Source organism: Halichoeres trimaculatus, unplaced genomic scaffold (assembly GCF_033239565.1).
Source record: "Halichoeres trimaculatus isolate MK-OKI-2021-1 unplaced genomic scaffold, fHalTri1.1 fHalTri1_scaffold_1, whole genome shotgun sequence".
In the NCBI taxonomy this organism is placed as follows: domain Eukaryota; kingdom Metazoa; phylum Chordata; class Actinopteri; order Labriformes; family Labridae; genus Halichoeres; species Halichoeres trimaculatus.
The window spans coordinates 32720325-32864503 of NW_027437179.1; the positions used below are offsets into that span (position 1 = coordinate 32720325).

The 144179-nt window shown below is 39.2% G+C and overlaps 3 protein-coding genes and 1 long non-coding RNA gene across 12 annotated transcripts; 2 read left to right on the top strand and 2 right to left on the bottom strand.

The window, feature by feature from the left end:
* The first annotated feature begins 378 nt into the window (after nucleotides 1-378).
* LOC141796411 (uncharacterized) lies at nucleotides 379-87292 on the top strand. 2 transcript variants are annotated; one of them, XR_012598890.1, is made up of 4 exons: nucleotides 379-440; nucleotides 2611-2697; nucleotides 42951-43026; nucleotides 85634-87292. It is a non-coding gene; the product is annotated as an uncharacterized LOC141796411 (long non-coding RNA). The 2 variants fall into 2 exon arrangements; XR_012598891.1 differs by lacking the exon at nucleotides 85634-87292 and adding an exon at nucleotides 73153-73270.
* A 21409-nt stretch (nucleotides 87293-108701) lies between these two features.
* tfap2c (transcription factor AP-2 gamma (activating enhancer binding protein 2 gamma)) lies at nucleotides 108702-119086 on the bottom strand. Of its 7 annotated transcripts, none has more exons than XM_074674943.1 (8): nucleotides 116139-116278; nucleotides 115105-115566; nucleotides 114600-114651; nucleotides 113316-113387; nucleotides 112599-112821; nucleotides 110684-110802; nucleotides 109237-109378; nucleotides 108702-109049 (listed from the first exon to the last, which is right to left on the bottom strand). In XM_074674943.1, exons 1-8 carry the CDS (start codon nucleotides 116184-116186, stop codon nucleotides 108755-108757), a joined length of 1413 nt encoding a protein of 470 aa, XP_074531044.1. In that variant the 5' UTR covers nucleotides 116187-116278; the 3' UTR covers nucleotides 108702-108754. The 7 variants fall into 7 exon arrangements, with proteins under 7 accessions (XP_074531044.1, XP_074531042.1, XP_074531048.1 ...); XM_074674941.1 differs by having other exon boundaries at nucleotides 112599-112823; nucleotides 113306-113387; XM_074674947.1 differs by lacking the exon at nucleotides 113316-113387 and adding an exon at nucleotides 114307-114329 and having other exon boundaries at nucleotides 112599-112812; nucleotides 114596-114651.
* Nucleotides 119087-123317: 4231 nt separating this feature from the next.
* On the bottom strand, nucleotides 123318-141004 carry rtf2 (replication termination factor 2). Its single transcript, XM_074674951.1, has 9 exons — nucleotides 140826-141004; nucleotides 140372-140466; nucleotides 140153-140246; nucleotides 139646-139785; nucleotides 139331-139409; nucleotides 126662-126772; nucleotides 126471-126525; nucleotides 123929-124003; nucleotides 123318-123609 (listed from the first exon to the last, which is right to left on the bottom strand). Exons 1-9 carry the CDS (start codon nucleotides 140892-140894, stop codon nucleotides 123413-123415), a joined length of 915 nt encoding a protein of 304 aa, XP_074531052.1. The 5' UTR covers nucleotides 140895-141004; the 3' UTR covers nucleotides 123318-123412.
* gcnt7 (glucosaminyl (N-acetyl) transferase family member 7) lies at nucleotides 128308-135742 on the top strand. Of its 2 annotated transcripts, XM_074674950.1 has the most exons (6): nucleotides 128308-129163; nucleotides 130655-130735; nucleotides 131447-131702; nucleotides 132272-133013; nucleotides 134610-134705; nucleotides 135234-135742. In XM_074674950.1, exons 3-6 carry the CDS (start codon nucleotides 131496-131498, stop codon nucleotides 135473-135475), a joined length of 1287 nt encoding a protein of 428 aa, XP_074531051.1. In that variant the 5' UTR covers nucleotides 128308-129163; nucleotides 130655-130735; nucleotides 131447-131495; the 3' UTR covers nucleotides 135476-135742. The 2 variants fall into 2 exon arrangements, with proteins under 2 accessions (XP_074531051.1, XP_074531050.1); XM_074674949.1 differs by lacking the exon at nucleotides 130655-130735.
* Nucleotides 141005-144179: the final 3175 nt, after the last annotated feature.

Consider the following 144179-nt stretch of genomic DNA (forward strand, 5'->3'; position numbering starts at 1 on the left):
ATTAAATAAAACTTAAAATGAAATTACTTGAAACAAATAAACCATCATATTAACTTGTGAACTAATTATTAGCCAGACAAAACCCCTCAGTCTCCTCAGGGCATTCAATTACACCTCAACTTCTGCAGCCACTCCCATTGACCCCAAGAAGTTAATGAGAAAAAGCACGTCATAAACAAACACATGCAGTAAAACTCAAGCCCCTTTACAAGCCAAACACTTCACTGAAAACTCTCTTCTGGATGATTTGAATACAATTATGACTCAAAAATGTATTTGACAAACAAAAAGAAACACTTCACAGAAACTAGAACCCCTTCCACTTGGTTTGACCCAATAAAGTCAGGTGTGACATCATCAACTTTTTTTGAAATTCCAGGAAGTGTTAGCCTGACACACCTGACACACTACTGATTATCTGCACAGAAGATCTAACAAAGGTACATTTTAACAGAATGATGATGAGTTATTTTGTACAAAACTGTAACTTGATACAGCTCACCATTATACTGCACTGGTTGTTAGCTGCTGGTGTTAGTGTGAGCTTTGGTGCGATCTGTAAGCGTTTTTTTTTTTTTTTTTTTTTTTTTAACAAACACACATGGTTTGGTTTTGTTTAACAGCAGAGATGTAGGATAAAACGTCACGAAGCTTGGGGTGTGTCCTTCTTGTGTTGATCATGATTTGAGACTTTGAAGCTTAACCAGACAAGACAGCGACATTTAGTGGCTTTTAAAAGTTGTTGCAGTAGCTAGTTCTGAAAACTGTCAACCATCCACTTTAAATCAATAGTCCTCACAGCCTATTTAAGCTTCTTCTTTTTATTCAGTTATTTATTTATTTTTTACATTTGATTGACTTTAAGTGATGAGATGCTGCAAGAGATTGCTGATAGGTCTACAAATGAAATGAACTTGTTACTTCAATCCATTGTTCCTTAGTATGAAGTGTGGATCACATACGTTTTTAACACTTCATATTGAAACGGTGTGGTTCACTCAAGTAATTCAAGGTAGCTTTATTGTCAGTTCTGAGATACATAGGATTGAAATAATGATAATCAAGGGCTCACAGTGTCAGGTAAACATTTAGTATAAATAGTAAACAGAATAAAAAGTAAGAGCACAACTCAGGCTTTGGAGTTTGAGTATTACTGCTAAACTCTACAGATAACTGAAATAACTGAAAGCTGTAAATAGGAATAAATATAAATATTATTATTTTTTTATTCTTAGTCTACTCTCCCACTGTCTCAAAGTCACAAGAATGCGTTTAAGTATCAAAACATGCTACCTTTTGGTTTTACCTGAATTGCTACTCGGTACCACGGACAGAATTCGGTCGGTACCTATAAAAGTACCTAATACAGTACCCATCTCTACATAGAAATGGCTGTTCTTTGACGTGAACTGTTGCACAATGCTAATGTAAACAAACACTGGGTAACAATGTAATGTTAGCACATCAGTTGTCATTACCGCTACATAATTTGAGCAAGATAATCCTTGACTAAAGTGGAGACCATAATAAATGTAGAAAATAATATGGTGTATTCAAAATGAACGTCTGAGGGACAAGTTGTGATCAAGGAATAAATCCTGTTCACCATTGTCTCAACCCAGTGATGGTTTAAATCTAAGTCATCGTTTCCAGTATCATAAAGGATGAAAGGTCAAGTTTAGATAATAAAAAATTGTATTATTCTGAATCATGAAGTTGAATCCTGTTGAACTGCTTCAACCTTCCCCTCTTTAGAGGACTGAGCACCTTGCTAATATTTAAAGGTTCACGCTCACTTGGTTACTCTGGGCCACTGCTTAATTCTATTTGGGTCAGTGACTTTAATGAATTAGATTTCATTCCTCTTTTTGCACTCTCTCTTCCTCCCACTTTGTCAGGCTCTGATTAGATATTTTAAGACCTGAGCAATGAACTCCCAACAAAGTGAGGTTGTGGGGATTAAATTATTCTAAGGGAAGGGCAATGGGGATACCAAAAGTGGTGCTAGGAAGTTAGCAAACAGATCAGGGAGCATCTAGACTGCTGTGCAAGAAAAGAAGAAAATCCACCACATTTGAGATGTTAAATTTCTCAAAATAGAAAGTGACAGAAGGAAGTGTTAGAAAACAGCACACTTTTCATATCTGTTCAGTTAAAAGTGCAATAGGGTTCACTAAAAAAAAGGCATTTTCAGTGTTTTTGCAGGATGTTATTGTCACATTATGGTTGAACTTGAAAATCGGATTATTATATAGATAAGTTTAAGAGCTGTTGCATTGAAATCTATTCACATATAGTCACCAAGCCTGCACAAGGTCAGGGAGGCAGAACCCTTCAACATCATGCATGTGCTGTTGCATATTTATGTTCTATACACAATGAATATTTATGTCTGTGTATTATTGTTTGTGCTGCTAAACCCTCAACCCTACCAGCACCTGTGCAGCTTCATAGGAAAAAAAAATCCAGCCTTAAAGGTCTTGACATTAACACTGCTCATGCACTGATCCACAGAAAAGAAGAAATCTTTGCTTCCTTTCTACTACACTGACATTCTGAGGGTGGCTTTTTTTCCAAATGTCCTCAAACTCTTGAACATTTCGATTTCAGAGACCAAGGCCATTTGATGAGTCAACATTTATGACAGCACTGACCTGTTTCCAGCCTCCTCCACATCTACTGTCACACCACTTGTGGGTGAGTGTACCTAAGAAGAACAAACACATAAACAGGGTATGGGAATTAAGACTGATTTGCTTGGTGACCTTTAGCATCAGACACGTCAGCTGCATATATTTGACAATGGATTAAAATACCCACAAAAATAAAAGAAGTATACTGGATAGACTTTCCTAAAGATGTTTAAAGAGCTAAGAAAAATTAACAACGTCTGCAAGACCATCCAGTTAACATTCAAATAGAGAGGGTAAAGCACACATTAAGTATTTAATAAGTGTACTTTGTATTTTGTGCTTATCTAACAGGTAAATCCATCTTTTAATAAACAAAACATTGAATCACAGATCCCATTAGGGAGCATTTAAAGTTTTTCTTCCTCATTAACCAACAAAGTACAGCAGCTTAAGCAGCCTAATTAGCATAACTACGGCAGTTAACACTGACTGCATTACACAGCTAGACAATAAGGAGATCTTAACATTGCTTATCAACATCAGTCCCTGAAGGGGATGCTTATGAGGAAGGTGGGTTCTGTTTACTTCAGGAGAAGTTAAAGTGGTGATTCCACCGTCGCAGGTTATAGATCTTTTTCAATTAGATGAGGTAGATCTAAGGAGTGATGGCATCAAAAAGAAATTTGTGAATCTACTTACACAACTTAATTTAAAAACCATGACTCATCTTAGTTTTATTCTGTATTTTCTTCCTTTACTTTGTTCTTTTCTTCTAAGTTTGCTTATTTGTCCATTTACTTTTCTCTTTTTTGTCCTTTCCTCTATCTTCTTAGTTCTTCTTACTCTACTTGTTCCCGTTTCTTGTTATTTCTCATCTATATTTTCTTCTTCCATTTAGTTTCCTTTATTCTGTACTCTCCTTTCCTTCTTTCCTCTCCTAGTCTATTTATTTTCCTTCTCTTTGTCCTCGTATTTTTCTTTTATTTTCCCTTCCCCATCACCCCCTTGTTTGTTTTGTTTTTGTCATCTATCTTTTGCTTTTACTTTTCCATCTTCTCTTTATTTTTCTTTCCCCTTCTACTCCCCATGCGCCGTCTTCTTTTCGTCTTTGTTTTCATTTCTGCTCTTTCTTTTTGCTGGTTTTATCTTCTCTTCCTCCTCCCCTCGTTCTCTTTTATTATCTTCTCATCTTCATTTTCTTTTCTGTCCCCACCCTCTCCCCTTCCCCCTCCTTTTCTTTTCTCTCTTTCTTTGCCCTTTTTCCGCCCTCTTCCCTTACTTTTCCTTCCTTCCTTACTCTCCCCTTTTTCCTTCTTTTCCTTGCTTTTTCATCTCTTTCTTTACCCCCCCTCGACCTTCCTCTCATTTTTCTTTTTCTTGCCCTCTGTTCCTCTTGCCCCTTCTTCCTACAATCAACCTGCTTTTTCATCCTTTCCTCTTCCTCATCTGTTTTTCTTCCTCCTTTTCTCCCTCCTTTACCTCTTCCCCCTTCATCTCTCCTCCATGCCTTTCGTCTTCTTTTCCCAGCTCACTGTCTCCTAACTTGAGTTTAAACTTAGATTTGGCTTGATGCCCGTTTCTGTCCAGTCATTTTAAGTGACGGTAAATCGAGGGGAAGCATAAGAGGCTCTGATACAGATGGCAGCAGCACTTAAAGACACTGAGGGACATCTGATCGTCAGCTTTGGGCCCAAGTTGTGTTTGCTAATGGCTCCATTTACAGTGACTCAGAAAAATACTGTTGGTATGCAATGCACGGATACCTGATCTGCATCTGATCTATGCCTCTGTGAAAAATAAACTGGTGCACAATATCAAAATCATTAAAAAAGGATTATAAGGAGAACATTGTAATTCATAAAGTAGGAATGAGCGGTATTGAAACATTGCTTTATTCATCAGCTTAATAAATACTCCTGTGAGGATGCTAGATTAGCATAACATTGGAGAGCCTCTATCACTGCGGCTGCCCTTGACCACGGACAGCTTTTTACATGAATACACTGTTATATCTATTTAAACATTTTGCATTCATGCTCTGTAAGCTTTCTGGCATTAGTATTTTTCTCTTGGTGGTGCCTTTCATTCACTGAGGTCAGAAGTTTACACTTTCATTAGGTTCGAAAATGTGCAATTCAGCAGGAATTTCATTACCTCTGTTTCCTTTGATGCAGTAAAAATGTTATATATATCAAAACTCTAAAGAGGTAGCGGCCCCGGTTTAGAGGCGAGCATGCATTGTGCAAGGAAGCCCGGTGGAACACGGGTGGGAAGCAGCTGGGTTGGTGGTATTACATGAAGGTGCACATTGTTTGGTGGGTAGGCCATCCATCAGGGAGACTGCGGCTCCCAAAGGCAGCCTCTTTGAGTGCGCTGCCTGGACCTACTGCTGCATACACACTTGTCCTGCTCTAGTTATGGACTGACATACACGTTCACAGCAGCAATGTATATATTTAGACATAAAAAGAATATATTACCCAGGATGCAGATAGAATTTAAGCTTAGCGCTAAAGTAAAACAATGCACTGACTTTCCTGTAGCTGCTAATTAGATTAAAAAAACGCTAAATATGACAAAAATTTGAGCAATAATGTTTTTGTTTTTTTTATGCAAGGGAGACATAAAACTCTTTATATATAGTTGTTGTCTTGCAGGGAAATCATATTGGGTAAGTGCTGTAACTTTAAGGAAACGGCTAAGTGGCCAAGTTTACACTGTAACTGATTTATTTTTTTTGTAATTTTAACAGTATTTACTTTTTTATCTGCAGTAACTTACTGGGAAAGGGCTGTAGCAGGATTGTAATGGTAATTTGGTAAGGATAGTTTACAGTATGTCAGTGGCATAGTAATGGTATTGCCAATATGTTTACAGTAAATTACTTTCTTCCTGTATTTTCTTGTAAGATTTGCAGCAGCCCGTTTACAGTGTTGAATGAAAACTTCGGAAAAAAACTGAAACTCAGACACAATTTTATTGTAGAAGAAAATGCTGATTTTTCTCTACTGCCAAGAAAAAAAAATGGTGGAGGCTTCAGTCCTCCCTTGTTTGACTATGGTGATCCGCTGTACGGCTACCCCTGCACAATGCTTGTGTCAGCTGAATACCAGTTTCAAAGAGCTTTGAGGTTTGTCATAGGCTGCAGGGGCCTTCCTTGGCCCCTTGCACAGGATTACTCACTGATCCATCTTTAAGTCAGCTTACCTGTTACCCCTGTGGATGTAGCTTCCTCAAAAGCTGATTGTTTTTTAACTCCCTGGGGTTTGGCACTGAACAGGTCTTGTGTTTCAACCCTGCTCGAGCCACTCGCAGAAAGATTTGCAGCTTTGTAAAGAACATACTGAATTTAAAAATGTAGAGAAAGCAACTTTGTTTGTGTATTTTTCTTGCTTCACCTTTTTGAAACTAACCTGCCCCAGATTATTATGGAGTGGCACTGTGAGCTGTCAGGGCCATATCCTGCCTTGTCCCCCGCAGCAGGAGCCAGTTTTCGGCCACTATGATTCTTACTAGAAACCTGTAGAGACCTAAAAAAGGGAAAATCAATAACCATAAAATGAAACAATAACCTGGTTCATTCTTCAAGATTGACTCTGCCAGTATGCTGTGGAGGTACTTGGACTGTGGATTTAGGTTTTGCTGCACTTCTCCTTGCTTTTTCATTTCCATTGCTTTCATTATTGTTATCAGAGTCATTTGTATTTTCTGTGTTAGAAGCAGTTGCAATTGTGGAGGCTTTTAATCCACACTTTAAAGAGTACCTCAAAAAAATCTTCACTTATATTTACACAGCACACACTCTACATGTTTCCTTATTATTCAACAGAAAAAAACACTCTGAGCCTTAGATCCATGAATCCTCCTTCTCTCGAATTGGTTTGTTTTGATATGCAATTGTTTTGTTGTCTCAGTACAGAAATATACCATATAGATATCTTACAGTACATTTTTAAAGATGGTGTATAAAAATATTTTTTTGTTTACAAATATTAACACAATGGCCAGTGCCATAATGCTTTAAAATCTACTACCAGAATGAAAACAATCACAGATGCCATCTTTTTGGCATGGTGGGGTTTAGCAGTATTTTGATCTAGAAAATGAACACTAAGCAATTTTAAGCACAGGCATGTAAACAATAACCTGCAAGGAGGTCTACGTGCCTGCAGGCTGTGATCCTGTGTTGAACTGTGTTAAAAAGAAAACTGTGCCAAATTTTGGACCGTTTTCAAGTAGTGTCTGACCTCTTTAGTAATTTGTTTGAGTTTAAATTTTAATTATAAATATATGTTAGATTGTAGCTTTAGAGCATATTGAGCTTTATCCACTTTTGTTTTTGTCTAAAAAAGAAATACAAAATGTTTGGAGGTACATTTAATGTATCTTGAGCTACCACTGCAAAATTCTCTTTGGTTGGCTTTCTGGTATGTGATCCAGCTTCTCTCACTATTTATTTATTTATTTATTTTTTATTTAACCATCAGTTTATTTATTGTGGGGCTTTTGTGAATAGAGATCTTGCCATCTTAAGTGTGACTTGCCTGTTTAAGCAAAGTGATGTTTATAACTACAGCATATTGATGAATGTAAGTTTCACTTGCAAGGACGATGCCGCAAAAATACGTTTCAATATTTAATGCAAACCCAGGAGTATGACATTGTGACTGATGGATGTATGTTGTAATCAGTGATGAGGGTGCAGGAATATTGTGTGCTTGGCTGGTCTGGAGAGTGAGCCTAAGGCCCAGCAGGGGGATCTTGGGTGTTATTCTTGCTGAGCTGAGCTCAACATAGAGATCTGTACTGGCACTTCTCCCAAATCCAAGTTTATATGTTAACTCCCCCCTTTTTAAAGAGGCCCATTCCACTGCCTCATCATTAGTATTTGTCTTGGTGGTTGCTGAAGTAGAGGAAAGACTTCAACTTGATGTGTAGTCTTTCTCCTACATCCAAAGGGGCTTTGAGAGAGCCAGAGGCTACCTTTCACCACCATGTATGCTGCCAGCAGTTAAACACCACTGTGTTTCTGCTCTCTCATTATTTCCCAGTGTTCTGAGGTGATACACCCCCGTTCCCATATGTCTTGTCAGAAACATCCGCAATACTGACGCCTTGCATGGCCTCTCAAATCACCAGTGTGAAGTAGATTTCAACCTCCTCCACTGCTTTCACCTGGAGGCCTTCCATTGTGACGAATAGTCCAATATCTCCCTCCACATAGTTCAGGATTTGTATGGCAGCTTCTCACACTCGCTCTGAAGCTGCCATAAATGTTGCTGAAGGCAAAAGGTAGGATACTGTGTGTGTTATATTGTTTAGTATGGACTTTTTTTCTTCACCTCTAGCATGTGTGTATATAACGGTATTTGTGTGTATATTAAGGTATATACACACCGCCCAGCTCTGCAGGTCCCTATGGGGCCACTTACATTACACAGGTCTGGAAGGGAAGCATGCATGCATGCACCCGTCCATGCTTCTATTTCCAGCTCGTCTTTGATGTTTGATCTGTGATTTGACTTTATTTTTATAATCTTAAAGTTCTTTTTGTGAAAGAAATAGCACTGGATCTGCTGTAAATATAATTTTGTTTTACAGAGCATGTGGCAATTCATGCTGCAGGTTAAATATTGATAGTTGTCTTCATTTTAAAATAAATTATGGGTCTGACCCTTTTATTTTGTGGGCAAATTAACTGATGGGCTTGTTTGGCGTTATTTTCACTGCATTTATTTATTCATGTTTTTTTGTTGTTTTTTTTATCCTCTGAAATTTGCCAATCATCATTCTGCCTTCTGTTACCCTTGAAACTGCTGGCTGATTTTCTGCTGCTTACATGTGCAGTGAAGCAAACCAGCAGTCCATGAAACATATCAACAATCTTGCAAAGTGATTCCTCCTATGGGTAGTATAATTTGCATATCATTGGTTACATTGTCAAAACAGATTTAAGACAAAGTGATAAGCTCAAAGAATAGTGTCTATTTATGATACACCTTGTAAAGCAGGTATTATCCAATCATCAAGCACTCACTGAGCCTCTTTTCTACCCTCTATCTTTGATATCCGTACACGATGCAGTGATATATGAAAACACATCACACCGTCATGTGGAGAAAGAGCTCATGAATATCTAGTTTATTAAGTGATTATGCATATTACATTATTCATGACATGAATTATTTAGATGAAGTGATCTATGTGCCTCATTGTACAGCTCCAGCACCACGATCACCACGGAGGTGGGTTCTCAGTGTCAGTTTTAATTGCTGAAGGACAAAGATGGAGGGGGGCTGAGTATTTACACTGACCATATGAAGAATCATGGCTAACATAATTTAATCTAGAGGTAGTAATATGACAGCTTCCTTGAGAAAATGTCGGATTTAATGTGTACAAATCTGCATAGATGATATGGTAGAATGTGACAAAGTCGTTTCTCGAGTATGAGGTCCCATTAACTTTTATGAATTCAACACAACAGCAAACCCCATCAATGCCATGTTGTTCACAGAATTATATATATATATATATATATATATATAAAGCTTTTTGCAGGCAAATTTATTGAGAATTAAATGTTTTAATTTAGTGGTGTCAACAATAGTTTGAAGTTCATATACGAGTCAGATTAACCTGTTTTAATATTATTAGTTTCAACATCACTTACTCTTAGCCATATATTTACAATTTTTTTTTTTTTTTTTTTGGGGGGGGGGGTATTTTTGGGGCTTATATACCTATAATTGGATAGCAGAGAGGACAGTGGATAGAGTGGGGGATGGAATGCAGGGAAGAGGCCACAGTCTGGACTCAAACCCAGGCCACCTGCGCGAGGGCAAACCTCATAGTGCGCAACCTTAACCGTTAGGCTGTCTGTGCTCTAAGCTATGCATTTATATTTTTCCCCACAAATCAAAAACTAGTAATCAGCCATTCTCTGGTTGATTTTTGCTTCTGTCTTTATCTTGAAGATCTAGCACTTGTCAAGCTTTGTACTTGAGTTGAGCACATGGACCTGTGTGGTTTATAAAAAATAAAATGTCTAAGATTTTCTGCTCAAAATTTAACTTTTTTTAATCTTTGATATCAGGAAAATAAATGTTGTCAATTCATAGCCACTGTTTATATTTTTTTCACTGTAAATTCTATGAGTTGTTTAAGCTGTTAAGCTAATTTTTCCAATCTAAGCTTAGTGTTTAAAAATCAGTAGTTAAGCATTTCGTGCACTACTGCCAGCTAGCTTTTATCATGATCTGGCTTTTATCCCACTGGTAACAGAGTGTTGTAAAAACCCAGAAAGTATATCTGTCATAAAAATGTAGCTCTTAGGGTTATAAAAATAAAAGAATAAACAAACACCCAAATTCATAAGCTCCTCCTGGTGGATGCTGGACACATGCAGTAGTTGGGACTGCCGCACTCAGGGTTGCTAAGCTATCCTGAACCCAGTCTGTTGCTGTTAGGGTCTTTAACTTTTCATAACAGACAGAACATTTTGTTTTGGGCTTCCGTAGGCTATATTACATATATACTTACTGTTTTGTATCTATTTTATTGAAGTGTCTCAGAAAAAATAGTGGTTCTAATGTTTAGGGCCTCACCAAAAGTGCACAGTGAGTTAAGCTAACCTTTGTGCATGACAAGGTAAGCTAACTTCCATGCTGCATTTTTGCAGTTATGTTTACATGGTGTTTCTGCTACTCTGTGTCTGTGTGAGGATAAATGGGCCTGCAGAAAGGAGAACCATGGAGTCACTACATCATTTGGTACAACACAGAAACCAGCTGGTCACATTAGCAGCTACAAAAGTCATCAAGCTAATGTTTGCTCAATGAGTTGAAAATGGTAGTTAGCTCTGTCTGCTAGCATGTCTCACTGAAAGCTTTCATTCTGTAGCACATTGTTGTGAATCTACTGACAGCAGGTCTGTTTCTTCATTTAGCTCCAAAAGCTGTGCCTGGATTAACCTGCTCCCGCTAACTGAATAGTAGCCACACAGAGATTTCCAAAGCTGGAAAGCTTGACTGCTGTACTTGGCACTGCTTAGCTGCATGTTGCCCAGTCTGTTGCAGCAGGTGGCTGTCCAACATTAAGAGTGGATCTTCCTGTGAAGAGGAGTTTTCTTGCTACTGTTGCTAAGTTCTGGCTCATGGTTTATTTAACAGGTTTTGCTGCTAATTTCAAAGACGTCTAGACCTGCTGCTTAGCTAAGCTGTCATGAGATAATTTCAGTTGTATTTTGGCACTATATAAATTCAATGTGAAGTAGATTTAAATTGTGCTGAGCTGATTACCAAGTGTTTTACTATGTTGCTGGTAGAACTTTTCTATCAACTCCACCATTAAGCCATATAATGAAAGATGTTGCTAATGCAGTATTGAGAGGCTGTGTTAGCACTCAGTCTGAGTGGACACACAAATAAGACAGTTATGAAGTTTGAGTGCAATAAACAAGTCATTTACTGGTTAGAGAATCAACAGTAAATGTTTTCCACATAAGTGATAAGTAATTATAATTGCAGTGTTTTCCCATCAGACAGTTTAGTGCGCGGCAATAAAGCAGGTGGAGAAGCAGACAGGGGTGTTATAGGCTACTAATGATATTTCACTTCACCAGACAGTTGAACTTCACAATGTAGTGTGTCATTATGGTTCATATTGAAATAGTTTCTCCAAGAAAGGAGAGGAGGATGTTGATGATAATGACTTGATATCAACATCATTTATGTCCACCCACATACAGGCAGGTGGCATTCCGCAGGCACCGCAGTGTGTCAGTACAACTAAGAGGCTTTTTGTTTTTTAACTATTTATTTGGTTATTTATTTTTATTTTACATACTGCCTATGCAAAAAAAAAAAAAACACCAAAGCCAAGGAGATGACAGCTGTTTTTGGTCAGAAACCTTTGCACTTTCTCCCAACAAAAGTTGTATTTGCTATCAATTTAACAAGAGACAATGACTTGGAAACTGCAATATACTAGAAGTCAATGACATTTAAATCAACTCTTTGAAGGGATCACCTTCCCTTAATTTTAGAATACCAATTGATAGGCAAAACAACATATGCTACAGTACTACTGTATGTCTGGATTTCCTTTTTGCTACCGTAACAGTAAGCATGTCCACCAGAGGTTATTGCAAACACCAAAATACAAATAGTGATTTTCTTGTTGTTGGAAAAAATGAATTGATATCATGTGTCCTACCAGTGTAAACATAAGATATCGTTCTGATAATGCTCTGTGCAAATAAGGTGTGTTTTAGGTGGAGGTGGCTGACACAATCTGTTACTATCACAAAGAACATACAGGGAAATATTTAGTGTCACAGAAAATGATGCAGTATTCCACTGGGACAGGATGTATGATGATGTACCTGATATCTGTTCAGCTCTCTGACACAAACAGAAATTGCCTTTGGGTTTAAATTTTCCTCACATCACTTTCCCAAGAATCTCACATTCATTTCAGTTTCTCTTTTCCTCAGTCTTTATCTGTCATTTCCCACTCAAATCTCTCTCTCCTCACCATTCTCTTCATTTCATCTGTTTCTCTTTTCCTGATGCTCTCATAACTTTCAGAATTAACCACACAGCAGGAGGAGTTGGTCTGTCCTCTTTTTGGCTATGTTTAAGAGTCGTTCTATGTAAAATGGTACCCTTACATTGTAACAACTTCCTGATACTGTAAATCAACTGGATCAATAATAGTGTTTCTGCCAGAGGATCCTTAATGGATGTTCCATGCAGGCTTCTTAAATGACAGACATTGATGATCCTTAATGGCAGCATGTTGACTTAGGATGTTTACAAGGATAGATGCAATTAATTCACCAATATCAATTACCCTACAAGTGGAGATAAATTGTGCCCTGAACTTCCTGTACACACCCAAGAGACCTGTCTCAATAAAAAAAAATATTGCTTGCAGGTACAAATTCCCTGAAAATATACTCGTAAACACTTTCACAAAGTCAGGAGCAATTTTTGAGTGAACCTAAATATGCTTGGGTATGTGCACCATTATCAGGTTTTTGATGTGATTTCAAACTATTCTTGACTGTCTCTGCATATTCCTGAAAATGATATTTTTGGGCTGGTATTTCTCTCCATCTCTCTGGTCCCTCTCCTCAGATTCTCCCACATCCTCCTTAATATTTTAAGAAATGGCCAGCAGGGTCTTCTCTTCTGCATCCTTCTCTTATTTTCTGTCTTTTTAATCTCTCAGTCATTACTCTATCTCTGGATGGATTTTCTTCTTTTTACTCTCACAGCCTTTGATGTCTTGTGTAAAAGAGTGGGTGAGATTTGTAAGTGCTTGATAAAAAATCCATTATAAGTGAATGTTTACAGAGTTTCAAGGTAAAGATAGGCTGTAGATTATTCTTGTAAATGTAATCTTTTAAATGGTTCAGACAGCATGAGAAAAAAAGAAGAGACGCCATGGTTTAATCTGTGTGGCATCGCTTGTTTTTTGAAGTATAATGCTCAATTATGGTGCCAGGTAGACTTGAGTTATAAAAGGCCATAATGTTTCAGATATAAAATACCCTTAAAATACACAACTGATTGTGTAGTTACACAACAGGCAGCCAGGTGTCACAAAGTGTGAAGACTGCAAGAAAACCAGCAGAGGAAGAAATAGCCACATGACACTTTCCCATCCAGACACACTTCAGCTCTGATAGAGATGACGTACCCAAAAAAGTAGTGAAGTACCTTTTTAAGGTGAAAAGTATTTTCTACATTAAAATGGAAATAGTATTTTTTTTTTCTTTTTAATTTATTTGCAAGACATACAAGTTTCTCCTTTTTGGGATTTTTTTTCACAAAACATTTCCATTTAAGCTGATTTGTGTTTTCAATTACATTGTTTCAGTGCATGTTCATTTCAGTAACATGTTAAAAAAATTATACAAAAATTAAGCTGAAAATGGAGTAGAATAATTGTGCATTAACTAAAATTGAGGTAAAAGGTTTAATTAACCGTGATCTTGATTTTTGCCCATAGACTGTATAATTAATGGACATAGTCTCCCCGATGTCACACGCCTGTTTCTGAGATGGAAAATGAATCAAAAGATATAAAATAACAATGCTAGAAGTTCATTCTAATAAATATTCAGATTGTCAAACCACAGTGTATCATATGTAAACTGCTCAAAACAGTCCATCCTGAAAAAAACATGATCTTTATGAGATTTTTGCAATCTTCACAAGACTTGATATAGTGATATAGTGACATCATCACATGAAGATCTCCTAATTGGTTCATATCCCATTGGAGGGGCAGGCCTCAGACTGCAGAATTTATGGACGTAGTCTTCCGACGTCACCCGCCTGTTTCTGAAACAGATTTTGAAGCAAATCGACTATCACGGTTATATTGGAAGTGGCAAGGGCTTCAGCTATAGGGCGCCTGTCAGTCACGTGACTTGGGCTGTGCCTCTGATTGGGGAGTTTGGGATCTTAATATCCTCTGAACTGTTGAGTTAGAAACCCCCCCCCCCCCCCCCCCCCCAGTGAATGCCACAGCATGTGCCAATAGTGAATTTTGAGATTCAGATAGGAGACAATTTTTTGAACCAGGCTGTAAGTAGTTTAATTTCTGCTCTGAAAATGGCTTTTTGGGGCTTTGTGTGTATGTGACTTCCAGTACTTTCAGAGCCAGCCTTAAGCAGACACTCAAGAAACAGCAGATTTTAGAACTTCCGCATCATCTCACAGAGACCGGAGGTTGCCGCTTGTTTTTGCCATCATCACCCAGCCCTTACCAAGTGTACAGCAAGACTTTAAAGGATTCTATTTTCATCTGTTCTTTGGGTTCACTTGATGACAGGCCACTTATATACACCAGAATAAGCAGAGATTGGTGTGTTTACTGTCCTATCAATTTGACCAGTAGAGTTAAATGAGTCTCTGTTAAATAATGCTACATGTGAATGACCACAGATTTCTCCACTACTGGCTAATCATCGTGAAGAAACTAAATATCCCTCATTTCCAGAGTTTGTTAATGTGGATGTATTAATTATATGAATTCAACATGAAAGAATAAATAAATCCCCAAATGGATGGTAATGTTAGTGTGGAGGGCAGAACTGTAATAATATTGTTCTAGACTCGTTCAATACTTCCAGTGGTTGTGTGTGCATTGCATGACCACTCCTCTGTGGTCTGGCCTGGTGCTCCTTTGCTGTCAACAAAAACTGGCTGCATTTTCAGAGCATGAGATCAAGGGGTCCCCACGGTATAATGCAAGATAATATGGTGAAAGTGGTAGACAACACTCTTAAAGTTGTTGTTCCCAACTGAAGAAGCGGAAGAAGAATTTTGTGGTTTTCCATTTCAGTGATGAGCTTCTCCCTGTCCACTTTTGATGTCAATGGCCTACTAAAACATCTGACCTGTGGATCAGAAATCTGGCTTTGTACATTAAGACGTTTCACAGATGTAGTGAAAAACAATCAAATGTCAAAACAAAGCATTTATCCTGACATTAATGGATGCTTGTTTTAGAGTATGACTTCCTGTCTCACACAATTGGATCCGTGCTGATAGATCCGCCGTTCTGCAGCAGATGAAAGAAAGAAAGAAAGAAAGAAAGAAAGAAAGAAAGAAAGAAAGAAAGAAAGAAAGAAAGAAAGAGTAGCCCTAGCCCACTGCAGAGGACACCAGATCCCTTGAGCTGCTTTCGCAGGGCGAAGATGAACTGGGCATGCGTGAGGTGAAAGTTCCTGGTCCAGGGGACTCTGGGCCCTGCAAAAATTAACCCTGCTCCATCAAGGCAAATGTTTCAATTTGTTTTAAGCTCCCTGTCAGTCACAGATCCTAAGAACTATCCTGACTTTTTCCTCCGTATGGCGCCCCTGCTCACTACTCCTTATGCATTCGGACAATGTAATGCATGAAGAAAAGATACATCTTTCAAACTGGCAATGACACACAGCAGTCAACAACTTTCAGAAACAGTTTTATTTTGAAGTTGTGTATCTTGGCCTATTTCCAGTTTTCCCAATTTGTCCTCTCCCACAGTATTTCCAGCCAAGGTGTGTATTAAGAATTCCATGTGCGCACAGTTTGCCTTCACTCCGGGGCTTCAGCTCTCTTTAACTTCAATATCACTTTTGTTTTTATACTTAAAACCCTGGTCAAATTTCTCAACTAAGCCTGGGATCTCAGCCGTCCCCTGTCTAAGTGGCAGCATCATCTGGCGTCCCCAGCGAGAGCTGAGCAGCCCGGCCAAAATAACACACCATGAAAGACAATGCGGACTCTGTTACTCTAGAAGCTGTCGCAATGGGCTTGTACAGAGGACTGCCTCTCTCTTTTAACATGCATTTCCCCCGTCAAATTACTCTAGTGAGAAAGGCCCAAGGATGGAGCTCATCACTTCACAAAGGAGGGTAGAAACCAGATAGTAGAATTCCCAATCCTCAGTTTAGCAGAGATTTGAAATAACAATCCCCACAAGAGCCGGGCGATGTCGGTTAACTTCCCCCCCATTTGCCGAACAATGGGACAGAGCCGACCCTTCTCAGTATTAAACAGCATCAGGGGACAAGGCGCAATGGAATCAGCCAGGGGGATCTCTCACTTCTTAAGCTTTCCAGTAATACCATCCCCTGCTATCTACAGTACCATATGGGATCCAGCTAGGTAGAGGCCAACGCAACGGGGTTTCCACAGATAATTGATTCCCCCTTTCTAGCTGCAGGATGGGGAACAGCAAAAAGGCCGCTTTTCAAAGCCTTTAGCTTTTAGGCAGTAAAGCTACATTATACCTGACTCAAGGAGAACCTGATCTGTTATTCTTGTACAGCTCTCTGAGGTGTTAGAGTGCATGAATAAGCTATGGGTTACAAGAGTTCTCTGGTTGCCATCAGACAGCTCGACAGACACTGAGCAAGAGGAGACGGGCTGGAAAATGGATCTGTGCAATTTTATCTTTTTACTTAGAGGATTTGTTTCCAGGGACCTGCGCTATCTCTCACGATGGACGTATCAATTAGAAGGGCGCAGAAGTGTGGGTTAAAAATGGAAGTGAAAATGGGAAACCGTTTAGGAACATTGTGTCAGACGTAAATGTCAAAACACAGACAGAAAAAAGAGGAGACACAAACAAAGAATGTTTCGTGCCTTATCGCAAAGACAAAATATATTCTGCAGGCAACCAGGCTCTGGGGCTGTGTGTGCTATCAGGAGACTGGGTCTTCAGCCAAATGGAGTTCATTCCCCCCCTCAGTGAAAGAAAGAGAAATGCCACCCAGGATAGATGAATGACAGATGAGTCATTTCCATTTATGAGGTTTAGAACACTCACGCTGATCTGCTGTCATGTCTCCCCGTGATTGAAATGTGTTTGTGTGTATGAGCCACTGTGAGAGAGACAAAAGAGTGAAAAGAAAGAAAGAAAAGAGACGGTGAGAGTGTGATGATGAGATTTGATTTTTCTTCTTTTTTTCAACCTGGCTGCATTATTCTCCCAGCCATCAAATTTTCCATTCAGGGGTCTCACACCATTGCCATTTATCCAGCCAGCGTCACCGTTATTTCTCCCTGCTTATATAACATGGCAGGTGTGTATGTGTGTGTGCAGAAAGGAGGAGCGCAATTCTTCACCCCCCCTTCCATTTGTATAACTGTTTTGCTTCTTTTGATGAATGTAAAGACGGAAAAGGAAGCACATCTGTTTCACACAAAGCTGGACTAAACCAACCAGCTGAGGTATTTAGCATTTCTAGTTCCAGAGGTTTCTGCATAACTTAACATTTACATCTCTGCCCACGCATTCATTGTATACACTCAATGAGAATTCAGAAGTCTACTGAAAAGGAACTGAATATGAACATTATGTAACACTAAAAACAAAATGTTTTACTAAATGTTACCATAGCTGATGGTTACAGTGGAAAAGTTCAACAGAAATCACAACTCCAAATTGGACTGTAGCTCCACTAATGTTACCAAAAGTGATTTGCTCTTGCTCCTGAAACTAGTCAGTTGTTTCCTTAACTATTAACTGAGTAATACAATTGTTAAATAGTCACAAACCTGCATTTGGACTTAATTAGATAGATAGATAGATAGATAGATAGATAGATAGATAGATAGATAGATAGATAGATAGATAGATAGATAGATAGATAGATAGATAGATAGATATGTGTACTGTTTGTCACTTCTCCTTGATCGAGCTTTATTAACTATTTTAACTGAAGCCATTTGAGTCTCATGGGTCTTCTTCATCAAGTGGTCAAGATTCCTGAAATTTCCTCAACAGATATAAAATAAAAATGCTGGATGTTCATTCTAATAAACGTGCAGATTGTCAAACCACAATATATTCATATGTAAACTGCTCAAAACAGTCCATCCCGAAAAAAACACAATCTTTATAAGATCTTTGCGAGAGAGAGAAATCGCAGTGTCCGTGTAAACGTGAGGCAGAAATACAACAATACTTTTGCGTTTCACCTTAAAGCCGTTGCATAAACAGCCTCTCTGACCAGAGGTTGCCACTGAGGGCAGGCCTCATACACCAAGGTTTGCCCATAGCTCTGTCCGCAAGAGGCCTACAGAGGGTTGACCAATCAGGGGGAAGGGGGTCTGTGGAGCTTTCAAGAGACAACAGATAAATGAAGCGTTCAAAGACACCAGCTTTAAATCATGTAAAGCTAGTATAGGGTTTCCAGAGGGACAGTGCAAATCCTAAAACAAAAAAAAAGTATGAAATGTACGCTGCTGGTGATCACCCTTGGATAATGGGGAACTTTTCTGTTGCAGCAGGATTGGAGAGGACACTCAGATTTTTAACAGCTATTAGCGTTATGGTAACTTTTGTTAATTTTGAACATACTGTTGACGTTAACATATTTGTTGAGTCACAGTTAATGGTGTGAAACTTTTGCATTACGGTACCCACCACTGCTTGAACCTTCAACCAAACATAAGCTAAACTGAACAGAAGTGAGTTGGTCCAGCTCATTAAGCTAAAAGACTTGTTCTATAGAGTTAACGTTTCGCTATAGGATAGTAATTGTTTAAGTTCAGTTTAAGGCTTTGTGAGTCATGCTTCAATCTTTGTTTTTATGCGCAAAAATGGACGATGACAGATATGTAGATTGAAGCGCAGGAATACCTTTTATCCCATTTATCCTATTTATGCATATATAGGTCTTGAATCTGTGATCTGTCTGACACACAAATATTAGATTTCTCACTAGTGCAACTGAAATGCTTCTTGTGTTGACAAACCGTTACTCTATAAGTCTCTAGACTTCATGTGGCATTTCTGTTCCAGGCTTGGAAAGCTGCAGGTGGCTTCATGTGAAATGCTGCTACTGCAAAACAAACTGAGACAGTTAAAGCAGATTTTTTTTTTCTTTTTGCAAACAATCCTCCATAGCACAGATGACGTAACCTGCCAATTTATTACTTCTTTTCTTCTCAAACTGCTCAAGAGAAGCCATTACTTCCTCTCTGGTTAGCTGTCTGTTTAAGTACTCAGAACAACGACACGCTGGCCTCTCAAAGCTGTAAACGTTGCTTGCTACCATTGTTGAACACCACCATTATACCTCCTGTATCTATAAATCATTCTTACAGGATTCTGCAGACTTAATTGGCAGGCTGTTGCATGGAACCAGTTGCATGCCTCTCAGTCAGCTGTTATCATAATTCTGACTTCCCAAGAGGAAGCAGCATCTCTATATTTCAAAGGAGCATCAGGACGACTGCTACAGAACATTCTGCAAGTGCCTCACTTTCTGCATCATTCGAGGCGGTCGCTGGTAGCCTGCCATCACTCTTCTGGCTCTACCTGCTAACTGCGTTTCAATCTGCCATCTCTCAGCTGAGCCAGAGAGACATGTAACAAGTCATGAGTCTCACCCAAATGGAGAGCGGGAGCTAGAGAGGAAGAGCGTGAGAGAGCTTTGCTGAGAGGAAAGTGTCTGAGCTGTTTGTTAATTGGAGGGAACACTTAGCAGACTCCTTCACAAACATATGACAACCCCACCTGTTCGTTTGCCAGTCTCCCTGGCTTGTAATACAACTTGGAACTGACAGTTCTCCCTGAGAGTTTGGCTGCTTTCTTGACAGGAGAGAAAAACTCGAAACGTTTGCCTTGTCAAAACCGACATTACAGTCCTCAACATGTGAAATCAACAAATCAAGGCTTTTTATTTTCTTTGAGAGGATCTGCTTTTTCTATTTTTCTCCTCCCCAGCCGCTCTCCTGACACAAAAGCCAGCTTTGTTGAGTCCAGATGAGCAATCGATTGTTTTTTTTGTTTCAAAATATAGTATTAAAAATGAGTCCTAGAAAATGAAAGTGCTTTAGTCTTATGGAGACACCAGTGTGTGAGTCTTCTCTGAATTTGTTTCAGTATGCATGAAAAGGATTTATTTTTGCTACCTTTTTTTTTTTTTTCAAATGTTCTTTCCTAACAGGTGAGAAATACTCTAGAGACTCACGCAGGCGTATACAGTATCCAGGACACACACTGGCAAGGGGCTGCATAGCACAAAGCTTCACAGACGAAGACATAAATAGTGCCGCATCATTATTCTGGGTGCAGTTAACCTGCTGAAAGTTGTGTCACCACAAAGTCCAGAGACTCCTTAACAAGCACAAAACGAAATGCACCTCACCGTTTGATCATAGGACCCAAACTGATGATGATTTATTCAAAACAGGGGTACGGAAAGTGGACAGGATTTGCAAAACAGGCTTTTAACTGAGAAACGTACAAGCTTCATTATAACCGTAGACTTACGTGCGCATTGTGAAGGAAAAGTGGAAAAGTTGTTAAATTGTTACAAATTCTTGTGAAACACATTCTTAACAAAGTGTTTTGTTAACACTATTAAAAAGTAAACTTTTTAATAACTTTAACTTTTATACAAGTTTTGAATATCTTTTCACAGGTGGCGTCAACACGACTTTTCAACACAAAAATGTACTAAAGGAAAAATACTCAGTAACTAATGATAGGTGCTACAGGGGAGGACATTATTAGAAACGACCAAGTACGTCCTGTAGTTGACAAAAAATCATCAAAAAATCATTTGCCAACAAATTTACTTGTTCCCAATTTTTCTTGTATGATATTTTGTTCTTTTAATGTCGTGAGCTGGCATAGGATCTATTCCTGCAGTTGCCAAATTGTTGTCTATGCAAAACAGCAACAGGGAGAAGACAGAAAACATACCAGATCAAATATGCATTGAAAATGTTTGTAATTAATCATGTTTTTTAAAGAAAAAAAACTTCTAAAATATGCAACTTTAGAGGAAAACTTGTAGAAATTAAGATAAAAATAGAGTACGTCCATCCTCGGAAGCAAATGTAGCATGGACTCACTTTTATACACTACAAATTTTTCAACACTTGTTAAGATTTAAATTCTTATATTCACATATGTTTGATTTATAACCTTGTTTTAAAGGATTTTTACTTGTTTACCTAAGTTGAGCATTAACATGTCTTTTTTGTCTTAATTATTCAGGGAGTCTTGAAATTATTAAAAGAAAAAAAAAACAGTTGAATCAAGCAAAACTTGTTCTTTCACCAAAAGCAATTGATGAAACTTGGTTCAAGATTCAGCAACAACCTCAAGTTGCTTGATTTAAGACTAACACATGAAACATCATATTTAAACTAAATGAATCAGACTTCTGCAAAAAAAATGTCGAAGAGACACCATACAAACCAAGCAAACAACTCCTGTTACAGCTACATATCCTTTCATGGGGAATAATATGACAAAAACTGCAGAACTCTGGCACAAAAAAAATATTGTCATTCATGAAATACTTGTCTTATTAGAAACAGGAAAAACCCTCTCAAACCCAGTTCCCTTATACTTTGTCATGTTTTTACCTAAATAAGCATTGTTTTTCTTGCCCTGAGGCATTCATTTGCTAAATTCTAGATTCATTTTTTTGCGTATATTCAATATATTTCACTAAGTGTTGTGCTTCAGAGAAGTTTGTTTTGAAGTGTTTCACATTAAATTACCACTTTCTTCATGTTATAACACTTAGGAATACTTTGCAAGGCCCACATTTTTTATATTTTAATTCTTATTTCAAGATTTATTGTCAAGCAAAATGAACATGCTGCATGGATGGATAACTTGACCAGCTGTACAACCTTTTCTCGTCAGGTTTAGTGGAGTTGAGTGTCTGCTTGTCTGTCTAACAGTCCCATCCAATTTGGTTGAAATGACTCTGGAGGTTGGTGGAGTGGTGCACAATGTTGCATTGCAAAATTATTCAATAAAGCTTATTATAATTTTATGCTATGGACTTTTAACTTCAGTAGTTCCATTCCAATTAGAAATCTCTTTTCCAAGAGAGACCTGGCCAAAAAAGGCAGTAACAAGCTGTTTCAACTAAAAAAATGACCCACAGCACGGTGTTCAACGAAAAAAGGCTTAAAATTCCATCCTTTAAGTTTTAAATGGAGGAAAGGTAGTCCCTAATTTACTTTTAAATGGCTTTATAAATGAAGATATAACAATGTACAAGCCACTGCATACTTCAAGCAATCCAATTGACTTGGTAATTCAAGGTTAATTGTACCATGAGAATGTTCTTCAAATGCATTAAGGCTCAGGACACAAGTTTGTAAAACTCCAAGAAGTAGAATGTAAAAGTAAACTTGTTAAAGACTGAAACCGTTACCTTAGAAATCTACTAACAAAACAGTTTTTATGCTTTTCACTCTTCACTCTTCCCAATATGAAATGCATGGACTCCTACCCCCCCCAAAAAAAGTTCATAATCATCACAAAAGTGCATGTATAAATCCCAGTCAACCTCACATTCCAACACAACCAGCAGCCTCGGCTGTGTGGTACAAATTGTGACATATGGTGTGCACCATCTGAAAAGCGTGTACTCTAAACTCCTCTGCAGACACTGCCAAATATAGGTTGTGAAATGTAGGCTAGTAATATGTATTCTCATCCCCAAGAGGCTCTTGAAAACCCACAACCTCTTTTCCCTTCTTCACAAGTGTACAAAAAGGGAAGCGTAACAAGCTCACCTCGGTGTACACGTGATTTTCTTTTTTCTTAACATTTGGAGCTGAAAGGATTGGACTCCAGACAACAGTCTTCAGAGAACTTAACGATCGTGCCATCTGGAGGCAGGGTAGTGTTGTAGCCACAGATATCGATCATCTTTTTACACTTTCGCTCTCACAGATGGTAAAAGAAAAACCGCCATCTGGGTGCAGGTGTTGGTGCTTTGAAAAATGAAAAGCAGCCACAACAAAATATCCATAAAATGACTTGTACTGACACTTCTTAAAAGTTTACTTTAATAAGAGGTTTTTAATGTGCGAGACTTTCAAGATTAAAAGTAGCTGCTCTGATGCTGCATGAGAGATTGTGTGTGAGTGTGTTTGTGTGTATCATGTGTGTATCCACAGGCCTTAAAAGTCTCAGACCAAATGAACTTGAATTTTACTTCCATTAACACAACTTTTAGAGAGTTTTCTACCTTCTACACTGTAAATACCAATAGAAAAAAATGTACTAATGCACATCTTGTTTGTGCATTTTATTTCATGGCTGTCATTTCACATGAATAACTGTTAAGTGTTGCAGCATCAGATTTTTCTGTGCAGGAAACCTCAGTCATACGTATGCATTTCCCGGACTTCATGACAATGCTGCCATCAAGTGGTTGATTTGTTCTACTACACCTTTGTCATCATCTCTTGCAGTTATGCTCTTGGATATCATCATCATCATCATCATCATCATCACCATCATCACCATCATCATTATCATTACAGTAATGCCACCATTAGGCCACCTCCTCTCCTTTTGTCTCCCCCAGAAGCAGCTGTTCAATTTATCAGAAAGTACATAGCCCATAATGCACCACTGCCAAATGAGTCACTGAGAGTTGTGTGTCCTTATAATTCCTCAGTTTATTTGCATTTCAGTTGCACATCACATATGGTGCCTTTCATCTGCAGCAGGAAATATGTAAATACTCATGATCTTTGACATGAGTGAGTTTGAATTACATCCCAGTATAAAAAGCTTTCCGGCCATTAGATGTCGCTGTTCACCATTAGGTCCCCACGGCACACCTGAATCTAAAGGAGCATGTGCTGCAGTAAACAGACACAGCAGTTAGAGTGTATGGAAACAAACACAGGATCAGCCTTGTTGTTGTTGTTTATGTGCTTCCTCATCGCTGCAATCATGGAATCAAAACCAGCCGCAGAGGCAAAGTGGTGCAGGGAACATACAGGTGTTTACTGCAGAGCTGACTGCATTCAGGTGACTGGAGCACTGCCATGCTGCTCAAATGGGATGCTATGTATTTATAAGAGCGTCTGCAGAACTTTAATTGAGTAAAAACACTTCAGTGTATTAAAAGTTCAGTATTTAAGTCTTTATACTCCTTATTCTTTTTTCATCCTGACACGGATTTTGATCAAACAAGAGTATTGGCAAATAAATTATATATTAGAGTTTAAAATGTCTGATATTCTACTTCATATGATGCACGATCCAAATATTAATTTGTGTTAATTTGTACTAACGCCTCAAGGAGGCCCTCCCTTAGTAGTGTCAAATATAGGACCTACTTGATTTGCAGCCTTGCCAGTTTACGACACACATGCTCGGGGTGAGTCACATCAGTGAGTGCAAATCTGAATGCCTGTGTCTGTATCCCCATGGTCTCAACATGGACTGACATTTATGGGACTTTTGATGAGATTAGTCCAGGGAGGGGTTACACTAACTTTTGCACACTAATATATCTATCGAGAAAGCCAGCTGCCATGCTAATAGCACTTGCTGTCCTTTTGAAGTGTGCTGCACAAGCTCCCTAAACTTGGCATATCACCTTCACGGTTGAATGTTATTCGTCTTGCTAGTTAGTAACGGAATCTCTAGTTGGTTTGACGAGTTGTTATTTTTATCAAGGAAGGCCGGAAATGCTGGTCATATGTTGTGTACAAGTTATAGAGCAGCTGTCCGCCTCAAGCCGGGGCTGCAGCTCTGGTTAATGGCTGATGTAATCTTCTACTACACAGATGTAAATAAGCGCAGATGACAAATGGTATTCCTTAACAAGGCACAGTTTATTAGAATTCTTATCAGGAAAACAGAGATACAGAACCATGTGGATTTTCATTTGTGAGGAGGACTAAGGCCTGTTAAATCTGCTAATTTGAGCCATACCCAAATCAAAGTGAAAATTTCTGGCAGACACTGTGACTTTGTGTTTAGCCAATTTGGCTCAATTTTGACTATTTTCTGAGTGTTTTTTTATCTACTAGGAAATCAGATGCTCAGTAACATTCTTATATTGAATCAGCCACCTGCAGTGCTACTGAGCCAAGCTACAATTTATCCTTCTGCTCTCTGTTTTTAGTTGTGAAATGATCATTTTCCTAAGGCCAGTTGTTTTTTAATGAGCTACCTGATATTGGTAATGGTCCATCCTTTGACACTGCACTCAAAACCCCATATCACGTTTACAGCTTATTTGGGAGGACAGTGTTGGCATACCTAGTTCGGATACACGTTAAGGTTGTGGCTAATGTAAGCCTCATTTTGTGTTTATATATGTACACATATATTTCTGTGCATGTTTGTGACGGTGTGCACTATTTTTTTCTTTCGCAGTGAGGTTCTTCAGACTTTTCTGTGTTCCTTTCTTCCTAAACTCATCACTTGGACCATGTGGCTTTTGTAACATGTTCCTGAAATCTTTAAATAATTCATTGATCCAAACTAATGTTTTACACTAAGAAGGGTTCACTGACATGTTTTTTAGGAGGCTTTCAGGTGAACCCTTTACAGCTGAGAGGATATTTTTATCATCAAATTAAAAACAGGTATTTCATAGAGAATTAAGGTTAAGATAAAATAAAATACACATGACTACTTCATAGACATGAGGTTATCCTATTACAGTTTCCTAGTGCATCACATAAAAGGAACTGAACATATTACATTTTTTACTCCTTTTTCAGTTTGTTGCATGAAGCTGAAATGTTAGAAACATTTTTACACTCAAGAGGAAAACGACAATGCAAATTTTATTAAACCGTTCCATCTCTAGCCTTCAGTGCCTCCCCTCACTTTGTTTTGTCTCCACCGTGCCAATATGTGGTGACAGTAATCACGCTGGGAGACAGAGACGGACAGAGAGAATCTCTCAGATCCATCTGGCCCTCACCTGCAGAGTAGAGCATGCCCTGAGGCTGCAGCCTTGTTAGAGAACCCAGTGTGAGGAGAGTGTGTGAGGCCTGCAGTCAAAGCCAGTCACACTCACACTCAGAGGGATCACACTCAGTAACAGAAATAATGCTGCTCTCAAGCAGCAATCAAAGACGGTTTTCATCTCTCCCTGCAGTGATTTCCATTGAACGACATCAAAAGAAAGTGTAGGTCCTTTAAAAGTCCCTGGCTATTGTTAAATTCTAGAGGCATGTTGTGTGTTTACTCAAAGTTGAAGCAGAGAAGTGAAAGTAAACACGCTGTTAGATGATCAGTCCTCCTGGCTCTGTGGGTTGCCAGAAGTTACTTGTCTTTTTTTAAAGAAAGAACTTAGATTTGCAGTTTGTGTCACAATGAAAATACCCTGGGCAGTCAAAACGATGAGAATGTTCTAACATAACGATTGCAATGTGTTCCTAAACCTGAACTGGAGAAGCATTATTCTGGATTTAAACTGGATTTCAAATAGCAACTTCAGAAAAAAAAAAGGTTTTGTGGAAAAAACTTGGATCGAGTTAATTTTACAGGAGACACCATATTGGTCTTTGGTTACCCTCTATGTTATCTTCAGGTGAGTGTGAGAGGAACAAATAGCACGAGGAATGAACATCATAAGCATGAGGAATGAATGAATGAATGAACTAGAAAAACAATCAGAGAGCGCAGACTTCCGCCAAGCATATTGTAATTGTCACGCAACACTTTAGTCCTACTCTAATGTTAAAGTCCCTTTCAGCAGACTGTCTGCTACAATTTGGTGTTAGTTGCAGGTTTGTACGATAATTTGTCACCTAACAGTGTTGAAAATTATGATCACCCAGTCCATATTTCATATTCCAGATGGTGGTGACCTTGTCTTGTGTGTTTTTGCAAAGCATTTCAACCATTTATGGTGGAGTTATATACACATTTGGTGAAAACGGCCCTATCTCACAATGATAGAGAATCCTTTAAAAAAATCCTGGATCCAGATGGTGATCCGGATCACCTCCAAAATTCAATCACTTCTTCCTAATCCCATTTTGAACATTTCCTGAGAATTTTATCAAGATCTGTTGCTTTTTGAGTTATGTTGTTCACAGACAAACAGACAAACTCTCCCAGGAACATAACCTCCTTGGCAGAGGTAATAAATTAATTAATCTTTATTTCGTTCATGTAGATGATAACTTAAACAGTGAAAAATACAAATAAGTGATAATCAGAAAAAAATGAAAACAAAACAAGACGGGCGCTTTTTAAGATTCACAGTTTACATAAGTGAAAAGAAGTAGGAAAAAGTATCAACTTATCTAACCCTACCCCTTTTAATTGTGCTATACTAAAATTATCGGTCTTGCTTTTGTCAACAGTTTTAATCATGTACAGTGAATATACAATGGAAAGAAATGTGGAGCATCATTTCAAAATGATAAATAGCTAAATAGCCCATCTTTAGCACATCAGGTTCATATCTTCATAAGTATCTGGACTATGAAGATAATGTGCAACAGCTGAGTATTATTTATCACTTTGTGTCAAATTTGGTGCCATTTGTGAACAAAACTGTACATCTCATCTCTCAGTTATTTTGACTTAAAGCTCATGCTGTTAATATGGACTTAAATGCATCACCAAATCTGCAACTTTGCTGTGAAAAAAATGCAGATAAATACTGTGTTAGCAGTATGATAGATATTTTTTCCTGCAACACTAATGCTCCCCACCCCCAACGTAAAGACATGATCAGTCTTGTTGTTGATAGTTTTTTGGCTATGAAGGCTGCATAGAGTCATCAGTATATATTTCACTGTTACAGTCAGCTTGAAAACCCCTCAGTAGCTTTAAGGTCTTAGTTCATACGTATCAGTACAAGCGAGGAGACAATTTATGTAAGCAAATGTTTTGGAAATTGTATTTGTTGTTTTTTTTGTTTGTTTTTTTACCCTTTTATTTAACTTGCTTGACTGATATGCAAATAGTAATGACCAAAATAATATAATTATGTTATGCATAACTATTTTCAGACACTGAACACTCATTGAAATAAAAAATCGAAGAATAGGAAAAAGATGAAACACAAGCTTGCACAAAGATCAAACTAAACAACACCTGCACGATCACATAGTAAATATTTGTGTAAAGAGGTGAGTTTTTAACAGGGATTTCAGTGAGGATGGGTCAGGGCAAATGTGTGTGGAGAGTGAATTCCAGAAGGAGGGGCCAACTCTAGGGCAACGCCTCCCCAGGTTTGATGCTTGGTGGTGAGTCAGGGTCAATGAGGTAGGAAGACACCTGGTGGGGCAGGGCTATATGGATGAGGAGAGGGATGCGGTAAGGGACAGGGAGCCAGTGGTACTTCTTTCTTGTTGTTCCTTTGTATTTCTGTGCTCATTATCTTACATCACAACACTGAAATCAGTTCCCTGTATTTTCTAACTTACTCGTAACCAAACTCTGATTCATATTATGGTAAAACACAAAAAACACAACTTCAAGAGAAAAACTCCATTTATTGACTCATTGAAAGAATAAAGATATCTTTGATCCTCATCAGATCATAACAATTAGTCACACCACTCTGTTCATTTGTTTCAGCTGAACTATGATGATCGTTTCACAGGCACATCTGCCTCCCCTGTTTTCAGTCTTTGAAGTAGTGAGGAATATAAAGTATGACACAGAATAAATACGGACAATTAAATGAATGAATGAATGAATAAAATGAATGACTTTCATCAAAATGGCTCTGAAATGTTGAAACCCACTTAAGAAGATTCATGATCAGCACTCGGAAGATGAGTTCTGACATCGCTGGCTTTACTTTAAGACACAACGGAAAATATTTCAGTGTGGCCGACACAGAACAAGAGTGGAGAAGGAGCCCAGTCACAGTCTTCGGCTCATCGTGGCTCAACCACAAGGGTGCGTGATGTTGTATCCTTTGATGCCAGGCCTGTTTACATGACATAATGATGCCCATGCTGTCAGTTTAAAGCATTTGATACCCTCACAGAAGACACTCATCAGAGATTCACAGATGGTCTGTGTGGTGGTGGAAATGTGCCTCATTATCATGGGTAAAATGATATGAACTGAGACTGTAGTCTTTACTGTAAGTCTGTGTTTATTGTCATGTGAGAGACAAACACAGAAACGGATTTCAAAAAAAGGTCAGCATGCGATGTGAGATGCTGTGTGGTGTGGGAAGACCCACTTTGGAGTCTAACTGCTGAGAGACATGTTTACTATAGGTGGAACAATTTGTCAAACAATGACACAACAAGTGAAGTTCGAGGAAGATGTTCTGGTTTGCGGCCTAGTGCTCTCTTCCTCCCAGCCTCTCTTTTTCTTTATGCCATAAATATGTTTGAAGATATATGTTTGCATGTACATGCATGTGTGCTTGCAAACATGCATATTATGGTTACACATGTTCCTGTTGTGGTCACAAAGGAGCATTTTGATGGGTTTAAGGCACGTAGTTTGTAGTCCTGATGAACTGGATTTGAAGTCTTACCAGCAGCAGTCATACAATGGGAGGAAGGCAGAACTTGTGACATTATCTACTGAATTCTACTGAAAACAGGTTCAAACACTATTTATTCGGCTGTTGAGTTTCAGGTTTATTTGGTGTCTGCAGGAGTCACCATACAGCAAAATGATCCCAGGTCCAGCTGAGGCTATCACTAAGGAGATTTAACTGTTTATGGTGACCCAACAGGTGATATCTAATTAGCTAACGCCACAATGAGCCGAGTTCAGAAGAAGAGCTCTGGTGTCACAGGTCGTGTTTTCAGCCTGAGGCAAAGGAGGAGCTGAATCTGACCCGACTCTGGATGGACTTTCCCTCCAGATCCCTGGGGACAGAGAATAGATACTTAGGGGAGACAAAAACACAAACAGGCAAGTGAGAGCTGATTGGTATATGTTTGCAGATGTAGTTATTTACATTGAGAGTGTAATCAAGTTATGACAGAACTGTATGAAAGCCAGTGTATTAAGACTGTAAAGGCTGAGCTCAAACTTTTGATGCTGAGGCTATCCTAATTAATGCTGTGTGCATTAACAGATGGTGAGGCTTACGATAGTGATAGTGGCTTGTTTCACTTTTATGAGGAATGGAGTGAGGCTAAAGGATAAATAAATAATTAAATGAAAGATTAAAAGTAACTAAAGAGAATGAATGAAAACTATGAAGTGTGAGTAGAGGGTCAAAAAAAGGTCAACAAACTCCAAAATCCCCCCATGATCTTTTTCTGTTTGGATTAGATTCCCTTCAGGTTGCATTTACTCAAAGTGGGCCACTCTCAAAATGGAAAAACTCTCAAATTTTAGAAAAAAAGGGACAAACCTTTCTATAATTCCAAAAAAGCATTAACAAAGCTAGATAGATACATAATTAATCTTTGTCGTAAGTCATCAGAGTTGAAACACTACATCTCTCACTGTTTATTTGAACATTCAAGCAGAATGAGAAACATGGAATATGAGGAACATAGAAATGAGTTTCAAAAATTATGTGAAGCTCCTATGGGAAACTTTCAGGTAATTTACCTTTTGGTACCTCCTGAGGACAAAGTGGGCATTCATTCATTTGCCTATTTTTTCCTGTAAGTAGTATTTTCTAAGATGATACCACATCCTTTGGAATTTAAAATGTATAACATGAAAGTGTGATGTCAAAAGTTTAACAAAGAGACTGTTTATTCTTTGGCTGTCACACATTGGATCCTGAATAGAGGTCTTTGAAGTGCTGTAATTGCAGGTGCCAAGATCTAACTTTTGATAAACTAAGACCTTGTACACACGTAGCCGTGTATCTGGGACCCCATATATTTCTATACATTTAGGCCTGTCATCCACACAAAACTGCAGTTTTACATCACTAAAACAATGTTTTCTGAAAACCCCGGTTTCGCGTATACGGTTCTCAAAAATCCCAGCTGAATGACTGGGGCTCATTCTGATTGGCTGGCACAGGTTTTTCTTCTGAAAAAACACTGTCAAGGTGTTTGGCATGCTTAGAACAACACTTAACAGTCGATTTTCCCAGTGCCTGTGGATGAAAGTATTTTTAAAAATGAATGAGGGGGTTTCATATGAATGAGACACTAAAGATCTGTGATTGTATATGAATATACAATGTGTGAACATAGAGCCACCTAAAAAAGGGGGGATTTAGAAATCACAATTGTAAGGAAATGATGATAAATGTGCAAAAATCTGATCAAAACTGTTTCTTTAACCCATGCTTCATGGTGCCATGTAGCAACCATGAATAAAAAAAAAGTACTAGTCAATATCAAACACACATTTTTCAACAAACAAACCAGACTCTTGTACACTGGTGTTCAAGGCCACAAGAAGAGCTTTTTCCGCATGTGAAAAACATGTTACTTGTTTGTCACGCTCATGCATATTTGACACTCCATGTTCTGTTGAGACTCAGTCCCCCCTCACACTGCCAGAACATGTCCAGAATGACTAAACACATGATAAAATGTAGCAGAAAAGGCCTTGGTCTCCTTTAAAGTACAATATGTCTGCTTACCACCTGGGCAGGCAGAAACAAAGAACTATGACTAACCATTCAGCACCTCAGCTTCCTGTCCTCTGTCACCCCATTTAGTCTCCAAGCAGAGCTCTGATGGTGAAACATTGGACACGAGCTCTGGCTTTCTGACAGCTCTGTGGCGCTTGTGGTTTCTCTCTGCCTCTGAAGTTCCTGCAGATTAAACGATGGGAAAGAGAGGAACACACACTGCGCAGAGTGTGTATGCATTTTTAGTGGTTTCCTCTCAACTCCAGAGCTATTTTTAAATGTTTGATTAGGCCATCAAGCAGTCACAACCAGTGACACAATACAAGAGCAGAGTGGGAGCAGATGATGGAGGATTTTGGCAGCATTTTGGACGTTGTATATCGACTGTCATGCAGGACAGATGCTGTTTTATGGAGAATGAATAAGTCACTTTCATTGGCTATAAAAAGCTTTAATAAAGTTTGGAGTTTGTACATGTGCATGCCTGAAATTTATTGGCAGTGAGAATATGGAAAGAATCAGAAGTCAACACATGGAGGCACTTTTACAGTCCCTCATTCCCACTAAGTCACACACAATTGATTTCTCACTTTGTCACTTCATCACAAAGCAAACAATTCATTGATTTGAGCATCAAAAGATGAAACAGTAAACACATTTACTCCATGTTACTCAAACATTAGTCCAGGTCCTGCTTTACCAGCCCTACATTTAAGATACCGGTGAAATACCTAAAGGATTGATCCGAACACAATCTGAAAAACATGGGCTGTGATGTAAAAAGCTGTAAGAAAGTTGTCTGTTGTTGGGTTTTAACATCCAAATTAATGTGCACAATATCTATATCAGTATCTTTTACAGATCGAAACCTGGATGGCATTATCACGTTTAAAGCTAGTTAGATTTCAAAGTAGCAAAAAGATAAAATTAATGTCCTGAGAAATTGACAGTAAAATTTCATGTCCATAATAAAAACACAATGCTGTATGTCAGGAAAAAAAAAGAAATAGCTAAATTTTCCTAAGTGGTCCCTAAAATGAAAACATGATTTACATGACATGCTTTTTCTATGCGTTCTCAACGCTGCCACGTTCTCCTCCTTTTTCCTTTTTCCAAAGATATGAGCCGTACAGACACACTGCCTGGCCAAAAAAAAGTCACCACCAAAAAAAGGTCACACACTCTAATATTTTGCTGGACCACCTTGAGCTTTGATTACGGCATTGTTTCGATAAGCTTCTGCAATGTCACAAGATTTATTTCCATCCTGTGTTGCATTAATTTTTTCACCAAGATCTAGCATTGATAATGGTACAGTCTCACCACTGTCAGTCAGCAATCAGTGCGGCTAACTGGAAAATAAAGACTTCAATTTGCAAGAGAGTATAAAGATTGGACTCTGGTGTGTGAGTGTGTGACTTTATCTTTTGGTGGCAACTTTTTTTTGGCAAAGTAGTGTATAAGCCATGCAGTTGACCTGTTTATAACACAAGGGCTGTTACCAATACTGGCCCCCTCTTTATGTAGAAATCTATCCTATTTGCCATTAAAATTATGTCTGGGCCATTCAGTTACACTATAAAAAATCTTTGAATGGCTGAAATTACAAGTTTTTGAAAAAGTTTTTCAGCATGATTTTTGTTTTGTTTTGTTTTTGTTTTTTTTGTTGTTGTTGTTGTTTTTTTGTTTTTTTCAAATTTGCAACACTTTGTGTCAACATGTAGAAAAGTGTCATGCTGCTCCTCTGTCACATGATCCCAGTCAAATATCTATGTGGAAGAAAACGGACAATTTTCATCAATGCTACCATACAACAGATTAGTGTTCAAAAGAAAATAACTACTGTCAAACATTTACTTTACCTGTCTTGGAGTTTTATTATTATACACCAAGCGAGTCAAATGTCTTCTTGTTACAAGCATTAAGATAGCATTGTAGTCACTGCAGAAACAGTGTGGTCCCTTCAACATCCTCAACTGCCCATGTTTACAATACGATCAGTTAAAGAAAAAAACAATGTCTTTTTCTGTGAATCAGGATTTGGCTCGAGTCAGCTTTGTTGCCAGTCAGAAGACAGTCTGTTCATTCTGTGGGCAGCAGCAGTCATGGTGGCAGGACATCCACAACCCACACTGCTGTACCACTGTGGTGGGATGCTACATCTCCACAGTCTTTTCTCTGCCTTGATCTGTGTCCATCTGTGTATGTGATGGCTCGCCTGCAGAGCCGGTCTCTGTCATTTGTTCCAGCATGTCCCCGTGAAGTCTGTGTTACACTCAGAGAACAAGGACCACAAAACCCCCCTGGGGGGGATTTGGGTCCTAAACACTGTTTGAGTACATTTCTGGAGGTTGGGGGTTATAGGGAAGGATGGCAGAGACTGAACCAGACACAGGAGCATGCATACAGCTGAATGGCATGGGAGAAGGAGGAGACATGGGGGATGTGGTAGACGCACTTTAGCAGAAACATGTTTTTAGTATGAGGCTGAACTACTCCCAACAAGAAGTAATTGGAAAAATATGAAGGGGAAATGGTGGATTTAACAATAAAGGCCTTTTGTTCTTCACTCACAGCCTTCAATCACTTACGCACACATTTGCCTTCTTATAGAAAGTAGATATGAACATTGAAGTGACTGGGAGTCTTACTCTTTGTATGAGCTATTTGATCAAATGAAACTATGGGGATTTTCAGCCTAGTGTATGAGCCACACTGACTCAGTTTCTGTTGAACATTTGAGATCCCAGGACCAAAGGAGTTCAATCTAATAAGCCAAATGCAGTAAAAGACAAAATCAAAACCTCACTTAGATTCCGTGTAATGTTTTAACAAGGTTTCTTTTTTTCTTGTCAAACAACTTATAAACATAATCTTGAGGTCCTTTTCTTGCAGCTGGGATGACTTTGGATCTACGGGATGTTTGACTGAGAGTTCTTGTAAATGTCACTTGCAATGCGAGTCTATAAACATGACATGTCATGACCTCTGCTCCTTCGTTTTGGAATCGCCACTTTCACTAACAGAACACCGCACAACTGCTTTGATCTGGTCTCTTTCTTCCCTTTTGTGCATCAAACAAATGAGCCAAACTCCTCCTGTCTTCGTGACACATTTTGTTATTTTATGTCTGCTATTTAACTGACAGTGGTGACTGGTTTACACAACAGGGGACATTAACTGTGCAACGAAGAGACACTTAAGAGGTTGTAAAGCTGTCTCATTGTGAGTTTTTGCCCGAATGGCTTAAGTAGTCGGGGATCATCTAACTATGATTTCCACATCAATTTATTACATGTAAACAAAGGCTCAGGCCAGCAGAGAGTGAGTATTGTACATCAAAAAAGAAGTGTGTACATGTGGAGTGGAGTACATCGTTATTTCTGCATTTGTGTGAGCTGCTGATTATTTTGTAGGTTCAGGAAACTAAAGCCATGTTTCCACCAAGCAGTCTGGTCCGGTTTGTATTGCTACGGCACACATTTTGTGGCGTTTCCATTTACTTATCCTGGGACAGATCCCCAAATAACTGAAATGAGCCATCCCACTTTTTGGGACTCTTCCGTATGGGTGCCAGACTGAACCAATCCTCTCTCGGAAGGTGGAGCTACAACACTGTAGAACATTGATTAGTCAAAAGAATCATCACTTACCATGCGACAGCGGCCGCATTTCTCCTGGCAGCACACAGCCTCCTCTGAAACAAAGCTTGATTGCACTTTGTGTCAAAGAGCTACATGCCAATCACAGAGGACAAAATGTTTGATGTTTTCCATAGTTGCTCTTTGTTTACTGCGTCACGTTTTTCTTCTTCGCTGGATTTATTAGCGGGGTACACTGTGCCCGCTGCTATGGTGTCACACTACATGCTGCCGTCGGCATCCAGCTTGTTTGCCGCCTACCACGAGGGGGCACAGTTGGCTGTGGAAATGCAAACGAGACCAAGCTTAACCAAGACAAGCCGTTCCAAACCGTATTGCCCTGAACCGGACTGCTTGGTGGAAACGGGGCTTATGTAGACCCAGTGAAGCATTTGTTGGTTTTTGTATTGCGGACCCAATAATATATATGATCTAGGGACAGTACAACAACCTTTAAACAAAGCACTGAATGCATTACAATGATAATATATTCATTTGTGTATTCAAATCATCCATGAAAGTTCATATTTGTGGTTACTTCTCCAATATAATCCAAACCTAGTCCAATATTGACTCATTTCTTAAGCTCTGGTTTTGGTCTATAGTTGCTATCTATAGTTGCCATTTGACCCAGGGACCTTTAGTTCCTGGAATTATTTCCTTCAGGAACTAAATTGTTCCTTGTTGTCTGTGTTTCCAAGAAGACCCAAAAGCTTGTGGAGATTATGCAAATCAAGACAGTGAAGTATGCTGGAAAAAATCTATTTCAATACACCACCAGATCAGTAGAGGGCGGTAAGATAACAATGAAGGCCATTCAGCAAAGAAAACACCATAAAATGGGAAGAGGATGGCATCGTTATGTACAGTACCACAGTTAGCCTGTTAGCATGAAGGGCATCCAGCCTGTGCTGAATGGTGCTTTATTGCAATGCAGGTGGTATAAGTGAGAGCTACACATCTGCAAAGAAACTGCACATTGCTGAACACAATGTAAGTCTTTACAAAGGATCAAATGAAGTTGTACGTGCTCTGTCTTACTCAAGTACAACTTGTGTTCCTGATTTTGAAATCTCAAGTTTTTAGGATCCCATACTACGATTCAACCCGACAAAAATAACCTCCAGGCTTTTCACAGTGTATTTTCATACTCATCCACACAAGCACCCCCTTCCCTTTCATTTCCCCCTTACACACGTGAACACACATGATTTGCCTGTGTCTCCAGATGCAGCTCAGACTGCAGGTGACAGGGTTAAACCTGCAGCTCCTGCCTCGGCTCCTCCCCACTCCTCTCCGCCCTGCGTGCCTGCAGGCTGAGAGGGCGGCTCAGGGCCAACTTATGCCATGCCAGAGATTCACACCAGCAATTTGAGCTGTCAGTGTGCTCATGAATCACCTGGCTAAGGCATCATTACTCTACAAGATTTATTGGAAAGGCATAAGTTAAATTTTCATACTAAAACAGCGAGTGGAAGAGGCCCTAAGGTGTTGAGGTGGGAGGCAGAGGAAATGTGGGAAAAAGAAAGGAGTTAAGAAAACAGGCTGTTGATGAGTTTTAGAGCTAAAGAGCTGGTTTGAGGGCATGATACGGTTTGGTTGGTACGTCTGTCAGGATCCTTTGATCCTGGCTGAGTCACTTTACAGCTTCTAAACAATCATATTTTAACATAATGCTGAGATATTCTCAGGAACTAATGTCCCTGTGACTCATGGCAAATGTTTGCTTGGTGACTGATTACTCTCACCATCAGTCATAATAATGACAATGATTCAAGCGTTTACTTGATGTTCTCAGACAATTTTCCTGCGAATGATTCTGTGGCTGGAAAGGAGGGATCTTCTGGCTTTGCCCCAAGTGTGTATATACAAAGAGTCTATTCCCCTGAGCATCTAAGTATGACTTACAGGTACAAATCATGATTAGGACTTGACTCATCAACTATAAATATTCAACTATTAGTTAGACCAGCAAAGTCAGTGTTGGAAAGCCATAACTTCTATTTTCAGATGTGATAACAAATGTTCCAGCTGTTTGGGCAGGACCAGACTTGGGTATAGGAATTGTTTTTGTTTCTGTTTATTGTCTAAGTAGTATTGCACATTTATGCATCAGCAGGCTTTAGTGTATAAATAAAAATGATACAACAGATACTATTTGTATCTGTTTTTAAACTTGCACTTTATACTGCTTTTACCTTGAAAAGCCTCTTTGAGTTTTTGAAAAGTGCTCTATACATAGAATGTATTATTGTTATTATTGTTATTATTATTATTATTATTATTATTATTACAATGTGGAGAGCTTATTCACCCCTCAAAACAAATACAAATCTGATCATAATTTTAAGACCTGTTGCAAGAATTTACATTTTGCACAGTTAGATCTTAAGAAGGTTCTATGCAGAGTGAGCAATTTATGCAAACAACAACTAAGCTGAAATAAGGTGTTCATCAGCTGATCAAAAAATAAAGACCATAGTTTACCCCACCAACACACAAAAACGCACACACACACACACACACACACACACACACACACACACACACACACACAGAGGCCCCCCAAGAACTAGAAAACTAAAAGTTAAAAAAACAAAAACCTCAGTGATGAGCTCCTCTGTTCTTTTAAGAAATTCAAAATGACTGTCTTACTACATCCCACCTCAGCAGTGATGGCGCATTGCGAGGGGCCTTGTTTATCCAGCTCATCAATCAGACCACGTTCAAAGGGAGAAAGATTTTTTTTGCCTTTGCCATCAAGAGGTCATGGTGGTGTGAATACCTGAGAGAAAATGACAGTTAATTTTCATTTCTGCACTGATTTTGGCTTTTTAAGACTGTGGCCCTTAACTTTCGATCTGTTGCTGAACAGCCTATTTCACTTTGATGTTTTCTAGAAATTGCTTTCTCAAATTGTTTTTTGTCTCATCTTCATTTCTTCATTTTGTATTATGACTCTAGTTAGAACCTTCCCTAAGAACCCATAGTGCAAAATGATAATTTGTGCAATTTTTCAACTGGTCTTAAAATTTTGATCAGGTGTATACCTGATGCTGGCTTTCACAAGCTTATACACTCTTTGCTCTCCTAACTTCCTAAAAAAATGCTTTTAGAAATTGGAAATTATTAGAAATCACTAATCCTGAGTGAATACTCGATTTTTACTCACTGTTAACAGAAAAACTGAGACTCACTAAAAACAGATGAACTCCCACTGCACCCCTAAGGATGTACTGAACAAATAAATGACAGCATTTATTTTTGTAGACATATCCTGATGAGGCTAATTCTATTTTTTAAGCTGAGCAAACAGTAATGTCTCACCTTGCCTGTGGACAAAACATTTGCATGGCAGAAACTTAAGTTTGAACTTGGAGTTGTACAACACAAACAACTTACTAAACTGGTAATTCCTATGAGTGGACTTGGCCCCTGTAGACTCACAGTATATATATCATCAACATAGGATAGCAGATGGGCTGTGAGATGACATAAGCAACATTCTGTTAGGTGATATTATGCCTTTTTGATGCACAACAGTAATTAAGTGGTTAGTTGTGCAAAATTGTGGTTATCTTGTTATTGTTTATTGACGGATTTGGACCTAACATGTTTTTATTTTCTTATACCGGTTTATCTGTTTTGTGTATCTATTATCATATATTATTCATTCATTTTTTATTTGTTTTGTTTTCACCTTTCTCACTTTTTTTATATCTTTCTTGTATGTGTTTCCTTTGGGATTACTCACAATGATTAAGTTTAAGCGTTGGATTACTTAATTGCTGCCCTTCTGTTGTTTTTGTTGTTGTTGTTTTCTTCCTTACTTCTGAAATACTTTTCTTGTTTAAACACTTAAAAACTTAAACCAATATTTTTTGAATGTGCTATACAAGTAAAGTTATTAATATTGATATGAAAATTATCTTAAACAGAAAAAAAAATGTATCTGGGCATACCAATAATGTGTCAGTAAATTATCCATCCAGGTATTTTCTTCATCATACAGGTTGGTTTCTGTTGAATCCCTCAATGTGAGGTATTGTGAAAGTTTAAGCCAAAGCGAACACTTTGCTTTGTCTTCTTAAGGGTCAAGATCTCCGTTCAAACCATCACTATGAAGTGTTTTTTCTAACCTCTTTGTATTTCGCAACCAGTCCAGGACTGAAGCCAGTGACTTTGGTTCCAATTGTTCCTCTCTAACCTCCAGGCTACATCCACTGTGTGGCTCTGGTTTGTTTCTTTGTTACTGCCAGCTGGCTGCAGGAAACTTTTTGAATAAACGTGACGCACATTACATTATAATCTCTTTTTCCCAACCAAACAAACAGTAGGATGATTCAAAGGATCTTTCAGGATATTGCGCACAAGAAAGAACTACAACAAAGTATGTGTCTTCAATGACAAAAAAAGAAGTGAAGCAAACAGCACCACATGCAGCAAAACATAAATTTAAACCCTGGATATAGTCTGGGAGGCTCTCCATCTCTCTCATGTGTGTCTTTATTAAAGTGCTGTGTTAATGAGTTTCATTCATTTCTCCTCCTTAGATGCCAGAGCGCCTGAGAAATGTTGTTGCAAATACCTGTCATCTGTCTGACAGCAGCACCTCTCATGGTCCCGCCTCCCTCTAACACCTTTAATTAGCTCCCCTCATATTTTCTAAACGTAACCTGTGACATTCTTATTGATTGCCACCAACAACCTCTCAGTCGAATCAGCCGGGGGCTTATTCGTCTCCATGACATAATCTTGGATCATCTCCAGCTTGCAGACTCTGCTTTGATGATGTTTGATATCACAGTGTGCAGCTATGAATTACGTGTGTTTCATCACCCAGTCTGCTTTTATTATTGAGGATCTGACAAGGAAGCGTGCTTTGGATGTTGCAGGGATTAAACATGTGACTATGTGTTTATGGATTGGCGGGATTTGAAATGTGTGAAAGTGTACAGACAGATTTGCGCATACACTGTATGTTTTCTCTTGAAGTATAGTGAGAAAAATGTGACTTTTTAGAACTTGAATATTGAAAAAAAAAAGCAATTCTACTTATCAAATAGTTGAATTAACTGTTTATTGACAAAAAAAAAGCTAATTTAGTGAAAGCTGTGAGTGAAAAGAGGAAGTTTTTAGGGAGCTAGTAACACCAGCAACCGTTCACACACAAATACACACATAGTGACAGTGTGTCCATAGCCGTCGGTGAATGTACTTAACAGTGTGACAGTTAATAGAGATGGAGAGAGACAGATCTGTGTGCTCTCCCTGTCTGGCATCATTGGTCTCTCATTATCGAGCACGAGTCTGTGGGGCTTTGACCCCCGTAGCTTTTTCAAATTGAATTAGACACATGTCAGGCCCCTAAAGACTACAGAACCCCATCATGTAGATTTGCAAAGGCCTCCTGACCCTGGCAGACCCTGGGCTATACTCAGGGAGGAGATGTTGCATGGTGTAGAGGAGAAGATTTAAAGACACAGGAGCTCAGGATGAATATGAAAGTTGTTAGAAACAAGGCTTCTCATTGCTTCTTCTTATTTCACTAGCCTGTTTTTATAATCTTTACTGGACTTAAACCCTGTTTTCTACTTCTGTGTTGACCCGTTGCCTCAGAGACCAACCTACTTATGGTCATGATCACAACATGCTTCTGTGTCCATTTGTCTGCATCACACCACGTCACTCCACTGAAACACACTAAGGCAGTGGCAGTGGCGTCTGGATATACCTGTCAGATCCCTTGACCCGCTACACTTCTGCTTGCTTCCACTTGGTGATTTTGAGTGTATTATGTTGCATCAAAGTTGATTTTTGTTGCATACAGCCACTTTTACGAACAAGAATAGAGAGGAGAGGTTGGAGATGAAACATACAAATGTAGTATAGTGAGTCCAGAAATGCTGCAAATAGAGGAAATACAATCCCACCCTGTAGACCAATCATAGGGCTTGTAGTTTGCGTGGTTTCAAAGCATAGCTATACTTATGTAGGCCGCTTAGTTTGTAGGTACAGAGGCTACGCAAAATGACGATGTAGGCTTCAAAAATTTAACACAGAAGTATGAACCAACCAGGCATAAAAAGACATTAAGTTCCTTAAATAGAAGTTCTTGGAAGTAAATGGTTCCTGGTAAAAAAAAAAGATTAAAAAAATAAATAAATAATAATAATAATAATATGCTTTTTATCTATGACTCATGGTAAAAAAGCCAAATTGTAGAGCAAAACAATGTTTTCAATTACCCATTCATCCATGTGAATAGGGCCTCACTGTCTTTGCTTTTTCCTTGATTCGTCACTTATTTGGAGCGTTTCAGTGTTCATAGGTTTTTCAAGTCTAATGACTAAACCCAGGAAGGAAAATCTCAAAACAGCATGACTTTGTCTTAATAAGCTCGACACCGTTTTGGCATTTCCACATGGTACATGTCAAACATCAGAAAGACAGAGAGACCGAGGGAAAGGGAGACAGGTGAGGCGTGTCACAGACAGAGTAAGAGTGACATTTCAAAGCTGGCCTGCAGTGATCTGCCCGCTCATTCATCAGTGTCAACGGCATGACACCCTCATCAAAGAGAGAAACAGAGGGGCAGTTATTACGTCAGCACTCTGATACATGACTATTCACTACAAAAATAAAATTTCTTGTTCAAAACTCATCATTGGTATTTATGGACATTACAGATTGGTGTCGTCTCCTTGAATCTTGAAGATAACCTTTGATTAGGACTGTGTGGGAGTGGCTTATAACGTTTTGAAAGACATCTGTTTAGCTCCATAAGCATTAACAGCAAATGATGAAACATTAACACACGATTAAAAGGTGGAAATAAAAGCCAAAATTCATGAACAAATATTAAAAAAAATACTTAAAGTTGGGTTACAAAGTGCTTTTCAGTTCATTTCATAATAGCTTTTTGCATACACATGCAACCAGTTCCAGCTCCTCCAATCAATAGGACATCCAGATGTCGAGAACACAGATTATCAAAGGACTGATAATCATGTTTTCAATACCTGATACTTTGAACATGGGACTTAACAAACATGGGACTTCCAATTATTTTTTTATGACTGGACGGTGAAAAACTCACACACTTACCCCGTCCCTTGTTACCACAGGTAGTTTAAGAAATAATCTTCATCATGTTCAATCATATCAATATCTGATATTATGTTGACACAATTACAAGGTCTGGGAAGGGATCTAGGTTTCTAAAAGCCTATTTTAGCCATTTTAGGGCCTGTTTCCACTAATCACTTGTTTTTCCCACTGGTATCACCTGTTACCCTACTATTAATAAAACATAATTGGCAATGTTACGTTAAGGTTAAGGTTTTTTGCAGCATTTCTGCTTAACTTTGTAGATAACATTCAGTCTGTTTGGCTCTCTTAAGTTTTGCCTTTATTCACACACATTTCACAAAATAAATGTAAAAAACAACAAAAGGAATTGTGTCCTGGAATTAGTTGCAGCAACCTGGAAATTCGGGGTGTATAAGGTTAACCTCACGAGGGGAGAAGATCAATTTCCTTCTTTAGTTGTCAAAGATAATTTTGGAAATGTTGCCCTTTCTTAATTTTGGTTTTGTTTGGTTGTTTGGTGAGGTGAGACGATACTGGACACAGGCCGTTAATCTTAATCTTAGACCTCTTTGATCTAAGTAAGATTGTGATATTAAATGTATGTCTATGTGTCTATGTAGCTCCTGTCTTCATAGTTGAAAACATTCCTCAAAATTAATTGCTTCTTAACTTGACTACACATTACATGTGAAAGCAGTAAACAAAAAATGATTTGCTGGAGATTTGAAGAAGACTAATTATCCTGAGGTGATCATGTGGCTAACAGCCTGCTCATCTGTTTCTGGACAGATGTGACAGCAGACTGGACACTGATGACACTGACTCCTTCACCTTCCATCAGGCTCCATGTGATGAACAGTTACAGGTGGGTAGGAAATTAAATAATTACATTCTCATTTGCAGCGCATTGTCGGTAGTGCAGATAGAAAATCCAGTGTGCCTGCAGGGTTGAGCGTTGACCCTGTCAGAGGAGAGACTGAAAGGTGTGAGACAGATGACTGGAGGTGGGTGCAGTTTCTCCAGAAGTGTGAGAAAGATTTTATTGTTTTAAGACTCTCTTCACTATCTCCCTGCTGAATCTGTCAGTTTGTCTGTCGAGACTCAAAGCTGCACAAGCGCCCGTTGAAGTATTAGTTGTTAATTTAGATTTGTTTGATGTGAAACCCAGGTTGAAAAAACAATTTAAGGTCCACAGAACAGGAGTTTGTCTTTTGTTGTTTGAGTGGCTTCTTTAATTTAATTACTTTCAATCAGTCCAGATATTTTCAGCAAGAATGGTGAATAGATTTGTATACTATGGTGATGTGCAATTAACTGCACAAAGCTGGAATAATAAGGTACTTACAAAGCAAACTTGAATTCCACTCACCAAAAGATTAAATGCTATATAAGATTCTTAGGTAGCACAAAAGCCTAAACTAAAGGAAGCAATAACTACAGGAAACCAAATAGAGATACAAAAGTGCAAGGGATGCACGGTTCAGCTGTATAAGGGGGAAAGTAATACAGGTGGCAGTTTTCCTTACCAGGGATTTTACAGAAGCTGATAACTAGAGCCCAAAGAGAGAGTGAAAAGCTGGAATGCACCAAAGTACTAATCGCTTCAACACTTATTGATTCCTTTGACAGTTGCTGCAAAATGTCCTGCAACTCCTGAAGATATCTCATCCAACACAATCAATATATCATGTAAAAACATATGACATCAAAGGGTAGCAGATGATATGGTACAGTATCTCAGGACACAGTTTGAAAAACAGGATACGTTATGACACAATACGATATGACCAAGCGGCAACCTCCGGTCTGAGAATATGAGACAATGCAGAAGTGCTAAAACCTGCTGTTTCTCGAGTGTTCGCTTGAGACTGGCTCCGGAAGTAGCGGAAGTCACATACACACCAAGCCAAAAAAAGCCATTTTCAAAGCAGAAATTAATCTATTTACAGCCTGGTTCAAATAACGTCTCCTGTCTGAGTTGCTAATTTTACTACCGGCACCCACTGTACGGGGGGTGAATTTCTTTTCAACTCGGCCGTTCAGAGGATATTAAGATCGCGAGCTCCCCCATTAAGAGGCACAGCTGAGGGTCACGTGACTGACATGCACCCTATGGCAGTAGGCGATGCCCTTGCCATCACCAATATGGCCGCTATAGCCGATGTGCTTCATTTTCCATTTCAGTTACAGACGGGTGACGTCGGCAAGACTACGTCCATGTTTTATACAGTCCATGGATATGACGCATTGCAACATGATACAAAATGATTCAACACAAAATCTAATGATGCAAAAAGGTCGATCAGATCCATCACAATAAGATACATATAATCACAGACTGTATTAGAAATGGACCCAGTCTTGGTGACATCATCCATTTGTTTATAATGTAAAATTTTGGAGCCTATCATTGGATGTCACCATAATGGAAGCAAAGACTCAACCTAACTTTCTGTCAGCCTAGCTGGAGAAAAAGATGTGGAGTTACAACAGGCTTTAAACATCCTCTGCAACAGCAACCATTAAACACATTTATTTTTTGCTAGGCTTTTTTGAATGGGTGTGTATGTGGCTTCTGGTTCTTTGGAGTTGGCTTCGAATAGAGACTGGAGAAAATGCCGTTTATTTGCACTTCCATGTCATCTTCTTTTCTATAAAATGAAAAATCAATCAGTCAATAATTAGTGTGATTTTTTAAACTGATACAGTTGGGAAGATGGACAATTATTTAAGATTACTAAATCAAAACAATAATGATCAATACTAAAGAATATGATACCAAATAATATAAAACGATACTAAGATATTGAACAGTGCAATGTGATGTAATACAGTTGCGATAAGATACACTAGAATGATACATAAAAATACAATACAAGATTAGATAGACTGCAATATGAATTGACATTTCATACGGTACGGTACGGTACGGTACGGTACGGTTTGGTACGGTATGGTATGTTACAATGTGATGATATGAGATGATATGATATTATATGATATGAAATTATATATGATATGATATGATACAACTGTATTACAAGCATTACAAAACACAACTAAATATAAAACTATGTCACTATGTAACGAACCCTGATACATTACAATAATATATGCCACAAATCAAACCAACTCAATGCAATGTATTCTTAATTTTACCTGAGGCAATGTGTCTTAAATGCTGCTCTCATGCGACCATCAGTCGTATTAATTAACACAGAGAGCATTAAATTTCAGTTTTCAAAGTGGATCAGTGTAGTTCAAATTTTATCCTTTTCTCAAATCTGTTTGAGTCCCTAAACCGGAGAAGTAAGGGGGACAATAAGCTTCCCCTTATTATTAATGGCGCAATTATTATCGTTGTTATGTATATTTTTTATTATTCAGTCTTTTTTGAGAATAATAGTCAAATTGCCAAATACAAATGAATCCTCCCATGTTTTTTCTGGTTGATGATTATCATTATTATGATTGACTCAAGCAATTAAAGAAGCTTTGATGTTCTTATGCAAAGTTCACAGTCGTGTTCTTTATGCTTGTGAAATGAATTGGCAGATAAAAGAGAAAGCAGGCATGCAGGTTACTGACTGTCCCTTTTAACTGCGCTCTTTCAGTTTGAAGCCGCTCCAGTTTTGACATGTTGCAGTGTTTAGTGCTCTTCATTTCTCTCTCTCCCTCTCTGGCTCTCTGTTTGTACTGAAGAATGTGACTCCTGCTGCTGAATCCAGAGCTGCTTAATTGCTCTGAGTGAATAAGTCATAGATGGCAGCAGCAGAGCCTCGGGGCGTAGATCGTTTTCATCCTTCCTCTGCCTCGCCGCCCTGCTCAGGTTTTGGCTTCTCACCAGCGCAGCTCATTTTCAGTGGGAATCTTCTGGCTTAGCTTTCCACTGTACTCTGTCAACAGCTGTTACACTAACCTGCTGTCTCTGTAATTAAAAGAGATGAAGAGGAATCATAACGGTGTAAAGGCTGCACCCAGGAACACACTCAGTCAAGAGTGAATACATTGTGCTTGTGATTACAAGCTCACACACACTCCCTGTTCTAACACAAGACAGAAGTCACAATTGATTTCAGCACTATCATATGTTCTTGTTCTCTTTGCATTTAGTTTGATAGCAGCTTATTAAGCTTGCTCTAACATTTCTCACAGAACAGGTGACGCTTCAGTTTTCTTACAGAATCCTGGCTTTCATCATTTACAGCCCCAAGAAGCTTTTTGTGTTACTCTATCTTGTTACTTCCCAAGTAACGTCTGTGAAATTACAAAACTCTGTTTATCCTGACTTTATGTCAAACAGACAAGGACTACGTGAGATTTAACATCCTCTTTGGGCGTGGTTACACTCATGTTAGCACAGCAGCATCCTGGGAAAAATAATACCTGGTACCATAAACACACAAAGCTGAGGATCCTTCAGACCTGTGTTTTCTAACCTCACAAAGTTCCTAACCAAACCAAAACCTTCCACTGAGCAGGTTTCCAAAATAAATTCACTTTAGTTCCTTTTTTAAGCAGCTAAGCACTTTCAAAGTAACATAACTGTTGCTTTCTGATTATTAAGGGAAAAATATAGAAACATAACTTATTAAAGCTTAAAACTTACTTGTTCATTTTCTCTTCAGTATCTATCTTGAAATAACCTTTCTAAGACAGGCTGCTGGCGAACATTTTAGTCTGCGATCAATTGCTCCTTTTTGTGTAAATGTCATCCTAATTAATCTCCCAGTTTTTATGGGTTTATTAGGCCCTAAGGTATGGCTACAGAAGTCAAATATCTATTCAGAAATTTTAGCAACTTCTTTTTTAATTGTAGTTAAAATTATTGGTTTCTCCCTTCTACAGCAACGCTTTATACAGTTTATGAACTTAAAAAAATGGTGAGGTATTTAAGCACTCATGTAAAGAAATAACTGAATAATACAGCTTTTTGATAAACAGTGAAGAAAAAAAACGCTTAGGCTTCAATGCACAAAATATTATCCTCATTTTCAGTTTATTCTTCTAAAGGAAACAAACAGGATAAATTCTGTTGTGCTGGTGTTTAGTAACGTTGTCCTTTTTTAAAACTTCAGCCATGTGAGATTCTATAAGTTTGTGAGCTCATCAGTTTTAATAATTATCAGTTTTTAATCATTTATAGGCAAACCATTATAAATATGTAGAAAAACAATATTCACCACTCTCTCTTGAAAATTCAGACAGTGTTGAAAAACTGTTATAAATGACAAGTCACTTATAAGTTGATGTTTCTGATGTCTCTGTCAGATAGCTGGAGGTTCCCAAGCCCATTCCACTAATGACCAAAACCAAAGCAAATTTTATGGTCTTCAAAAAAAAGATTTTATGACCCTGATGCATTTGTTACTGATGTCAACAGAAACCCCAAACACCAGAGGCAGAGGCAGACACAAAGAATTGTGACTTATAGCGTTAGAAACCCCCTTTCATGAGTTTCAGGTATACATATATCCTGATCAGTAAATCCATTATGTGTTGACATTGTGAGCATCTTCCCAAACTGAAATGGTAACCCTTCAGTCAGTAAATCTCCTGTATGTCTGTTCTGGTGACTCACACAGACCTGCAGTTTTCTTCCTGGTTCGCCTCGGGGCCGCGCTGCCAATCACTCAGAGAGATAAGGAGGCTCGGGCTGATGGGATTCTCACAGAGATCTAACTTATTGTAAATATCTCCTGACTGCACTGAGCATCCACACAGTCAACCTGTCAATCAGTCCTTGTGCAGCAAGAGAGCCAGTCACGCGATGGCCTACAGGTGGGCTAGACTCAGGAGGGGGCCGAGGATTTATTGAGTTTCTGGCTCATTTACAAGAGTTCACTGCTGTTTCAAAATGTTAATTCAGCCCTGGAGATGAGTGATTTTCATTTATAACGTTTAACTGCTTTAATTTGTAACATTTTAGTTGTACAAAATTGGATGTAATTTAGCAAATTTGGGGTTTGCATGCTGCACTTTTGCATCAAATGTGTTACACACATAGAGTTGAGTTAAGTTTTTGCAAATTTTGGCTCTTTTTCTGCATGTAAGTAATAGCATATGATGACACACGCACAACAAAGAGCTAATGCCGAGAGAACAAACCCCCACATCCATACCCTGGCTGTTAGTCATACAGGTATTCAGCAGGTCATTTAGTCGTAATTTAAGCAATGTTTGGAGTGGTTTGCTCTTTGTTAACCCTACACTCTCCTGCCCCGGGGCTTTTTTCCTCTGCGATGCCTATCATGTTGTTTACGGTAAACAAAAGCTGAAAGGGATTGTATCTAGCTGCGGTGCATTCGCTTGACAATGCTGATTAGATGTGACATTAAAAAAAAGAGGACAAAAGAACAGTTTCATGAGAGCATCTGCAAGGAAAGAAGATAAAACGTGTCATTTTCTCCCTTATTCGTACTCACCCATCTCTCCATCTGCCTGATTAAAACAAAATGGGTGAACTTGATTCTTTCCTACCCACCCTCACAACCAGTTTTGGACTTATAACTGTGGCAAATGCAAACCTAAAACAGTGACGGTTGGAAATCTGCGTATAGGAGACTATTGTTTTCCTTCACAGTGTAGTCTTTCTTGTGCTTTGCTTTTTTGAAATGTTCATATTATGTATTTAAATTTCAAAGCAATCCTATAACCAGATGAGTATTCGCTCATGAGAGGCCGTGCATGAAGACAAAGGAAGCTGCTGATTCCAATTGTGCTCTGTCCTTTCTCGTTTAGTTTGGTCTGCTCGTGGACAGACACAGTCGGGGGGTTGTGTTGTACAAAGTTAGCATAACTTAAAAGACTGATTTTTTCTTTCTTTTCAGCATGCATGTGACCACATTACTCCAGCACTGAGAGGATGTGCACAAAATTATCATCATATTCACTTACAGTGCTGCAGCTGCTGACCACGCAGACTAAGAAAGTGTCTTTGAAGGTGTAGCTTTATTGTGATACCGCGGTGCATAAATCTTTCTCCTGTGGCCTGCTGACAGAGCAGGTTCTGCAGGTGAAGCCCTCAGGGTGGAGAGGAAAGTGGAGGAAAAACACACAATAAAATTCAAAGAAAAAAAATTAATAAATAAATGAAACATGTTGGATCTTTTTCCTACTTTTAACAATCCAAAAATGCTGAATCTGATTTTTAAAAATAAAAATAGCTGAAAAAATATTCAGTTTACTGCAGTGATATTAAAAATAGAATTTATAATCTTTTTTTTAACATCCACCTGAAGCCAAACAGACTTAACAATTAGCACAGAGCTGTAAGTAAGTGTTGTTATGTTCACAAGGCCCGTGTTTGTGCCTCTGAGCACTAAGAGAAAGTATGAGGTAAGGAGAGCCATTAAGTTCCCTCTTGTGGTGTATGAGCTGTGAAAGCACCAGGTCCCTTAGGCAGGAGTCTGAGGGCTGTTGGAGTTTGTATTTTAGGAAAAAGAAAAAAAAAAGACAAAATTTGACGTAATTATTCAAATTTCGAAGTTTGCTTGTAAGGTTGTTGTTGTTGTTGTTGGAATGCAGAAATGAATGCAGCCTGAACAGCCCCTTGTAATAAAAGAGAGTTATATACCACTCCCATTACACACACACACACACACACACACACACACACACACACACACACACACACACACACACGTGAGTCAAAATATCAGTGAATGACCGGGTCGAGGGTAATTAAAGGAGATGCTGATCTTTGTGACCTCACCACACCCGACACTTAGCTTGGCATGTTGTCTGCATATAGCAGCCCTGCCCAACCATGTATGCATGACAATAGACAGGTCACAAAGCCAACAGACGGGGTCACTGTGTGCTGGTGTGTGTCTGTGTGGGTGTGTGTATGTGTGTGTGTGTGGGTGTGAGAGCAGTATAAAGACAGACAGAAGGCAGGTACTTTCCAAATCCTTTAACCTGCATCTTTAACCTGCTGGATTCCAAACCAGCTTTTGTTGCTGAAGTCTTTTATGTTCCCATCACTATTGTTCAATGTGTCATACAGAGAGAGTCACATTCAATCAGTTCATAGTTCAGCGGATATTTTTAACATTTTATCCCCACACCACAGTGACACTTGGAAATTCTTAAATCAAACTTTTTCTTCTCTTATTTTCACCTTACAATAAATCAGCTTTAAAATATTGACTCCAGATTATCTTAAAATTGCAGAGATGTTTGGAGTGCACTGATGATGCATATGGCAGGAGGAGGAAATTCCTTGCAAAGCTGAAGAGGTTTGGTGATTAGTTGCAGTAACTGACAGCAGAGGGCTCTCTTTCTCTCCAGTTTAGTCACTGAAGGGCTCAAGTGCAGACATCAGGATACAGAAGCAGACACTGAAGTAATGGACTATCTAAAGATTACAAAATATATATAAATAAAGCTATTTGTAAGACATTTGCACCTTTATTTTTATTTAAAAAAAAACAACAAGAGACAGAGAAAGGGGCAGAAATAAATGAATAATCTTTAGCATATATGTGTGAAAGCATAGATAAATGTAAATTTTGTGTGAGGCAGGGTAAAACTCTTCCTCTGCATTTCTTAAATCCCTCAACATATATTTTTTTATACATCCCTACTTGCTCTTCAAGTCAATAGTACAACAGCAGCTGTATTTTCTGTAAATGAATCTAAGTTGTGAGTGTCAGATGTGCAGCAGATCAGTAACCAGCGTGCAGAAATACAGCCTTCATAGATGCTCCGAGTGTTTTCCAGAAGAACCCGCAGGCAGCCAAGTGTTAATTGATGAAACTTTATAATGAATGGGGCAGATCTGTGCCCTGGGCTCTGTTTTACTAACGATTATCACAGACACAGACAGAAGCTCACTGAGATTAACAGCGCTGGATATCAAAGCGAGCCGTCTGAAGCCTGTGACATATAGGCCAGGTCATCTTTGACGCATGCCTTCAGTGTCTTAATGTTCACATGATGTGAGGCAGCTGTGTGAGTATTATGGTGACCTTCAGGGCTGCAACACTCAGTAAAGATCACGAGTAAGGTTCTGCTTTATTCAGAGGAAAGATTTTTTAATGTATGGAACATTCAGTTAAATTTATCTCAATTACAGACTCAAGGCTCAGACATAAAAGACAAGATACAAAACAAAGGATTTATGAGGGCACAATAGACAGAGAAAGACAGAAACATGACTATTGGACCCTAACTGAACTGGGATTGGGATGCCTTTATCCATTGTTATAAATGATAAATTCATTTATTGAAATCTGAAGCATCAAACACATTCATATTCATAATACATAATAAATGATAGCGCTTTCCTCTTCTCGGGCTGAGGACTCATCTTGTATTTTAACCAATTTTTCTGTAGCTATAGCTTTTCTCTTTCCCTATCTGAAGTAATTTTGTGATGGCGTCATTATAAGTTACATGAAGATATTAATTCACTCCATTCACATTTTGGACAATTTAAAGAGATGTTAATAAATTAAAAACATCCTGAAAGGTAATGAAAATTTCCAGATACTCCTTGACAAATCTTGGACTTTTAAAACTTAAACTAAGACATAAACAAGAGAATATCCAAAGTACTTCCAGACAACTTTAAAAAATACAAACGTGACAAACTGTAAATGTTCACAGAGACTTCAAGGCTTAAACAAAAACTGGTCAAATTTCAGACAATCTCCAGAAGATCACATGCTTTCGTGACATATTTTATTCTTCATGCACTCCAGTCAAATTTCAGTCAAATTTCTGTGCCCAGAGAATTCTGGGCAGTGACTTTTAATAAATATCAGACATTTTCCAGATAATTCAAGATATAGACTTCTGACAAATTTCAGACAATTTTCAGAAAAATAAAGTCATGGTTTTGGGAATTTTGGGGAATATTCCTGAGATTTTTACATAAATTAACTCTGTAATATTTTGTACAGTATCCAGAGACTTTGTGACATGAACTCCTCTCATTTCCTTGAAAATTTCAGGAGATTTTAAGACAGTAATGTCTAGTGTATTCTAAACTCTTGTGGCTCGTTTTTCAATCGTTGTTCAGAACATAAAGATGTATCTGGGTCTGGGATTTCTGGAATTTTTTGACAATAAGGAAAAAGACTTGCTTGTGTACCTTTTTATAAAGCCCTCATGCATTATGATTATAGCCCATGGCTAACTCAATATAAGTGGCAACTATGGATGACAGATTTTACAGCAGTGTGATTGTTGAATCTAATGAATGTGTTCCAGAAGATGTGTCCCACATTTTTGCTGCTAAGGTTTGTAGTTAATATAGTTAATATCCGGCATCATAGACGATGGAAAAATTAAATACTGATAGATCTCTTGTCATTTCATTAAAGTTGCCATGTAAAACTCCTTTTACTTTATTTAAATAAAAAAAAATGTTCTTTATATTACATCATATAAATAACAGTCTTCTAAGCAGCTAGTTCCAAATCAGTCATTCCTGTAGTGAGATTATTAAATGTGTTTTGATTTTATTAAACTGCTTAAAAATAGATAAACCCCTTTACTCAGCTTAACTCACCAACAACAGCTAGATATCCATGCTACAGAGAAGCTGCACGACAGTGAGCTAATCGGTGCGCTGTTTGTTGTTCCTCAGAGCAGCGCAGGCAGAGATTCCTGCATGCAGCCAGCCAGCAGGAGCTCCATGTCCCTCAGGCTCTCTGCCGCAGCGTTTTGGCAGGTTACACACTTTGCCTGTTTGTAATTCCCAGTGACAGTGCTGGCGCTCCAGGCCAGACCTGTAACCCTGAACGCAGCCTTCGCCAACAGGCCCCAGAGTGCACAAAACCCGAGGGCAACAGCTCACGTTCTGTCTCCTGCTCCAGCCTCTCCCTCCTCCTTTCCCTCTCTCCTCTACTCTGTCTTGATACATCGCTCCTCTCCGCTGCTGTAAAATGACCCGTGGCTCAACCTTTCCCTGTCCAACGGCTAGATCACTTCCCACTGCTTTTGTTTATCCACAACACATTGTCACATAGTTCATTATTATGCCCCAAACCCCACAGAGAAAGCTGTTAAGTTTGTGTTTTAAGATTAGCTAAATTTAAGACACACTTTACTCTTTGTCTCTCATGTCCTTATTGGATATTAGTGGTTTGTTGAATTTCACAATTTCTTTTAAAAAGTCAGAAAAAACTAACTTTTCTTTGAACTTCTCTGACTCTTCTTCGAAGTCTTCCACAACACTTTTTGCAGCACACAGTGGTATTATGTTTTGGCTCTGATACAATTAATGCCTTTTGTGATGAGACGTGGGGAATCTGTGTCCTCTAGGCAGCTTACTTGTCAGAGGACATGAATTTCTCCCTCTCTCTCACTTCCTCTGTACCTCCCTCCATTCCTGTGCTCCGCGGTTGACCCCCTGCAGACCTCAGGGCGAGTATTTGACTCCACATAGCATGAGAACACGGCAGCTTTTCCACCCTGATTAAAGCCGCTGCCAGAGTGAGTCAGAGCCAGACTCACAGTGTGTGCCTACACCCTGCCACTCTGCCCTGAAAACTCCTCGACGTTCTTTCAAGAAACGTCTAAAAGGGGTTAAGATATACTATCAAGCAGGGCCACCCAGTCAGGTTCACTTAGCAGGCAGATGAGGAGGGTATTTAGTGTATTTATGGCGTTTCATGAGGAAGTTGGCTACACCTGAGGCAGCAGAGAGGAATTCTTAATGTCACAAATGAATATGCAAATACCACCGAGTGTCATAACACATGCCTTAGTCATGCTTTGATCCAAGAGCAGCCAGGATGCCAGGAAGCTATCGCTGCACCAGTTGATGCCTGAAGAACACATGCCTGACAATGAACAACTGAGAGATGAGAGGTTTTAGCCAGAGACATAAGAACTCAGGGTTTGCAAATGTGATTTTGGGCGGAGTTTTGGTTCAACAGGGCAAACTTTACTGACCTTGATCTGCACAGGCAGAGCCGAACAATGAAAGAGCAACAGAGCAATAGAAACACAAACTTTTTGTTCATTAACTGGTGAAAATTCTTAACAGTGTACGGAAAATTATGAGACAAACTCATGGGATGTCAAGACATGAACTCCTGACAGTTTTCGAAATATTTTCAGGTATTTCCAGTCAGAAATATTACTGCAATATTTGATCAATTTTAGGATATTTAAAGACATAAGCACCTGACAATTCTCAGACAATTTGGAGATATGTCTAGACATGAACTCTTGAAAAATCATGAAATATCCAGACATTTCTAGATATGTAGTCCTGACATATCTTACAGGTTTCTCAACAGTGTTCTGAAAATTTCCAGCTCTAGAAGAGAATCAGACATGAACAGGACAAATTCTTAATATTCCCTGGTATCTCTTTTTTATTTTCATTTTTTTTCTATATTCTTTTTATTTTATATTTTTATTTTTTGTTTTAATTTATTCTTATTTTATTTTTTCATTATTTTTTTTGATTTTATTTTCTATTTTATTTATTTATTTGTTTATTCATTCATTGAGATTATTTTGTTGTTTAATGATGCACTCTTGACAAATTCATATATATATATATATATATATATATATATATATATATATATATATATATATATATATATATATATATATAATCCTGACAATTCCTGGACAACTTGTAGAAACTTCCATAAGTCACATTTGACATATTTCAGAATATTGTCAGACTTTCCATGAACTCCTGACATTTTTTTGATCAATTTCTAAATATCTAGGTCCTGAATTATTTGATTGGTTTTGCATGCATTTATCACTTAGTCGAAAATTTAAAGCATTAGGCTTTCATAAGTTTAAATACGGTGTTTTGGTTTGGTGAAAAGGGCTGTCTGAGTAGCACAGGCGAGATTTGGAGGTGTCCATAACAGTGACCGTTTCTGGGTTGATATTGCCCCACCAGATATTTAATGAAAATGTCTTCAATACAAACATGGCAGAAAATGGTTTAAAAAAAATTTAAACTCGAAACTTGTGCAGTAAATGACTATCACTTACTATATTTACACAATAACTTGCCAACAAGAACGATCACAGGAAACAGTCTGCTTAAAGTCTAGATGAAGAATTCATTTGTACACACTCAAACGCACACAGCCCACCTGGAGTATGTGTGGATTTTTCTCAGGACTGTAACGCGTTTAAGAAATCGACTAAAGCAAAAGAGACAGAAACCCGGTGTAGCATATTCTCCCCCTCCAGTAGAAAATGCCAAGACTTTCTCCGTGTGTCATGAGCCTCTGGCAAAACAGATTCATCATCATCACCATCAGTGTTCCCCCTCTGGACCTCTCTGTCCCACTTCCCCTCAGCTCGAAAACAGACCTTCCTGCCCCATTTCCTTCCTGGTGACTATTCTTCAACCTGAGATGTAAAACCGCATCATCAATCGACTGGAGAAGCACCAGATTTCATAACACTGGCGTGTTTGAGCAATGCATTATGGGGCCACACCTGCACCAGCTCTGTGTTTGAGGTTGCTGACAGTGATGAAACAAAACGTGACTAACTCAACCAGCTATTGATCTGTTTGAACTCTTAATTACTGCTTAATCATGAAAATTAAAAGAACAGCTTTCGATCAAAAATCAGTTGTAATGAGTCATCTGAGATTTCTCTTGGGATGCTGCCATTCTCATCAAAGCGCCAAGAAGCCAAAGATCTGAAAGAGAGATTAAGGTTACAGTTATTAAAAATAATATTTGCAGACCTGTCATGGGACATACACGCTCACACTGACTCCTGCATGAGAGCAAGATGCACGACACACCCATTCACACCCTCTGTAATCCGCTTTGCTGCATAAAGGTCACACTGCTTCCCACTTTGGCACAGAAGGTCTGCATAAAATAAGAATCCTGAGGTGCAGCCTTGTTTACTGTGTTTCCTTTGAAACTGGGCTGGGCTTTGTCGGTTCACTTTAAAACAAACTGACTCACAATGATTTTGTTGATGCACTCTGTGGATTTGCTTCACCGTCTAATCGCCTGCATGTTTGCATGCAAGGTGCTATAAGTGAAGTTGAGCTGAGCAGGTTTGAATCACTCATTGCAGAGCTCTGTTGCACATTCTTGTTTCATTATATCACATGCAGCATGCAAAGTTTGTCATCTCTCTCTATGGAACACTTGCACACTCAAGTCTCAAAGATTACACTTGGAAAACCTCCTGGTGCCTTTATTTTTGCACAGCAGTCTCAGGTTGCACAAATGGTTTCAGTTTGAACTGCTGTGGGACGATCCTGTCGTTAACCAAACGGAATGATCTGCAAACCGAAGCACCGGGCAGATCATTCTGTGAGCATGCTGATGCTGTCGCACTCTAATGTTCTGCTCTGTTTTATTGCCGCTAATAAAAGGGATAGTTTGATTAACAGGTTTATTTTAACTCGGGTTTATGAGATACTTGTCATAGTAAAAGTATTACCCACAGGGAATCCCAGTCAGAAAAACCAGCGGCTGTCAATTAAGGCAGATGAGGTCAAATCAACCTCATCATTTGGGCAGAGAAACTTGAATGTGCCCCACATGAACTGGATAGTGAAAATCCCAGTGGGATTTAACACCAGGACATACCAACTGCTTCTGCTCCATTCCATTGCATGTTGACTACATACGTCAACTCACATTTGCTGCATGTTCAGTTCGGCACCAACAGAACACTGGACAGCTGAAGTCACAAGACTGAGGAGTTTCTGCACTTCTCACTTATAGACATAGACTGTAAAAAAAAGTGGACGTCATCTTGCTCAGCTTGATGTGAGGTCGGCATAAAAACTGCCCCCCCCCCCCCCCCCCCCCCCCCAAGTGACTGGCTGGAGTATAGGTCAAAAAATCCGGCCTGCCAGTCATTCCAGATGGGCTGCGGTCAAACTTAAAAAAATTAATACACCTTGTAGAAATGTTTCTCATGTCCGATTGTTGTGGTCATTTAAAGATATCATTAGGCTATCTTGTATTCAAGATTTATTTTTTCCGAAAATTTTTGTTTTCATTAGTCATATGTCACGTTTAACGATGATTGACAGCTGACATTCTTGTGTATTTTTTTTTGAAGATTGTGAAATATGTCCAGAGGTAGAGCCAAGAAGTGATTAGACTCTCCAAAGAAAAAAGATAAGTCTCTGCTGCACTACGGCTGCCAATGGCTGCCCCTGTGACGGGGGGAATTTTGGCTTTAAAACCGTACAATGGTAAATGGTGGAGCCACGCTGTCCACTCTATATACTGTCTTTGCTTTTCGACCGTATAGAAGGAACAGCGTGGCTTACCGACTTACCGTGCAACAGTGGCTGTATTTCTCTTCACGGCACACAGTCTTCTCTGAAACAAAGCTTGATTGTGCTTTGTATCAAGAGTCACATGCCAGTCACAAAGAGGACAAATCGCTGGAGGTTTCCCATTGCTGCTGTTTGTTTACTGTGTTGTGTGTTTGTTCTTCGTTTGATTTATTGGCAGGGTACACTGGGTTGCGCTGCCTAGGCGTCACACTATTATCTAACCGATGCAGCTATTGGCATCCTGCTTACATGCCGCCTTCTACAAGGGGTCACTGTTGGCTGTGGACACACAAACAGGAACAACCCGTACCAATCTGTACTGATCTAAACTGGACTGCTTGGTGGAAACGGGGCTTAGCTGTAATTTGGCTCCTTCACTATGAGGAAGTTGGTTTCTACAATCAAATGTCTGTCTCGCCTTCAGACGTAATATTTGTTAATGACTGCACTGCAAATGTTGGAAATTATGCAGGATAGTGGAGTTGGCGGTGGAACAAATTCAGCAACATTTTTAAGAACAAGGATGCTTATCATGGTTTGAATGTCTTGATTACGACTACTTACATGAACCTACATTCCAATCACTGCTGCAATTGTTCCACTTGTGCATTAACAAAGAATGAGATGATGGCTCACTTGCAAGTTAATGTCATACAAGTTGCATATGCTGCTCTTTTAATTTCTCATATATTGGATTCATGCATGCAGGTCAGGCTGAGGCCACTCAGGGGTTACTTGATTATGAGCAACTGTTTTATACAGTGCAGGGAAAAAATATTGAAAATATTAAGAGTTGAATTGTTAAAGAGTATTTTTAGTCTTCCAGTGAGAAGAAAAAAGCTCTATTCCTTTTTGGGCTACATCCCATCGGAACAAATTGTGTTTCAGTTTATTTCGATGTTTAGGTTTGGGTCTGCCTTTGCAACTCTCACCAGAATAATTTGCGCTTGTCTCGCTCCATTTAGCCCATCATTTGTCATAATGTCATCGCTTTAACCAAGACATGTTGCTGTGTTTGTGACCGTAAGTTACGGCTGCAAACTTCCCGGAAACTTGTCTGTGTCCTCAGCAGGAGTTTCTTTAACAGCATCTTTTTAAACAGCACATGGAAGGGTTAATGTAAAAAGGAGGAAAGTTAAGTGGCCTGTTTTCATTCTGTCTTAGTTGCAATATGCACAGTAAGAAGCGCATGGGTTGCCATGGCTCTTACACACAGAAACACACTCACACACACTCTCACATGTGGATGGAAGTAATTAGAGTAGAACAAAGCAGAAAAATTAAAGCGGGGAGGAAACGTTGAAAACACGAGTTTGGTAAATGACCTTATAAACACCCAGTCCTCTCCCTCTTTCTCTTTCTCTCACTCTGTCGCAGTCTATCACTTTTTTTACAGCAGTTTCAGTTTGTTTTTCCTCAGTTTTGTTGTGCCATGTAAATGAAGGACATCAAAAGCCTCCCCCTTCCTCACTCTGCGTACCCCTCCTCTCGTCTTTCTCTCCCACTGTCAGTCCTCCTGGGCTGCTTACGCTCTTCATCTGGTCCTCATATGGGCTTCATTCCCCCCCTACTGCAATCCAGCCCAAAACTATTTCCTCTTTCAATTTCCAGGGGAAGTTGTTAAATGGTTTCTGAACCAAACAAGCCTCTTTTTTTCTCCCTTTTGCTCTCTTTCTTTTTTTTTTCTCATTTCTCGGCTACTTTTTTTGTGGACAGCAATTCACACAAGGCCCAAAAAACCCGCCCGGCCTTGTTTAGTAAGCTGTAATGAAGTACTGCTGAGCAATAAAGCTGGAGGAGAAAGAATAAACATTTCCACGCTGAAATAGGAACAAATAGAGTGAAACTTCCCCATTAGGGTTTGTATTTGTTTAATGAGGGTGTTAGAGAGGAGAAACCCGAACTGTTAAGTAGTTAAAGCATCCTATGTAACACACATGTACACACACATGGCCTCTTTGTCCCGTGTATGCAGTCAGGCGGGAAGGCGAGCTATAGCCACAGGGCCCGGAGAAGCATCTGAAGGACAAACGCTAACCGGGCAGACTTTTCCTCCTCTCCCTCCATCCCTCTCTCCACCCAGTGCCCTCTAACCTCGCTACCAGTACAGAGAGCAGAGAAAGAGAGGAGATCCATACATCCACCTCCCCCTCCACCCTTCCAACGCACTCCCTCCCCTCTATTCGTCGGTGGCAGAGGCAAGGCGCGGCGAGGCTGGAGGTGGTGTGTAGCAGGTCTTCAGAGTAAGCTGTGATGACAGGTGTCACTGAGTCTCATGGGTGGACCTGTGACGAGTGTCCTGCTCACTTACAATCCTCACTTTGGCGCTTTTCACAAGTCACGAACTGATGAGTGCCAAAAGAGGTGGTACGAGGATTCATCGCCTCGCTTTATGTGTGTGTGTGTGTGTGTGTGTGTGTGTGTATGTGTGTGTCGAGAGCACATGCACAACCATGATGCAAAGCGTCTGAACCCCCCCCCTCCTTCACCGCTGCAAACTTAGATACAGCCGTGCACGTGCAGGACGAAACACACACACACAAACACACATATATACATGCACACACACTCTTTCCCTCCAGCCTGGCACTACACACACGCCGGCTGCCAAGCTAGTTTAGTGTAGTCCAGGAGAGCGGCTCTGTCTCAGGGCAGGGACACTGCAAACAAAGCCTGTAGCTCGTCCATGCAGCGGGTAAATTAGACGTGCCGCAGGAGCAGAGAGAAGAAACTCACAGGCACGTCGCTCTTATTTAACATGATGTATAATAAATAAAAAAAAAAGTAAAAAACACGTCGGGTGAAGAGAGATGTTCACACTCCTTTAAGTCTGATTCCGATGATAAATGACGACCAAACAACTTCAATTAGGCTGGTTTCTGCCTCTAAATGCACATTGGCCTGGTGTTAGATCCGCGGAAATAAGGCGCACAATCGACTCTGTGAACCAAATTAATTGTAAAAAGCAGCATTGACTTCTGCCGCCTCTGCTTTTAGCGCCAGACTCTGCTTTTTATGTCAGGTTGGGTTGCCGTCATGTGCGATCACACGGCTGTCATGCTTTTTTTCACACTTACCATGTGATAAAGAAGGAGAGGACGGAAGGAGGCAGATAAAAATCACAAACAATCACCAACTTGTAGCTCTCAGAGATTGTTTTTCCGATTGATGTATTTTTAAAGATCCGGGGAAAGTTTCAACGGCTTTTAAAGGAAAATTGCTCGAAGCTTCAACTTTTTATATTGGAAACCAATTACAAACAAATATCACAAACAAATGGAAAATGTTCAACCAGAGGAAAATTTTTCACTCAGTGGCTACATTGTGCACTTCATATGAAGGCTTCAGAGCATGAAGATAGCAGCCCTAGTTTAAGCTTGATCTGTATCTTATAATTTCCTTTAAAAAAAAATAAAATAAATAAAATTTACTCAATTTTAGGAGGAAAACACCTTCTTTGACTTTTTGACTAAGATGGACTCAGAAACCAAAAAAATAAAATAAAATACACAAAGAATTAAAATATGAAAAACAACAGCCTTACAAAAGAAACCCAAAACAAGGATTTAAAAGGATCTAAAGCCTAAGCATCAGTGATTGGCGTCCAAATTAATGCAGTATCAGGGCCGACCTCTGCAATTTCTCCTCTCCCAGGGGCCTCTGCTCCTTAAATGATGTGATCACAGCAGGACACGGGTGCCAATCCAGCATGGGAGGAGCACGCCATTCATCAGATCATGGCAATTACTGCATTTCCATTTCAGTGGGACTCCAGCGGGGATACACACACTCATGTAGGCCCTCTTTTGTACCTGGACCAGAGGCTGCCCTGCCCTCTTTTATCCTGCAGCTTCTGTTTAAGGAGGCTAATGAGCATGGGGGACGATACCTCTGTTTTCCACGAGGACAGCTCCTATTCAGACGTCCAGCGGCCTCCCTGTGAATTTACTGAAGGCCAAAGCCTGCAGTCAATGAGCACTCACACACACACACTCACACACAAATAACACCACTCCTGTGTGTCTGGCCCTGCCCGCTGCGCCACACAAACAGTCAAAGCCCGGGTCCACCTTTTCACACTGTGTCGGGCTCAAAGGGAGGCTGGCGGGGGGACGTGGAAAAGAGCTATGTTTGTTTAAACAAGTCTTTAAAAAGAGGAGGGGGGAGCTTGTTAAATGCAGGCCGGGCTGGAACTGATGCACACACCAGGACGTGGAGAGGAGCGGTCAGGCTGCAGAGCTGAAGGCCTTTTAGGTATCAGTGCCACTGAGGCGCTTCATAAAGCAGCTTTAAATGTCACCGCAACTCTTTAACACAGCTGAGTGTGTGTGTAATTGTGTGTCTGAAGAATGACTTTCATAAGCAGCCAGTTGGATTCCTTTTTTTTTTTTTTTTTCTTTATTAAAAACATAGACACTCAAATAGAATATGTTTCATTGACCTTATATGTTTTTTAATGCTTTCATGCACATTGTTTCTTTTTCATTTCATAACCCAGATTTCTGAGTTTCTGGTTATGGATTATTCAGATACTGTATTTAATTTACTCAAAATGAATGTGTGTTATTTCTCTGTGACACTGATGGCTTTTGAAGTGAAGTGAACCCAGCGTTGTCTGCCCTTTTTACGTCACAATCTGTGTTACATTTTCCTGCGATTTCCAAGAATAACTGACTGTGAGTTAATACAGCCAGTGACATTTTCACCATTCACTGAGTGCGATTAATTTCAAATGCCAAGCAAGTATTTAGCGAGCCTGTTTTACATAATACCATGCAATAAAATTCTTATTTTGCTTATTGTTGTTCCAGAAATCCAGTACAAAGAGTTTCTTTCATTTTCACTTGTTCATCTTTTTTTTTTTTTTTTGCTTTGCCCCTTGTGTTTTTTTAACCCAAAGAAAACATCATAAACGTTTAATCCTGTGTGACAGATTCACTGAAGACACCCATTTAAATTACATTTGCTTTCACTTACAAACCCTCCTCTTTGTGTTGACGCAGCCGATGAGAGTAAACATGTGTTTGTGCGTATTTTGCATGTCTAATAATGCCGGCTTTTCACGGTTGACTTTGTGCAGGAAAGTACAGCCCCCGTCCTGTTTGTCACGCCTGGACTCTGTCTCAGACTTGTCACTGCTTTGATCTGCAGCTTTTGAGGAGGCTCCAGAATGAGGTTAATTTGCACTAATAATGAGGGTATTCTTTTTTTAATGTCTTAATGAGGGCTGCTGACGTAGACCTCCAGAGTTCTTTGTCTCATGGTAATTAATGACTGGCTTGGCATGTATGCGTCATATATGACTGAAAAGAAATAATGAAGATCAGTCAGGATGTCCTGTGATACACTCAAGGAATGACTAATGTGCTTACGGGCCTTGTTAGTAAATTTACAGTGACCTTTTTATGATGCATTGTATGTTTGATTTCTTTTTCTTTTCTTTTCTTTTTTCTTAAGAAAAAAATTGAGGAATTTTTTGAAAAATGTCCCTTTAATCTAAAGTAAGGTACTGCTAATTTTACAGCTACAGTGTATGAAATTACACATGCATCTATAGTATGTCAGTTGATAATTTAGCCGGCACACTGTCTGCCGCGCTATCCATCCTCATGCACGCTCAGGACGCTCAAGACAAGAGGACATTTGCATTTATGCAGATTAAATTAATCTGTTGATCTCTGTGTCTGTCTAATGAAGGCGGCTCCGTGGTGTGTGTGGATATGAATGTCTGCATGCATGAAGAGGACGGGTTAATTAGGGAAACTGCTGCCTGGGCTCCCCCATAAAAGGTCACACTTTGCCAAAGGCTTGAATACATTCTCTCCTCTTGACGTGCCACAAAGTGACAAGTGCAATGACAGATTTTATTTTTTTTTTGTACTTTAAGTCATGCAAAAAAAAAAAAAAAAAATTGAGAGAGGGATGATGTTGATGATGATGATGATGATGATGATGATGAAACATCCAGGGCTTTAGTGGGTTAATTTTATATGCCTTAGTTGTCCCTCTCATTAATACATCGCCCATGGAGAGTTCAACTTAATTAATGACTTGTATTCACTCAGGCTGATAACATGTGCATTGTTGAAGATTTGCATCCACTGGAACATAAAGATGAACATCAGATTTAATTTGGGACCATTATTTTGAAAGTCCAGAAAGTTGTGAAAGTTGTCAAGTCTTCTAAAAAGCAAGACGTCCTTTCTCCAGAGCGCCCTGAACACAAAGATGGGTGTGAAACATTTTTCTAGCTTCATATTTTCTCTGGCTGTCACTTCCCGCTCTGGCAGCTCCATCTGATGGTTATTGCTTCCTTGTCTCTTCCAATTATTCAAATCTAACCTACCTGACAGCCTCAGCCACCGGCTGACTTCCACACACGATCCACTCCGATCTGTTCTTTCAAACATGAAGGAGAAGCCTGGGAAGCTCTATTGACTCAACAAAATGAGATAATGATTAAAACATGGAGCCACTGGCACAAGCCTTCTGAAATCTACTGCGAGAAAAGTCAAAGCTTGAAGTGTTAGATTTCACTGTCCTGCAGTGAACCTCTTTGGGTCCATAAACCACATTTGTAGTAATGATGAACATCTTTCTCTTTCGTAATCTCTCATCAATCCGTTTTACAACAAAGTGCCTCTTTAATCCCTCCTAACCACGTTGTCGTCACAAACATTCTCAAAGAAACGTCGAACATCTTTTATGGTTAAGCATTTACAGCCACATGATTGCCTTTAAAGAGCTGTGTCAGGGACATGGACTGCTAAAAATATCTGTTCCGTCCTGCTGGAGGAACCGCAGCCATTTTGGTTTGACTACTTAACCCAGATAATTTAGCTTCCTTGACAACTGATTTTGTCATGAGTCAGTCAGTGAGTCACAAGGTTAGTGACGAGGGATTTAAAATGCATGACTATTTAATGTAGAATAAAGTTGAAGTATTGAAGTCGAAGGAGAATCAGGGGTGGGTCCAAAGCGGTGGCATGGACCACCCTTGTAATTCAATCTGCCATGCAGGTGCCACCCCTAAATCTTGAGTTGTGATTGGCTTTTTTTTTTTTTTTTCAAAGAATGATGGTAAAACTGGCTGGCTGTTTTTTTTGTTTGTTTTTTTCATTAAATGCAGCATGTCTTTTTGTATCTTGCATTCGGTAGTTGAAGCTCTTGCCCTGTCTGCAGGGGCTATCGCCCTTATTGCAGTGGTTGATGGTGCAACTCCTTTGCTGCATGTCATCCCTTGTTTTTCCACTACAATTGTTCTCTGTCTTTTCCCAGCTGTCCAATCCAATATTAGACAAAATACCCGTAAGAAAAACTTTAACTTCACGTGAGCTTAGAAGACTTCTGTATTGACCCTTTGTTGTTTTAATGTGAAAAATATTCATACACAGATTACATTTTCATTGGACTTTTATGTTGGAGGTGAAATTATTTAGATTTTTTGGAGACAGAGAGGGTCATTAATGTTACTTGTCTGTGCTTGTGTACATGTTAAAGTTCATCATGTCACCCTTGTACATGCCACTGCCCCAGTTAGGCCATTTGTCATGTGTTGCCCTTTTTGTTTTGTTTATCTCTTTTTTTTAATGGTCTTTTGTGAATCTATCTTTTGTTTTTTGTTTTTGTCTCAAAAGCATTGACTTTGTGTCTCAGGCCATGTCAACACATAATCAGGTATTTGGGAAACCGCATATATATTTTTAGACATTTACACCTGTCATCTACACAAAACCGCAGCTTTTCATCACTAAAAACAATGATTTTTGAAAACTGCAACCAAAGTGAAGATTTTAGAAAACACTGGTTTCATGGTTTCATGTGGACGCCCCGCAAACAGAATTTTCACTTCTCAAATGTCACAGTTCAATAACAGGGGCTAATTCTGATTGGCCGGCACGGGTTATTTTATCGGCGGATTTACCCGCTGCTTGTGGACTAAAATATTTTTAAAAATGAATGAGGGGGGATACATGTTTTGGAAAATACCTGGTTACCTGTAGACATGGCCTTATTCTTTGTGAATAATGTCTCCTTTCTTCCGTGACTTTACTTGTGCTTTCTGTTTTATTTCTTATTTCTTACTCCCTGTGTTTCTAGTTTTGTTTTACCTTCTGTCCTAACGTTTCTCTCTGGTTTGATTACACTCATTAGTTTCATTGTGTTTTGTTCTCGTTACCGTGTGTGTGTGTGTGTGTGTGTGTGTGTGTGTGTGTGTGTGTGTGTGTGTGTGTGTGTGTGTGTGTGTGTGTAGGAAAAGCTGATATATTTCGAGAATAAAGTCCTAATATTAAATTGTATTAAAATTGTGATTTTGATATAATGATGTAGGAGAGCAAAGTCATAATACAACCAGGATAAAGTTTTATTATTAACATTGTTAAAAGTAAATCTGGTTACAATATTCAAAATGATGCAATGACTTACCATATTTTACCTGAATGAGTCTCACTATTGCTGCTTCAGTGAAAAACAGAGGCACTTTCTTAACACAGCTTTTGGGCAGAGTTTTATTAACATTACACTGTTGGAACTGTTTTTAAAGCGTCGTATTTTAGGCCTGATTTCTGTGGCGCTACATGAAAATTAAGGTTAACGATGCTTCAGGTTTCTTTCTTTAGTGCAGGCAGCTGACTGCTTCTATGATAAAACCCTCTGTTCTAAAACTTTATGACTTTGGGACGGTTTGTTTAGCCTCATCAGATTTATATCAAGTGATGGAGTGTAGTGCAACAGTATTTTAAATGCCTACTTAAACATCAGCATGGAATCAGTGTAAGAATTATTGTTTCAATTTTTAAACTCATACTGAGCTTAAATCAGAAGATCACAGTTACACAGTAATTCAACCTCAAATTGTTCTTAGTTGTACAAATTGGTCCATTTGGGTTTGAAGATTTTTAGTTGCTTAATTTTGCAGATTTCATGGTGATCAGATGACGATCAGATGATACTCACGTCTCAGAGCTGCTCCATCAAGAAGCAACAAAATCACCTCTGCCCAACTTGAAAGACATCTGGAGAACAGAGCTTCAGTTTTCCCATGACTTTTTCCAGAAATGTTGGTGTGTGTGTGTGTGTGGGTATTTTTATAGATGGATAGGTCAAGCTTCTTACCTCAAGTTGTCTGTTGTTTGTGTTGTTTGGTGGAGTAATACGTACTGTGGACGCAGAGAAAGTTGCAGAAACTGCATTGAGTTTTCATTTAACAAGGTCAAGAGCGACACATTCTGCTTTGGTTTGTGGATAATTCGGAACATGCCCTACAGGAACACATTTTCAGCAATAGGAAGACACACAAGTGAACAATAAACCCATACAAAAGCTTCCTATTGCTTGAAGACTAAACTCCCATTGTGAGGCTCATATAAGACAGTAAATAGCATGCGGTGAAAATTAGAAGCATCATACATAACCAGCGCTGGCCAAACCACACAAGTGTCTCAGTGTTTCTTTTAGCAGCTCTCTTTTTATCCTTCTTTTTCCATAAAAGCTGAATTTGCACAAAAATGTTCAAAGAGGGTCTGCTAAACAGCCTCCAGTGTGACTGATCGTTGTCTTCCTCAGAGTTTGCATAAAAAAAAATAGATTTTTATCTTCCATTCTGGTTCCTAGAGGACAAACAAACATCAGCTTCAACCGTCTGACTGGGACCAAGAGTTTGAAATCCATAAGTTTTGGTTTTAATAGTCTTGTTTTTAATTTCACATTTACAAATTAGTTTCAACACACAAATCTGGAGTGCACATTTTCAGTCATCAAGCTGCATTTAAAGTTCTACAGTTTTATTTACCAGACGTTTTTGTCGAAAACGACATACAACACAAGCAAGAATTTAGACTGAAGGGAAACTTAAGTTAGTGGGACAAAGTGCTTCAAGCTGTTTGGCCGCAGGTCCTGCCATTAAGTACCCAAATGTTGTTATTTGCTGATGACGCTGTACTCAACTCTTCAAACTCCAACATCACCAGAGATGGGAAAAGTACCCAGATTCTTTACTTAAGTAGAAGTAAAAGTACCAGTGTAAATTACGACTTAAGTAAAAGTAAAAAGTACTCAACCAAATATCGACTCATGTAAAAGTAAAAGTTACAGCCTCTGAAATGTACTTTGAAGTATTTTTCTAAAGTAAAAAGTATTTTTATCGCACGATTCAGTGCAAAGCCTAAGAACGCTAATAATGCTCTTGTAACATATTATTCAGAAGCCTCTGGGCACACACAAGATGTATCTTATTTTACTTCACAGTCTAGTTTGTCTGCATTTGTATTGCACACTTCAGCTATACACATTATACTTCTCTACATTGAATTTTAGACTATGATGGCTTCCAAACTGGAAATCATTCTCATAGGCCCAACATTTTTTAAAATCAACCGCTGATATTTTTTTCTACTGTCCATCATTAACTAAACATCATGGACTACTGTCCATCACTGTCCAGGTGGTGTGTTATTGCAAGTGGCACAACCAGGGACCACATATGAAAATAAATAACCAGCATACAGGAACAATTCTTTTAGGTATGGCCATAGGTGAAAGTTGAGGTCTTGTTGAGACTCGGACGATCCAGGGACCGGGTCCTCCTCAGGGTCTTCTCTATTGTCCATTTTGTGCGTTGGTTATGGTTGTTGTTTGACGTGCTAACGTTACCTGTGTCTCTGTGACACCGCTAATCTGAACAACACGGCTGCGTGCCTGGCAGAAGCAGGAGTGACAACGCGCCGCGCGAAGCGGGGCGGGGTGTTAAATACGTCAGTTGACTGCATTTTGTATAGCAAAAAATATATATGTACATTAGACAAAAAGTAGCGAGCATTTTGAGGAAATGTAAGAAGTAGAAAGTACTGATATTCTGTTAAAAATGTAGCGAATTAAAAGAGAAAGTTGTCCAAAAAAATAATACTTCTAAAACTACAAAGTACCGGGAAATTCTACTTAAGTAGTGAAACAAAGTCATTGTACTTCGTTACTTCCCATCTCTGAACATCACCCAAATATAGCACACAACCAACCACTCCCAACCTTTCTCTTTGCAATGGTCCATTGATTTTCTTGATGGAACAGCATTAGCAAAAGTTGATGAATTTGGATATTTGTTGGTTTGGCTCGACTCCCACCTATCTTTCAAATGTCAGATTGAATCAATTGTAAAAAAAAAAAAAAAATTACTGTCTTTAGGAATTGCTTTATCGCTCCGAAGAATTATTCTCTTTTAAAGTTTGGGAGAGAATTGTAAATACAAATGATCCTGCCAATACTTAACTATTCTGACACTGTCTACCCGAATGCATAGGAAACAAATCTTTGTCCTCTTTGGACACAGTCACACTGGCAAACTGTACGGTCCTTAGGCACGCTTCAGTCTTAAAGCATGTTTTGAATGGCCAGTGTGACCGCAACAGTGTCGTGCTTGAGCATGATTTATGTCTGCTATGGCACGCTTCGGAGAGGTGGGCTTCAGCACGGTTAACTTCATGCATGAGCACAAGCATGCGGAGAGTGCGTGTGATCCATGACATATGATCGTCGTGAGCACATCTCAACAAACTTTTCGGTGGGTGTTAGAGGGCTGTGTCATGCTAAAACGACTTACCATAAGTCAAAAAGGTCCCTAAAGTTGTAGCAGTGCTCTCTGCGTCTCATTGTGGTGACTCTGATGAGATTGCGTTTCATGTAAACAGACGGTTCACAATGACGTAGGCGGGCCATGGGCATGTGTGATACCCACTAAAGTCTGGTTCATAATGGAGTAGTGTGATCGCTAGCCATACTCTCCAAATGGGGAATAGCGCTGCTGGGGGGCTTAAGAAGTTTCTTAAGCTTAACAGAAGTTTCTTGCTCTCAACATTTGTCTTTTTTCCCAACTCCAGAGTCTGTCCTTGACCAAAGCTCTAGTGGGCAACAATACATCACACACCACAAACAGAACAGAGAAACTTCCATCATCATCTTTGTATAGAAAATAGTTGAGTTGGCTAAGGTTGGATGAAGAAAAAAAAATCCCTATATTTGGAGACTACAGAGTCAGAATAATCAGACTGGAATGTAAATCCTTGTGACCATAAGTTATCGTATGACATTGTTTTCACCCTTTATCAGTCTCTATAAACAGATATGTGGTAGAAAACAATTTAATCCTGCATACAGTGGGAAAGTCCTTGCTGCATCATCCCTGGATTGTATGTTACGTCATCCCCTCTCCCACTCTCTCTTCCTAATACCTCTTTACTTTCTTTAAGCGGTTGTATGTATGAAAACAAGGGTCAAGTCTTTACCCAGAAATCCTTCATTACTTATCCAGTTATTATTAGGCTACACAGGAAACCCTGAAAAGTCAGTGTTCACCATCACAGGCTTCATCATCATGAGATGACAGCTGGTGGTTTCCAGGTAGAAAAATGTGTAGGTTCAGGACAGACAGACAGATATTTCCTGAGATGTTACGTTGTGTGTATCAGTCATTCACCTCAGCTCTGAGATGACTCTAAGCCGTGAATCATGATTGACCTCTGTGTTGATGTGTGGATTAATTTCTATCAATCTGCACCTTTTTAAAGAAGTCAGGCTTTATAAACTTTGAGAATCACCTCGGCTTACCCTCCTTTCCCGCTGAGCTTACTGTATAAAAGCACCCGGGGGCTCATATAGAAGAGAGTGGGCTGGTATTAACAGATTTCATACCAGCTATTGTGGTGCACCATGAATCGGGATGAGCCAAATCCCTCTCCGGTCCGACCTAACCAAACCACAGAGTCTGACTTTGTTTGAATAATCTAAAAGGAGAAGTTTGTGCTGACACTGAAAATGACACAAAGCAAACAAGCACAGTGTTAGTGACACAAAGGATCCTGAAGATAAACACGTAGCACTGAATAAATGGATTACATGTTCCCCTTGACAAAGTAGCTTTCTGCACCTCTGGGATTTTGGAGTTTGCCAAGTGTTGACTGCCACGCCCGGTCGACTGAAAAGATCTGGAGGAGAGGGAGGTGTGCTGACTGATCCCTGGGTCGAGTCACTGTTTCCAGCTTTACAGTGGTCATCAGATTCACTTCATTAAAGCTGCACGAAGTGGGACTCTATTGTTCACTTGATCACTTCTAACAGATGTTTTTACAGGCTTGTTTTCACTGTTTCATAAGATTTATCCCACAGCACAGAAAACAGCCTTTTGTTAAGTCTAGTTGACCAGTGGTAAGAAGAAAACGAAATGTTCCAAGTTGAAAAAGTGAAAAAAAAAAGAGTGCTACTACTGTTGGGGGAGTTTGTCAGTGTTGGCAGCTCCACTTGAGATTGTGAGAGCCGGGCACGCTGCAGCATGCCTCACTTATAAATACATTATTTAAATAACTGTGGGAATTTGTGACAGCGTCCAGGTGAGAGTTATAACTTTGAGCTTCCATGATTTTGAGGAGTAAATATGATGCTTGTAAAGGTTTTTTTTTTTATTTCCTTACTATGAGACTCGGTTGGCGAAATGTGAGTTAAGTTTGTTAGTTTGGATCTTATTGAGATGGAATATGAGAGCATTATGAGGGATTTTGGGCCACATGTAAAAAATGTCACATCGGGACTTGAAATAAAAACAATGTCTTAATGCAAGTCAGTACAGTTTTCTTACCCTATTGACAGATTTTTTTTCTCCTCTTAAGAAATTAAGATATTAGTTCTGTCCGTTAGTATATTGAAACAAGACATTTATCTGGAATTGTCTGGCAAATGTATCTCAAACTAAGTCTACTGAGACATATTTCGCTAAATAGAGACATTTTTAGATTTCAGTTTTTTCTCAGTCTTGGCTCTAATCATGCAAACTTTTCACACTCATAGGGTGTCACTAATAGATGCTTCTTAAAAGTACAGAGTGTAGAAATGGGAATTCTCAGTTGTGGAAACACTCCCAGTTTATCCCACGAGTTGGTAAAACTCCAGAAGCAGTAGCTTTGTACCCACTGTCAACCAGTCGTGTTAAATATCAGGCCCACGGTCTATTCTCACACAGCCCCCAGCTTTCAACTTGCAATGTGTTCTGTCAAATGCACAAACAAAGCCAAAGTATATCGAGTAACATCTTACTACACTACATTTGCATAGGCTAATTGTATAATGCTAAAGCTCTGTATATTCTGCAGAAATACAACATCATGATGTGAAAATGTGCCTCATGAACATACAGAGTTCAAAAAACACATTACAGAACACAAGACTAGATTAAAGTTATTAAATGGTGAAAAAACTAGAAAAAAATGATAATGGGGAAAAAACTCCTTTAAACATCATGAAAAAAAAACATCCTGGTAAATTCCAGAAACTGATGGTGCATTCTTTTTGTACTCAGAACTGGGAAGTCAGGAGTGGAAATGACATCACCTCCGAGTTAGAATTCCAGTTGCAGAGTTAGAAAAACTTGCCATAACAGCAGTATTTCTGTATATAGACATTGAATTCTACTATGTATACAGCTGATTTATTGCGATAAGCACTTGTCAGAAATTCCGAAATTAATAGAAATTAACAGGAGCTTAATTACTGTTAACCCCTGAAGTTCGAATTTCCTACCAGGAACTGGGGAGTGGATGTTCTGACTTCCGAGGCGGAAATTCCGATCTCAGGGAGTGTTCCAGTTGGGCGTTCCCACTCAGAACTTGTAAATTCTGACTTCTGAGTACAAATAGAGCGCTCCATGACCCAGCCATGAAAAAATCTTTACATATTTCCCCATATCACCCCCTAGTTAAGAACATTTTCTTTGAGAAGAGGTAGAATTTACTGATGTTTACATAACACTCCAGAAAACTGACAATGTATCTTCTGGTATCATGAGACAATTGAGAGACAGGTGAGGTTTGATTTCATAAGTCTGCATTTATGGCACAAGTATGTTTGACAACTGATTTTCTTGAGGAACAGTTATCAAACAGAACATTTCTGTGTGACTTTCATGGAAACCAAATGTGGCCCTAAGTACTAAAACACTTGGTGTAGACAATATGTTAATGAGCTATAATAACATAATGCAACACTGTTTTTAAAAAATCCCAATTATCCTTTTTAAGTGCAACAACAAACACACATAAACACACACCTATACACACACACCTATACACATCCTGAGTCTGCCCCCGCCACACTGTCCCTTTGAAGTGTGGACCTGGCAGTAAATTCTTGGGCTCTTTTATGCTCATTCCCATTTCGATTAGTGGGGTTAACAAGCCTCTGCAGCTCAGGCTAATGAGACTGTACCACGGAGAGGGGTCATCAGAGGTGGGGGGGGTCCAGGATGGATGACTCAGTCTCCTTCCTACTGAAGAGTTAAATTAGATGGGGGGAATCCTAAACATGTGCTGTTTTACTGTAACTCAACAGGCTTGGTGTTTTCAAGGGGCCAAACAATCAAAAAGTGACAAATATTAGAAAAAGAAAAAATCAAAGAGAAGTATCTCACTTCTTGTGGTGTCAAACACATCATGAGCTTTGAAAGAGGTTGCGGTAGCTCTTACGTCAACTGAATCCCCTATCTCCCTTTACAAACACACACAGATGCCCGTACACACGCACACACATACTTGTCTCCAGCATTGGGGGCCCTGTGCGGCCAATCCCGCTGGGGACAGATGGGCAGACAGAGAGGGGGGCCTCATTAAGGCAGGATGTACCAGGATGCAGTAAAACCTTGACTTTCCTTTCCTCCCTCCCCCTTTTTCTCTCTCCTGTGCGCCCTCACAGTGCATGGTGCTTTGTGAGATCACAAACAGATGGAGAGGAGATCCAGTCAGATCGCTAGGTGACAAGGAAGAGACTCTGGAGATCCCTCTGTCATCTCATTGATCGGTCACCCAGTCACCTGCCCAGTAATAAAACTAATGTTGAAACATTTTTTATGACAGGAGTTGTTTCATTCTCCGTGATGCAGAATTTATAATGATGAAACTGCCAAAAAGGTGAAATAATATTAAAATCAAAAAATATTTTATGTGTGAACAACATGTTCCATTTAGCTCTGAGGCTAGAAAACAGTGGAGCTGCACAGTAATCTTCAAAGATAACACGTACTTCTTATTAATTCAACTATGCTGACATATTATTTTTAGCTAAGAAAGACTTTTTTGTTTGAGTGGAGTCAAAAATTAATAATTTTGAGCTGGCATACTCAGTCTTAAGGCCAAATTTTCTCTTTAGAACTTGGAGGAAACAACTTTCTTTTGAGCAAATAATGAATAAATTGAAGTTTCAAATAACATGGCTAATACTTTGCCAAATCTGACATTTTTGGATACATAAATGTACGATTCAGAGTAGTTTTGCTTATAATTATGTTAAATACAGATGCAAAAGTATAATAAAAAAAAAGTTAGAAAAAAAAAATCATTAATTCCATTGTCCTTTTAACTGACAGAAGTTTTGGGGTTCAGGTGCAGGAAAAATGTCATAAATCAGGCTTAAACTTAGTCTTCTTTGACTCATAGTTCTATTTATTTTTGTATTTAGTCAGTTTAATCCTTTTTTGATACACTAAGAAGTTTTTACATTTTATTTCTCCCTTACACGCTGGTGCTTCCTTACTGTAAATCTTCAAATCTGGCACTTTTAACCCAGTTCCTACTTAAATTATCATATATCAAAAGATGCAATTATTGTGTGCATTTAATGTTTCTTGTATATAAATCTGATTTACTGAGGTATCTTTAGCTTTCCTCTCTTAATATGGTTAGCATAAGGAATCAACAGTTATCAGTGATCATGTGTGTGGTCATTATGTATGAAAACATTATCCAGAATAATGAAGCCCTCTGAAGCAGCCCCAGGCTCCTCTTCTGCTTGTAAACGCTTTGTGGGGGTCAACACACTGACAGACCAATCTGAGACCCCTGCACAGCTCTTTCCCACAGAGGTTAAGTGTCTCGACCAAAAAGGTCAGGCCATCATTTAACAGATATTTCAGCCTCTTATCCAGGTCACACGCTGGCATGGAGATCAGCTGTGATGGCCGGCCAAATGAGCAGACAAATGAGGAAACGGTGAGAGGTGGGGGGGCCTGTCTTCTCTTGTCTCCAGGAGCATCATCCCCTCCCTGCTGTGTGTGTGTCTGTGTTGTCCTAATCAGGCTGGTCAGCGCTGACACACAGCATACTGTACTAAAGCCCTGCACGTCACACAGATCCACATCCCCACTACTGCCAGACCGAGGAGAGGGCAGAAAAGTGTGGGACCCAAAGTAATGTGATGTACATTAGCAGATAATATGTATATGTATTTGTATGTATACTGCATTTATGGCCTGAAATATATAGGAACACCTGCAATATCTTTGTTGGTTTATTTGTGGTTACAGTGTTCAAGTTCACACAACCACTTTTGAGCAGCTTAGCAGTCTTTAGTATGTTCAAGTTCCCACCAAGTAACAACCTATGGTGTTGGAAAATAAAGAAAATGTACAGTGGAAGCAAACTGCAGTTCCTCAAGTGACCACTTGAGACTGGCTCCAAAAGTGAGTCACTATGTAAAACTGTCCAACTCTTCAGCTGAATCAAAAGTGCTTATTTCATATATTCGGGAAAGTTCACAGTGAGATCTGGCTTTACCAAATAGTGGAAAAGATAATAGATGGATGGAATTCTGTCATTATGATTTACAGTGAAGGCCACCACATTGTGGTTAAGGCTAGCGAACTAGCTAGTGCCTGAGGCCCCATTTACATGACGTTTCATCCAAAAACACTAAAACGCTGTGAAAAAAAATCTCCGTTAACACAGAAACACAGAGGGACTGAAAACGCAGTAGTAAGCATGCCAGGTCTGTAGTTGGAGCTATAACTGTCTTGTCCAGAAGCCGCTTTTGGTTGATCTCCACCAAAGTTGGGCTGATCATCTGGTGTATTGGTAAACACTAAGTGCAGAAGTGGAGCAACAGATGCACATTTTGTTGAAAAACAGTCAGCAGATTCAGCAGCACAAGCACAACACGGTAGACCATGACGATCGACGGTACTGTTGTCCTGTTATATGGCCCGTGCAAAGCATGACGTCAGCGTTTCCTCTGAAGACCCTGGCTTACTGTTTAAAAAGCTGTTTCCGTGTAAACACATGGCTGAAACGCAACAACACTTTTTCATTTCACCCTTAAACTGTTAGATAGAGACGAGACACCAGAGGAGGTGAAATATGTGTTCGATATACAGCCAAGGGGCAAAACGAAGCCTATGTGGAAGTGCTAAACGTTGCTGATCATCGAGAATCTGCTTGAGGCTGGCTGCAGAAAGACCAGACATCACGTACAGACTTTTATGGCATTAAAAAGCATAATTACAGCCTGGTTTAAAAAATGTCTTGGTTCTGAAACATTGATTTCACTATTGTGCACAGTGTACGGTGAGTGATTTTTTTTCTAAATTGGCAATTTAGAAGTTATTAGGATCATTTCTTCGTCAAATCAGGTACAGGAGTAGCTGTTGGAAAGGAAACCCCCAGCCAGCGTCATATCTAATATGGCTGCATCTGCGGATTAGCTTCATTTCATGGTATCAAGGGCAGACGGGTGATGTCACGGAGTCCACGTCCATGTTTTATACTGTCTGTGTGTACAGCCAGTGTTTGATTCTGGTCAATACAGAAAACACATTTACGCTCAGTAGACCAATTGTAGGGATTGTGGTCCATGTCACTTTTACATTTGGTAGGAGTTGCACATCACTCTACATGCATAGGCATTTGTGTCAAAAAGTTTACACTGTATGCTCATATTTAGCACAGTATCAACATTTAAATGTTACAAAGAGGGTTATAATCAAAACCAGTCCGAGGACACTGCCCTGTTGTATTAGAGGAAACCAGAGTGCTGAGGTATGTGCATCAGCAGTTTACTAAGATATCTGACAATGTGTAGCTATGCTAAGCTAAAATGTTTGTGTTTCTTTACTACAAGAAATGAAGATAGGTTCATTATTTACCCTTTCAAGCAAACATACACATTTTGGACCCAAGGGCACAACAAACAAGCCATCATCAAACCTCTTTACAATACATCATGTTTGGACATAGATGCTTATTTTACGTATCCCCAGCTCATGCTTGCATCCTCCTTATCTCCATCTCCATCTACCCCTCTAAAAGAGCACACAGATTAAGTGTGAGACAGACATCCCCTTCAGGTAAATTTTGCAGACACAAAGCTTTGAAGCCTGTTGCTGGGAGCAATGGAATGATCCCTGCACAGAGAAAGAGGGAACGAAAGAGGGATGAGCAGAGGAGAAAGGAGGGTGTTTACCTCCGTATCTGCTACATTAGGACTTCTCTTTAATTTCATCAAGCTGCACCTCAAGGGGGGAAAAGGAGGGCAGAGAGTAAGGGGACAGAAACAGTGGACATCAGGATAATAATCATAATTCAATTAAAAGGTTACTTACTCACCTCCTCAGTCACTCAGAGAGACGGGGGTGAACACTGCTGCTTGAGCCACATCCTCCAGTCAGAGAGGCAGATCACAGCGCAGCCTAATTGAGGCCTGTGTCTCTCATTTTCTATGTGTGTGTGTATGTGTGTGTGTATAATGAAAACAAGGGGGCCCTCGAACGCCTCCCAGGGGCTCCTCTCCTAATTGGTTAATTAATCCTTACAGAGCTCGTCTGCAGAGCCAGGGGCGCCCGACGTACAGAGGAAGGGAGAACGAGAGAGGTATAAGGACAGGAGGCTGGAGGGATGAGGGGGAGTGTGTGTGACAGGAAGGGGAGCGAGTTTGACAATGACATCAGCAGCGGATATTATCCCTTAAAGCGCCACATGTTTCTCACTAAGTCTGAAACAATCTGTTCCTCTTATGCGATCTCTGTTTGATACCACGTTTTGACAGAGAAGGTTTTTTTTAAGTGTTTGATCACAGCGATGTAAACTTTTTTTTTTCCACTTCCGAACTCAACTCACTTCTTCCCCTCTCTGTCTTTACACTCCTCTCTGTCTCTGTTTCTGTGTGTGTGTGTGTTTTTTTTAGCAGAGAAGGGTTACACAGGGCTGGAGGGAAGGACAGCCATGTATAGGGCTTGTCTGGATGATATTCACTGAAAGAGACAAGTATGTAATTTGCCCTTAGATGCAACACAACACATAATCCACACTTGCATAATATGCTGGTTTCATGGGGTAAAATAAGGACTGTGGAGTATACGTGTGAGTGTTCTGTAAAAGAAGGAGTGATACAAATTAGCTGAGGTGTTTTTGTTTGTTGAAAAACATGAGGACAAATTTAAGTTTATTCAGTAGATTGTTGATCTAAAGTCATAAAGAAAAACATTTGTTCCATTACAGGTGTCTGTTCTTGTTTGATTGTTTTTTCCATTTATTTTTCATTTGCTTCATTTTCTTTTACTTTTTAACATGACTTATTTTTCTATAATATTCATGTAAAAGATATAAATAAAACATTCCACAACATTTAACAAAACAAAAATATTCAAGTAAACGAGCAGCATTTCATTAGGAAACAATTTAAAATATACAATGTAATATAATATAATATAACATAATATAATATAATATAATATAATATAATATAATATAATATAATATAATATAATATAATATAATATAATGTAATATAATACATTTTAATATAAAATAATATAACATAATATATTATATTATAATATAATATAACAAAATAAAATATACAAATAAAGAATTTCTAATCTAATCGTTAACATTTTGAAATAAAAAAATAAAGATAAACGTTTCACATGTCACAACTAAGTTAACAAAATTCTATAAACTGTTACAAAAAAGTGAAAAAAAAATTCACTGAATGTAAAACAATTTTTTAACACATTCTTCAAACAAACTTCGACTTAACATAAGACTGTTTTCAAAAACTAACTTTAACTAACATAAAATAAATAAAAAACACATTACTTGTCATCAGAGCAATATTTAACAAAACCCTCCACAAAAAAAAAAAAAAAATTACAGAAAACAACTAAGTTTTACGTAACTATTATTTTACTAACTGTAACAAAATATTTCACCACAAACCATGGGGCTAGCACAACATTAAATGTGTAAAAGGTAAATCACGACACAACATATCAACAACATCATCACAGTGGGTGGAAGTTGTGTGAAATGTCTACAATTCTGTTTAAATGAGTGTATTTGACATGAATTTGTGATTTGACCTTAAGGGCCACCGTATTGTGGGCCTTTACACTGAGCTCTAGACCGCTATCTTTAAGACCACAGAACAGTTTATCCTGAGAAAAACTTTTATTTTATTTTAATGAAGTGTAAAATTCTAAACAGTGCAAACAAAACTTTTCCCCAGCAACGATTCTTCAGAGGATATAGGAGTACTTCTTTAAGCCTGATTAATCTTGTTTGTGAGTCATAGCGCAGTACCACCTAGTGCTAAGTCCACTAAAACAACATGCAGCTGACGTTTGTGTTTGTTGCTCATACCACATCAAATTCCTCCCAGTTCACACAAAGACGATGGAGTCAACAAATGCACACCTGCACGCACAAACACATACTTGTACACACGCTCAGGTACACAAACTCACACTAAGGCAAAGCAGTGCAGACTGAAATGAAGACAGGATAAAGTAGCAAACAAGCCACTCTGAGATCTCCCACTTACCACACACACACAAACACACAGATTCATGCACACTGGGGAATGCAGCCTCGCGCAGCTTTGTGTATGTGGACAGCTTCAGTTATTAAATATAAAAGATTTGATGACTGAGGGAGCCTGTACACACACTCCCTAATCCCATTCACACTGCCGCTAAAACAAACTGCACATAATGAGCACGCCCAAATACGAGGTTACCCCACAGTACACAGGACACAACATCTTTAGGTTATGTGTCTTGTGAAGAAAAGCTCTGCAAAACCAAAAACCCTCAGCCAGCTATTGGCTGAAGTAAATTTAATTTATTATCACTTTACACTGGAATACTTGAAATTTTTCAGTTCAGATCTTTGTATTCCAGTTCAGTTCAAAACTGATGCCCACAACTTCAAAAAGTTGTGACAGGTGCATGTTTATACATTGTGTTTCAACACCTTTTCCCTAAGCAACATTTGGAAATGTTTGGAAAGTGAGGGGAACAGTTTCTGCAGGTTTTAGAGGGAAATGTTCGCCTGAGGATTAAACTTTTCCACAGAGGTCTCCTTATTTTCTTGTTCAATGATGCAACAAATGTTTTAAAGGCCCTGAGAGGTCTTTATTGCTGATGTGCCAAAACATTTAAATGCCAAAATAGGTTATTTCTAAATGCTATTTCTCAGTATCTGTGGTTGACCAGACTAATTCATTTATGAAATGTAAGCCAAAAGTCTCCACAATGACTTGACGCTAGCTGGTACAGTTCTTCAGTTCAACTGTGGCATTCGGTGTGCTCCTAATAGAGTAAAGCACGACTGGTAGAGCATCAGGCCCTTTTAAACCAGTTTTCATCATGTTTTAAGTTAGTTTTTCTTTAATTGTGGAGTTAATTCATGACATGAACTCTGTGGATGATAGGGAACATGTAACTGCCATTGAAACTCTAGCGCTACTGCTGGGGCACTCTATCACTCTATCACTACTCTATTACTATTGATCCCCAAAGGTACCCCAAAACGTGGGATGATGTTTCTTATCAAACTTTGCACAACTATTTTAGCATTTTCCTTTCTTGTTTATTATATTTGTTATAACCAACAAATGTTTGTAGCCTTGACAGCTTGGCATATGTACAAAGTCTGTTTACATATTTATAAAGGGCCCTGATAATGGCAGTAGATGGTCACATAAGCCAAGACAAGAAGGAGGGGGTGGTGTCAAACAGGATGCCCATAAGGGCAGAGCAACAAGCCAGACTCCATGTTTTGAAGACAACCCAGATATTATTCTTCCTATCATGAGCATGGATTTGCATATCTGCAACATCATTAAAGGACAGCAAAATAGTCAGAGTGGCTGGTTTTACGGGGGCACACTGTTGTACCATAGAGGAAGTGGAAATGGCCGCTTGTTTGGCTGCATAGTCAGCTCGTGTGTTACCATCTGAAACGGGATCAGATCTTGAGGTGCGAGCCTCACATTTAGCAAAAGCAAGCTGTTTTGGAAGCATAATAGCATCAACCAAACACTGATCAAATGGTGATGTTTAACTGGCTTTCCTGAGGATTTCAGGAACCCCCCCATCCTCAATGTCTGAGCAAAATCACAGGCTGCTCCAAATGCATTCTGTGAGTCAGTGTAGATTGTTGCCACCAAAATTCTAGCTGAAAGACACCATTACACATTAACAACCAAATTTCGCCAAGCTCAAGCCAATCAAACATAGTACAGTTTCTTTCTGATCTTGTCAAACTCAGACATGGACATTTCAAAGAAAAAAAAAACACAATTTGCACTTACCGGTCATTGTTGTGTTGAGATCATGTTCATGACGACAAATTGTGAGGCAATTTCAGGAATCTTGAAAACTTGATGAAGACTCAGGAGACTCAGAAGCCTTAAAGGGTCTTGAGAAAGTCTACCTTCTAGATTTGTGCCTGGTCATACTCCACATTTAAGAATGAGATTATCAGCACCACTATTGCTGGTTACAGATTAATTCAAACTGCTACTTCTTAGCTTCCCGATCAGATCAATCAGGACCAGACTGATTTACAGCACGTCTAGATCTCTACAACAACACCACTGTCTGGCAAAGTGTAGAAATGAGAAGAGATAAAACACAGATATCTGTGTTTTTATCTGCTGAAAATGATTTCTGTGATTAATTTTGTAGTGATGGTGGACACAAGAGCCTAACTGTCAGACAGGAAAAGGACAGAAGAGCAGAATAAAGTGAAACAGGAGAGTGATACAGCCGAGCTAAAGGCTAAAACACATGCAGCAGTTTTTCTGCAGTGGTCTGTTTAAACTTGAGGGTCTTTTAATAAAATGAAGAGCCGGGTTGCTTTTGCTCTGCTTAGTGAGGTTGGAGTTGGTAGATGAGCACTAGTGTGATATAACGAGTACAACATTATACGTCACGGACACGTCTCAGAGCACCGGGCTGCAAGTAACACTTGACAAATAACCTGCTTACCTTCTGGACACTAAACTTAACTACTAACTGAGTTTGAAAATCAGTGTAGTAGTGTTATTTGTGCCTTATCATCACTGAATAATTTGTTGTTCATGTAAAACTCGTCAATTTTTCACTCTTAATACGGCGAGTCTCATCATGTGTGTTTTTGTGTGTTTGTGTATGTGTGTGCAGAGAGAGAATGAGATTTGGGGTGTGGCTGAGAAAGAAAAAAAACACTAAATTACCCATAAAACCAGCAACATTTCCAGTTGAAGTCATCACCTGGATCTTCCTCTCCCATCAGGTCATGAATGCAGAGTGACACAATGAGCAGCCTGCAGGCCTCAGCACGCTCATCACTGCTGTGGCACCATAAATCAACCATCACTTAACCACCCAAAACCATTCTGTTCTTCATTTTATACTCACATATACAGTCTGTGCGTCAGGCTTCAGTTACATGGAAAATCTTACTTTGGTTATTTGTTTACTCGAGTCCAAGTCAGGGTCGTGCAAAGCTTCTTTTCCTGCAGTGCTGCTTCCACTGTCTGTTTACAATGATGGTCTAAAAGATGTTGGTACAAGGTTTGTTCCATTTACTGCTGTGAGTGTAAAGATGAAGCAACTGCTGGTTTGATCATTGTCTGAATAATCCTGAGTCATATTTTACATTATTTCTTCATCGACATGATACTAAAAAGATGTTGTAAAGAGTCATTTAAACAAAACAGCAAGAACACTAGCTTTTATTAACGTTATACTGTCCTCGAGTGTTTCAGCTGGGATGGTTAAAAAGTCTGTCTGCGCTAAGTAGCGTTATCCTAGCCTCTTTAATGAAATGCAATTCAATGTCAAAGGGAAATTCAGGTTGAATTAATGTCAGAAAACAGATATCTGTAGTCAATAGTTTTGCTTTTAGATGTTGTTTCCTGGAATTCTTTTTCAATTGAGGCATGAAAAGTCGCTCGTTGCTCCCAGAGGCTGTAATGGGATAAAAAATAAAAAAAACTTGTGGCTTTGAGAATTATTGGCATTTATTTATTTATTATTTGGTGAATTAACATTTAAGAAATGTCTGTAGCCATCATTGAAAAGATAAAATGCTGAATGGTTTTGTAAAGTTTTTGCAGCAGTGGTCCTGCACGTATAGTATATGCTCAGACCATATTTCACATGTTGTTGCATTCATTTAACATTCACACAAACTCAGTAGAGGTGGTTATCTCTAATTTCTAACATCCCACTGCTGAAATTGGGCTTGAGACAATTTAACCTGAAATGTCCTTTGTGGCTGAGCCACTCGGTACTTAGGGTGCAGTCACACTGGCCATTCACACCTTGCCTGGGTATTAGAGGATGGTGTCGGACCAAACTGACTTCAGTCGCTATGTTCTCTGTGTGCATCACTGTGCTGAGTCTGATGTAGTCTGATGTAGGCAGGCCATGCATGTGTCAGTATTCTCTGTGTTTTCTCTGGTTGATCCGCCTCTAATCTGCTAATCTGTTACAGAATACCGCAGAAGCCTGTATTTGTTAACATAGCTGACAGTTCATCATTCTTTTAAGCCAAATAAACAACTCAAACTTCACTTCTCAGAAAAATAAACAGTTGCACTCAAACCATGTTTAAAAAACCATGCATTTTAATTTTACAGTTTGACCTCCATTCCAAAAGTTAATATGGAAGAGACAGGGTTTATGACCTTTACTGCAGCCAATCAACAGGGGGAGCTATAGCTGTTTTGCCTTCACAGTTTGGAATCACTTCTCGCATCCATCTCAGGGTTTCTGCTACATGTAAATGGCCATGGCGCACCACCACACCAAAATAAAAGCCTTCAGAACTTTTTTTTTTTTTTTCAGATATTTTAAGTGTAAATTAAACTGTAAGGGCTCTTGTACAAGTGACCAAAATTGCCTCGACTGTGACTCACACTCATGGTGGGATCCTATTGTGGTCGAAACTGATGGAGACAGAACTCGGGCAAGTAATGCCGTTTACAATTCTCAGCATCTTCATCATGCACTGTGGAATTCAGCCCCAGTGCGCGCACATAAGACACGCAGTTACTGGAGAAAATTCTGTGCTTACTTTGGTCATTAATCAGTGTTCACAGATACATGTTACCATCCAGCTCTACACTTTTTTTTGCTGAAATGATGCAAGTCACATCTTAAATATCCCGTGAGTCGCAGAGTAAACTTTTGTTTTCTTTGCTGCATCATAGTGTTTCTATCCGTATATAAAGTCAGCTCGGGCAGAAGTGTCCCCTTGTCACTCTGTGTGGGTTTGTATCTACTTTAAACTTCATCCTGATCTGTTTTTGGGGACTGTAATGGTGATCGGTGGCGTGAATTCAGTGGCGCACATTATGCACCAGCTATTCGTTAATCCTCCTTGTGCTCCTACTGGACCCACTTTTTGGAGAGAAGTTGCAGTTTGCCTGTCTTTCCCTTCATTCTTTAAAAATCAACAGAGCAGTTTTCCTCCAGCTTTTGTTGAAAAAACCTGAAAGCCTGTCAGCTTTCATACCAATGCTACTATGTGCCTCTGTGCAGGGGCGTGTCCAGACTATCAGAATGGGGTGTCATGGCCGGTGACATAAGTAGGGGTGGCCAGGGTGTGCATATATAGAAATTATCACCATTATCTTCTTTATCTTCACTCTTTACTTTAACAACTATGAGTAACTACAATTGTTTAATTATTATCTTAAACATGTGATTTTAGTATAAAAATGTAGTATGTGTATCACCCAGTCCTATAAATTTGAAGAAAAAAAAGAGACAGATCTCAGCATGGCTGCAAACTTTGTGATTAGATAAGGCAAAATAATTTTTGTGTTAAATAAATAATTTGAGGTTTAATTTTTTTTCCTGGTTTGTGTGAGTGTTTCTGTTATACAAAGTTTAAGCGGTGAGCGTGCACTGCTCCCTCAATGATGTCCATCAACCTTCTTTTCAACATCACACGGCCCCCAACATGCTATGTTAAGGATTTTTGTATGAAGAGTAAAATATCTTGAAATCATGTCTGCATACTCATTGTGGAGAAAAGTCGTCAAATAATCATTTCAATCCTCATACAATGGACTTTAAAGACAGTACTTTAGTTTCAGACACACTGATGTCACACCCTTTTCTTCATTGCTTAATAAATCGTCAAATCCTGGTCTGAGATGCCCTGGTTTCAGCATGTCTCAACCAAATTGTGCTGAAATTCTAGTTAGAGCACACTGGGATGTCTTAAATACTTCCTATAAAATGATAAACTGGTTATCTCTGGCTTTGGAGATCATGAAACTTCCTCTGATCTTTTCTACCAAAGAGAATCAGTGCTTATTTTCCCTGCATCTCTGGGTCTTTCTAGTCATGTGGTCATTCCCTGGGACTTTTACGTTCACTGAAAAGCCCCCTCTGTGCTTCAAAGAGATCCAAAGAGTTCAGTAAGGATGAGCCGTTCTAGAAAACATGGCCCAAGTCACATCAAGTGCTTGTCTTGGACGAGTCCGGCCTGAGGCAAGGACAGACGAGCGGAGCACCGAGCAGACTGTATGTGACACGACAGAGGCTCAAAACAACCCAAATGGACACACACTGACTGTCCAGACAAATGCTTTGTGTTTGTGTGCGTGTGTTTGTGGTCAGTCATGGTGCAGTGAATGATTCGGACATACATGCACATATGTTGGATGTAGACATGAGATGGAAATACAGGGAGATGCAGCAAGGAGGCAATACGGCAGGAGTCGCGTTGTTCCTTCTGTTTGTGCTCCGTCCCCTGACAGTCCTCCTCCCTCAGGCCCATACAAGTGCAGGTCAGAGATGTTAAAGTGAAACACATGTATAGAGTAAATAAATACAAGTAAATGAAAGCAAACAGAGCAGGCAACTGTCATGTTTCTACTTTGGGAGACATTGGAGCATCAAATTTTCCATCGAATTTTCCATCAGAGGACAAAAGGAAGCAAAATTTAAAACATCTTGTCAAATGTTCCAGTTTTCTGTTCGTACATGTGTGCATGCATCTGCTCCAGTGTGTGTGTGTGTGTGTGTGTGTGTGTGTGTGTGTGTGTGTGTGTGTGTGTGTGTGTGTGTGTGTGTGTGTGTGTGTGTGTGTGTGTGTGTGTGTGTGTCTTCTTGTCTCCTCAGACATCAGAGAACAAGGCGAGGAGTGTCAGAAGTCATTTGGCCACGATGGAGCCACACGGCACGCTGCCATTCACTTCGAATCAGCCGCACACTGAGAGATCCAGCTTCAGCCTGGGGGGGCACGGCCTACTGCCTCACACGCACACACACACACACACTCACACACACATACCTCCATCACCCCACCTCGCTCTGCCTCACAGACACACCGAACACAAGATCCAGAACACGCCTCATCACCCAGCCCCTGGCACCCCCCTGTGACCCGCCTGGACACACACCCACACACACACACACACACACAAACAAGAGAGACATACATAAACACGGACACCTTCAATCCCCACACACACTCATATTGAAACACACGTTTAATCCTCATGCTCATGCACCAGACAAGCCCTGTCTCTCCCATTTATCCTCCCTCCATCCTCAATCCTTCTCTGAGATCTTTCTTTCCTTCCACCCTGACTTTCCTATCTCCCTCCCTCCTTCCTTTTCCTTTCCTCATCTCCTCCCCCCTCCCTCCCTTTTTTGGAGATTTCAGAGAAAATAGCTGAGGGCCAGATTAGAGGTTGGCTGCCTCTTTGCGTTACCAGCAAAGATAAATATTCCCAGGATGACTCCCCGTGCCTGGAGGAAGTTTATGTGTGTACATGCTGCTCTTCAACCCCCCCTCCAGCCCCCTCCTCACCCCGCTCCCAAAACTCCAACACACACTGACACACGTATGTGAGCACATGTGCAAGTTCAAACACACACAAGCACACACGCTGCTGAGTTTCCTTTTAGCTCAGTGTGACACAGTAGATTGAGCGGAGGAAGATCGCTAACATTCGTCTGCTTGTTACAGGAACTCACTGTTACCTGTTGCCTCATCACAGTGTGTGGCAGTGTGTGTTAAAGTGTGTGTGTGTGTGTACAAACCAGGTGATAAATGCCAGCAGCTGCTCAGGGATGTCACTGTCACAGGCTGTGGGAAGAGGATGATGTGTCTGTTTCTAAGATTAACTTTCACTTTAAAGGTCTGAATTTATTACTCACCCGGCTCCTCATATAATGTGCTCAATTAACATAATGAAAAAATATTGATCCCTTTTATTATTTATAAAGGTATTTTAGAGATTAAAAATGTACTTTGATTTGCTGAAATCATACTACCTGGTTAGTTATCAAAGCTACTGTACTGTTCTGACCTGGTTTTAGATGTTGAGAATAACCTGTGAGGGTTAATTCATGGTGAATGGGTTGATGCTGTTGGTCGGAATCCTGACAGGGTAAGCAGGACCAGCATTGTGCAAAGTGGTAATTTCCACAGCTACAAAATGGTAAAGCAAGTGGAAGCAAATTATTTATTTGAATATATGGTCTGCCGATAAAGATAAATGCTGAGGCTGAGGCTAAAACTGGGTTTGCATATTAGAAACAAGTTGAGTTTTTCTTTTGTTGTAAAAAATCGGCTTGTTGCTGCAACTTTCTCTTTACTTATTTCAGATTATGATATTCTTTTTTTTTTACTTCTGAAACTGGAATTTAATTCAGAATCATTTAAAGTTTATGGAGCTGGTGGCCTTAAATGTTTTTAATCTGGATTGAATGACATGACAGCAGATTCTACAGAATGTTGATGTTTAAGCACGGCTGTTTTGAACAATGGATTCCCGGATATGACTCATAAATAGTTTTATTTTAATCCATTATGTTATGTTTAGTAAACTGTACTCTGCTTTTCTTTGTATGTTTGATTTTTGATCTGTTACTTTGTGTTTTTGCTGCTGCCTGTTTTGGTCAGGTCTCTGTTGAAAAAATGTTTTTGATCTTAATGGGACCAACCTGGATAAAAAAAGGTAGTATTTAAAAAAGTGAATACATAATTCAATAGCTAAATTAAAAAATTTATAAATATAGTAAATAAAGTTTATGTCCTTGTCAGTTTTGTAAACATTTGCCAATCTAGAGGACATTTCATTAACAAAAAGGGGGGGAAAAAATGAAATTTAGCATTATTTTGTCCTATTCCCTGTTTCATACTGAGGAATAACTCAGGGAATATTTTGTATAATAGTTTGTTTGGTTTTTTTTATTAATGAAAAGCACTTTTGAAACTGAACCGATGGATTTTCCACCTTGAAAGTGACCACTGTGGTTCTGATTATAACTTTCACCAAGTTTTATAGAATCCTGCAGAAGGATGCTACAAAAACTTATCCTGAGGTAATCTGACTGAGAACATCAGATATGCAATACACTGTAAAATTCTTAATATAAATGACAATATAATATGTGTTAGATCTGGCTATATATCTTGAAGGATTTTTAGGGCTTTCCCAAAACCAGACAGTCTTGAGTTGTGAGTGTTTGTCTCCAACTTGTGGTGGTGCACACCATCTTAAAATACAAAAAAAATCCTTTCTGGACTCAGCTCCTGGCTCCATGATTTCAAAAAATAATAACTCAAGAGCACTGATCTTTGTTGCATTATGAAATTTCCTGTCAGCGGTACTATTAAAGGTTTCTATTTTCACAGTGATGAACTCCGGGTAGACTAATTCTTCCACAATACTACACCCCTCCACTGGGACAAATTGTCAGTGAAGCTAAGCATCAGTGTCGTTTCCAGCTCTCATAACTCACTCATGTTGAAATGGGACCACAGGCGTAAACGTCTCCTGCTGATGTTCACTGTGTTTACTTCTCAGCAGAGATTTAAAACCAGTATAATTAAGGGCACTGTGGTGGCCTCGGAGTTTAAAGGACCGTCCATGAGCTGCAGTCTGACAGTCACTCCAAATCCTTCTCTTCTCTCATCTCTTGTCGTCTACATCCATCTCCGGTTGGCTGCGTAATTAAGGTCTAAAAAGCCAAGAAAACTAAAATGTCATCTTGACGTACTTTGACTTTGTGGAGTCTGATTCACCACCCTTGGTGCCACATTGAGACCTAGAACTGTGATTGGCTATTGTTTACTTTTCCATAAGTAGGTCTTTTAAACAAAAAAACAACAACAAATAAACAGGTTGTTTTTCACTGTTTGCGTCACAAGACTTGCTGAACTGATGAAGTCTTCATCAGATGAGGGTCTCCTAAGTGGTTCATGACCAGTTGGAGGACAAGCCATAATCATCAAATTCTGTCTAGTGGCTGGGGGTGAGTGACAGTATAAACCTTTTTTTTGTTTTTTTCTTTCAGGGCCGAGAATCGAGGCCAAGCCCTATTGAAACCCTTGCGATTCTTCTTCTTCTTCTGTGTGCGCCATTAACCCCAAATCGTGTGCCTTTCGCTTGGAAAAAAGGCGAACACACATCTAGCCCCAAAATTCAATCCTGGTGAAAAATGTATGATTCCAGTGCTTGCCCAAAAAAGAATGCTCCATAGCGCCCCCTAGGGGCTAAAAACCGCAGCCCCTCTGGCTACTTTGAGCTACAGCCCTGACATTTGGTGTACGTAACAATTGTGCCCAGCCCTACAAAAAAGTCTCTTACGACTAGCGTGATTTCGGAACACAAACTTCCCTATTTAGACCTTAACATCGTAACTTGCCGATTTATAAGCTAAATATTTTAACGAACTTGTCCTAGGGTTTTTGATCTATCAACTTTTTTTTAACCACAATACCTCCTCTTTAAGTATTTCTTTGTTTTGAAAGGGGGTACACAAGCACATTATACAACGTCAGAATTAACTATGTATTTGAGATATGAGGGACACTGTTTTTCATCACATCTTTTGAAGGACTTTGGAGCAACAATAGAGCACAAAAAAGAAATAATATGAGCACCCATTTCAACAGATTCTTGTTTAAACCCTTGATGCATGTTGTCACAAATTTGCAACATACCCTGTCAGGTCCTGATGCAGCTCATTATTACCTATTGATTCATATCCTACACAAACCAAAGATCCTATCGGATCCACCATGTTGCAATACATAGGTCAGGGGATGAACTTCTCATGTCTGTTTATATATGAAATATAACTTAGTTGTAACTATTATGTGTACTGTACTCTCAAATTAACAATCTCCACTTAATTAAACATCTGTAAGACCACAAATCACAAAAAAATGATCTATTTTTATAATTATAAATTAATTCAGGCATTAAGGGGTTAAGGGAACTGCTCTCAAGAGGACACTTGGAGGAAATTAGAATCAGACAGTGATAAGACAGATCAGATTTGGCTCCTCAAGGAGACGTGAAAGTAAATGTGGAAGGATCAAGTTAAACAAGCACAGTGCTGGGGCCAGACTCCAGCTTCTCTTGAAAAACTAATTCATCCTTTTTTCCTGACATCCACTGACTTTTACTGTTTTCTTGAACTCCTTCCTCTATAATCTCAAAAACCAAATCCCTGAAAACTTGTAGCCTGACTCAGATACATTACCGTACCTGATTATCTGTCTGAAGCATACCTTCTGCTATCAATTACATGCTTTCAGAAACAACTGGTGTCACATTCTAATCCAGGTTTTGTGTTTTTTAAGAGAACTTAAGCTCCAGCAGTGTCCTAACACAATGTTTGTGATTAGATACGAACAGGAGAAAATTGATAACAGACAGGTTTGAATAATCTGATCTGTTGAGAAACAGACTTTTCCTCTTGTCTTGTTTTGGATCAGCTGGTGAGTTTACAGCTACTGTCAGGCCGTCGAGCAGACAGCTGTGCCTGAAGAGGCCGTTGGTGTGAAACCCAAAATGATGAGACATGTCAGGACAGGACGGATATTTTCAAGCTGCACATTTTTCTCCCTCTCCCTCTGCTTGAGACTTGTGTCTGTGTGTTTGCACAGAGCACTAAGCACACACACACTCACGCTCGAGCATACATTCAGACTTAAACCCTTACACACTTGTGTAATCAGAGGTGCTCTTATTCACGGTCACTCATGCATGCACAGACAGACAAACAGCAGCTAAAACAGCTGCAGAGGTTATGCTGCGTTTTATGGGATTATACCGTGCATTTCGTGTGTTTGTCCGTATTGTGTTGCAAATTCACAGTTTAGAGTTTGTGTTTCTCATTCTGGACATTTTTCTCATGAAACAAAACTGAAAAAGCAAATTTTCCAAAATGACAGCAAAACAGTTATCTAATCCAGATTTCTCAGTTTGTTGCGATATTCAATATGAAAGGCATGTTACTGGATATTTGCATCACACTCAAACACACTCACCCTCGCACATTCCCGGGATTTGCAGATGGCAGTTTTATAAATATCTGATTTCCCAACATAATGACAGATCCTTTCATTAATATGAATGAGGAAATGTTCTCTATCATATTTTCTTTCCTTCCTTTGGCACAGCTTCTTGCTGTTAGCTCAGATTAGAGTAGAAAAAACATGAATGGGGGTTATCCTTCCTCCTGTCATGTTGTAATCTTTATAAAAGTCTAACACAGATTTGATTATTCTTTGCAGAGGACACAGTCAGTTTGAATGGTGCTGAAAGAATGTGTTGATAAGTGTAACACCTCTGTTTCTAACCCGGCCATCAGATAGTCCACAGCAGCACTTCTCTGAGTGTAAACATGCTGAGATATGAGCTTTATCACCCGCATATCGCTCACATCTGGGAACTCCGTCTGTCTCTCTCCCCTCATTGCTCTTTATCCTCCTTCTCTTATATTTCCCCAAACAGGCCGGTTTGTGCAGGAGGGGTTGCATCAGCAGAAACATTGTCCAACACAGTCACGCTTATTTACCCTCCACTGTTTTTTTTACTTCCCAGGAAGGCAGGTGCATGTTAGTGTACACACACTTCAAATGCTCTTAGTTATGTGTTTCCTGACACTTACCTATATCTGTTGTTTATATAGCTACAGTACATAAACACCAGGACAAATAAGTCAGCAGCTTAGTCTGAATATGTTTTCACAAACCAAATTTGATGTTTTTATTTTTACTGGTTTTAGCAATAAAAAAGCAAGCTGTGATTCAGTTGTGGGCATGAGGCTGCAGGCTGATACACAGCGGGCTAATTTCCAGTCAAACATCACAACCTCAAGCACGATATCAGTTTTATACAACAGTTATACAAACAGCACATGGTGGTTAACAGAAAGCAACAGTTGTCATTTTTGTTCATTCAAACCTCCTGTGTGGCTGGAGAATGGACAAAAAGAAATGGATTTTTGATTATTTATGACCTACAAAAACACAAAAAACCAAGAGTGACTGTTAGAAATTGTCGAAGCCCGTCACTGCCACAGTGTCAGAAAAAGTGGGCTGAAACAGTCGCTGCGTGTGGCAATGAGTGTAATAGTTAGGATGGATGTGCATCTTTGTTGGAGGTATTAAAATTGACAAAGAACCAAAGTTTTTTACAGAAGTTTCAACCAGACCTTTTTTTTTTTTTTACATCAGAAGCAGAATTGGTTTCACAATCAGCACTGTGACGAGCAACCATAACATTAACTGTAGTTTTCCCACATTTAAACCACTTCACATTATCTGCACTTACCTGTATCTTTCTGTCCAACAAGTCAAATATCAAGTCTGTTGACAGTAACTTTGGGAAGCCCTGTAACTCAGATCTAGCATTTCAATCAATTAAAAGACAGTTCTTACTTGAAAAAAATAATGTTTTTTTTTGTTTGTTTTTGTTTTTTTAAGTGTGATCTTAAAAACATTTTGCCTATGACAACTTATACATACACAAAGCCTAAAGCCCCCTAAACTCTCATCCAATCAGATCTCCGGTTCAGGACTCATTTATTGCAAAACTGTGTCACAGCTGCTGGAGTTATCAAAGTATTGTACTTGATATATATATCATTATTTTGTCTTGATACCCACAAAACCCGGCAAGTGAAGACTTTGTAAAGAGCAATTATTAAGGTTTCTTAAGAAAAGTAACTCAACATGATTTCTATAGTTTCTGGCAAAATGTCCACGTCAAGTTTATTGGTTTGGTACTGTATTGTTTTGTTTTGTTTTTGCATGTAATTTCTGTCCTTGTAGTGTTAATAAAATTGAATTGAAAAAAAAACGTGTATGTTTAAAGATTACCAGAGGACCATACACCTTTATTTAGCCTAGGTTTTGTTATTTTCATCGAGTTATCTTTATACTTACAGCCATTACTCATATTTACAGATCTTAACATGTTTTCATACTCATTTTGTTACATTTCATCTTCTATGTCAGTGTAAAGCCTCTGTCTGCTAATACCAGTTTTTGCACTAGCAGAATTCACAGGATCAATTTCTGAGCACTTCCTACAGAGGCTTAATGTTGTTGGGTCACAAAAGTATCTTGTGGCATTTGTACTTCAAGTCATAATGACTGTTAAGTCTGTCTTAAAACTCTATTCATGCAATATATTTCCCCCCTTTCCCTCAGTAAAGAACAAATTTATTTATTTATTTTTGAGAAAAAAAATGTGATGGATTTTGTGTCTTAGCATTGGCAGTAGCTTTTTCTTCTCTGCTCAAAATTCCAGCTTCAGTATTGACAAAGTGTACATTAGAAGTTCTGCCTCTTCCTAATTTTGATTGGCCTGTGAGGGAGATTGTTAAGTGCTTAGGAAGCTGAGCCCCTAAACAATTACTTTAACCAGTTTTGTGAAGGAAATAGGCATGGCCAGTCAAAAAAAAATGCAGTTAGTGGAGACAGGCCCTTATGATAAAGTTGTTTATTTGGACCATTGAAGCGCTCATTAGAACAGATTGACCAGTTTTTAATCATTACTCAAACATCTCAATCTTAGACATTAGAGATTTCAATCAGATTGTGGTTTCCTTATTTAACAAACACACACAGACACACACTTTACACAAATACAGCCTGAAGCAAAATATTGTGATTTCATTCATGCCGGCTCAACATGCAATCACCAGCATATCACTTCACTTCCCAGCATGCATGGAGTGTAAACGTTTTCATAATAGTTTCACATTTTTCTACTCTTCCATTTAAAACAATCTTGGTGTTAACGTCAGACTGTTTAAATCTTCATGCCCTCAGTTTAAAATAGCTCCAGTCCCTCACTTTCTCTCCCTCTCTTTTCCTCTCTTCCTCCAGTTGTTTAGAGAGGAGCTACGACAGTCTGACAGTGGACACCGACACCTTTCAACACCGCCTTCCCTCTTTATGCAAAAGCAGCATTGTGGCCGGATGCCACGGGTAGGTACTGTAAACAACGCTCCTTTTCTCTCCCTCCACTTCAACCCAATAGAGTCCAACATAATTGAAGCATGTGAGTCTGTGGCTGCTATATGCCAAACATGGGCAGAATAGGTCTCTGGGAAAGAAGAAGAAACAGCTCTGTGTCTTTGATTCAGTCATTCATAAGAGGGTGTTGTAGATGGTGAAGAATTGGTTGCACATGAATTAGACTCCACAAAGCAGTTTGTTGCCATCTTACCCGGTAGCCAGGATGCTGTCAGACTACTGTTTCTATAAGTGTTGGTACAAGTTGCCTAAGTATGGCTTTCCCCAGTTTGAGGTGAGTGCATCTCCGTCTCTGTGCTCTATTCTGCACACTGCAAACAAGTCTGGACAGCTTTGTATCTCATCCCTCTTTGGATAAACACAGGCAGGAAATGAATGTGGTTTTACAATGATTCACTCCATACTGGAAGCATTTGCTTTCAAAGAAATCCATTCAAAGCAGCTTTGGCTTCACATGTTTACTATTTTCTCTTGCTTTGGCAGATATGTATCTTTTCATTTGGCCATTTCCTACCTCTAAAACGCACCTTACCATGATTGTTTCTTGCCCTCTGACTGGGATGCTTGTGTCTGGGTTTCACGAGTCTTCTTTTCCGTAGTTTCTTTTCAGAGATATAAACTTTAAATATTTTGTCCTCCTTTTTCCTTTCTGTCTTCAATTTTGCTGTTTCTCTTCTCTGTTTTTTTTTCTTCTGCTTAATCCTCACACCCCCTCTCTCTGTGGAAACCCATATTTCTACATATTTTCCTCTGCCCTGCTATCTTTATTAGTGGAAAGTCAAAGTGCCTGAGGCCAAAGGTTAAACCATGCAGGACAGCTGGTTAGGGACTCTCGTCCGGAGTAATGAGCTTTACCTTTAGCTGAACCATAAAGGCTGGTGCTCGCCTTTGGGCATTCCTGCTCTGAAGTTAGGACGGCACACAAACACGTGCACGTGTGCACTCGACGGGTGTAACAACTCCCGTTCTGCAGTTTTAAATGTTTCCCCTCATCATGTACATTAAGGCAACAAGAGACGGGGTTGTTAGTAGTGTGTGATGACTGAGCGACCTCTGTGAGGAGCCATTAGAAGTGGGGTCCTGACAGAGGTCACAGGGTTCAATTTCAATGTGTTCAGTCCCCAGAGATGTTAGGTTGAGGATGTTACATAAGCAACGTCTCGTTTACCCGAGCAGCTTGACGACCTGTAGCAGGAGATGATGAGCTCTGTGAAATGTAGGAGATGGAGGAGCACCTCGTGTTTCTTAATTTGACTCATTGGAGTCAAGTCTGTTTTGTTTTGTATTTTTGTGTTTTCATTATGCTGTCTAAGGAACTGGATGTAATTTGCTTTACAAGTCTGCAATGGCCAATAAGTGCAAATGGGCTGCAACTGCCTGAAATTATTCTATTATAAGACATTAGCACAGAATATTTATTTCCTTTAATGTTTTTCTTTTTTAAGCCAAGCGTTTTCATCCTTTGTATTTTTAACATTTAAACAAAACTAAATGATAGGTTAGCATGGTTTGCTTTTACTTATTTTTCAACATGTAATTTGCACCTGAGAGTAATATACTTCAATATACTACTTCAGTACAGTTACTTTGGTCAAATGTAACTTAAATGAGGCATCACACAGGACATGGAAGTCATACCCCCAGATGTTATCAGCTGATGTTGAATATCATTGTTTCTGACCCTGATCAACCAATCACAGCTCTTTCTGACAATAAGAGGGTGTATTTAAACATCTCTTCACTTTCACTAATCCCTGCTTCACCTACGCTATTCACACACTATGTATTTGCTCATGTGGGATGATTTTGCAATGCACTCCCTGGAAAACCAAATTGGGACAGTTGGCTAACCCAGGAATCCCTCTGAAAAGCAGAGCCTGTAACAAAGGCTGTAACTATAATTCTATTCGGCAATAAATGGTTAAATCTATGATGAGAGTCTCCCTGACTGAAGTAGAAGTAAAAGATGCGGTCTGATAAAAAGCTCAAGTAAAAGTGAAAGTCCTTTATTTCAACATACTTAAAGCACTGAGTATGCATCTTTAAATCAGTGGGTTGAAAAGGATGTCAGAATATCAGAACAATATGAGCTCCAAATGATGTCAGAACTTATCATCAGGAATGTACCGTGCCTGAGCATCATGGCACGGTACACTGTGACTGCGAAAATCTTGTTAAACACTAGCAGGAGTGTCAGAGGATTGTGTCGTACCAAAACCACTTAACCTAAGCCAAAAACAGGAGAGCATTAATGTGAGAACGACATAGATTTAAGTGAAGGTCCTTAATAGTTTTGTTCACCTTTGTTTTTATTTTTTAACTTTGTGTCAAGACTTCAGTATGTAAGTGTCCAGTCTGCAGGGCAGCTTGTGCTTATGAAATCAGGTTGTAGCTCATATTTGACCTGACTGTGGTTGGAAAGAAGAGTTAGCTCTATTAAAGTTTTGTTTCTCTGACAAGATATTGACCCAGAGAGGACAAACCTGTGAAGTACTTGTAGTGAGTTTAGCGTATTCCTCTCCTCTACCTTAGTCCACCTGATCACTGGATGATAGATGTCAGCCAATCAGCCTCAAGCACTCTGTTGATAGACAGCTTGTTCTCTTTTTACTCAATAGATAATCAAAACTTATTTTTAAAGTTCAAAACTTCTTACAAAAAATACTTAAGTTCGAATCAAAGTACTGGTTTTGAAAGCTACTCAAATACAGTCACTGGAGTAAACGTAGTTACTTCCACTCTGAGTACAAGCTTCATCTAAAGTTCTGACATTATCTGCACATAATCAATTCTTTTTCCAGGCAAAACAGCCAAGTGTTACAGTTTGTGGGCTGCTATGAGTACGTGTGAGAATTTTCTGCTTTGTGTCTTTTCTCATATCAAAGTAATTATCTCTGGCTGTCAGGGTGTTACTGAGGAAAAATAAACAGTTTCATGAGTCAGTTTCAACATCAGGAAATCATTGTGGGGATTTTGTCGCTTTCAGTTTTTCTGACATTTCATCAATAAAATTGACTCAAGAAGGGAAAAAATAAGCTCTGTAATTAATAAGGGAAGGGGAAGAAAAGTTATTGCATGCAAGGACAAAACTGATGTTCAGAGAATGGAAAATGATGGAGAAAGTGACATGCTCCATATTTTTATTTCACGCATTGTTTAAATGATATATTGCACTCTTTTGACATGCTTTGCACTAAATATTAGCCTTTGGTGTGCATGATCTGCACATTCTTAAGTATAAAAATATCAAAAATTAAAAATTAAATATTGGCTATCTGAGCAGTGTCAACCATTAGGAGTAGGCTGTACGGGTCAGCTGGGACAGAGCCAGGAATTCAGTTGTGGGCAGGCCAGGTGAAATTTGACTGGGCCTTAAGTTACAAAAGTTAGTAGAGCATTAATATGATTAGTAAAATTAACTGACAATATACCAACATTACTATGTGTAGTTTTAAAGCAAATTTGCTTGCTGTTTTCACCTCTATTTTTTTTTATTTATTCATTTATCTTTTTTTTTTTTTTGCATTATAAGCTATAAGAGCAAGGACGTTAAATAAAATAGATAAAAATAAAATAAATAAAAATCTACAGTTTTTCCACAAAATAATGTTCTGATTCCACCCACATTAAGAGGAATGTTTTATAACTTTTTTTTTCCAACACCCTAGAAAACATGGCTTATTTCAGAAAGACAGAGCATCTAATACTAAAAAACAAATATGAGGTGACAAAATTTTACCATGGTCTGTGTAAACCGATCAAAATATATAAATTCTAAGAAAAGTTTAGGGTGTGCCTGGGACCTCTGGGCCCACCCGTAAACGCCGCCTCTGCTGGTCAGCTGTATCAGAACCAAAAATTCAATGTTGTGCATCTCTCATTTAAAACATAGTCAGCTGCAAAAGTCACCAATTAAACCTCAATATCAGTCTTCCAAAAATTCTGAATCAGAAACTGTGTAAAATTTTGCGTACGTAGTAATTTTTTCTAAGCAAAAATCACCAATAATTCAAAGACCCAAGTTTTTACACTCCTGCCCTCAGCATGTCAAAAAACAAATTAACTCAGAAACTCTTTGTAATATCCCTTTAATGTGACGTGCTCATCATTACAGCTGCATCAACAATATCCTTAGAGTCACAACCTCCACTGGCTGAGCTTGGGAATCAACCATGTGTGGACCTATAATGAGACCAAGGAGTGATGAACAGTGAGACACAGACAGATCAATAATCCCTGCTAATCCATAATCCCATTATCGGTAACAACAATAGAAAACAAATGTTACTTTTTCAAGACTTATATGTTTTTATCGATCTGTGTTAGGCTTAAATAACTGCCAGTAATCTTTGGGTTTGAACGCCTCCTCTTGTGATTTATCTGGCTCCAGTAAACCAATGAGGAGTCCTGTGTGTGTGTGTAAAGCAGAGCTCGCTGTATGTTTACAGGCCTGTTGTTGACCAAACAGCTTGTTCCCATTACTGCACTCTGCTAGGTGAACAAGACTTGCCTGTACGTTGGTTAGCAGGAAGAGAGGCCAGATGCTTTTCATTAGATAGATCAGTGGCGGCAAGCATCCTGCGTAATATATCTGTTTTTGTGTCGGGGTAAAAAAGAAAGAAAGAGGAGAAGTTTGTGTGCGACAGAGGAGCTCGTATTTGTGTGTCAGAGAGCATCTTGGCCTCCTCAACTAACGGCTAATCCTCTTTTGGTTTGCTCCGAGTTATGGGTTGCAGCAGGTTTTGGAGGGACGGTTTCTTTTTGTAGCGGAGGCTGGAAGAGGCCAGCAAAGAGTTCCCTGAGAAACCGAGACATCTGTTGTCTGTGAGAAGAGAGTGTTCAGGGAGGAGAGCAGGGATTGACTCGGTCCCCACAGTCCCCGTCCACGCCGGCAGCCGCTCCTCTGCTGACTAATTGGTAAGAGGCCTCTGCGTGAGTGAGTGAGTTAAGGAGGGGCGTCCGGGTGGCAAGCCAGAGAGGCAGGAAGGCAGGCCACCTCATTCCCACAGGATGAGGAAAAAGAAGGAGAGAAGAAAAAAGAAAACGACAACTTGAATGCTGAAAAAAGGAGAAAAGAGAAAGAAAAGTGGCTGGTTTTGTGTCCTCTTCTTCCCCAGTCTCACCCTCCTCCTCTTCTCTCTGTAGCCCTCCCAGACCCAGACTCCAGACTCGCCTCATCCTTGTAATTTAGATTAATTTCTTCCACATTTTCCTCAGGGATTAGGCTGCACCCCCCTTTTGTGTGCGCACAAAAACACACACACACACACACGACCCCCCCTCACCCCTCCATAGTTTCTTAATGCTCTCATTATTGAACTTAGTTCCCTCTCATAGCTAACCCCCCCAGCCCCTCCCAAACCCCCAACCTCTCCACACAAACAAACACAGCTCTCATGGGTATTGATTTTTTTTCAGAAGCTATTATTAAGATCACAACAAACTACTGTAGCCTTCAGTCTTTTATCAATGAAACAAGGATTTTCTCTGTTTTTATTTCAACACTCAAAGGTGTTTGTGCTGACTGAAAGTTGATGGAAACTTTGAGAATCATCACCGAGTGTGCTCAGATGTTTGTCAGGATACCACAACAACCGTTTCACACTATGAACATGTGTGAAGTCTGGCACAGCGGATGAATGCCAGCACAGCTCACTCATTCACTAACTGTGAGTCCAGGTGTGTGAGTGTGATGCGCCATGGGAGCGAGTCACGCTGAGAGGAGACGTTAATCACAAAGGCCTCATAACAACAAGTAAACAAACACTGAAAACAATAGGCAAGACAAGGAGAAGCGCACAGGTTTTCACCATGTCTGTTCATCTTACTACTACTTTTTCCATTTTGGAAAATCCATTACACCCAAAGTTACTCTTCCCAAAAGCACCAGACCAGTTATCACGAGGCTCTCTAAGACACTGAAAACTATTGAGAAGTTAAGTGGAAAACAGCTTAGAACAGAGCACAAATTGACATTTTCTCTTTGGAAAAAAAAAAGTATAAAACAACTGAAGTTTATCCTCATAGTCAAGTAAGAAGATCTCATTTGGGAAGTTACAAAAGATAGCTTATTTCATATGATGGTCTCTCTGCTACAATTTAGGGGATTTCTTGTTAGTACACAGTGATTTGTGTAAAAGAACGCCACAACGCACCACCAAAGAAGTGAACCAGAGCATCTGCAACAAGACTAGCAATATCTATACTGTTGTTTTAGTGCCTGTAACTACCATAAGGGAGTAAATTTAACATTAAAACTTAGGAAATATTGAGCGCTAGTATAGCCTAGCGATGTGGGTTGCAGCCCAGGTTCAAATCCAACCTGCAGCACCCCCACTCTCCACTCTCACTCTGTTTCAAGCGCTATCTACTGTCCTCTCCAAATAAAGGCATAACAAGCCCAAAAAATAACTTTCAAAAAGAGAGTCAGAAATTTTTTTAAGAAAAGCAAAGAGATCTGAGTTGTTACTTTTTCCACCAGGGGCGCCAAAATCAAAAGAAACTTCAATACTGTGTTCCAAATTGCGCCCTTCTGTCAGTAGACTAACATGTAGTGCACTGCATATATTCTGCACTTCTGGAACAGTGCACAAAATCTTACAGGGTAGTGTTGCTCCAAATCAAACACTACAGCTTGATACTTTTTAGAAACTACAATCTAATTTCACAACCATTGACAAGTGTACTTCTGCTGTTCATTGGCTACATTTACATGCAGTAAATATTGAGGTCAAGGTCCATGTTCCGGTTTCTGGAACATTTGGAGTAACCTGTTAACAAGCATGAGCAAACAGAGTTCTTCCTGTTTACATGGTATCCCGATCAGAACGGCAACGCACAGGTAATATCTCGATGCATGGAAAATGTAATGACACAATTCCATCATGTCCGCTTCGTTTTGCTACATCCAAAGCAACAACAACAACAGCAACAGCAGAGCGGACTTCCTGCACTCAAAAGACCAAGATTCTTTGCAATCACATAATGTGCAGAACACAAATTAATGTTCCTTTCAATGGGGATATCCCAATAGGCCTATACACGGCCAAGTATTCGGGTAGAAAAGGTGTACCACAGGGGTGTTGTTCGTGTTTTTCAAAGGGATTATTGGTGTTTTTTGGCCCTTGCGCAACCAACTGCATGTAAACCCATTGGTTGATTACATCCATTAACCATTGTTTGAGCTGTCCTGCCCCTTACTCTACGTAACCAATATTGTGACCATTGCATGTGAGAAGTGTCCAGTGTTCCACACTCAACTTTTTGACCATTTTGAGTGCACCAGCTGAGAAATGAAAGTACACTGAATTGCTCCATACTGTCAATGTGGACACACTTATGCACTGGTCATCTGTACCATGCTCTAGCATGCTTCAGCCCAGAAGTCCAGTTTGCAACATGAACTGCAACATACTCCAGCATGACCAGTTTTACAGTGGGTCAGTAATGGTGTGGGGTGGCATTTCTGCGGAGGGCCGCACAGCCCTCCATGTGCTCGCCAGAAGTAGCCTGGCTGCCATTAGGTCCCGAGATAAGATTCTTGGACCCCTTATGAGACCATATGCTGGTGCCGTTGGCTGTGGGTTCCTTCTAATGCAAGACAATGCTAGAGTTCATGTGTATGGAGTGTGTCAGCAGTTCCTGTAAGACAAAGGCATTGATGCTATGGACTTGCCCGCCGTTCCCCACACCTGAATCCAACTGAGCACATCTGGGACATCATGTCTCACTCCATCCAACAACACCACATTGCACAACAGATTACCCAGGAGTTGGTGGATGCTTTAGTCCAGGTCTGAGGGCAGATCCTTTAAGAGACCATCCGCCACCTCATCAGAAGCATGCCCAGGCATTGTAGGGAGGTCATACAGGCACATGGAGGCCACACACACTACTGAGCCTCATTTTGACTTGTTTTAAGGACATTACATCAAAGTTGGATCAGCCTTTAGTGTGTTTTCCCACTTTAATTTTGAGTGTAACTCCAAATCCAGACCTCCATGGGTTAACAAATTTGATTTCTGTTGATAATTTTTGTGTGATTTTGTTGTCACAACATTCAACTATGCAAAGGACAAACAAATTATTTAATAAGGATATTTCATTCATTCAGATCTAGGATGTTATTTTAGTGTTCCCTTTTTTGAGCAGTGTAGTTCTCCAAGAAACATCCTCCACTTTTCCCATCAATTAGAGAAGCCGCTTTAAACAATCCTGTATGATAACCATCAGTAAACTGACGACTTCGTTTACTGATGGTTTACTGTTGAGAACTAAAGAAACCTTTGAGGTGAGAGGTCAAATAGCTTCAAGAAAACCAAGCCCAGTTCCATTTTTGGATCAAGAACTAAATTACTTTGACCCAGATGACAAAGAATCTTCACATACCTGTTAGAGGATGAATGAGCAGTTGTGTTTAAATGAGACATTTGCTTTTCTCACTATAAGAAAAAACTTCAGGAGTTTATGAGATTCTCATCACAAGTGTTTAATTAGTCCAAAATTTGTAAATCAGTCATTTGTTTTTAAATGTAGCATTCCCTTTTACTTTTCCTTCAATATTGAAGCTGTATTAATCTCCAAACTAAACTTATTCTTCATTGAATTTTAAAACCATTTAATAAAAGACACAAAAAAGCGTCATTATTTTGACACAAATCATCAGTAATTAGTCAAAGTGCAGGATTAATATTTTAATCTGCGCCCTGAGCTGGGAATGACTCAACCTCGCCTCCTGATTTACACATGAGAATCTGCTGTCGTCGGTATGACTTGTGACATGGGATGTTCAGTCTACGGTCTAACTCATAAAGTGGTTTCGGTGGTCGGGAGCTGCAACCAAGTGATTAGTCTGACTGCAAATGAGCCCTAATGTGCAACAGATCTCAAAGGCGGTTATTGGAGGGAAGTGGTTTTGGTAAATGGAAAAAGTAAAGTGCTAAGTAGCTGGGAACATGTCAGACAAAATGCTGTGCTCTTTTTATCAGTCAGGGTGCGTTTAGTAGTCGGGATATTTTCAGATTTTTATAAGAAACTGATGTATGACCCTTTTGTTTCATGGCTTCCATTTTGATTTATAAGCTTGATAAGATGACAAACTGTTCTCATCAAACTGCCATCACTTCTGTGCTGAATGACAAAGCAATATAAACATGGGAAATAAGTCAATATAAATCAAGTTTTTTGCTCTGTGTTGCACTTTTCCTCTCCTGACAGCTTGGTCATGTGACTTGCTGTGACCGACATAGAAAAGGTCACTCAGTTAGAGCGTGCATGAAATACGAGTGCAGTTCAATGAATCTGGAGTTGACAAGTAGCCCCAGGCGTCCTAATGAGATCAAAAGGTTCTATATTAGCACGTCAGATATGATCTGTAAGTAAATGAGTTTTTTCTGTCCTTTTTTCAATAAAGAAGAGAAAAGGAAGGTTACAGGTAGGCTCAACATGTTCGTGCTCGTCTCTGTTTCCCAGCTCTGCGAGGTGAGTCACGGGTGAATCACTCACAGTTAAATTACGGTTGAGATTAAAATGTTTGACCATGAGGCCCGTGTTTGGAAAGAAAGAAAACATGAGGAATGACATGCTTCAGACAGGTGCACTGTGGAGAGGTTATAGGTTTATAAAACTTATACGTATTCACAGATGTTCAAAACACTATGTTGTTCAAAACACGTTATTGCTGTCACATGCTCTGAATGATGATTGACATACAGTTTATACCACAAAGATTTCAGGTGTGGCATCAAAGTTATTTTCAGCAACTGCAAAGAAAATAAGAGGCATCATTTCACTTCCAGACAGACATTCAGCAGTTTTATTCCTTCTCTTATAGACCATGAAAAGATGCACTTCAAATGAGATGACATCGGGATTTTACTTATACCAAAGGTTTTTTACAGTGAAGGTCAAGACAAACATCTTCAAGGGGACAAAGGAGTGAATTACACTGTATATCACATTTTTTCACATCCCATCATGTTGTATGCATAGACTGTATAAAACATGGACCAAGCATCCGTGACGTCACCCATCTGTTCCTGAAACCATGAAATGAAGCAAACCGCGGACACAGCCTCATTCGCTATGCAGCTACAGGGCACCCGGCGGTCACATGACCTGAGCACCTGACCTCTGATTGGAGAATCAAACTACAGAGAGAGAAAAAAATGCACTCACCATACAGTATGTGCCTACAGCTAAATTAGCATTTTGGACCCAAATCGTTTTTTGAACAAGGCCGTAAATATGTTTTTGTAATGCTGCGAAAGTATATTTTCATGACTGGGTGTGTATGTGACTTTCGGTCTTTCTGCAGCCAGCCTCAAGCGCATTCTCAACCAACAGTGATTTTGAGCACTTCCGCATAGGCTTTATTTTTTACTAACTGGATGTTGCCCCTTGGTTGTATCTTTCGTAAAGTATACCTTGTCTTGATATTAAATAAGCAATCTTGTCCTATCTATTGTATCTTGGCGCATGATAATAAACTTTGAAAGACACAGTATTCTGTCCGGTTATATCTTTTTTTATTGAATAGTTTCATAAATAAGATCAATGGAGAGGAACTGTCTCTTAGTTGTGCGATTCATGTATTGTAAAGTATTTGTACGTTTCGTATCACAGTCTTGTGTCCTGTCTAATTGTTTCACATGGTATCATACTGTACAATACTGTACCACATTATATTGTAGATAGATAGATAGATAGATAGATAGATAGATAGATAGATAGATAGATAGATAGATAGATAGATAGATCGATCGATCGATCGATCGATAGATAGATAGATAGATAGATAGATAGATAGATAGATAGATAGATAGATAGATAGATAGATAGATAGATAGATAAAATACTTTATTAATCCCCAAAGGGAAACTCATGACATCATATATATGATGAATGATGATCAATATATGATATAGAATTGTATAACATTTTATGTATCCTAACTGATCGTATTGTATGTAATCGTATCTTGCTTATCACATAGAGTCATATCATGTATCAAATTGCATCATAGCTGATTGTTTTGTATTGAAAGTATCTGATCATAACATATATCCATCTTATTCTATTTTATTGTACCAAATCAGAACATTTGAAATTATTGAACCTTGTCATATTACATCCTACCTTAAGGTACCATATTATCATGTTATCTTATTGTACTATGGTAATGTATGGTAATGTATTATTATATTGTATCATAATGTATCATATCTTATTGTAAAGCATAATGTGTTGTATCATACTTCATCCTATTCTTGTTGTATTGTATGGTATCTTATTATGATCCACTATATGCTACCATACATAATCGTATCATACTGTATAATACTGAATCAAATCAATCAGTCTATTATCTTATCATTTCCAGATTTAGGGGGGTTTTGTTGTTGAATTTTATCCTTTTTTTTCTAAGAAATATAAAAATAAGGTCTAACACAAAGTGCATTATCTTGCAGATATTGTTATCGACTCAAAAAAAAGTGAAATAGCCTCCCCCTTGTATTGCATTGAATATTATGTAATCATAATTATTGTAATCATAATTATTGTTCCTCTTTACTGGCACTGCATTGAGGATGGCTCCTGAAATAACTATCAGACTTGTCATGATCCAAATCTAGTGAGGACGCTGCATCTGACAGCCAAGATGAGAAAGTGAGCAGGACGTGTTTTATTTCTCACGCCTACCAAAATAAAAGATGTGACGCTGAAAACATAAAAACAGTCAAGACAGAGAAAAGAGAGGACAAGAAGAGCGACTTCCAATCAGAGCCTAAGACACAGGGGGTGTTGTCTTAACCGTGTTCAACCGGTCATCAAAGACACTTAAAATCCACCTCCTCTTTCCCTCCCCACCAGCCTTCTTCACCAACACCTCCCTCTTTCTCCACCTCCTCCTCCTCCCATTATCTGCTCTCAGGGACGAGCACACAAGCTAACATTTAGTAACTGAAGGCAGTTAAAGTCAACCGCTGCAGTGAGCCAGCAGCTTGACAGGTCTGGTTGAACAGGTTCTGAGGGGAGAGGCTGATACTTGTTTAACTGCGAGGTATGGCACTCTGCTGCTGTTGCTGCTGTTGCTGATGTCTTTCCTCACAGGGAGTCTGCTGCTTGTGAAACACTGCTTTCACCCAGTGACCTGCAAAGACGGAAATAAGGATAGTACTGCAAAAATGAGGGGAAGCATTGGTGAAAATCAAACTGTGAATTACAAAGCAAGGTGGAAACAGTGCACATAATCTTTGCTTGGTAGTTGTGCAAGATGCTGTGTGTTGATCAAACTCCAGAGGTGAAAAAAAGGCTCTGACATGTCGTCTCTGTACTAAACTAAATACACACCCTCTGAAGTCTGTCACCAGCTGTTTCTGTGCAAAACAAAACTGAACCTAGAGAGAGTCTGGGCGATGTGGATTATAAATAAACAGTGTATTCTTTAAAAAATGTAGATACAATTTTATTAAAATGTATGGATCCTTTAAATGGGGGCTGTCTTTCTGCCTTGACTCTACCGTGATGATTTCAGAAGAGTTGGCTGGTTTACTTTTGTCGCCATGCAACATCTGTTTACATGACATGCACCAATGGCTAGCCAAGGAGTTGTCTCTTTTACACATTACTCTTCCATTTGTTTTGTTTGAATCTGCTAGGAAGGCAGCACACAATGATTAAGAGCATAAAAAGTGATAGTGCGGGGAGATTTGGCCTATAGTGCACCCCATGTACAGAGGCTATCGTCCTCAAAGCAGGTGTCCAACCTGTAGCTTATTTCTTTCAGTCTCAACTTTCTCACAGCTTCCTGAACTATCTTATGTCCTTTTTTTTGTCAACGTAAAGACAAAAAGCCCAAGGAAAAACGTTCATAAGAATTGGTGAAGAGTTTGAGGAAAAAAGAGCAAATCTTGGTGTGAAATGTAGCTGTAAATAAAAAAGAATCTTAAAGAAATGAAAGACTCAACTGAACTTTTTTTGAGCATTCCAAGTATTTTTGTTATTTTACTTTCTCAGCCTCTCTTTGTGGACTTGTAAATTCATCTGCTTGTCTCGAGTCAGCGCCCCGTCTGGAGAAAGCATTTCTCAGACACTTAGCATAGCAGCTAACTCTGAAACCCATAAACACACAGACCACATGAATCAGCAGAGACCGGCTCGGCCAGTGATGATTAAGCAATCTGGAGCCACACATGTAAATCCCATCTGCAGTTTTTTTTTCTCTTCTTTTTTTTTGCATCCCATCTTTTCTCACAGACTTCAAAGGACTCAAAATCTGTGGAGTGAAACTTGCAGCACGACATTTGCATAGATAAAATACACCTTCGCGTGGGAGCACACCTGCTCAAGAGAGGAAATAGAAAAGAGGGCGGAAACATAAGCGAGACGAGGGAAACTACAGAGAATTTAGGAAAGGGGAGAGAGTTAGGAACTTTCTTTTCAGAATGTGTGGATACTAGTTTTAACGTAGATGAGCCACTTTAAAGCCAGCCGTGCATCTGGTGTGTCACATGATGTATTTCTTGCTGAGGTCAGAGTGACAGTATATGCAATGCTACTGTTCCCAGAAGTCTAGGGAATGTTTTGCTGCATGTAAGAGTAACAATTCTTCAACGAAGTGATTTTTTAAAACCACTACGTACATAAAAAGCATGAGCATATGTGGCCTGCACAAGATCAATGACTCACCGATCCAGGCTCGACTCTTTTCATTTTATTTTTATTTTTTCCTGAAACTTTAAAACAGTTTTATTTTACATATTTCCAAAAAAAAGAATATCATGCCCACCTCCTAACCTCTACTCGATAAAAAACTAACCCATTTATAAAAGTCAATAAGGTCATCATAAAAAGAGAAACCATACACCAGAGGGAAACCATTATTTACACAAGCCCATTAAATTACAACATAAATTAGAAAATATTTACATCCAGGAAAAGACACTGGATAAAATTCTATGTTTGGAATTTAATGTCTAATTAAAAACATTTTCAAAGAAAGAAATATGTACAATTACAAGCACTCTCACAACATACATACACTCAGACAGGACTGAACTCGGAGGTGGGTTGATGGTAACTCAGGTTTTTTTTTTAAATACTAAGATTGAATACCTAAAGTGGTCACAAAAGTAACAAGTTTCTGCTGCTTAAAAAGAGTAACAATGGAAGCATTGCTATGCCTGGTATCCACATGAACACTGAAGAGGCTTTAAAGTCTCTGGTTTCTGACCGAACACAGACCAACAAACCAAAACTCGTCTTTTTCTCATTCAGGCCTACATAAGATTCAAATCATCTCTCGTGAACAAAGCACAATAACACTGGAACCATTTTGAAGTGGTTGTACAAATCGAGCACAAAACAAAAAAACGAAGTGGATTTTCTTCTCTCTCTTTCTCATATAAAAATTGTCCTTTGCAAGTCCATTGAGACACAGGAAATCAGTGGATTTGCCTCCAGACAGAGCAGGAGGGGTGGGGGTGGGGGGGCAGGGAGGAATTCACAGCCACAGCAACTCATCTTGAAATGATGTCCTCTGGGGAGACAAAAACAGTATGCACTTTGTTCTTTTTGCTCCTTCTGTCAACAAAGAGCAGGTCCCATGGTTGTAGCTTCAGCACATTGGCGACTATGTGGAACTGCAGAGTGGTTTTTGTATGATATCTTAAGTAACACGCCCTAAAAAAAGGTGGGTCCCCATTAGGACCAGGACACGGGCCTTCACCATCGACAGGAGTTGCAGCAAACTGTGACAAAGCCACAGAATTTATAGAAATCTTAAGAAATGATAGAAATTCAACAGTGCGAGAACACACACATACATACACACTCTCAAAAATGACAATACTTATCAATTTCAAAAAAATGTCCAAAAAAAGGGCAGACAGGGCGGCAAGATTGAGGGACTCAGGGAAGGTTCTCAAGTTCATAAGGATTCTCCTTTCTCATTTCCTGTGCTTGTCCATTTTGTCGGTAGATTTGCTCCCACTGTCTGAGGACCCCTGGGTGTCGCTACCGGAGCTCAGGTACATCTTGTCCACTTGTTTGAGCGCCTCGTTCAGGTAGTTCTGCAGCGAGGTCATGGCGGCGCAGATGGCTGGAGAGCCGAAGCCGTGAGTTATGAGGCTGAAGTGGGTGAGGCAGCCCTGGATTCCTGGCTCCATGATGGGGGCCGGCCGAGAGTTTCCTAGAGGTGAGCGGTCCTGAGTGAGCAGGTCAGTGAACTCTTTGCAGATTTGCCTGAAGAAAGAGAAGCAGAAGGATTTAGGAAGATGGGAAAAAATTCTTTAAATGTGAAAGAAATCAAACCACAAACTCCTCCGCTAAGCAGTCCAAATTTAGGGTCCACATCAGTCAAAGTCTGTCCTACTTTTTACAGGTCTGTCTTTATGCAAATTAAAGGGATTCTTCCAGATTTAATACTTACTTGGCAGCTAGGAGCATGTTCTTGCGAGAGTTAACTTCGTTGCGTTCCACGTGCGGCCGGCCCAGGTATTCAGCGATTGCCTTTGCAGGGAATTCTGTCTCACACACGTAACCAAAGTCTCTTGCTAAATGAACTGCTTCACCTAAGAAGAAGAAGAAGAAGAAGAAGAAGAAGAAGAAGAAGAAGAAGAAGAAGAAGAAGAAGAAGAAGAAGAAATTAGATAAGGAATCAAAATCAAACATCTTTTTCTTTATGTGAATTTTATATCTTCACAAGTTATTTCTTCAGTCACACTGGCCCACTAAGTGAAGATCAAATACTTATCCGCCCAGTCCCTTTTATCAATTCTGAGTATTATACGAGCAGCCTCGTTTTGAACCTGGCACGAGCATCAAGGCTCATGAAGTGAAACAGCTGAACTCCAGAATAATCATCTGCACACAGTCTTCTTGCTTGAGGACACAACAGCTACTGATATGAATATATTTCCATCTTGAGGGTGGTTTTTTAGACTTGCATGGTCATAATGGGCTTAGTGAAATAAATGCTGGCAAAGAGAGCCCAACGGCGCTAACAGCACCGCTTATTGATAGAAGTGCGCATCACTTGAGGACAACGGGGGACTATTCAGAAGCACAAGCTTTAAGGTCAGCAGGCCCTCCTGGCGAGCCGAACACGAGATAACAAGGCTTAATTCAGCTTTGAAGGTCTCTAAATAACACAAGCCTGCAGTCATTCTCCTGCAAAAACCATCAGCCCATTTATAAAAATTTAGCGTGTTGGGAGCAAGAGAGGTGGAAATATTCAACCTTAGCCCACGGTGGGTGGATGTGATTAAAGTGATAACTATTCATAGTGAAGTGTTACTGCCATGGTAAGGTATGATGATGTTTGCTCAGTATCCACAGAGATGACACGAGAAGGTGAAGGTGTAAAGTGTGTCATCATTATAACTGTGTAAGTTCCGGGAATTAAGTAACCAAAGAGCTGCTTTGTCACATGAGGAGCTATATCACAGATAATTTACAGCTGTAAGATGTTTGCTCGATGACTATCAAATCACCATGCAGACACGTACTGTCCTGAAAAAATAGATCTCTATGAGTGCAAACCAAGCATGCATTCAGATATTAGACTGATTTTGACTAAATGAACAGGACCAAACAAAGGGACAACTAACGCGTAACAGGAACCTGACTAATGAAACCAAGTTCCTCCATTAAACAAACCATGCAGCTCTCTCATTGTCTTCATATAATGGAGTATTTCAACAATGCGCAGTGTTTGCACGATGGTTTAAGACTCTTTGCATCTTAAAACACACACACACATTCTCTGCGAATGGGACTGACGTTCTCACACATTTAGGACGACATTCCAGCCGTTGCAAACAGCAATTACACCTAAGAAGGTGCTAGGCTAAGCACCGCTGAGTGACACGCCATACCTTCTACTAGTGAGGTAAGGAGGGTTACGTTGGCCGCCTTCCGTCTTCCAGCAGGTAGGTTGAGCCCTATCTTATCCAGCTTTTCTCTCAGAGAGCGACCTCCATTTTTTGACTTGGCTCTGCAGAAGAACAAGAAAGAAAATGGGTTCAGTCAGCGACAGCAAGGTAGTTCATACAGATGATTCAAGATCAAATTTTGTCAAAGTGAAAGGTGTAGATTATACAGCATGAGTCTCTTTGTGATGTGGATTTTTCCCACCCGTACAATATACTTAATCTTGCCTCTTTCTTTCAAATTAAGAGAGCTTTGCCTCTTGGAGGTTATACCTTTACCAAGAACATTTGAACAGATTTTAAATTTTTATTGGGTATTTCAGTCTACTCTTATTACTATTTTTAATGTGATGTTTCTGTGTTTACGAAGTTGTGCTTGAATAAAAGATTTTTGGTGAAATTTTCAAATTATTGCAAGAAATGACATAAAAGGTTAACCTGATTGCTTTATCTTCATATGCAGTTTTAAAATCAAATAAATTCAACAAACAGACTTCCCTGGCCTAAAAAGACTGATCCAAGTGACGCTTCTGCAGAAAAATCACCGATTTGCAGAAACCCTGAAACTCCCCACTTGCCGAGGCCGATTTATTTTTCCGCCTGAGTGCCTGGCGAGCTCTGCCTCTCCATGTCGGGTGCATCTTTAGGGAGGCGTGTGTGTACGAGTGTCCTCACCCCCATCACCCCCTCCTCCTCCTCCTCTCTGTCCCTCTGCTAACGATCCCCCTCCTATTGCTATATGACCTACTTAAAAATGTCTGTGATTGTGTTTGTATGTGTGTGCATGTCAGCATTAACACGGGCACATGGGAAGTGGCAAACGTGCGACTCCAAGCACAAAATGCTCCGGTCAGGGGGTGTTGAGTAAGTACAGTAGCCCCACAGTCCCTTAAGCAGACTGCTACGCTAACACATGTGCCATAAGGTCAACTGCTCTGCCTCGGATAAACGTACCCATGCTGCAACCCCTGGCATACGCACAAAAACACACCCACAGAGTCTTTAGATTGGTACTAAGTGTGTTGATGTAACCTATCCCCAGAGGAAGCACAGAACCAAAATTGCAGACCACACAAAGAATGTCACGAACCTTACGCAAAAACTGATGAGCTACAGTAACTGAGACAAGCTGTGCTTTTGGAAAAGCTTTGCCCATGAGCCTCTGAGCTTTAGTGTAGAGAGCTGGAAATCTACAGTTTTAAGAAGACTCATCACTGAGATAACAAGACCACCTAATAAACAGAGCTGCTTTAACACTGTTTCATTCATTGTGGTTCCAATTCCAACACGGGTTTGAGAATTAGCCCAACAAAGAACAAGTTAAGCATCCGAAAACAGGCTAAGCTAATGTTAGAGACGGCTCATATTAGAGCCTTTCTTGAACATCTCTCCTAACAAGATAAAGCATTTTTTTTGTAAACACAAAAACTGCTTAATTTTATGTTTACTTATCTTAAAATCACATATTTAGAAAATCAAAGCTCTATAATTTGATACGAGGAAACAGTGGCTGCTTTAATTCTGCTGTCTTCAGCTAACTTTGCATCCTCCATTCATGGCTCATTTTTCTTCAGTACAGCTCAGAAATATTTGTTTCCTGAGGCAGTCATGATTATATGTGTATAACTGTTCTGTAGGAGGATATTGTGAAGAAGAAACAAATGTATTTGATGAATGGAAAATAAACGATGGCACTAGATACACTAAGAACTATTTATGATGGCAAAAGGGGCAAGACTGCAAGTGATATTGGTATGGAAACCACTCTACCTATCAGAAGCCTTCAGATTACAAAGCTAGTGATTGAACTCCGATAAAAGTATATCTAAGTGAGTGTTTGTTGCATTGTCTGATCTCTAACCTGCGTAAAACTCCTCCCAGGAGCGATGCGTTCAGGCACTCAGGCGGCGACAGGCGTCTCTGGACCTCAGCTACTGTAACTTTGTACTTGGATGTGGAGCTCAGCAAGGAGAGACGGCCTGGCACAGAGCAGAACACCTCTGTGGGGTTTGATACCATGCCTAGCAGGGATTCCTTCTGGAAAGGAAGACCAAGCGCGTTGCCTTTTGGGAGAGTGACAGGACCTGCAGGATGAAGACAAAAATGGGTGAGCTGACAAGTGAAGAGGTACGAAGAGTATAAAAATTGTCTTTGCAATGCTACATTTTCTGTGTATGTATGTATTCTGTAAAAATCATAATTCTTTGCAAAAGGTCCTCTGGGTTTTCTTTTAATTGATCAAAGAGAAGTGTGTGTGTGCAGCTCTGCACAACTGAGAAAACCCTGGTTTGCTATTGTGTGCTTTTCCAAACATTGGCTGGTAAAACAGCTAAAACGCCCTCATGCCAGACACCATCCACAAACAGGTACACACACACAGACTGCCACTCATCTAAGTCCCAGACACATCTCAGTGCTATTTAAGCCCGCTCTCACAGGCTCTAAAGCTTTGGTGTGTTATTGCCCGTGGTTCTACAGTCAGACGAATTTTAATAACCCCCCACAACAGCACTGACAGGCATCGGACAAACAAAAACAGGTACAGCACACTACAAAACATAGCTATCTTCATCCTCACCCGCAAGAATGCCCCCCTGATAATAAGTCCTCTGTAAGCGATCAAGGTTCCTGCCACCACGTAGTCCTAATACTGAGACAGAAATCACAGAGTCACATGAGTACTTTACGGCTCCTCTGGGGCACATGACGGGGAATGACATGCCATTGTTTACAAGTGGAAACCTAGATCGCCCATAGCGTGCCCTTAAGCATGGGAACAATATAATGAGCCATCGCTGGTTTACGTAACAAATACAGACTGGTTGGTTTATTGTGCTGTGTAAACATACGTCTGATTGTAAATATGTCTTGACAGATAGTAAAACTTTTACCGTCTTTGGGAAAAAATGGAATTGGTTTAAAATATCACAACTTAATTTAATTAGTTTGGTCAGATAATGAGAAACTAGAGCATGAGGTTTGTTTTTTAAATGATTTAGCTTAATCTTTATTTGATTAGATACATTTTTATGACTTTTAAAGGATTGAATGACTGTATTTATCCCCTGTATGGTTCGAATAAACAAAGAAAATCAAAGAAGTGGAATATTTCTGCTCAAACTAATCTCTCTGACTCAAAGTCTGTTAAATGGAGTCCTGATGACAAAACAGCAGGACTAAGTTCTCCTGCAAAACAGTTCATGTCCCAACAAATAACTAAACTGTCCTTCACATGCAAGCCCTTAATGCCACACCCCGCCAAAAGCTGGTTCTGCAGAGCCAAACACTGCGTCAAGATCAACTCATAATTTCCTGCTAACGTGGACTGAAAAGCGCTGCAATTGCAAGCTTAACCAGCCTAAAGATGATCCAAAGCTTTCCTCTTCTCTCGCAGTCAACACTGAAGGTTGCTCAATTTTCGTGTCTTGTCAATAGCCTGTCGTTTATGAAAGGGATCTCTTTTTTTCCCCACTGGGCAACCATTCAAACACCTTCACCAACAGAATAGGCCGTGGATCATATCAAGCTTAGATAAGTGCATCTCGTGGCTGTGAGGATTACCAGTGTATGCAGTGCAAGTACAAATACAAGACTCCTCCTGTGTTGTACTCCTGCACTGAGTGCCCTGACATGCCACTATAGAAGTAATTGTTATGACAATTCCAAGTATGTGGAGAGTGAAAAAAATACAGTCCTTACGGTAAATTTCCAGCCCTTGCCAGTAATTACTGCATCTTTACTTAGCTGTACAAAAGCACATGTACCCCAGGCTGCAACTTTTTCTTCCTCCTTTTCTTTTAAATTAAGAGAGCTTTGGTTTCCGTGCACAACAGATTGTATTTGAAAAATGGAGTAAACTCACCTTTTTTGATGACTGTCTGATCTGCCATAATAATACTGTGGTCATCTACATGCTGATAAAAAAAAGAGAGAAATTACAATTAGGAAATACATTCATAGGTGCAAAACACTTTCGTAGAGCATGATGCTTGATATTTGTTGTTTGGAGAAACATTTTACGCGAAATCATGTATCTTGTGTACATGTGGATCTTAAAAAAGTGGATAATTCCTGTCAAAATGTACAATTTAGCCTAAATAATTTATTAAATTTTTTAAATGCAAACTTTAGAATAGTTTATCTTTACAAAAAAAACATTAAGTTATAGGAGTGGGCTGAATGACACTGAACTGTTATTCAATAATTTCTCCTGCAAGTAATCTCTGCGTAATTTACCTTGGCTTCATTTTTTGCTTAAGTGGTATCCTTCAATTAGCATGTGATTGATACCTGGTCTGTATTCATGCTAACAATCTTTAGCCTCAATTTGGGTAATTTGAGTATTCACCCCAGGCAAATCCACTTACTTGAACATCCTCCAGCCCGTGTCCCATGTCGTGCATCCCCATGTTATCCCCAATAACCGATGAGTCGATGCTGTGCCCATGCGGGGGCAGCAGCTCCGGCCGGCGGAACCCTTCCCTCCTCACCCCGGACGAGCCTCCCTCCAGGCCCAGGATCTGACTCGCCAGTCCGCTCCTCGCGTGAGCTCCAAGCCCATCCTGGCCCTGCCTTCCGGGCCACGGCTGCTGCTGGTTCGATGACGGGGACTGGTGTATGGAGTTGATGTTAAAAGGGTCGCCAAGGTGGGAGTAAGGGTCACTGGACTGTGGGTAGGAGATGGGCTGGTAAGGGGGCGGGAAGTACGGGGGCTGGAAGTCCGAACTGGCCGAGTGTGAGAGGGAGGGAGACGGGCTGTAGAGGTGCTGGCTGACCGCTGGCAGGTGGGGCAGCCGGGGGTTCCCATTGCTGTTGCCGTCGTGCCTTTCCTGAGGGACGGAAGAGACATGGCAGCTGAGAAAGGTGACAACAAGATGGCAGGTAGTGTTGACATTTTTCCCTCGGGGGAGTGAAGTGTCTGTTACCCACTGGCATTTTGTCCACTGAGGATAATAGTTCAGAGAAGGCTGTTTTTACACTGCAGGTATTTTATAAAGTCCACTGAATCCGGCAAAGAGAAGTTATTTCAATTTCACACACTGATAGACAATAAAATGCTCCCAAATTAAGTCATGGATGAAATTAGTGTCAAAATACATTTTTTTAATGCCATGCTCAGACAAAAATCAATTTTATCACTTTTAATATTACTTAAGGATGGGTTATAATATTGAAATTATACATTTGTTTAAAAAATGCAGCTTTCTTAAGCAGTCATATGCGTCTCATTTTATAAAATTGAGTATTCGTAGTTTTTTTTTTCCCCTCCTTTTGTGCCAGTCTGAGTTTTTAAAGCGAGCTTTTCCCTCAGTCTAAACGTGTAAAATCTCACTCTCTTGGCAGCAGCAAACTTTTACTCGGTGTTCATCAAACTGAACTTTTCTCCCTTTTCACAACTCACCTCACAGTCATCTTCATATTTGACGTTGTCGGCTAATTTCCACAACATTTTGTTAGGGGAAAAAATACCTCCGATTTAAGGGAAGAAATAAGAAAAAGAAGAATAGAAAATGTCTCTCGAGTTAATCCAGGTAGAGAAAACTGAGGAGCTTCCTGGTGATCATGAACTCCGCTCGTTGTTTGAAGAAGAGGAGAAGTTGTTGGAAGCAGGGTGGCGGAGCAAACTGACCGAACCACTGACAGTCCAACCGCAGATATGAGTTTCCAGAAAATAATCGTTGCCGACCAATATTTCCCCCCTCTCCGGCCAACGTGCTGTGTAGTTGTGCCGTGGAAGTGGGTGAAAACGGTGCATATAAGAAACTTGACTCCCTCTCATGGACGAAAGAGCGATGTTCAGTCTTATTGGTGCACATATGAGCACCGACTGTACTATATCTACACAGTCGCTCCGAGTGGGCGGCACTCTGACCGGTGATGTCATTGAAAAGGGAATATGAAAATATTGCTGATTGGCGGGTTATGTGTCCAATCAGAATTCTGTCCGTATGTACTTTGTCGGGCGATGAAACCAAGCGACTTCACTGTATTCCACTTCGCATGGCTTACAGAGAGACAAGTCTCTCAACACCTGCAAGTTTGTTTTACAGTGTTTGTTTTTAGTCTAGTCAGTCATATAGACAGGGCTTTTAATTTGAAAGAACAAGCAGTAGACAATGATTTTTGAGTAAGTCAAGTATTTCGATGATCGATGGTTTACGAATAATGTCACGAGTTTTTTTTTCTTCTGATCTCATAAATGTTTCAATCATTAGGACCACTTCTGGAAAAATTTAAAAGGTTGCTTGCCTCGTGTTTACGGCATGATGTTTATCGAAATGCCCCTTGGCCAATCACATGCCGCTCGAGATGTTCTAGAATTCTATCTGAACACCTAAAAAAAGAAGGCACGTGTTTTAAACATACAACAAACAGAGGAACTCGGGAACTGGTGGTCACTAAAACTAGCCTTTATTTCTTTTTTAGATAATTGAAAGTCAATAGTTTTGCTTCTCTGGTTCTTTTTTATTCAAAATGTCAAAGTAAAATTTTGCAAACTTAATTTTTGTTGCAGTTGTGAAATGAAATCCTTGCTTTTTAATTAAAATGGTGAAATTGAATTCGCAAGAAAGTACTGAACTCTTTTTTATTTTTTTATTTTATTTTATTTTTGCAGCAACAATTTAAGGCCTTGGAATCACTCCACACGTTAAAATAACTCCAGTTAATCCTTCTCATCATGTGGATGGAATAAAAATAAAATATTAATTTGCAGAGCCAATAACAATAAACAAATGCCCCCCTCATCTTGAATGGGCCTCCAAATAACCCCGTGACAGTCTAATGCTGGTGTTTCACAGAGGTAGTTAAGTGCTTGTTGCAAACCGCAATAAGCCCGAGGGCCCAGCAGCAGCACTCTCCCCTAAACCTCTAAAGCTCAAAGGATCCCAACAAAAAAAGTCTTTCTTCACTTCATTTACATGTTTGGTGGAGCTTTGCAACGTTCCAAAACAAGAGTGCTTTGAAGCTTTGATATGCATCAAACCTCACAGTGTGGACCATAGATGTGTTTTGTTTGTTTGTTTTTTAATTATAAAGACATATATTCAACTCTTTAGCTAACTGGGATTAGGTGAGCACTTTTAAACGCTCTTCAAACTTCAAATCCAGCATTAAATTTAATTTCCAAACAAAAAAAAGCTGTTTCAAACAGCTATTTCATTAACTAGTTTGCATCACTCGGCTACTTAATGTCAGATTAAAATTTGTCAGATTATTAGACAGGCCTTTGTCTAACAGCCTATAGCGTCCGTCCACCCACGCTGTGCTGATCGGCTGTGTGTGGGAGCAGCAGGTCGTGGGTGATCAGGAGGATTATCTTTTTCTTAACGTGTTGGTCTTTGGCTTGTTGTGATGCGCGCTGATTAAATGTTGTTCTACACTGAAGGGACACAGAGCAGACCCCACTGAAGTTAGTCACGCTTGGCTTGACGGTGATGTTCTCAACGATCCTGATGTCCAGCACGTCATTCTCATCACAGGAGACCACAGGGACGAGCGGATCAGCTGATGTCAGGTGTAATGATTAAATGGAGCCATGTCCGGATAAATAAGTAATGTCAAACAAATATCATCTGAAGGTCTCTGTGATTTTTTTTTCATGTTTTTGACATAATAAAAATAATTTGTCTCCAAAATAAACAAAACATATGAAACTTTACATTCTTTTACAGTATGATGATGAGGCATTCATAAAAGGTCCTTTGTTTAGCCTATATGCCTATTGATAATTAAAAATGGTCACCATTAAAAGCATGCATTCTGTTTTAAACACATTGCTTGTGTCTTTGATGTTTCTAAAACAGCTATTACGTTGTATTCATTTATTATTATTTGAGTTTATTTACGCGAGGAGTCTTTTGATTCTGTACTCCACCTAATGTATGATATAATAGCGCAGTAACACATATAGGCCCATATAAGGAAGTGGAAAAAAATCTGCATAGATTGAGGAAATAATATCACAAGGGAAAATGCATATGCCCATCTATTATTTAAAAGAGATTCTGATTCCGTTTTGAGCTTATGAGCCATCACAGTTTCGTAATCCATGTAGCCTCAAACCAAATCTCTCGAAGTTTTCTGGAGAATTAAGCCCTGCCTTATTGACAATAATCACCGGGTACTCAGAGCGCACGCGGCGCAGCGCCATTACTAACAGGTGATTACGGTGGGAAGTAATAAAACCTATCGAATCAGCAGCAAAACCGATAAACACAATACCTTCATGGAAACAAAATCAGCTGTGGCCTATATAAGAGAAAAATCCACGAGTGAACTCACCCTCCAGTCTATCCTCTCCAGTACAGACATCTGCAGAGCTCTAGTCACACAATCCCACTGACACACTGCTGCGGTTCACTGAAACCATCAGGAGTTTACGCTGCAGACTTCACCTGGCGTTAGCGCGCCGCGCATGCGCCGAGGGTTGTAATACACCTGAGATAAATCAAAACCATGCGTCAAGAGTTTTTCAGTGAAAAATAACGAGAATATTTCCTTAATGTCAAGTGAAATCCATAACATGAAAAAGGTGAGTGAAAGAATTCAATAACATGTGAAACGGTGCGTATACTAAGTAAGACTGTTTGATCAGGATTAAGAAAAGATCTGCCTCACCCCTGGAAATTCATCTATATAATACTGTTGACAAAAGAAAGATAATTGTTAATGAGGTAAAAGTTCGAGGAGGGAAAAAATCGCAGAGTAAAAATAGCATATAAAAATAACATTGATCCTCATGTGAGTAGATTTCAGTATGAGGTAATTCCACCTCCAAAGCCTCACCGCCTCGGGCAGGGCGAAAGAATCTGCTTTCAAAAGCAACTGAAGCTTTTTAAGGCCTAAAATGGCTCCTGTTATCTGATCTGCCAAATACTTTGGCTTAAACTAATGAACAGATCAAAGTGTCTCGGCTATGTGGCTGAGAGTAGCTGACATATCTCGTTCTGAAAAACTAACCTTATACCTTTCTGATCTGCTGCCCAGACACCTGCCAAGAAATTAATCCCCATCAAACAATACGATGCGACAGTTCAGGAAACGAATGGAAATTATCATGCATATATCAAATTAAATAGAATAAAATGATTGTTTCCTTTATTCAACAGCTATGAATCTATATGCCCCCCAAAGGGGCAGCTTTTTTCTTATATCAACACTAAAACAGAGCGAGTTTATTCTAGGCCTTTAATTCCCAGCTCTCTTTGAATTTATTTATTCATTTATTTTATTTCATTATCTTTCACATTAAATTTAACGAAGGGAACAATTGCCCAAATAAAAAAAACGCCCCAATGTTTAAATAAATGTAATGTAATGACTTAAACACTAGTCAGCCATTCAAAGATAAATTCAGTAATTGTGTACCATAAAAACATCTCCTTTCTGAATCTATCTGAAATATTTTTAAGGCAAAATGTATCTACAGAATTAAAGACTGAGAATATGAACTGTTGGCTTAACTTGTGCTGATAAAGATATAAAAACTGGGTCCACTACAAGCGCTACTGAAAAATATAAAGCGCGGCAAACCGCTGCGATAAAACGCATCTGTTTCTGCTCCCTCCTGCTCAAAGACTAAGAGTTTCCATAGTTATAAACAGTTGTTAAATTAAAAACAAAAACTTACAAGAGCCTATGTGGTTCTTATTATTGGTGAATTATTTCTCTGTAAACCATTTCTTCAATGATCTAACGTGCTCAGAAAGATCGAAATAAACAACAAACGTAAAAACATGTCACAGCGCGCAGCTGGACGAAGACAAGAGGGCGCAGTGTTTATTTGATTTTTCAGCCACAGTGATTGGATTATTTATGGTGTAACTTACAGCTAACGAGAAGCAGGCAGACAGCTCTTTGTTGTGCTTGTTATACTCGGAGAGACCACAGTTAAAACCTGGGAGACAGTCGGCGTTATAAGGCTGCCTCTGCTGCCACCTTGTGGCCCCAGCCTCTTATTGCAACATTGTGACAACGGGTCCTCGTCCATCCAGCTACCGCACAATTCATCAATAGGATGTGTGAACTGTGCCCTTGCACAGAGCCTCGCGCCACCAGGGGGCCTCGCGCCTGCAATTCTGCTCTTTTTAATTGACTACTTTGTTCATTTATCTTTTTTTTTTTTTGACTCTAACAACAACAAAAAAATATTAGCGCACCTCCATGTGCGGGCTAGCCATGTTTAAAATTAAATTAAAAAAGACATTGCACCTAAATTGAATTATAAAAATCGTATTGCTGAGTGTACTGCTAAGAAGGAAAGGAAAGTGACATGACCAGTTTTTGTGCAACTTCACATGGTGTGTCTTTCTCAATTATTAGAGATACAATGCAGTAAATCACGAGTTGTGTGTTGCTGTAATTGAAATTAATATGCACAGTACAATTAAAAACTGTGTCTGTGTGACTGTTATTCATGCATAATTGCGCATACACATCAAAGATCAGGGCCTTGCGTCCCCCAAGTGATAGCTCTGTCAACAACCAAAATTACCTCTATGTTTGTCTGACAGATAGAGAGCCTGCTCAAGGTACATAAAGTTTCTAAAAGTACTATGGGAGGTAAAGCCTTCAGTTATTAATTTCTTCTTATTGGGAATCATCACCCAGTCAGGGTTCAGGAGGTTAACAAATTTCTCTAATTTCCAAGACCAGCTTAGACCAGCTCTTAATTACACCATAGACTTTATAAAACATGGATGTAGTCTCCCCGACATCACCCGTCTGTTTCTGGAACGCAAAATGAAGCACATTGGCTATTGATGCTATACAGGTAGTGGAAAAGGCTTTGCATACAGCTATAGGGTGCCTGTCTCACGTGACCCTGAGCTGTGCCTCTGGTTGTGCAAGCTTGGGATATTAATATCCTCCAAACTGCAGAGAAAAAAAATTACCCCCATACAGTGTGTGCCAATAGTTAATTAGGCAACTCAGAAGTTTTTGGAACCAGGATGTAAATAGGTTAATTTCTGCTAGCCTCAAGCGGACACTCGAGAAACAGCAGATTTGAGCACTTCCGCATTGCCTCTTATTCTTAGACCGGAGGTTGCCACTTGAGTTACACGGATACTGGCTTTATAAAACAGAATACAATTCTAATTTAAATAAGTGTAGAAGTGTGGTTTCAACTTGCTCGTGTCAAGTATTTAAACCATGTAAATATATTAAGAGATTGAATCAAATAGTCAATGTAAGCTCCAATTTTGAATAAAATTGTATATATGCACTGAATATTCAGGAGGAAACACGTATACAATAATGTTTTAGTGCCATTTGAAACAAAAACAATGGGGCAGGGAACAAGAACAATAATATTCAAAAAGCAAAATCACAAATTTGATTGGGAAAAATTAGAAAATTTGTGTAATTAGGTTGAATTTTTTTTTTTGAGGGGGGAGGGTGTCACTTAAGGGTCTCCGTAGAAGATGAAAAATGTGGCACCAACCTTCTTGAATCTGTGTCATGCTGCCGGCTGAGTGAACTAATCAGTCCTCTTAGCACCCTGTCTCAAAATCGATGTCTTCATCACACCTCTTCATGTAAACATGTGCAAGCTGCCAAATGTAATGAGAGCTTTTTATAGATTGTTTTTTTGTGTGAACTTTCCCTTGAAGAGCACAACAGGGAGTTGCTGCTGCTGCTGTCACCTCTGGTAATTATTGCTCCTCCTTGCACAGACAGCACTGTGTAGCAGAGAGACATGAGAACAGCACATAATAAATGGAGCATGTTACACCAAAGGTAAATTCAACTTAATAAGACTGGTCAGAAGTTTCATTTGGATTTTTTTCCTATTACATTCAGAAAAAAAAGAAAACATGTCTCTTATTGCAAATAAAAAAAAAAGCAAACTTTAATCTCCTTTAAAAAACACAACTGCAGTTATCAGGTTGAAACCATCAGTATATTTTACTATTAGACTAGAGCCCAACACATTCTTTTTTTAATCTTTTAGGTTAAAAGAAAATATCAAACAGGTGAAAACATGGACAGTTAAAAAATATTGAAGCTAACAATACTTAAGATGAAGTGAGAGCATGGAGCTGAAGTCTGCTGCCTTGCAATTTGTTACAATTCAGGGACTGTTTATCTGGGTTTTTTTTAAGAATGAGGAGCTTCACTCTAGCAACAAATGCTTAACTGTTTTGATATTTGTTGAATTATTTCGCTCACACATGAAAATACAGTTTACCCAGATCAACGAGCCATGTTTGCACTAAGAAGGGATATAAGTGGAAAATGTGTAACCTACTCACTCACATTCATAGAGGATAGTCAATTTATAAGTGTAACTGAGCAGTGGAATCAAAAGAAAACCAGATTTAAAGAGTGTAAAAACCAAAACGCTGCTCTGTGTCCACTAGGAGACAGTAGAACGACAGAGAAAGCAAAGTCCTATCATCATTTCTCAAAGCAGTCGTCACTGAGGACACAGCGCTGCAACAGAATACATGTGGGAAGAAAGGGTTGCATAACAAAAGTCTGAACAGCTCAGGGATCTATTAACAAAATGCCCACAACATGTAAACAGGGGGACTACTGGGGACAGGAGAGATGAAGTGGAAAAGAGTTCATGAAGATAATTTATGAGAGTGTGTGTTTGTAGAGTGTGTATTTCTGCTTTCTGGAGGGGTATTCAACAGGATTGTATGTTTCAGCTCTGGGTGATGGTCACTAGAAGTGATAGGGGGTGTGGGTGACCCAGTTGGATGTCTGATCTTTGGTGCGCTTGGCAGAGCTGTGGGTGGTGAACAGGGATTTGAAGGCCTCTGACTTCTCCTCCATTTCCTGGATGGACCTCTTTGTGGAGGAGGCTGAAGAGGGTTTGGAGCTTTTAGAGGAGCTGGAGGATCCTGAGGGTCCTGCCACATCTGCACAAGAAAATAAGTATTCCATCAATTCAATACATCAGTGCAGATTTAATGTTGTTTCTCAAATCTAACCAAAGCTTTTAAAGACATCGCTGTGTTTACTCATTTAGACAATTTTTTTGTATGACCATATATAAACTTTAAAGTAAAAACAGTTGTGTTTGCTAGATTATTTCTTTGTTGTGATAAATCCTTCTTAGTAACACGTTATACTGTTGAAAAGCCTGTTTATTTCTTTTCTTTTTTTTTTTTTTAGAATGGGGACACATTTTTAAGACACACGTATTCATGGGATGTGCAGCAGAGCTTGAAGGGGTACCTGATTGGCTGCTTTCACTTCCGTTTTGCAGTGAGCTTCCTCCTGCTACATCCACAGGGGGAGATGGTGTGTCACCTGTAGGAAGACAAGCAAACCAGATCGCTTCAATAAAAGAAATAGCTAAACTCAGATAAAGTTCTTCACATTAGACAGGATTTACAAAGATTTCCAGAATATGTTTAGAGAATTCATGTACCTCAATTCAAACAGATTTAGTTAATTAACCAGCCATATCATTTATGTGTCTACTATAAGTTTGTAGGATTTCCTAATTTTATATCACACCAGGAGATAAAGTAATTAGAATTCAAGCCTGTCTGAACCAACACCCTGTTTGTCACTGTTGAGCTCAGAACTGTGGACAGGACAGGAAACCACACCAAGGCAGTGTGAAGACAGAGAACAGAAGAGGTCTCTGATCTGAACTTCCCAAACACATGGAGAGCCTTACATCGCTGGACCTGCTCTAATATTACTTAAAGGGTATGTGCTGTTTTTGCACAGGTGGTTTCAAGGAGGAAGAGGAAACTGTAGCTTGATCTGTTACAAGAAATGTGTGCCCTGAATTGAATACTTCCTTACAATAGATTACTTAATATGTGCTCTGGATTCATTGTTGGTTTTGGCGGCTGCTTTTAACTCGCCTCTCAGGCCCCTGTAGCTCCAACAAAGCCACTCCTTCATCAAAAATACACAAAAGCACTTCTGCCTCCACTCACAGAACAAAGTCTGATCATTTGTTTTTTTTTCTCCACTCTCCAGCTCCAAGACAATAGCTGATGGAGGAGTGAACAAACACACCCCCAACACACACGGCTTCTCACAGTATCTTTCTAGTGTGTTATAGTCGGCCTTTAACTTTTCTCTGTCAGCGTCCCTTAACACATGATTTGTTATAATTATTTACTATAATTATAACAAATCATGTGGTACTATGTTTAAAATTCTATTAGAAATATTGAGCTTTCACACTGGCTGTTATGCTTTGTTTTTCCATATATGTGACTTTTGTACCATCATATAAGAAAAAGTAAAAGAAACAAACAACCAGAAGCAGCAAAGGCAAAATTAAGACTGGTAACCTGAAGCATGTGGGAAAACAATGATACATTGAGTGGATATTTATGATTAATCATGAATGTTGGAGTCACTGTGGTGGGGTAACAGGATTAAAGTTTGGATGACATTTTGTACTTTTTCTTAAAGACGCAATGAGGAGGATCTCTGTTAATTGGACTACCTCACCACCTTCTGCCCAGGAGTCTCACACACAGTGTCGTGAAGACGTGACTTTTAACCAGGTGTGTGTTTGTTCTGAAACAAATTTTTTGTCAGTAGTCGGCTATATGTAGAGCTATCGGCAGCACACTGTCAGTTTCTCCAGTAGTTTAGTAGCCATCTATATTTAGCCCTGCTGACAGCTCAGTGCTGTGATACATGACTGTAATGTGTAATGTTACTGAATCCTAGGTTATGTCCTGCCAGTCATCTATCAAGCAGAGCTAACATAACCTCACTCTTAATTTTATCTATAGACTCCCAAGTTTGAACAAACCACTGCAGAATAACTGCTGCATGTGAGTTGGAATGAACATTATCAAAAACAGCTTAGCCCCTGTGTTAGCCTTTAGCTCGGGCTGTATCACCCTCCTGTTTATCTTTCTTCTGCTCTGTTGTCCTTTTTCTGTCTCACAGTTCGGCTCCTGTGTCCACTATTACTACACAAGTGACCCAGGCCACGGTCAGAGGAGACCGTGAACTTCCACTAAGACGGACAGCATTCTCTCACAACATCCTGTCAGTCCTGGGTGCAAAGATTTGGAACAGTCTTCTTTTATCAGTGACGGACTGTCCAAGTCTGCAAACATTTAAGAAACAGCTAAAACTGTGGCTGAGAGAAACGCAGTCATGAGGGCATGTGTGACCTAAAAGTTGCTCATGTTGGTGCAATAGGGATTTGTGCAATATGAACTGGGCTCCGTGTAAAATACATTTGTGCAATAACATTCAGGGCAATAGGGGTTGGTGCAATAGAAGTTGCATTTGCTAAATGCTTGATGGACTCTGTGTTGGGAGGCTGTGCAAAATACATTTCTTTTTTACTTGTCAACTGTGCTTAGGTTAGTCCGACTGTATTTAGTGTCTTGTATGTATAAATTAATCAACCTGCCAGGGGGTCTGCAGATGGAAATAAGCCAAAGGCTATAATCTGGCATATTCACATTTGTAAAAATGTTCATTAATATGCGCTGTTTCCTCTTTAAAATCAATTAATCAATAAATAAATAAATAAAAATTAAGACAAAATTGATTGATGAAATTGTTTTCAGCAGAGAGACACACAGATCGCTTATCACTACTAAATTTAGTCAGCCGGGGTGATGTTGTCATAAAGGCCTAGATGTGCCGCAAATCAATCGGGTATTTAAGTGTTATTTTGAAACTCCTCACAGCCCTTTTAAATAAAAAGTGATAAAATCACTGTGGATAATATGAATTAATCCAAGATCCTCTTGTCAGATCTTTCAATCTTTACACAAACCTTTAGATTCGGAAGATGTGCTCACACTTTCAGCTGCTTTGCTCTTCTTTGATTTCTGAAACAGACAATGATTACAATTATTTTATGTTTTTATTTAACAGATGAGATAGCTGATACATTTTTGATTAAGTGACAAAAAAATCCCTCAAATGTCATACAGTAGCTGTGAATCTTATATAATTGTAACCCACCTTAGTTTTGGCTTTGCTCCTTCTCTCCTCCATCCTCTCTTTCAGTTTCTCAACTTCCTCCTTTGTGCCGTTGAGCACCACAACATCCTCATCTTTAAACGGATCCCCGCACTGAAACAAAAATGTGACAGGCTGGGTGAATGATTCTTCTTCACAGTTTAAAAAAACTACACAAAGACACAGAAGATCATCTGGCGATGAAAAGCAAACACTTCCAGCTCCATTTTTACAACATACTCTGTTACTGACAGTTAAAGCTGGCTGATAACAACCTGCTTACAACACATTCATGGAATCTTATCTCACTGGTATGAATGATTTATTGTTTTATGAGAGCTTACATTAACCAGTTAAAAAAAAGTTAGTTGAATATTGGGGACAGAGGTTTGTTTGTTTCAAGACATTTTTCTTTGCCTCTGTAATGTGGAGTACAAAGATCATTAAAGGCATCTTTGATAGCCCCATTTTGTACAGAAGAGGTCACGAAATCCTCAGGTTGGATTTAGAAATTTTTGATACAACAAAGGAAAAACTGCAAAATACCTCATTTTTAAGTTGAAACTCATGTTAGAACAACATTTTGATATTATTCAATAATAAGAAAAATCTAAATTCTGATAAAACCAGGACAGGATTTTGGGTGGAGCTTTATTTATTATAAGTAATATCAAGTTGGAGAACTCACTAAAGTTGCCTCTTGGGTTAGGATTAGTCTTGGGGCTTGGGTTTGGCAGAACACAGTCAAACATCCCTACAAGGGGTAAGTAGATCAAACCAGGAACCATATTCTGTTTGAAAACTTTGAGCTTTTATTTTGAAAAAAAAATGTCTCTTTGATGAATCTGTGCATTCAAATCAAGCAGTCCTGCGACAAACCTTTTAAGTTCTCACTTTCTGACTAGGACAATGATTTGTAAAGGATTCCCTGGCCCTCCTAGCTTTAAAGTTAAAATTCACAAAAAATTAAAAACACACTCAGCTTCTTAAAAGCTGTATTTTTACAACAAAGGTGACAGTCGAATCAAAAGAAGAAATCAGTCTAAGACACAGCCACGCTACTCAGACATGTGAGCTTGTTTAAAGAGCATCAAAGCCGTCTGATGGTGTGAAAAGTACAGAAACATGGTTTTAAGAGCACAGCAGGTGAAGAGAAGTCGTCCTACTTTGACTTGCAAAATCTTGTTTTGCCTTTGCAGCTTCATGGCAATGGTTAGAGAGGTATCTGTGGCCAGGGTAAGTAGACTGAAATAGCACGTAGGAAAATGACACAAACTATTTCCTTATCCAAATAAGTAGTTGTTTTTATAATGGGGAAAACAACACATAGGCATATAGATTCTTAGAAACGTGTCTTTGAAAGAGAAATATCCAAATGATTCCCTGTAACTTAACTCTCCTTTCAGCTAATTTGCGTGCAGAAGTACAGACACGTGGAGGAAACTGAGGAAAAAACAAATCCCATTTAGATGAAACATTATGAGAGACACTCTCAAAATACTAATTAAATAAATAAACCTGTCAGAAAAAAAGAATCCAACAAATCTTCCACTTTAAAAGTAACTTACGTAAGCACATGAATACCTCATAAAAAGGGAGAACACACCCTCTTCTGAACACAAATATTAAACCCCTGAGTAACCAGCAGAGGGTCTATTGTATTGTGGTAATGCAGGCTCAGTGGGTGTGAGCTCCAGCCATGTGCTCTGTCCAACACAAGAGGGATAAGCTCAGAAGCTGACCACGCAGCAAACAAACTGTCCAGCACTCTGCTGCTGCTTCTGTTACAGATGACACAGGCTGCTGGTGAGCCAAGTATCTTATCAGTAAGTCACCGGACAAGTCGAGAACAACCTGACTTCAGCACTTCAACAGATACTTGAAAGGGAGCAAGACGGAGACGAAGAGAGGAGACACTGGATTATACCCAACAAACGGAATTAAAATCTATTACTGGAAAAAGAGATAAAAAGGAGTGTGGAAGTAGGGAGAAATTATGGAGAAACTGACATTAAAAAAGGAGACATGCAAAGCAACAGTGAGTATAAAACTGCATGGGGGAGGAGAGTGGAAAAACCTCAGGGAATGAGTGCGCGCTGGTAGGTGAGAGTGTGTTGCTGTGTGTCAGGTGCACGCCTTGGTGTTACAGCAGGTAACCAGGCAGGGACGGACTTTGTCTTGTGGGAAATGAAAGGGGGAGGGGGGATATGAAGCATCACCAGGTATGAAGTCATGAAAGGAGGCGCACACAGTGCGCTCTGACTCACTGAAATAACTCCTACATCCTGAGCTGCTGGAAACAACAACGAACAACCAAATTTATCAAAAAACATACTGAACCAAACCACCCCTGCTGCTGTTATTACTCCTCCTTTTGATTATGATGGCACTGATAGAAGCGCTCCGATCTTCTCTGGAGTCTGGATGGATCCTGGTGACAGGCTCTGAGGATGCATGATGCTTTTCTACTTCTTCATAAGGACTACAGACTGAACTGCCTTGAAGGTAACTCACTCACCTTTCAGAGATCTGTCTTTGAAAACTCTGCATCTTTTAAGCTGTAAACATGTGATCCATAGAGCCCAGATCACGGACAAACTAACTGTGATATATAATGTGAAGTGTTTAAACTAAGGTTTGACTGGACAGGAAAACTAATCCAGAGGAATACGGTGCATGCTTTAAAAAGTAGCAAGCTTTTCCTTATTTACATGTTGTCAGTGAGCAAAGGTGACTGTGTGTTTCAGAGTGAGACAGAGGATTAGAAACAGATATTTCCATAGCAGCCTGTCCTCTACGGATAGCTGTATCTGGAGAGCAATATGGTTTTAACAGCAGGGGGATCATTTTCAGAGGTAATACGGAGACGACTGGGAATAAATAGAGTTGTTTCTTTATTTCTCTTTCGGTTCTGTTGAATATTTTGAAATAAAACAATTAGCGTGAAGCCAAAAAAATAAAAGCATAGGCTTAATGTAAATGTGTAGAAATATAACTGGCGTGGTCACTTTATAGAGAAAGTAGGGCTGTGGTAATACATTATTTTAGTTATTGAGTTATCTATCACTTATTCTTATTATTCAACTCTGCTCAATAATTTTCTTTTGTTAAAATATGTTGTTGCTAATACTGTGTTTAACAATGCAAACGTCCCAAATGTAGCCATATCAAGGTTTATCTTTTTACTTCTAGCCTTGGAAAAAATTCTTTTAATTTATCAATCAATCTTTATTTGTATAGCCCCAAATCATAACAAACAAATTATCTCAAGACACTTTTCCAAAAAAATTAACAAGTCTAGACCTGTTAATGTTAATACAATTTTCTCAGCAAAAATCCAATATCAAGACAAGATTAGGTGACTTATCTTATCTTAACCCTCAATGAGTACAGCCCTTTGCAGCATTTAGCAAGTTACAATAGCAAGGAAAAACTTCTGTCTATTAGAAATTTCTGAATCGAGTTTGAGTAATTCAAAGAATTGTTTCAGCCCAAGAACAAAGAAGCTTTATATTAAATACTGAGAGTTTGAACTTCAAAATAAAGTTCAAACAATAACTATTTTGTTCACATATTTGCCACCCTTCCTGAAACTAGCATAACAGATCATGTAAATTTAGATCGCTGATTTAAAAAAAGCAGTCCACAAAAAAAAAAAAAAACCTTCAACAAGGAAAACTATGGAAGACAACTTGTGAGAAAAAGCTGATAAGAGATATCTCTTTAGAGCAGACACATGTCATAAACGTCATGTTTCAAAAATAGACCAAAAGTAAACCGTGACTTATGGTCAGTTAAACCACAGGTCATGTGTCATTTCAAACTCTACAGTTCAGCATGCAGGGTTGTTCTGTGCTGGAATGGATGACAAAACCAGATGAAAAATGTTCTTGAAATCAAAAATTCTGGATATTGACCATTGACAGGAAATTTGTTTGATGTGTTTGAAAGGTTAACAGTAGATTCTGATTCAAACATTTCCATTTACCCTGACAGCATGCTGAGTCATATAAAGACAGATCAAAACTTCAAATGAAACTAGCAGTGGAACTGAGAGATGAGCGTCAGTGACAGCAGGTCCTTGTTATCAGTTGTACTGCCCTTCTCTTAACTCCTCTTCAGTTACAACATTTTGGCAGCCCTCATATCTCACAAAAAGTGCTGTTTATTTACTTAATGCTATCTAATGAACCTTGCACTAGTGGCTCCTGCAGTTTTCCCTGTCTTTTTAATGTCAGATCTTCCATCAAGGCTTGTTCAGTGAGTGTGCGCACTATGTTTCCACTGCTTGTTATATCTCATACTGCAAGAGGTTTTCTGTCCCTGTTTTTTAAATGTCATTTTATAATGCTTATAGTTTGTATTTAACCATCAAGGGATGATCTTTCATTTCTACAGTGTAGGCAAGTGGTTAAGAGTACGCATTTAAGTTTATATATATATATATATATATATATATATATATATATATATATATATATATATATATATATATATATATATATATATATATATATATATATATATATATATATATAAAGCAAAGCATATAAATCATCTTATTCCTTTATACTTCAATTATTGTGCATATTACAACCGTCGTTCAGAGAGGGTTACACCAGCTGTGTCTCAGTCATTCAGTCATAAAGAGGCTTAATTCCTGACACTAAACTCCATTTCTTGAGCTAAAAACTGTTTCATCAATTAGTGCTAACCTACATTTTTAACCCTATTTAATATTCCTGGGGACACCACTCAAAATAACTGATCTGGATGTCTTTATTGCAGGCGTTTTATCTGTGGTGGTGCTGTCAGGATACAGTGAAGCGGGGTTATTATGTGCCAGCTTGACGGGACCAAATGCAGCTTCTTGTTCTGCCTGGGGATGTGTATTGCTGTCTTCTCAGTTATCTACTTGAGGACCAAAATGCCAACAGAGCCCAGACCCCAAGAGCCTCTGAGCTGCAGGCCCTTCTCCTCTGCATGTAAAGCTTTTCTGCCCGGTATGGGGAGAGCAGTGGAGTGGAATCGACATGACTGTGAGGTATGAAGAGTTTCCTTTCTTTCAACTTCATTCTTTGTCACAACATTCCTAATATCTGTCCTTCCTTCAAGCTTGAGAATAAACTTGCGTACTGCAAAACTGAAAAGCCAAACCAAGAAACCAGCATTGTTTATCATGTCATGTTTTGTCACGCCATTGATCATATTGTTGTATCATGAAATGTCCTTCACTGCCTCAACACAACAACATGCCCTTTAGTTTGTATCATTTACTGTATGTTGATTTTTTTTATGGTGTCATATCATTAGTGACATTGTAGTGTGTCGTATTGTTTTACTGTAACAAATGGTGTCCTGTTGTTTTGTATCATATCCTATCATAAATTGTGTTGTAACATGAGTATTCTGTCCTATCATAACACACTGTGTTGTAAAATCTTATTTGTTGTCTTATCATAACCAATCAAGTTGGATCATTTGGCAGTGTGTCTTATCAAGATGAATTGTGTCATATCATGTCGTAAACTTTCCTTCCATAATGACTACAGAAAGATACCTCAAAATGTGACTTGTGTAATAGAGAGTAAATCTCTTTTTTTTAATTTACAGGTGGAAAGTTTGATTCTTAATAGTGACCTGCAGTGTCCTGCTCTGATCAGAGACCTACACTTTATCACAACACCACTGAGCCAGGAGGAGGAGGACTTCCCTTTGGCATACATCATCACCATTCACAAAGAGCTGGAGCTTTTTGTGCGACTGTTGCGTGCCATTTACACACCACAGAATGTATACTGCATTCATGTGGACGCTAAGGCTCCTGTGGAGTACAAGAAAGCTGTACAGAGGATAGTCAGCTGCTTTAAAAACACCTTCCTCTCCAGCCGCAGTGAGACTGTCACCTACGCAGGGTTTTCCCGCCTGCAGGCAGATCTCAACTGCATGGCAGATCTGTCAAAGTCCAAGATAGGCTGGAGGAAGGTGGTGAATCTGTGCGGACAGGATTTCCCTTTAATGAGTAACCTGGAACTGGTGCGGTACATGCAGAGCAAAGAGTGGAGGGACAGAAACATGACGCCTGGGGTGAAGCAGCCAGTTCACATGAGGTACAGGACTCAGCTTCAATACAGGGAGATCAAGGGGTCTCATGTAGCACCGAGCGGAAAGAATATGAAGAAAGGTCCTCCTCCCCACAATCTGCAGGTTTATTTTGGGACAGCATACTACGCTCTCACTAGAGCATTTGTAGACTATGTGCTGAAAAGCCCGATTGCTTTCGACTTGTTGCAGTGGTCCAGAGACACGTTCAGTCCAGATGAGCACTACTGGGTGACACTCAATCATGTCAAAGGTAAAACTGCTTCTTTGAAAAGTGTGCACAAAGCCACACTTCAGCATTCTGTGCTATTTCTATATTTGTTTATCTGTCTGCAGGTTAACAGAGGAAATCTCGCAACTTCCTATGTTAGTCAAAAAGAGTAGCTGTGAATATTTTACAATGGCTCATACTTACACAAGTGACTATATAAACTAAAATGTGTTCCTGGAGATCTAGAAACATATTCAGGGTTCAGGGATATGTCGCAGTGTCACTTGCAGATCCGAATGTTACAGAAGCCTGAAAAACAGGCCTTAGGGAAGGTCTGACATCTTTAAGCTGGGAGAATAGAGATGTGGTGTGTAAAATGCGGCTCTGTGTGATGTAGTTCACAATGACAGCAGGAAGGGTTTTTTTAAGCCGACTCTATGACTGCTGTCAGGGCACAATTCAAGATTTATAAAGCAGTAGCATATATATATAAATAGCATAGCCGTTTTAAAAATCAAAGTGTGTAGGTTTTGTATTTAGATGAGTGGCGACATGAAAAGAAAAACTGGGGGAATTATGATGTGTGCAGATGCTGCGAAATGTTAATTAGGTGTCAACTTCCCAAGTGAAACCAATACAACGGTATCAAATGCAGAGATGTATTTTGTCAAGATTGTTTCAGGTATCATCCAAGTTATCGCGGGCTGAAACCTACGCTACCTGAAGCTGGTAGAATCTCAAATTTTAATTCTTAGCTGGACTTTAATCTTGGATTTTACCGTGCCTCTTACGAAACAAGCTGGGACTCTTGAGCCAGTGTCTCACAAGAGAAAACCTAGACTCAGTCTCTGATGAACAAAAAGAAAAACAGACTGAGATGAAATATTGATAAACCTGAGTGAAATCTGATTATTCATGTGAGCTTAGAGTACTTATAGTCATTCACAGCCACTATTACGTGATCTTTAAGCTGTTTGTTACCCAAACTAACAGAATGATATTTCAGGGGGTTTCACAGTTGGTCTTTGTTTGTGTCACTCCACCATTCAATGGGTGTTTTTGGACCAGCTGACCCCAAAAGACTTCTAGGCAATTAATCACTGCTCTGAAACCCGTGTCGTTATCTTTGAATATCCCGGGGCTCCTCTAGTGGTAAAACTACCGGAAATTTTTGTTGTTGTTGTTATTTTGTTGTTAGCTTCTGATAATTCATCTTTGTATTCTCCATCCATCATTTATCAGGTCACCTCTAACCCCTGGTTGTCCTACTAATGCTTCAGTCAAGTCTCAAGAGATCCATCTTGGACTCCAATCTTTTCCTATCACTCCAAATACAAGCATGTTAGTCAGTGGGTTACAATCACTGGTCTTGATCCAAGACGCTGACAAGGAAGTGAAAATAGTCCCCTGGTTGCTGTTGGAAAGCAATGTGATATGTCTCACAAAGAAATCAGTGAAGTGTGACAAACTGTTCTTCCTCCATCTTATCGGTCCTGATAAGACAGCCTCCCCCCTTCATGGAGTTCAGGGGAGAAATAAGAGAAACCTATTTAGGTCTTAAGTGAATTCAAATTCTGATTCTGTAATTCATTTAGGTCTGATAATCATGTTTTGGATAATTTGATTATGTGTTTAAAGGAGCTCCAGGCAGCCAAATAGACGGGGGTTGGGCAGGAAACATCCGGGCAATCAAGTGGAGGGATCAAGAGGGGAAGGCGCACGATGGTTGCAAAGGTACAGTACAGCAGTGGGTGTTCAACAATAGAGGCACATTTTTTCCAGAACAGGTCTCTGGGCTCAGATCAAATAATTTATTCAAACCTTTTTTTTTAATCACTTTTGGTGGCTAAATTCACATCAATGTTCACAAATGGGCGCAAATTCATGTTCTCCCACCTACCACACATTTTATTGTTGCACTACAGTTTGGTTTCCAGACAGGACAGAGAGAAAAGGCAAAGCCTAAGCCAAAGTTTACTCAACAAAAGATAATAAAGAGATTAAACTAAGGATTTATTTGATGTCAATGGAATGTTTAGTCCGTGTTTTTAAGAACTATTACAGCTAAAAGGTAAGAATATAGTGTACTGTAACATAAAAAAGATCCAATTAACTTTTGTAGTAGCACACACTTATACCAACTCACATCCACATACAGATAGCATTGTAATGGCCTTGAAATTCCTCTGTGCTTTGGCAATACAGTCTGAAGCATACTATCTTGTGTACAAGCTAAAGACTATCATTGTTTTCCCTTTCTAGGGCATTACGTACGAGACATCTGTATCTACGGACTGGAAGACCTGCCCTGGATCATCGACAAGAAAAGCATGTTTGCCAATAAGTTTGAGAGCAACACATTTCCAGAGGCACTGGACTGCCTGGAGCAGTGGCACAGGAACAAAGTGTTGAACCAGGCAACTGTTCCCATAGAGCCATCATGGCTGCTGGCAACACAGAGCAAATCAAGCAGGAAGCATTTCAACAGCAGTGCTGGAGCATAAAAACTGTTGATATCTTTAAAAAAAAAAAAAGGGAGTCTCTGTACATGAAGTTTAGAATATTTGCACTCTTTCTGTGACTGTGAGTGTCAGAAAATGTGAACAGCAAAACTAAAGCAAGGTGCACTTCCTGACTGTGCAAATTACTGTAGCAAAACAACTGTTTTACTTCTTTGTGTATTTATAAAACTGTAAGATGACTGTACTTTTTGATAACCAGGAAGAAGACATTTATACTACAGATAATATTTTGACAATAAAATGAGGAAATTACAGCTGAATTACATTATAAATAAAATACTATTTAAAAACAGATACTGTTTGTAATATCTGCTCTACATTAAGTATTAAATAAACGACTGAATATGCATTTACTGTCATTTAATGTAACTCAGTTTTTGATATTGATTGAATGACTATTGTTCAGTGGAGGCCAGTTTAAGCACTTCTTTAAAAACCAGAGCTTTTTAAATACAGAGAAAAAATGAGGAGTAAATAAAGACAATTGTGAGACAAAATATTTTGTAGTTAACCAGTAACAGTCTGTCCAAAAACTAGTGTGGTCAGGCCTGTGGATCAGAGCTGTGGATCCCCTCTTTCACACTGGAAGTCATTACATTAATAAGATCAGGCCTTGAAGTTTCACCATAACTATAAAATGTTTGAACATTACACAGAAAATCCCTCTCCTGGGCCTGATTAATGACTGAAGAAAGTTCTAATAACATCATGTTAATGAAATATCACTTACTAGCTTACGTTAACTTGCATTAACTAACTTACGAACATGCCTGGGAGGACTTTAAAAGGAATCTTCAAATAGTCTCACTTCACATCTGGGTCATTTGGGGCAAAAACAATGCTCAACAGGTGCATCAGCACATTGTTTTCTGGATGCAGTCTGGTCTTTTTGATGGTGTAGTGAACACTGGTACATTAGCTGGATGAAAGCTATAACACAAACTAGCCACACACACTGCTGATTCTCCATAGCTGTTTTTTCTTCCCTGTGGAAAATGGTTAAAAACTGAATACATGAATGGATGGTCAAATAAATAGAAGATTGAATAAATGCAAGAATGAATCAATCAATCAATGAAGATAAGGAAACTCCTTGGTCTTCCAAGTAACATTTCTGACCAGTAAGAGAAAAATTTGGTTGCGCGTGGCATTTGTTTACAACTTAAGACTGCAAGAGACTTTTGCTGTGTGAGCACAAACAAACCAAGTGACAACTTCAACAATTGTATCATTTTTGGGCCTGAATAACAACATAGCAAACAAGTCACAGCTGTGATACACCATTAGTTGTTTGCTTGTTCATAAACTGCGATTTAAAATGAAATGATCAGCTCTAAGGGCAGTTATTTCTAAATACTATTTGTCAGACCTGACAAAGTTTTAAGTACCTAGAACCAAGAGTTCCTATAAAGACTTTACATTGACAAAATTAAGCAGTAAAAGAAATGTCTGTCCTTTTTCCAGGAGAAAAAGATTTATTGGATTTACTTTATGGTTATTTTGGAGCCAAACTTGAAAAACAAAAAGGACAGAAGAGCAGAAGAAAGCTAAATGGAAAAGTGATAGAACACGGGCTAAAACACGAGTTGAGCTGTTTGTGATAATGTTCATTCCAACCCACATGCAGCGGTTATTCTGCAGTGGTCTGTTCAAACCCGAGAGTCTATCACTTAAATGAAGAGTGAGGTTATGTTTGCTCTGCTTGATGAGGTTGTAGTTGGTAGATGAGCACTGTTAGGACATAATGAAGATTCTGTGACGTAACACGTAATGGCATGTCTTAGACAAGCGTGCTGTAAGTAACGCTAAATAGATAGTCTGCAAACATTTTGTGCACTAAACTACACCACAAACTGGAACTGGGACTGCCCCCTGAAAATGTTGTCTTGAACAAAGAACGGAAGTGTTAAAAAGAAGATCTGACTTCTGGGAGTAAGGTATTTACCACAGTAATAAGACAGCCTTCATGGGAAACATGACTCTTTCTTCGGAAAACCACTTCTAGTTCCAGGTAGTCTTCCTGTGGCTTTTAATCTTCCGCCACATCATTTCTGTGCAATAACACTCTAATGTCAGTTTGAACGAGACACAGAGAACGGCATAGGCCACACTGAGGCTAGAAAGTTAAAGTACTCTCTCTGAAAACTAAAATTCTATTATTGTTGATCTTTCTTAAATTAGATTATCTAATTAGACCCCGACTGATATGGGATTTTTGGGGCCGATGCCGATACCGATACTGGGGGCAAAAAAAGCCGATATCCCATATATCGACCGATATCTGATATATCGGCTGATATATATAATAAATTCATTGATATACACAGGATATATACTGAATATAAACACAAATTATTATGATACCCATATGATTCAAGACAGAGACAGAACACTATTAAATCAAAACAAGGAACTTAAATTATAAAACTGTCAACATAAGAACTGTAGTTTAAACCAGTGATAAAAAAGTCAAACTGTAAACACACAATGAGCAACTTACGCGGCATTAAAATGCTGTATTATAGTCTTACATTAGACAATGGTGGACATGTGAATCAACAGTCACTGTTTATCTCACAAAAAAGCAACTAACACGATGTTAAAACGCCGTTCTATAGTCTTACATTAGATAATGGTGGACGGACACAGTCTATCGGTCTAACCGATTAATCGGTCTGGCTCTATATCTAATAATAAAAGGTAGACTGACCCTGCTGTTATTTTTTTAAATGAATGAAAAAATCTAGTCAGCACGTCAGTTTTATGAAGCTTTACATAAAAACACAAAAAATTAATTGTTAAACTCTAATCTCTGACTTTCCACCCTGTGAAAATGTAAGAAGCTGTTCTGCCCTGATATTTTGATACTTTACCTGCATCCCTTTGGAAATCATTTTTTCAAGTGATGAACTTTAGCAAACGACTGCTGCTTTGTTCTAGTTTCAATCTCTTCAAAAAAGAAAGTTATGTGGAGTGCTGTATTTCAAAGTGTACGCAGACCACTTATAGCTGGAAACACAAGGGAGTATCTGTGGGCAATTTAGGGAAATTGTTTATAACCTTATAAGCTTATCTAAGTAGATATCACTCAAGGAAAGGACAGTTTCCCACAAAAAGCCCAGTAACTTTCCTTAAAGTTTAAGTGCCTATTTTGGGAAAGTAAAACAATCTCTCTATGTCAAGATGCTCTGACCCCCACTGACCACAACAGTTGAACACCATCTGTAGCTATTTTTTATTCCTTGTACAGTCTTACAGGAAAAAAATGATAAAAATAGCTCTTTACTTACTCACAGGTAACAGGTCGCTGCCCAAAATGGCTCAAAGACCTGCTTCTGTGAGACTCCCGTGTGGTTATGTCACTGCCAGAAAATAGCTCTCAAAGATAAAGAGGGGGGCCAACAAATTCCTCAAGACACTTGTTGAAATGAGGGGAAAATATGTGAAATCCTCTGGGGAGCTGGGTCCCTGACCCCACTTCTGTTTGACAACAGAGAGCTTTGCATCTAATGGGTTCCCATCTTATTTCCCCGAAGGGTAGGGATCGATAAAACTGTAGTTTATCTTTCTTTCTTTTTTTTTTTTTTTTTACACATCTTTAAGGGAGCATGTTTTCATTTTGATAAATTATTTATATGATGGCTAACAAAGTTTATTTCAGTGTTGTATTTTTACTAATGTTGACATCCCCCCAGCTCTGGGATCCAACAAGCAGAAACACTGAGTACAGAAACATGGTACAGTTTGTCAGAAAACTTTTTACAGAAGAATGAAAAGGTTGCACTTAGCAGACCACTGAGTTAGTAAATGGAGTTGACACAGAGAGCATTTACTCACCTTGTGGCAGATTTCTGTCTTGACTTCCTTCATTGCTCTGTCAGAAAAGACGCAACCACAGGTCTGCAGATAACAAAACCTGGAAGTAGTAACATTGGGCAATGTATTAAAAAGGGTATTTTAGTTCAACCCTCACTGAGTTTCCTGCTGAAACTAATTTTGATATAAGAAAGAAAATTGAATTGAATTGCAGTAAACACAATGAATAAGTTTATCTTATACTAAGCAGAAAATATGTCTTGATAAGCTGACTGCATTGTGCCAGGCAGTGCCTCTTTATTACTTTTGTTTAATGACTCTATCTTTATTTGTTACCTGTGCTTTCCATTCATCTCCAGCCCAACAACAGGGCAAATAAACATGCCACAGTGGATGTCCTCATATCTGTCCCCTTTGGTATTTCTTCTTTCTCCCTCCCACTCAGGGTTATCAGTCAAGTTCAGCTCCTTAATGTCCTGCAGAGGGTTGACAAACAAACATCAGCCCAAGGAAATATAAGCCTACAAAAACATAAACAAGTGGATATTAAGTTGAATAGAACAGGAGTAGTATATTGGCATTGTTAAGACATATATAAAATTTAATTCTGTGTGCTGTGATTGAATGAAATGCTATTTTTAAAGTGGAATTACGATTAAAAATCACACACACATGAACACACTGTAACACACAATGGTAATATCAGCATACACATAGATATAGAGAGGCAAATATAATTAGTTCTACTGTATTTGACTTTGTAAGAAGTATGAATGAAATATGAAATATGAATTGATGAGAATATAATACACCTGATATCAAAATATAAACCTGTTACTCTACCTTGGTACCCCGGATGTGGACAACTGCCTCAACATTGGGTCTCTCAGCAGTCTTGTCCAGCAGGTACTCGATGATAGCATCTTTGTTATACAGCCTGTAAAAGAAGTAATTAAAGGATTTCACCCGTCTTTACGAAGCTAAATTGATATTCTCAATCATTTTTTCGTGATCATCAGCTCATTGCCCCAGGTTGGAGAGGGATATATGTCCACTTCTTACCTCCCGAGATCACAGGAAACGATGGGGCGTTTGAGTCTCTCCTGGCTCAAGGCACAGTACTTCCATTTGGCAGCCAGCTCTGCATTTTTATCAACCTGGACACGAAATAAAGGAGGTAAACCAACACTACATTATTACTGACAGTTTACAACGGCGTCTAAACGACCCTAGCCTATCTGTTGTCTAATGACAACTGACGGTTGCTAGCTATCTTTATCTTCAATAAACATGTGTAGATATATTTAGAACAGGACAGTCTTATTCGAAGACCATGCAGTCTGAAAATTTAACAGATACTTAGAAAAATATGTTAGACATATTTTACGTTTCAGCAAATTCTGTCGAAAGCCATAATACATGGTTATTTTAGCCTGTTAGCCAACTTAGCATTAGCATCCCAACAACTGTTGTCGACAACGTCGCAAATGTGTTTAAAACCGAAAACAAGCCAGACCTTCTCGACTTTTTTGGGTCCTTTCACCAACTCATGTCTCTTGGGAATCGTTCCTCCATCGCATCCCATCTTGAAAACGAACTTTGTGTTGAAACAGTAACACACTTAGCTTAATGTGGACAAAGGTGCTAGCAAGCAGGAAGTACTAAGCATGTAAACAAACAACGAGAGAACTGCAAAGCTCGCGGGATGAGCGGTTTATTCGCCAGCGCCCTCTATTGGCTAAAAATAAAACAGCCATTGAAGACTCTGATGTAGTTCTATGCTTTGTCCACAGGATGGAGGCATTACTTCAAATAGGTCACTCCTATTGTACTGTCTATAAACAGCACAGATGAAAGTTCAAAGAGGATGTAGAAACACAAGGATTTTAGTAACTGACAAAAAGTGTACAAAAAAGACAGAGATTGTCAGTCTTTGTATAACCACACTTTAAAATGTCTTGTAATCAATCCTCTGACTTTTATTCAAGTTGTGTAACTCTTTTAATTTTACTGAGGCTGTTTTACCTTTGTGATCATCATTTGCATTCACTTACTTCGTTTTTTTTTCTTTTTTTTCTTTTTGAGAATCATTAAGACCAGAAAAAGCAGATTCAAGAGCAGAGTATATTCTTAAGCCATCCAACTCCTTAACACTGAAATCACTTTTCATAGATTTTAATACTTATTTACAGCTGTTAATAGTCATATGAGGTTGAATAGTGAGTGTGGGAGATTTGAATATGCACAATATCTAATATTTGTCTATTTTTTATGGCCAATCTTATTGACAGGTGCCTCAGTATTCATTTCTCTTGGTTTTATTTATCATATCTCTTCTTAGTGATTGTATTTCACCGTTGGACTGTTTTCAAATTGTCTTTATTGTGTAGTGTGATAAGTGTTTGTTAGTGTGTGAAACCCACTAAAAACAAATTCCAATTGACAACATCGACATGGCAATAAAGTATTGAATCTTTTTAGAGATTAGCTTTCAGTCATACTTTTGACATCTTTTACCCAAATTTTTACTGTTTTCAAACCACCTTGTACTGCTTTGGCCACTCGTGCTCATGCTTAAACAATTTACCGACTGACTCCATCCCGACTTACTGCCCATCCATCTATTAGACATTTCTCAGTCAGCCATTAAAAACACAACTAGTAAGTGACATTAGTCTGGCTTTCAGGCCTGTTGTAAGAGTGGTCTAAAGATGAAAGTTTCCTTAGAAGATAGTTCAATGAGTGCTAATTAGATCTGTTTCCTGTGCCTTGAAGGCTGCAGATTAGTTTACTATCGACGATGCTGTCCAAGAGCGACCATTAGTTTGGGGAATACCTCAGCGGAGACATCTCTGGCGGCATGACTGATAATCTGTGTGGGAAACAAGACTGGATAAAAACACAGCTTTGGACTTAATTTTGGCTTGGAAAAGTAGATTTCAACCTCTTTACGTTCACCACACACAGTCAGCTGTTACAGTGGTTCAAATTGTACTAAAATGAACATATATAAACAAAGAAACAAATCTCCATTTTGCCCATTGGTTCGATTGGTTCTTCCTGTAATTTACAAATTGTGTTATGTGTCTTATTGAATTTCCCCCCTTTCTCACACAGAGCTAAATGTTTAGTATGGATTTTCATTAAAGGCGATGGAGTGAAAGCTCTGTTAGCAAACTATCTCTGAGAGAGTGGAGCGCCTCAGGCTGATAGTGCAAACCAACACCTCAGGAACACACAATGCACAATGGCAACTGGACTGAAAAGGCTCCAACAATGGGCTTCTCTTTCTGTCAAACATGTTCTGCTGTTTTCAAAACCACAGAGCCAAATCAAGTGTGTTTTCCATCATTTGCTATGGATTTGTGGTTTTATAATGGATTATACATTCATGACATAGGCCTACATCAATAAGACAGGAGATTTATTCCCAAGCTAAAATCACCAAATAGAGAATAGTTACATTTTAAGGCATAAAAGTTCAAAGTGCAATCTACAACCATACTGAATCTCATAACATGACTCTATGGTTTTCTTTACTGAACAATATGACAGTACATGCGCTCACATACAAGAATCAAAAATAAAGATTATGAGTCAAGTTCATCACATTGTTGAAAAAGCATCAGTAGGTCAGTGATGATGGAGAGTGCTGATCCATGTGAAACCTAAGCTCAAACTCTACTCAAACTTTCTTTGCCATAGCAAAGCCAAGAAAAAAAACTTGCAGAGTGGAGGGCAAAAAAAAACATGAAGTTGATCAACCAGGTCTTAAATACACTATAATTTGAAACGGCACAATAAAATTTATTTTTTCCTTAGGGAAATTTGGATAACATAGAGCAATGGGATATAAAATGATATGACTATAAAGATTGGATACAATACAATACAATACCATTCAACTGGAAACTATTCAATACAATTCGATTCAATACCATTTGATATGACACCATACTCTACCATACGATACGATCATCAACAGTACAGCGGTGACATCATATATTTGTTACCACCTATTATGAATTGTGAAGCCAAGATAACATCTTGTAGGGCACTTGCATAACAAAGCTAATTCAGCTACTTAAATTAATTCCTAATTAAACTCAGGACCTGATTAAAAAAACTCATCAGATGAGCATCAGTATCATAAAAACCAACAAAAAGAACAATTAAAAAAAGGATTTGGTGTTTATTTTAATTTTGTAGTTATAATGTTCCATATCATAATATAGAGACGGCAGGCTTTATGACCTATTCTGCAGACAGCCAACAGGGGAGCTCTAAATCTTTGGGGTTCAGTCAGTGAACACTTATGGCATCCATTGTAATATAGTGAGTGGATATGAGATGAAACAACAACAACAACAACAACAACAGAACAGAAATGAGCAGATGTTGAACTACGTAGTACAGTAAAATACTGTATATCCTACAATATCTTATGAAATAAAACTAAGCAAGAAGAAATGAAACTATAATGTATGGTGTGATACTATCTTACACATATACTTTTAGAGAACAGATACATTCTAAAATGAACATAATCTTAAAAGAAAACTAAGTCATAGTGATAGTTTTTTTCATTGTTATTATTATTGTTTTTATGAGATGTGTTTTCAACCAGCTTTAGTAAGAGCAATGATAAAGCTAGTGTCCGTCCAGTTTGACTGCAGTCCAGTACCAGACTGTGAATCCAGAACAACTGTTTTGATAATCTAACTTACTTTTAAAGTTGAAGCCAGAAGCCCTGCACAGCTGAAATGCTTCCTCTTCCCCTAATCTCCCCCTCTGATTGACCTCCCTACCACACATATCTACGCGGCCTGCTATGGAGCTACCCAGCACGACTGACCCAAAGAAAACCCCA

Coding starts and splice junctions, on each gene's coding strand:
- tfap2c (XM_074674941.1), bottom strand. CDS start 116,186: ATGTTGTGGAAATTAGCCGACAACGTCAAATATGAAGATGACTGTGAG. Junction 114,652..115,104: donor ACGGGCTGGAGGATGTTCAA/GTAAGTGGATTT, acceptor TTTTTTTATCAG/CATGTAGATGACCACAGTAT. Junction 112,824..113,305: donor ATTCTTGCGGGTGAGGATGA/AGATAGCTATGT, acceptor TCTTCATCCTGC/AGGTCCTGTCACTCTCCCAA.
- gcnt7 (XM_074674950.1), top strand. CDS start 131,496: ATGTGCCAGCTTGACGGGACCAAATGCAGCTTCTTGTTCTGCCTGGGG. Junction 131,703..132,271: donor GGAATCGACATGACTGTGAG/GTATGAAGAGTT, acceptor TTTAATTTACAG/GTGGAAAGTTTGATTCTTAA. Junction 133,014..134,609: donor GACACTCAATCATGTCAAAG/GTAAAACTGCTT, acceptor ATGTGTTTAAAG/GAGCTCCAGGCAGCCAAATA.
- rtf2 (XM_074674951.1), bottom strand. CDS start 140,894: ATGGGATGCGATGGAGGAACGATTCCCAAGAGACATGAGTTGGTGAAA. Junction 126,773..139,330: donor AGACAGAAATCTGCCACAAG/GTGAGTAAATGC, acceptor TTTTTGTTTCAG/TGCGGGGATCCGTTTAAAGA. Junction 123,610..123,928: donor AAGTGAAAGCAGCCAATCAG/GTACCCCTTCAA, acceptor TTTCTTGTGCAG/ATGTGGCAGGACCCTCAGGA.